Raw genomic sequence first — 108,331 nt, 5'->3', positions numbered from 1 at the left:
CTAACCCACCCTCCCCCCACCCCAAACCTAACCACAAACCTGATCCACCCCTGGGAAATTTCTGAAAAATCTGGGAAATTTTCCAAACCTAACCTAACCCACCCGAAACCTAACCTAACCTAAACTGACCCACCCCGCCCCCACCCCAAACCTAACCTAACCTGTGAGATTTTCCAATAATTTTCCGAAAATTTTCCAAAAATTTTCCTAAATTTTCTCAAATTTTTTAGAAAATTTTAAAAAAATTCCAATTTTTTTTAAAATCTGGGGAAATTTTTGTAAAATCAGGGGAAATTTCTGAAAAATCTAGGGGAATTTTTGTAAAATCTGGGGAAATATTTGTAAAATCTAGGGAAATTTTTTGAATTTTCAAAAATTTTGGAAATTTTCAGAAAAATTTTGGAAAATGGAAATTTTTATCAAAGAAGGGGAATTTTTCACAGAAAATGGGAATTTTTATCAAAGAAAACGGGATATTGATCATAGAAATAGGAAAATTTTAATCAAATAATGTTGGAAATGTGATAAATGGGAATGATTTATTAAAGAAAATGGGAAATTTTATCAAAGAAAATGGGAAACTGTTTACAGAAAATGGGAATTTTAGAAAAATAAATTAAATGGACATTTTTGGGAAAAAAATTTAAATTTTTCGGAAAAGTTTTAAATTTGGGGAAAATGTTTGAAAGTGGGGATTTCTATCAAAGAAAACGGGATATTGATCATAGAAAACAGGAATTTATAATCAAGTAATGTTGGAAATTTGATCTTAAAATGGGAATTTTATGAAAGAAAATGGGAAATTTGATCAAAGAAAACGGGAAATTTTTCAGAGAAAATGGGAATTTTAGAAAAATCAATTAATGGACATTAAAAAAAGAAAAAATTTGATTTTTTGGGAAAAGTTTTGAAATTTGGGGAAAATGTTTGAAAGTGGGGATTTCTATCAAAGAAAACAGGAAATTTGACCATAGAAAATAAAATATTTTATCAAAGAAAATGGGATATATACAGTATTACCCCGCTTAACGCGGTTTCACTTAACGCAATTTCGCATATACGCATATAAGAACATAAGAACATAAGAAAATAAGGAGTCTGCAATAGGCCGGTTGGCCTGCGCATGGCAGCTCCTGTCGAGAGTTACTACCACTCCCTATTATCCATGAATCTATCTAGCCTCCTTTTGAAACTTTCCAGAGTTCCAGCACTTACTACAAAGTTGTTAAGCTTGTTCCACTCGTCCACCACCCTATTTGTGAACCAGTTTCTTCCTATCTCCCTCCTAAACCTAAACTTATCCAACTTGAATCCGTTGCTCCGAGTCCTATCCTGCTCGGATATTATAAGAACTTTATCTATATCCCCTTTATTGTCGGTCTGGCAAGGTGCCTTTTAAATGACCAAACGTGTAAACCAAATCCGCGTAAATCGAGACTATACTGTATTGGAAAGATTGGTGAAGTGGACTGAAGAATAATAATCAGATTAGAAATGATACAAAGTATATCTGGTCCACATTTTATTGGCTCAAACAAACATCATCTTTCTCTTATCTAAACTATATTACAGTCATCATGATAGAAAACAACACACAGAACACTTACACAATTACTCAACCATTCATGAGTCTCAAATGAGTAAAAAGACCCAAATATTAAATACGAACCTCACAGATTTCACAAGGCTCATACTCTTTGTCATAACCGGGATGGTGAAACCCATCCTCATTATTATTATTATTATTATTATTATGATACAGTTTGCACGACCCCAGAATATGAGCACCGACCATGAAGTCAAAAAAGTTTCGTATCTGATACTCATGTCACTAATGTACAAGATTTGGCACAAATGTTTTTAAAAATTGCACAAAGTGGGAGTGTGACTAGAAAATAGAACATTTGTAACATCAGCGAGAGTGATCTAGGTGTTGCTAAAGACTGTTGACTGGTGGGAGTACAAAAATTAAATATATGCCAAGACCCACAATCACTGATTGTTTGACATGTTATACTAAGAGAGCTGCCTATTTAGTATGCCTTTGATATCAAGTAATATATTAATTACCAAAAGTTTGGGTAATAGATAAAGTAAGAAGTTGAACAAGAGGCAAAAGACAAAGTAGATAAAAAAGATAATTTTTTTTCTATTTCACATTTTGGACGAAATATACAATATTTTGTCAGCGGCGTTTTATATCTTTACAGGCCAATGCTCTATTGAAAGTTGCATTCTCCTGAAGTGTATTTTTCTTAATACAAGAATTACCACATTAAGGAACATTGCTTTTAATATACATTATTCACATGGAGTACTCTATATAATTACGCATGACTAGTTTCGTCCAATATGTCGACTTGAACCTTGCATATGTCCATTGTACAGGGTGTATACAGAGTACCTTGGCGTTTGGAGTTACAGAACCCCTCGAGGAAGTTACACATCCACAACATGGGTGTAATCCATCAATTTGTGCACATCTATTCTTCACTATGGTGCAATCTTTACAATATTGCTTGTAGGTACAGCTAACATAATGAAGACTCCAGTTATGTGTCGAAAATTGAGTATTATGTATACTGTCTTGGATGTATAACTCCCTGAAGGGCCTCTACATACACACACATAAGGGACTCCATAAACAAACTGTAGACAAAATGGTAGAACTCTTATGTGCGGTAATGATTATCTATGCTGAATTTAAATGCATTTTATTTATACTTTATAAAATATCAATTAACGCTGTAGTCATTTGTAGATACAGTACCTATGAAGGAGAAAATTCATAATGAAGCTCTAAAATTCAGAAGTGCAAAATTTATATTCCTAGATGAATACTTTATAAATACAAATACTTTGATGTCATAGTGTATGGTACTAAAAAAAATAGAGATATTGGAGTGATGCTGCCAAAAATGTCTCGACAGATAATGAGGATGAAAAATAAGAATCGAGTGTTTATGCATGATCATTCAGTCACTTTTGTTATATATGACCATATGTAACAAAATATTTAGAAACTATCACTCACTTGAAATACAAAATTGTTGTACACTGGATATCTCATTAGAATTATTTGACCAGGAGATAGATGGACTGTGATATGTCTCCACATGTCCATATACTGTACTGCTGTTGCCCTGATAATGCTTAGTGCTTATGGAACTCTTAAAACCAGTGCTTAAAAGTGCTAATTAAAATTTTTTTATGTCAGGTTTTACCACCTACCAGATTGTGTTTTAAATACAGTACTGTAGAGTACCTGCAGTGTGGTTGACCAAGGAGCACCTCATGGGGCACCTCTGAATAATTATTGGTTAACTGATAAAGGCAAAGCAATTTTATGATCAAGAATGCTCAGTAAAGTTTTAACTCAATTTTAAAAAGGAGTGATATTTTCACTTGTGATTGAAAAGTTGAAGCAGAGAATTATGAGGATAAAGCTGCAGTTTACTTCCCCGTTTTTAAACCTAAAAATTATGTTCTAGCTGATTGACTTTTAAACTACAGTATGAAGTGCATAACATGGGGATTTTTTTTGTAAATTAACATTTATGATACTCAGATTCCATGAAACATTGTCTTAATCTTTCCATAACAATGTCAACAAATTAACAAGCTTTCTTTTTATGTCATGTGTTCATTAAGATGTATGGACAGAAATATATCACAAAATCTGATATATCTATGGCCATAAAAATATTTCCTTATGGGTCACTCTATATATGGCCATAAAAATATTTCCTTATGGGTCACTCTACATGTCATGTAAAGTCACGTATCAATTCAAAGAGAAAAAGATGAGCTACTTTTCAATACAGTATCAACATAATTGACTAGAATGATTTCTGTCAAGTGCTCTTGATGAAGTTATTAACATTCATCACCAAACTGACAAAATATACATGCAAAAATGTGTGACGCAGTGCTCCTGGCTCCCACAATATGTTTGTGCGCAGAGTACTCAAGGCATACACATTCATGTGTAGATATAAAATGCACTTTTTCTGTACATTATATAACAGTATATTATCCATAGGTGGACATTAATTGCAAAACTATGCATAGTAACCATGTAAGACCCGAGTCCCGATACAGGATACGGTGCATACATCATGGGGTGTGGGGAAAAACACCTATATCTCAGGGGAAGGAAAAAAGTAACCTCAACAACTGAAAATTTATGAATTTAGTTAATAATTGCAGATAGAATTTTAAAATCAGCGAGTCAAGTGCAGTCTCGAACTCTTCCACGTTGAACACCCAACCAGACGACCAGAGAGCTGACAATCTGGTAACTGTGTGTGTGTGTGTGTGTGTGTGTGTGTGTGTGTGTGTGTGTGTGTGTGTGTGTGTCGCAGGGGTGGAGAGGAGGGGGAGGGGGGATAAGATGGGGGAGTACTTGAGTTCCATATTGCATAATATAGTCTTATATTATTTAGCACACAAAAGAGTGATGGAAGTGGAAAAGGTGATTATGGTATAGGAATATGTATTTACAGCAGCATTACGTTGTTTGATTTATTGGGGTGTAATTGGTTATCTCTTATCTAAGTCTCCAAAGCCAGAGAAACACGTAACCTTTACCTTCCTGCATACTGCTACCATTCCTCGGGTAAAGACAGTATGGGAAAACAGGTGCCAGTCAATGATTGATGTCGACCAATTTCGTAGTTATAATTATTTTCCAAATCCGACATACTGTATAACTTTAAGCTGATACATATTTTTAGGTGATTCAACTGCTCTTATATGTGCAAACAAAGACAAAAAACGTGTTGCGGTTTTGTCCGAAGATTAAATATAACTCGTGAAAAATTATGAGAGCCCCCTACCACAAGGTAGAGCGCACCAAAAGTTTAGCCCTTCGGCATGATTATGTTTTTACCATATGCTGTCGTAAGTCACGTTTCGACCTAGCCTCACACCTGGTAAACCAAAGTGACCTCTTTACATTTATTGCTTTAATATGGTGAGTCTAGTGGTATGGTGCTACAAAAGATACTGACAAGTAGTTGCCAATGACGTGTAAGTGCGTAATGCCTTTATCAATTAAGAACGTGGTAAAGAATTTACCTCAGAGAAAACAAGCCTTTTCCAGTAGTCCAGTGCCAAATGCTGACAAACCAAGACGAGTCTGATGGCACGGTGTTCCTCTGTCAATGATTTCTGATGCCCAATTCCAACCTCATATCACCACTTATTAGGACAGCCTTTGTGAACCAAAAATCTAGCCACCTCTCATGAGCTTCGCTTTCACTAGGTCATCTCTCATACTTCTGAGTGAAAAAATTTAATAATATTTTTTATACCTAATTTTCTCATTAATAATAAGTGACTTTTATTTTCCATTATGATAACAATCACTACTTGTTTCATTTCACGTAATACAACTTCCCATACTTTTTTATTGCAATACTTTTATCCTCTAAAAATAAGTCTTATAAGAATGGGTATTATAACTAAATATTTGGTTAGCATCAACCATTGACTGGCACCTGTTCTCCCACACTATTCTTATTAAGAATTGGTGTGGAAAGGTTAAGATCGCGTGTTTCTCTGGCCATTCAGTGCAAAAAATCAACACTGTAATACTACTGGAAAAATGTATTCCTAAATTTAATAATCCCTTCTAGTACTTCCATTACTTTGTAAAGTATAAAATAAAATATGATCATATTACACAACTCAAGAACTCACCCCTCTCCCTCCCACACTCACAGTTACCAGATCGTCAGCCGATTCTACCGCTCTGGTTGTCTGGCTGGGTGTTCAACGTGGAAGACTCTGCGACTGTACATGTTGAGGGTTCACAGGTGAGTTTTAAAAAAGATCTTGGTCAAGTAAAGGTTAATTAATGATCATCAAAACATAATGTACTAAAATATTGTTTTTTTTACAGTGAGTGACCGTTGACTTCTTTGAAATCAATTAAAAATAATTATAACATTAATCATCAGTTTCAGAGATAACAAATCCATGTACTGTACAGAATACCTCTTTATCCACAGAACAAAATAAATAAGGGTAACTGATTAGGGCGTGAAAGTTCATTTTGAAATTTCAATACAATTTACACAGTTCTCGTCACATCCTGGCCTATTGAATCTTGTTATGAACAACCCTCAGCACTAACCTATGGCAGTATTCTAAACTAAAAAATATCTTACCAAACTTAAACAACAAGTCCATAATATTGTCTTTGTTAAGAAAAATACACCAAGCATATTTTTTGCTATCCTGGTCTATATATATGACTATCTCTTGTATTGCTGATTGATGTGATAACACTGGAAACTTTGAGCCTTAAATATAAGTTTAAAAAGCTATTTCATTTCTTGACTGTTTGATTGAGTGCTGAAAATCCCTTTGCAAAGTATCCGAGTAAGCCATTTCTATGTGAGGGTCTTTGATTGACTCGTTCCTTCTGACAATATCACATTTTTACTATACAAAGCAGATCAACCTCAAGTGATGTCCCTGTTCAATCAATCTTCCAGTAAGTGATGTCCTTCTCAACCCATTAAGTGATGCCCTTGTTCAACCACTCTTACAGTAAGTGATGTCCTTGTTCAACCACTCTTACAATAAGTGATGTCCTTGCTCAACCACTCTTCCAGTTAGCAGCCTCAGTGGCATAAAATTTGAAGTCACTTTCAAGTTATATTGAAGACTCAAAACCTTCTGACTAGACCACATCCCAGTTCTCCCTGCTTCTAGGAAAACACCAATCAGCCCACTTTGATCCATCTGTCAATGGAGTATTCTAAGGCTGCCAACCATCTGCAAAAGGTAATGTAAATTAATTTAAATTACCAAATAGTCAAATACTTTAGGGCTATGTCCCATGTGCGAGCGTCTTGCCGAATCCAGGCGAGTCCTCACATTCTACACCAAAACTAAATAAAGCTACACATCAATTTTCCACTGTTAACAGCATGATCTTGCCAAGAAATAGATCCTTGTGGACTATTAAAGTAGCTGGAAAATGTTTCTCTCACATTGTTTGTAGAAGAATGTGAAGCATTGTTTATTTCAGAGGGTGCTGTGTTATCCTGGCATGTGAAAATCTGGAATCAAATTTCTTTTTTCTTTGTTTCAACAAATATACAGAGTGAGTAGGCCTCGTCCCTAATCAGAATACAGTACATTCTGATGTACTCGTGAAACTTCTTAGGACTTTGTTGAAGTTCCTTATGGAGATGGTGAAATTCGCCTACATCCATCCTCCTCTGATATATGGGATGATTTTTCCCTGGGTACCTCTGCAGGTACCACACGTTGAAAAGCATTATTCTTTAAAAGTACCAGCAAACATTTGAGCTGCGTAGACACAGTTTGCTTTGGAAAGTAGGTCGCGCCTGTACGCCCTTGCCTCTCGATGCTGCAGGATGCTCGCACTTGAGACATAGCCAAATGGAAATATGATTGTATAATTCAGAGGTGAATGATAGAAGAGGGAGAAGTCCAAGATGGAGGTGGAAGTATAGAGTGAAGAACACACTAAAAATGAAGGGGAGGGACAATGGTGAACTACCTAGTGATATACATGTTGAACCTCTTCAATCCAACAACCATGGTATCTAAATACAGCTAGATCTTAGAATTGTACAGTTCATGGAAGCTATTAGGCAAAGATTATTAAGGGAACCAGAATACAGTTCTCATGCATTCTACATACAACCTTCTCTTTAAGTGTAGAAACTGTCCGCATGCCGTCAATAAAGGCAACAGCTCCCTAAACTTCTTCTAGCCACTTCTGACTCTTGCAATGATCATGTCATCCCGGTTGCAGAACTAATCGACAACCCAGGGATATATCCCAAAGTTGGGCTTTTACAGCCTTGCTAAGGACACATGATTACTTGTACAGATAGCATACTAAAAGCCCATTACATCGTGCAGTCTGCCATTTATATCACTGCACATTATGAATTACTGCCAACAACCTTCTTACAGAGAGCATATGGCCATTTTCCACTAACAATAACAGGTTCTCCAACCACAACAGTAATCATTGCTTTTGTTTTTGCCACGTTCACTCTCCTACCCTTTAGTTTCATTCCTTCCTTCCATTTCTTAAATTTTCCCACTATCTCTTCAATACTATCTGCTATTTGCCAGCACACAACAACTCCGATGAACACGTTAAAACCAACGAAATACTGCCTTAGAGGACGAGATGGAACCAAACATATTAAAGACATCACAGAGTAGAGGAATGACCCTGAAACTTGTTGAGTGACCAGATTTACTTCAACAGGTAAGTGTTGAGACTTCTCATCCAGCTTAGCAAATGAAAAGTCAATAATGGCCTAACAGAAAAGAATAACCAGTGTGCATAATATCTATGAAGTGTATTTGCCTTATAGTTCAAGCATACTGTGGTTAAATCTTCATTCAGCAGAATATCTGCTATTCTGGACCATCCTATGCTATAACTACTGTACTTCAATAAAATGATGTATATAAATGTACTGCAGTGATGCATGATGGTCAGATGTCACCTTGGGGTTTTAATGTCTCACACCCCCACACCTTTGCTTACTTGCACAAATCAATATTTTTAAATATCAAGAATTTTGTGCTGATAAGACTATAGGACACTTTTTCCCAGCTGAGAAGAGATGGCCCGCCCCCTCCTCAAGAGTTACAGCTGATTGGCTGTTGCAAATCTGTTCGATTTCGTCCTGAAGTAATAATGTATTTCTAAACGAGTTTATTCATAATCATTGGGATGACAATTTCTGATGAGAAAGATATTTAGCAAAATTATATAAAGATACATACATTCATTACTTCAAACATGAGCACGTAGGAAGTTTATCAGAAATCTTGTTCATGAATTAACTGTTAAACTCTGGTAGCATATTCACACTTTCAGAGGATGCATTTAATGTACTGTATACTAATTTTACCCACAATAAGGCATACTAAGACAAATTACGCCTCAGTAAGATAACACACACACACCCTTGATCACCGAAGGGTCAAGACGTACCTGGCGCTGCTCCGACAGCAGCCAGGTCAACTGTTATGTTGGCCCATACTAACTCCCTCTCCTGAACCCTCCTCCCCACCGGAATATCAACAAGTTCTCGCCAGAAGATACTATTTCATTTAGGAAAGGGATGGAACCAGTGTTGAATAGTGGTGAACAGTACTTAAGTCAGTGAAAAACAACTCAACAGTAACAGCTGAGTCATACCCAAGCTAACCTTCACACAGTAAGGTCCCAGGTACCCAATGATAACTGCCTGTGAGACTCAACAACACCAGCTATGTGTTAATCAGTCCACAATAGGGAGGCCTGGGACCACACCTCACTCACTTGAGTGAGGTCCTGTGACACCTCCCCATGATGCTACGACACCACGTAGTGAATGAGTTGCTACAGCATCATGTTAGGTTCCTCATGCCATCTGTGAGGGAATTACAGTACTACACCATGTGAGGCCCCTCATAACACCATCTGTGAGGGAATTACAGTACTACACCATGTGAGGCCCCTCATAACACCATCTGTGAGGGAATTACTGCACTACATCAGGCCCCTCATAACACCATCTGTGAGGGAATTACTACACCACATCGGGCCCCTCATAACACCATCTGTGAGGGAATTACTACACCACATCAGGCCCCTCATAACACCATCTGTGAGGGAATTACTACACCACATCGGGCCCCTCATATCACCATCTGTGAGGGAATTACTACACCACATCAGGCCCCTCATAACACCATCTGTGAGGGAATTACAGTACTACACCATGTGAGGACCTTCATAACACAATCTGTGAGGGAATTACTACACCACATCAGGCCCCTCATAACACCATCTGTGAGGGAATTACAGTACTGCACCATGTGAGGCCCTTCATAACACAATCTGTGAGGGAATTACTACACCACATCAGGCCCCTCATAACACCATCTGTGAGGGAATTACAGTACTGCACCATGTGAGGCCCTTCATAACACAATCTGTGAGGGAATTACTACACCACATCAGGCCCCTCATAGCACCATCTGTGAGGGAATTACAGTACTACACCATGTGAGGCCCTTCATAACACAATCTGTGAGGGAATTACTACACCACATCAGGCCCCTCATAGCACCATCTGTGAGGGAATTACAGTACTACACCATGTGAGTCCCCTCATAACACCATCTGTGAGGGAGTTACTACACTACGTGTTTCCCGTTCAACACCTCAGCGCACAAGATCTTCTACGTGACCTCCACTGTAAACATTAATCTGTATGTTCCTTTACCTTTCTCTAATGAAGGCTTTTGTTAAACCACCAATGTATGTAATGTGTCATTTATGTCCAATGTATATTTTCAGCCTTCAGAACTTTTCAATAAATAACACACATACAAACACAAACACACACACACACACACACACACACACACACACAAACAAACACACACACACACACCTTTTTTTGTAATTTTACAATATTTAAAAAACAGACAGGTACACAATACAAGCTTCAACTCAAAAACTACCTATAATCAGCTCACCTCTTTTTGTCACTGTCAGATTCTGTGTAAAAGTAGAAGTGTCGAAATTTGGGTTCTGGTGGCAGGAGTTCGAAGGCATGTTTTTTCCCACCTATGCTGGTACTCTGTACTCTGTACCCATGGAGGTGAACCACTCCTGGGGGGGGGGGGTGAAGGTCAGTTATGAGAAAATGGGGAGCACCGAGGTAAATACAGTATGATCATCTCTGGGGTAATACTGTACATGTATAAAGGATTACCGAGATAAAGCGAGGATAACCAAGATGAACATGGAGATGACCCACATGAATATGAGGATAATTAAGAAGATAAATTCATTGAGGGACTGAATCAGGAGTTCAAAAACAAAATAATCCACATCACTGGAAATAACATCAAGTTTAAAACTATGATAAATGAACCAAAATGCAATTATGTCAAGAATGAGCATAAAATCTCTTAATCAAATTGGCTATCAATGTAGTATATTTATAGGCAATTAACATCTTGTTCCATTAAGTTAATGTATTTATCAGGTGATGCAGTGTTGAGAATGATGTCACATTTTCTTATCATTGGATATGTAGTGGTGGATATGTAGTGGCTGTGGTGGATATGTGGCGGCCGTGGTGGATATGTGGCGGCCGTGGTGGATATGTGGCGGCCGTGGTGGATATGTGGCGGCCGTGGTGGATATGTGGCGGCCGTGGTGGATATGTGGCGGCCGTGGTGGATATGTGGCGGCCGTGGTGGATATGTACTGGCTGTGGTGGATATGTGGCGGCCGTGGTGGATATGTGGCGGCCGTGGTGGATATGTGGCGGCCGTGGTGGATATGTGGCGGCCGTGGTGGATATGTGGCGGCCGTGGTGGATATGTGGCGGCCGTGGTGGATATGTGGCGGCCGTGGTGGATATGTACTTTTTACTTTTATCCTCTTCGCCACTGATCGGCTAGTTAGCCACTTGGAGAGTCGGCCACATCTCTTATGCACTGTTGGCAAGAACTGGGTGTGAACTGACTCCTGAATGTATCTGAAGCTGCTCCAGCATTGGTCAAGTCTAGCCTTGAAACAGCTCACACTCGGTGCCGTCAACACACACTGGCAGAATTTTCAAAGAGTATCCAATTCTCACTCTGAAAAAGTTTGCTCTCAAAGTTTTCTGGACTTGTGGCTTCTTCAACCTTGAGATGTGACCCCTTGTGGGGTAGACGTCCGCCAGCTTTAGGTTTGTATATTCGACCGAGTAGTGTCCTCTAAAATGTTTATACACTTTGATTAGTATGCCCCTCACCCGTCTGTAGTATATAAGCTAGGAAGTTGCAAACGCTCCAATCTTTCTGGCTAACTGAGGTTCTGTAGAGCAGGCAACAGAATGGTGACCCTCCTTTAGACATTTTTTAATCACTTGACAGTCTCTAGCATACCTTGGAGACCAGATGGGGTGACAATACTCCAGACGGGAAAGCACCTCACTCTTGAAGATCGTGATGAGTGACAGACCATCCAGATATCTAAGACCTACTAGTTTTGTTGCCTGATTCACCTTCTCACAATGGCCCGAGAACTTAAGTTCATTGTCGACATTGTCTCTTCGTCCCGTTCGGATATATAATACACCTCCTAACTATTGGTGTGACCCAGGTGCATCCTTTTGCACTTTGTGACATTGAATCTTAGCAGCCATTTTCTCAACCATTCTTGAAGCTCAAAGAGAGTCTTTCTGCAACTCTTCACAGTCTGTTTGGTTCTTAATTTCCCTAAATAACTTAGCATCATCCACTAACATTTGTATGGAGGAGTGTATAACTTCTGGCATGTACCCCGCTAATCAAAGGTACGCATGACAATTTCATACCACTTATCACCACACACTGTTTGTGGTCATGCAGAAAGTTTCTGATCCACCCTAGGACACTTCCCCAAATCCCGTACCCTTCCAATTTGATTTTCAGCTTTTCATGGGGTACAGTCAAAAACCTTGGCAAAATCTAGGTATATATTGTCGATATTTCTGCCTTGTTCTAGAATTTTAGTCCAAACATCTAATACCTTTAGTAAGTGTGTTAGGGTAATGCTGGCAGTAAACCCCCCTCCCCCCCCCACCGCGGGGTTAAATCGAGAAAAAAATCTACTTTTCCACAAAAGGGGGGGGGGGGGGAAATAGGCGGAGTCACCCAGGGACCGCTAGTCCACCTGTGGTGGATATGTGTAGCTATGGTGGACAGGTGTAGCTGTGGACATACCTGTATGTAGCTGTGGTACATATGTATACGGTAATTAAAGTGGACATGTGTTGCTGTGGAGAACATGTGTTGCTGTGGAGGACATGTGTGGAGGACTGAATAACTGTGACACATACCTATAGCTTGTGTGGCATCAGTATCATGGTAGAGGTAAAGGCAGGCATCCTTCAAGACGCAGTACCTTCTCTTCCACTGGTGCCACCTTGCTCCTAGCTTGTGCAAGAACCCAAAACAATCGGGAGATGTTATGGATGCAGGGGCTTGTTGGACACGACGGGAAGAGATCTCCATCAGTTCATCCCTCTGGAATATAAAGGAAGGTAATAATTTATGAAAATATACATTAAGAATTGTTATTAACTTTACAGTGTTTGTAAAGTGAACTCAAGGAGGGTAAGTTCCCCCTTAATACAGTATTATCAAGTGAGGTTTAACAGTTACACTACAGTACATATATTTTTCCAAAAGAAAACAGAAATACAGGGTATTCTGTACTCATTTTGAGAAATTAGTGCAGAACATACCATATAATGTCAGATGATTGAGTTTTACTCTCTAATTCTACAGTATATGAGCAGAAAAAAATATTGAGCCAAGAATTTGACAGCCGTTCCAAAACACTAGGTTTGATATTCTACTAAGACACTTCTCATACAGTGGTCCCTCGGTTAACGAGATTTCGGTTAACGAGTTACCTTCCATAAGATTCTTAACTTCGGTTAACGAGCAATCCCTCGATTAACGAGTTTCTTACAAGCCGACCTCAACATGTTTTCGCTTGCATTTGGCGGTCCACCAGCTGTAGTATTAGTCCGCCAATACAGTAATCGGTTCTAGGGCTTATATTCCTTATCATTTTAGTAAATATCAAGAAGTTTATACTATTCAATAATTTTAAGTTTAATATTAAATTTTTGAGTCATTTTAACAATTATTGAACATAATTGAAGGTAAGGAAACTAGTTTTATACGCGCCATCCAGCCTGTCAACACACCAAACAGGTGCCAGTCTCTGTCTTTTCAGTGGAGGTAACACCTTGCTTGAAACTCTCTTCAACTAAATGCTTTTTTTCTGTTTCCAAGCAAATTATTGGTCATTTTGAAATTTATTTTACATATTGACAATATATAATGCAGTGCAGCATTGATTTAAAGAAAATAATCTTGAATTACACCAAGAGAACTAAAATTCTATGGGTGAAATGGCACCATGGGGTGACTTCTCTTCCACCCCAATGCCTTCTCTTCTCCCTTCTCCTCCACCCCCATTCTAATTCCCATCATCATCCATGAGCCTTCTACATACACACCTCAAAGTAAGTGTACTTTTCTACCTCTTTTGTTGAATTTAGGCAATTTTCGGTGAGCTGGAACCAATTACCCAAAAACCCATTGAAACAATGGTTTCGGTTAACGAGCAACCTTCTAGAACGGATTGTGCTCGTTAACCGAGGGACCACTGTACAGTAATTTGTGTTAAAGATATTGCGTGATCTGACTTATGGATTAAAGTCTACTAGTTGTTATATGTACAAATTTTGTAATACAGTATTGTACTGTACTATTAATAAGTATAATTGGTGCACCTTGTTTTTTATTTTGTAACTCATTGTAGGATCTTCATCTAGTCTAGTAATTTTTGTATTCCTAGGAATTCAGAGTATCAACAGTTTTGTCTTAAAAAAGTTCTTTACTTTCAAAACTAAATTACTGCATTAACTGAAATACAAGTACAGTACATGTTTATTACACTGTAACAACATTTTTGGCAACTGCAGTTGGTGTACCAAAATCAGTGTGTGGTGCCTGTAGTGACTGTAAACTGTTGTAGTGACACAGCATTATTTGTATGATGACTTGTATTGAGATGAAGTACTGTACAGTACTGACATATGTTGTGAAGTGACAGAAATGTACTGACCAGTGTAACTGTAATCTATACTGAAATAGTTACCCGACCCACTTGTGTTATGGCATAACTGACCTGAGCAGCCTCGGCTGCTGCCTGTGTGATGACCTGACCCCAGCGGTTACGTGCCTCCTCTGTATGTGCTGCGAGGTGCAGGGTCATCCCTCCAAACTTTGCCACAGTGAAGGAGAAAGGTTTGCCCATGTCAGCCAAGGCATGAACACTATAGTCCAAGAGGTGCACAGCACCCAATGGGTGTTGTTCCTGTGAATATGGAGAGTAGAATTTAACTACACAACGTACGAAAGAAAAATGCTGCTATTTTATAATAATATAATAATGAGCAAAGTGTAACCAAAATAACCATACAGTATTTGCTTTTGTGTGTATATATATATATATATATATATATATATATATATATATATATATATATATATATATATATATATATATATATATATATATATATATATATATATATATATATATATATTACTATACAGGTGCTCCCCAACTTACGACGGGGTTAGGGACCCAAATCCAGGTCGTAAGTCGGAATGGTCGTAAGTCTGACATAGATAAAACAAATTTTCAAAAAAAATTAAATAAATAAAAAATAAATAAATAAAAAAAACTATAATGAAATACAGTACAGTAAAAGTAATAAATAATGAGGAATTAATACAGTACAGCAAAAGTAATAAATAATGAGGAATGGATACAGTGTGACTGAGCGCTTACCTTTAATGTAGGTCAGCTGAATGCACACGGGGTCCCCATAATTTTCTAATGATACATGGAGACTACATTAACTGGAAGAAGCAGAGGAGGAGACAGGGCTGGGTGGGTCATCAATGTCGCTTTCTTCAGACAGGTTTATGTACTGTGGAAACTTGCTGGTTGAAGGTATTGGATCATCTTGAGGGAGTGAAGAGGCAACACTGGTGGTGCGTGAGGAGACAGCACTGGGGGACTTCTTAAAATAGATGTCCAATTTAGACTGAACAGTTTGTTTTTTCTTTTCATTATAAATTTCTCTGTAGCAAGCAAGTGCATCTAGGATCATTCTGTCAACTTTGGCATAACGCTCATAATTTTGATCCATGCCATCAAACATTTGCATTCCTTTATTAATTGTAGCAAATGCCTCTGCCATTTGCTTCACTGAAAACTTTTTGGGGGGTGCAGGTCCTTCTTCTACATTTAGACTGGCTTCTTCCTCTGCATCTTTTTGAGCTTCCAGTTCGATGAGATCTTCATTACTGAGCTCTTCTGCTACACTTTCAACCAACTGTTCAACATCTTCATTATCAATTTCTAACTCCAGCTGTTTACCTAACTCCACTATCTTGTTACTAATATCCGAAATAACTTTATTTTTATTAAATCCTCTAAAACTGTTCACCTATCTTTTCAGGACTTTCTTCCATATTCCATTCATGCAATGTTTTGTAACCTGATCCCATGCTGCACTAAAGTTCTTTATACATGACAAAACGTTGTACTCATTCCAAAACTTGGAGCGTTTTCTCACCTTCAGTAGCAGCAACAGCCTGAGCGAAGGTCGTGCGTAAATAATACGCTTTAAAGGCAGCAATAGCAGCCTGAGCGAAGGGTTGGATGACAGAGGTAGTGTTAGGTGGAATGTACACTACCTTAACATCAGGGTGCATGTCGTCCAGGTGTGGTGGGTGTCCCAGAGCATTATCCAAAATCAGCAATATCTTGAATGGAATTCGTTGTTGCAGACAATACTCCTTGGCTCGTGGAATGAAACAAGTCATGAACCAATCCTCAAACAGTGCTAAGGTCATCCATGCTTTCTTATTACTGCCATAAAACACTGGCAGTGCATGCTTGCTGACATGTTTAAAAGCCCTGGGGTTCTCTGAATGATAGATCATGAAGGGCGTTAGCTTGAAACCAGCAACATTTCCCCCCAACAAAAGTGTAATTCTGTCCTTGAATGCCTTGAATCCTGGCATTGTTTTCGCCTCTTTGTGGACGTATGTCCGCTCAGGCATGCGCTTCCACAATAATCCAGTGTCATCCACAATGAATATTTGCTCAGGCAAATAATTCCCTTCCACAATCACATGACCTAACTACTCCTTAAAAGTTTCGGCAGCACCAACATCAGCACTAGCTGCCTCTCCACCCACCTTAACATTGTGTAGACTGTAGCGTTTTTTAAATCTATTAAACCAACCATGACTTACTGTAAAGGTTTGCTCACATTCATCTCCTGCCTGCTCCTTCAGGCTTTGGAACAGGCTTCTTGCTTTAGCCTGTAAGGGTACACGCTTCCGTATCTGGTCTTCTATCCATATCACCAATAATTCTTCCATATCGTGAATAGGTCCTCGTCTTTTCCTCGAAATCATAGTTCCCTTTATAGATGTTGTTCCTTTCACTACATCACGAATACATTCCTTGTCCTTCAGAATAGTGGATATGGTAGAGTGCGAGAAACCTAGGTCACGTGAGATTGTTGCTACAGTTTTTCCATTCTCATACTGCATTATTATCTTCATTTTCATCTCAAAAGTAATTGCCTGTCTCCTTTTCTTTGGAGCACCACCAGCACTCTCACTTGTAAGCTTTTCAGTCATTATAAAGTCAATTAAATACAATAATAACGTAAGTTCACAGCGCTATCAGTATAGGATACGATAGCCAAACACCAACTCAGCGCTGTACTGAGTGAGTGTAACCACGCGGTGACCCAAGCCACGCCACGCTCTCGACAGAAACGTTTCGGTATAGAAAATGCGCGCGTCATTTGAAAAAAAATTTGGTCAGGACTGCGGTGGTCGTATGTCCCGACGGTCGTAAGGTCAGAGCAGGTCGTAAGTGCGGATTGACGTAAGTTGAGTCAGCCGTAAGTCGGGGACTACCTGTATATATATACAGTAATACCTCGGTTTACCCGGTTCTCGTTTACGTGTTTGGTCATTTACACGGTACCTTGCCAGAACCGGGATGCCCGATTTATGCTGTGAATTAACTCATTTAAGCAGGTGAAGTATAATTTGTTTATTTACTGAAGATATTTGTTTTAGCTCATAAAATTCATAAAAATTACCCAGCCAGAATATAATTTGCATTGCTGGAATTCTTGTAGGATTGTGATTATTTTGGATATAAACATGGAATTTGCATTAGACATACAAATTTTAGATCTAATGTAAGAATTTTGATTACAAAGAGCCAACATTTTATCTTTTGTGCAAAATATATGACGTTTATCAAAATATTCCTGGTCTTGCGGGGAATCCAGCAATGTCTATTATATTATCCTAACTTTAGTCTGAGGTATTATTTATTACAAAAAATGTAAATATGCTGTTTTAACTCAAACATTTCTCTGGTAGGGAGGAAAGGTGGGGGGTGGTGGGTGGAGGGAGGGACCCAGCGAGCGTGGGAAGAAGGGGGGGGGAGCCGGAGGTGGGGTATTTTGATTGACAGATAGTGTCTGGGTGAAGTATAATTTGTTTATTTACTGAAGATATTTGTTTTAGCTCATAAAATTCATAAAATTACCCAGACAGAATATAATTTACATTGCTGGAATTCTTATAAGATAGTGATTATTTTGAATATAAACATCATGGAATTCGCATTGGACATAAAAATTTTCGATCTAATGTAAGAATTTTGATTACAGAGCCAAAATTTTATCTTTTGTGCAAAATATATGACGTTTATATTAAAAATATTCCTGGTCTTGCAAGGAGTCCAGCAATGTCAATTATATTATCCCAACTTTAGTCTGAGGTATTATTTATTACTATATACCTTAAAATCTAGTGTTTTCACCCAAACATTTCTCAGAGAGGGAGGAGCCAGTGAATATTCCTCCTGCGGGCCCACCCCTCGTTTAACGAACGCCTCGGTTAACGAAATTTCGGTTAACGAACTGCCTTCCATAAGGATCTTCAATTCGGTTAACGAATTTCTTACGAACCGACCTCAACATGTTTTCGCTTGCACTGACCGGGCAACCAGCTTTAGTATCAGTCCACCAATACATTAATCGGTTCTAGGGCTTAAATTCCTTACTAATTTAGTAAATATCAAGAAGTTTATACTATTCAATAATTTTAAAAGTTTAACATTCAATTTTTTAGTCATTTTAACAATTATTGAACATAATTGAAGGTAAAGTGACTAGTTTAATGCGCGGCATCCAGCCTCTTAACACAGCAAACAGGAGTTAGTCTCTCTCTGTTTTCACTGGAGGTAACATCTTGCTTGAGACTCTCTTCAACTAAACGCTTTTTTTCTGTGTTTCCAAGAAAATTATTGGTAATTTTGAAATATATTTTACATATTGACAATATATAAGGCACTGCAGTGTTGATTTAAAGAAAATAATCTTGAAATACACCAAGAGAACTAAAATTTTATGGGTGAAATGGTGCCATGGGGTGACTTCTCTTCTTCCTTCTCCTCCACCCCCATTCTAATTCCCATCATCATCATCATCATCCAGGAGCCTTCTACATACACACCTCAAAGTAAGTGAACTTTTCTACCATTTTTGTTGAATTTAGGCAATTTTCGGTGAGCTGGAACCAATTACCCAAAAACCCATTGAAACAATGGTTTCGGTTAACAACTTTTCGGTTAACGAACGACCTTCTGGAAGGGATTGAGTTCATTAACGAGGGGTTACTGCATATATATATATATATATATATATATATATATATATATATATATATATATATATATATATACATATATATATACATATACATATACATATACACATACACATATATGTATACATATATACATACATACATATATACACACACATATATATATATATATATATATATATATATATATATATATATATATATATATATATTTATATATATATATATTTATATATATATACATATATATATGTATATATATATATATATTTTTTTTTTCAGAAACATCACTGAGAATAAATTACTACAAATAAAGATTTCAAACTAACCATTTCCGACTTGTAATAATAGAGGCAGTGATCTTTCTTGAGGGCAAACCACCGTCTGTGCCATTTTCTGATGATGGTGGAGGAGCCAGGGGTGTGGTGAGCACCTCCTAGCTTGTACAGGTAGCCAGCACATAGAGGGGTAGGGTCGTGAGTCACAAGGGGCGTCAACACATCACAGGTTCGTGCCACCTCTAGCCGTAGAGTATCACAACCTGGAAAAAAGAGGGGGAAGACTTAGGTGCATATCACTCTCCATCATTAAGGGGTTTTAATGAAACATAAAGGATTTTAGGATGGCTAAAGGATTTGGTATTTAATTTAAGGTGGATATTGGGATGGATGAAAGTTCTGTATCTTAAATTGGATATTAGGATGGATAGAGGTTTTGTATACAGTTTATCTAAAGACAGAAAAAGGATTTTGTACTGTATTTACCTCAAGGTGGTACTACATTACTGTACAATACTTCATGTGGTTTTATGGCTGGTTAGTAATTACTGTACAGCACTTCTCATATTCTGTAGTCCTCATAAAGTTATTACAGTACAAAACTTCTTACTCTACCAGTAGACCTCCTTTAACATAAGCACTAAATCCCTATTCAGTCCTAAAACTACCTTGATGTCCTTTCGTTAACTCAAACTGAAAGGGGACTTAAGAAGCTTTGTTCACTTTCAGCAAACAAGAGCTTTGGTCACTATCAGAAATAAATAGCTTTGGTTTGTCAATAATCAATAGCTTTGGTCACTCAGTAATCAATAGCTTTGGTCAGTCAGCAATCAATAGCTTTGGTCAATCAGTAACCAATAGCTTTGGTCACTGTCAACAATCAATAGCTTTGGTCGCTGTCAACAATCAATAGCTTTGGTCGCTGTCAACAATCAATAGCTTTGGTCGCTGTCAACAATCAATAGCTTTGGTCGCTGTCAACAATCAATAGCTTTGGTCGCTGTCAACAACCAATAGCTTTGGTCGCTGTCAGCAATCAATAGCTTTGGTCGCTGTCAGCAATCAATAGCTTTGGTCGCTGTCAGCAATCAATAGCTTTGGTCGCTGTCAGCAATCAATAGCTTTGGTCGCTGTCAGCAATCAATAGCTTTGGTCGCTGTCAACAATCAATAGCTTTGGTCGCTGTCAACAATCAATAGCTTTGGTCGCTGTCAACAACCAATAGCTTTGGTAGCTGTCAACAATCAATAGCTTTGGTCACTGCCAGCAATCAATACACAAAGAATTTCATTTTTATCATGGGGAAAAATTATAATAATTATTTGCATCATTTATTCAGCTCTCCGCGTAAAAGAGTACATGCACAGCGTAAAGTGAACATTCCAGGTCTGGCAAGGTACCACGTAAAAATGGAAATGCTAGACCCCAACTTACGACTGCTTGGACTTACGACCGTCGGGACTTACGACCGCCGCAGTTGTGACCATTTTTTTTCAATTTTTTTTTTCAAATGACGCACGCATTTTCTATACCGAAACGTTTCCAGTTAATGTAGTCTCCATGTATAATTAGAAAATTATGGGGGCCCCATGTGCATTCAGCTGACTACATTAAAGGTAAGTGCTCAGTCACACTGTATCCATTCCTCATTATTTATTACTTTCACTGTACTGTATCCATTCCTCATTATTTTTTACTTTTACTGTACAGTACTGTATTTCATTGTAGATTTTTTATTAAAAAAAAAATTCATTTTTTTTTATCTATGTCGGACTTACGACCATTCGGACTTACGACCTGGATTTGGGTCCCTAACCCCGTCGTAAGTCAGGGTCTAGCTGTATATATATATATATATATATATATATATATATATATATATATATATATATATATATATATATATATATATATATATATATATATGCTGTCAATAAATACGATGTATTTCTTTGTGTATGAACCTCTGTCCTGCGTGGCAGAGAGAAGCAGTGGCGGCTCGTGAAAAATAAAATGGAGGGACTGCAAGCCTCACACCGAGTCCCCACCAAACAATAAGCATGGAATTTCAGAACAGTACAAGCAGGAACAAAGAATATACACGCCAGTTTAACATCAGTGTTTATCAGAAATGTGAATGGCTCTGTGGTTGTGACGTGGCAAATACTTTATTCTGCTTTCCATGCTTATTGTTTGGTGGGGACTCGGTGTGAGGCTTGCAGTCCCTCCATTTTATTTTTCACGAGCCGCCACTGGTGAGAAGTGTCAAGACCTGACTGAATTACTCGGAATAGGCAAACTGTACTCCAGGATTTGTCAATAAATTTGTTAAACTAAAAAAAATCTCTCAGCTCACCCATTCCTCTAACTCTACTCCTCTTCCTTCAACTCTCCAGTTCTCTCACCTCCTCCCAAGTAGTCTGCTCCCTTTGCCTCCTCTAACTCCCTAGTCTTCTCACCACCTCCTCTTACTTGCTCCATTGAACTCTATACTCCTCGTTTGTCCCACCACTTCCCTACTCTTCATTCCTCTCACCTCCTCTTCCTCCCTCAAACTCTCTACCCCTCGCCTCTCCCTCCAAACAGGGAGGTACTACCGCCTTGGGAAGATATTGAAAGCATAATGTATTGTCTAATGGTAGACCCTGCTGCCATATGGCATCACGAAAATTGTGACCAAGTCCCAGGTTGCTGATCTGACTTTCTGCCTCATTTACACACAATTGCAGGGACTCAATTGTTTCTCTTAATAGTGACAACACAACATACATCTATTGTTTCTCACTTTTGATTTTTTTTTTCATTTTGTATTTCTTTATTATTATTATTATTACATTTTCGCCCCCTAGGCCCCGATGTGGGATAATTCCCGTACAAAAAAAAAAAATCCTCAGACCACCCTGCCCACTCACCAACATGTGCTAGCCTCACCACCTCAGAGTGAGAGGCATCCAGGACATTAGCACCATTGATGTTGATGATGATGTCGCCCACCTCCAGGCCAGACGTCTCGGCTGGGGTGTCAGGTTCAATGGCCGACACCACCACCGGCCGGGAACCATGAATCCGGAACCCAAATTCACCCGACTCCCGACTTACAGTAACCGTCTTGTCCGACTCTGCGGAAGGAAAAGAAGATTAATTTTGACATTATTTTAAGGTGATGAAACTTCTTGGCTTGTTGAAAAAATTATGATACAGTATTAATAAATCTAACCACGTTATGGTAATTTTACTGACTTATACAAACTTCCTTGTGTTTAAATAATATCGGTTTCAATTTAATGAAGAAAAAAGACATTAAAAGATTACAAAAATAAATAGATCAAACCGAAAAAAATACAAATTAATATAGTAGGAAAACCTATTAAAATCTCGGGGAAATATTATATTATAGACTAGAATTAGACAGATTGAGTAAAGGCAAAACATAATCATTAAACCCATATACAGGTGCTCCTCTACTTACCAACGCGTTACATTCCTCAGGCTTGTTTGTAAGTCCAATTGTTTGTAAGTCCAACTTTACTCTTGTAGATACCAAACAAATTGCAAAAAATTAAAAGATTGTGGATATTTAGTACAGCTATACCCTTTAATACAGCCTAAAAACCTGGTTCACTCTTCTCCTCTTAGGTAATATTTGTTCTATCTGGAATTTTTTTCAAAATAATCCAGTCTCATCCACATTAAACACCTGTTCTGGCTGGTAACTTTCCTCAGTGATGATGTTTGTATCTCTGAAAGTTTTTAAGTTGAACGTTCTTAAGTAGAGGAGCACCTGTACTGTATAAAGCATGCAACAAACAATCACATTAGCACTTATCAAGGAAAGGAATTAAGAGTTAGTGAACGTTGCTTTAAGACCTTAGACATTAGTGACTAAATTCATTATAAAAACAACAATGAGAAAAAATAAAATGATTCCTTGGACAATTATAAACTAGCTAAGCAAGGAGAGAGAGAGAGAGCAAACACAAAAACAAACACAAACAGCCTCTTTCTCCCGGTTGCACTGCGCACATCATTGTCATCCTTGAACAACTCTTTTATTCATATTACGCTACATAACATTCAAACCCACCGCGCTTGTAGAGCCTCAGAAAACGGGAAACGTTGGTAAAGGATAACTCACCCACTGTATGTGTTATACGAATTGCACCAAGGTACGGTCATATAATATTAAGTGTATGTACTCATAGCATTAAGGAGAACTCAAGGTATCTATAGGATGATTGGGAAGGTCCAATTGATATGGACTAGTGTACTATAAGGGATAAGGGTAGATCGTGTTTGAAGGTCATACTATTTACGTCTGTGAACGATTAGTGAACATAGCTACCGCAGGTATCAGATGAAAATATAAGTGAACAATGATCTGGAAAAAGGATATATGTATCAGACCTATATGAAGTGTTGGAAGTGATCCAGAAACTATACTTCAAAGAAAATATCTTGTATGCCTCGGTGTGAGCTTAATACACCTCGTTATCTCATGTGACGAATAACCACAAACAATGCAATGATCAGAAAATCTTATGAAGGTGTTCAACGACTGCAACACGTGAGGGGAGGATCCCTAAATACAGATTGAAGTGAAGTGGATATACCCACGCCATGAAAATACGGTACTAAGCCTTGTTCGAGGCTGGCGCCCATTCCGCCCCGGGCTACAGTTTTGAGTTAATGATATTGGCCAATTAATTTCCCCAGGAACTGGCAAACCAGACTCTTACTTTAGTATGTAATTTAGGATTAAAATATATAATTATAAGGCATAAGGTCACAATAAATAGGAAAGTACATGTGAGAACCTGAATAATATCAAAGTGAAAAATAAAGATTGGAAACTGTAAGAGTAGGTCAGTGAGAGACGCGGGGTGCTGTCATCAGTAACACCAAAACAGGTCAGTGAACTCCATCGTGCTCCATTCAGCCCTAAAAAGACTTATCAAGCAGTTTTTACATCTTAAAACCTTGCCTGATGTTATAAAGGAAGTAATAGTTGTACTAGTGTGTAGTGATAAAAGCCCATCAGGCATTACTCTCGGTAACACCGCGTCTCTCACCAAAACAGGTACCATGCGTTCAGAGCGTCGACCATTACCACACTGTGAGGGACTCGCCATGTGTGGTGTGACTGCTTACGGCCATTATGCCCCTCCACTGTGAATCTGTGGATACCCTACTTATCACCACCCAGGATAGAAAATAATTGTATGTTAGAGAAGATTCGCGGTCGCTACGTGGAGCGATCTGAGAATACCAGACGTGGAACCAGTACTGGTATGATTACCTGGGAAGTATCCCATCTACTCCGCAGGAGTAGAGTGTGAACGAGGTACATGGTACGTGTACCTAAGAGTACCGAGGAGTTCCATACTTGTAGGTGTGGAGTGTACCCGGGATGTGGTGCTATGATATAACATGTGGTGCTGTAATGTAACATGTGCTGCTACACTCTAACAGGTGGTAGAGTCGGATGTGTTTGTTGTAATGGTAAGAAAGAATGACCGAGGTAAGGAGGTCATTGATTGTTATGAAGAATGAAGAGGATAGTAGTAGTAGTTATTTTTATTTAAGACGTACTTTGATGTGAAGTGGAATGAACATAACAGTGGTCCTCCTAATGAAGGCCAACTCTTTATGAATTGTGACTGGATGCAATATATTTTATAAGGAATAAATTAGTTAAGTCATGCTTGATGTTTCACCTTTCTTCCCACCCTCGATTTGGTCAATGAAAAACCCAACCCAATGCCTAGCTCACTCTGCCCACTACCTAAAGAGCTACATACTGTCCAGGGGGGTCTGGTGGCAGCAACCTTAAAATTAAGAATAGTTAAGTTATCCCCTTTACGGTAACTTTAGGAAGGTAAGGTTGAACTTTCTAACAGGGAGATGGGTCCGCATGTGTAGTGTTGTGGTAGCCAGCAAGTCACAGGGTCAAGGACTGGTACACAAACACACATCTGAACTGCTGGTGTAATAGCCCCTAATCCACTGCATTCCATTTCACCAGTCTTAATTACCTCTTGAGTATGATGTGATCACTGAGTACAATGAATTAGCCTACTGTGTAAGATTTTACTTAATCCCTTGAGTGCAATACTAACATTATACTGTAAGTCATCATATTTGTATGTATATTATGTATGCTGTATGTATATTATGTATGCTGTATGTATATTATGTATGCTGTATGTATATTATGTATGTGCTCCATTTACATACACTATTTATTCAGCCTAGCTAGCAGCGTGTGGCAATGTATTTACCATGTCCCACACGCTTAATTAATGTGCCTGGCGACATATGGAAGCTGCTAATGTATCACTTACCACATGTCGCCAGAAAGGCTAGTTGACCCCCCAGACAGAGTAAGGAGCGCCACCTCGCTTGTGTATCTCTGTTTATCCAGGAAATAGAACCTACGAAAACTCTACAGGTGTTTGTATGCACTTTTTCATTAGAAACGTGCCATTTTGATGCAGGGGTGGATCCAGGAAAATAAAAAAGAAGTTGTGGGTGGGGGACCATGGCGAGCACAGCAAGCCCACCCATCTGGGGGTTAGGGGAGTGGCTCTGTAGGAAGGATCCCCCCCATTTTTTTAAAGCTGACCAATATCATGGGCATCTTCAGGCCGTTTTGAAGCCACATGCACTTTATATTAGCGATATTCTGAGGTCAATAGTAACTATTTTTTACTTAATAAAAATGGCTGAGCACGATACTGCATTAAAGAATAGGTATTAGAATTTTCTGGTGAAAAGGGGAGGACTGGACCCCCAACCCCCTGGAGCTGCCCCTGCTGATGGTCTCATGGTAGTTGCTATTCATTACACACGGCACAAACAGAAGACCATAACTCCACCGGGAGCATTTATTATCACGCCATCATCCAGTCGGCAGTCCTCAGTTATGGCCACCCGGTGCACCTCTCACTTCACCGAGGGTATTATCGGGTCTCTATAGTTTGGGTAACTGTTCATTCGCTCGTTTGGGACGAGCTGTGTGCACTTTTCCGAGCCCCCGCGCCTACGTCTCGTGTGTGGGGGATCAGCCCACCACACAAAGATGTGTAAATTCATATTAAAACAAGTGATCCAATCTTTTAGTAAAATAGTGAGTGAAGCAGTTCTATACATTCCCGCCGCCGGTGGTGGACGATAAGATGTCAGTTAGGTTGCATCTTTGACTATTTATTATAATATTTCTTTGTGGTATTTCGTGCATTAGAAGCTTTCATTGCGCCTTTCAATTTGTTACATCATATTTATTTTATGTAATACGGATTCACGTGTTGTCATAATGATGAAGTGCATAATTTTCATCTGTATTAAGAAGGACATTCTTCCCTGAGAACTTCAATAACCTGCCATCTTCACCAGGAGAGAGCGAGACAGAGAGAACATAAGAACATAAGAATGGAGGAAACTGCAGCGGGCCTATTGGCCCATACTGGGCAGTCCCGTTTACACCCGACCCCTATTGCTCATATGAGCATCCAACCTATGTTTGAAGCAATTCAGCGTATTCGAGTTAATGATGATATTTGGTAACTTGTTCCATTCATCCACTACTGTTTCCAAACCAGTGTTTACCTATTTCAATCCTAAATCTAAATCTGGTTGGATAGTTTGAGTACCTTTGTAATGTCCCCTTTGTTTAGCCCTGACTCCCACTTATACACCTCTATCAGGTCGCCCCTCGCTCTACGTCTCTCAAGGGAGTGCAAATTAAGATGCTTTAACCTGTCTCTATACTCAAGGTTCCTAATGCCCGGGATTAGTCTTGTCATTCTCCTCTGAATTCTTTCCAAGGATTCTATATCCATTCTGTAATACGGTGACCAGAACTGAACTGCGTAATCCAGGTGTGGTCTCACAAGAGCAGATACAGTTTTAGGATGACCTCGCTAGTCTTGTAACTAACACGCTAGTCTTGTAATTAACACAAAAGTCAATGAAAGAGGTGAGGAATCATTTGTTTGTTCTTATTTTTTTTTCACTTTTACATTCAGAACGGAATGTGAGAGGAAATGTGCATAACATCCTCAGGTAAGGGACAATATAACCAAGAATACTCACAGGTGTGTGTAGTTCAGGATCCCAACACTGCTGGTGCTGCATTATGTCATTTAGTTTCAATACTGACTCGTTGGGAAGGAGACACTAGTTTTGAGGTGACTGTGAGCGTGGGCCAGATGGTGAGACTTATAATGTAACACACTAAAGGTGAACCTGAGTTTGTGTGTGACACACACAAACAAATGTAACCTAATCTATCTTTTAGGTTATTAATGATTACATCAGTTCAAAGCGTCTGAAAAGCAAAGTACCAATAATTTCTACAATACTCAAAATGACAGCAGACAACCTAACCAAACCTAATTTAACCATCCTGAGATAGATCACGTTAGGTTAAGTTAAATTAGGCTAGCTTAAGTTCAGTTAGGCCAGGTTATGTCATGTTAGGTTATGTTTGGTCATGTGGTGTATGATTAAATTAGGTCAAGTTTGGTTAGGTTAGGTTTAACTGGTTTATGTTATCTGCTTCAGAAACATAACGTCAAGCTTCTCATCCAATTCCAGCCTGGCTGAAGGGCCGCCCTCTAGCAGCACGTCACGATACTATGGGGTTAATATATCATACCAGTCAACTCATTTTTAAGAACAGAAAATGGTGAAATAGACCTTGTCTATTGTTTGTCTGTGTCTGTCTGTCTGCAGCAGTTTTTGAGGGAGTGAAAAGAGATTTATCTGTCGATTTGTCTGTGTGTATCGCTCTCGTGTCAGTCTGTCCGTCCGTCCGTCTGCCGCTCTCCCGTCTAGCTGTGTCACTGTGGCAAGCACTAAGGTAACAAATCACGAGCCACAGCGTCCACCAGGCCCCAGAAAAAATGCTTGGCAGAGTGAAAGCGTTATTTTGGTTCTACCCCCTTTCCCTCCCCCAACGCCACCCCCCACGACACCACCCTCGTAATTATCTCCCCTTCCCCCAAACCTCTTTACTTTAGTATATATCAACAACATATGTTTACTTGCATATATGTTAATACAAGTAAACAAGGAAGAAACAAAGCAAAGGTGACTGAATCGATGAGCAGCTGCTGTGTGTGTGTGTAAAGAGGACCTTATTATGTTACGGCAACTTTGAACCACTCACATGACCCCTGAAGCTGCACTTAAAAATAGCATTCCTCTAACGCGAAGAACATTATCAGTCTGGTGAGGCGAGTTTGGTCACTTTAGGTTCACTCAAGCATTCACCAGCGTCACCGACAACCACAAACTAAAGGCACTGGGACCCCGACCCCCCTCCCGCCACCTTATTCCACACCACCACATATATTCCAAACTGGTCTATATCAGTGAACTAAAATGGTCACTAAGTATATACCTGTTCAGACGGTGGCATCTTGTGGTGAGACGCAGGGAATAAACAAGAGAAAATAATGAAGGCAAATAAAAATAATGAAGAGAAAGGTAGGAATGAATGAAAGAGAGAAAATAACAGGAATTAAAATATGTCGTCCCAGTGTATTGAAGAGAGTGATTTTCTTTGTGTACAGTATTGGTGAAGTAGGTGGTAGGGGCCAGGGAGAGGACTTGGCCAGGAAGAAGACTTGGCCAGTATCGTATACGTCTGCCACAACACAGGTCGTCGCCTTCACTTGTGGCCACATTCACCACTCAACTCCCCATATACACACAACTATCCTCCACACTGCCGACACCCCCCCCCCCACTTATCTCAAGCACATATGCACAGTTTTAAAACGAATCCAATCCTAATTTTTCCCCTAAGTAAAAATGACAGAACGCATCTACTCGCTGTAGTCTCAATATAACTTTAGACGCCATATAAGCCAGACAGCCCTCTTTGTTGTGTTGCTTATAGGAGTAATTTAAATTGACATCTTTACACTTTAGTTTCGGGGAATGTTTTACATGTGACTATGAGGAACAACTTCCGGGGTACTGGTTCTCAGAACACCGTTTTTTTTTTTTTTTTACCACCTGAAGATTCTACTCAGGGAGTTAGGTTAGGTTAGGTTAGGTTAAGCTAAGATGGTTAAGGTGAAATAAGATCGGGCAAATCTTCGGGTGATTTAATTTTCCCTCCTAATTCAAGGTGTGGGGAGGCATCTTAAGACTCTGTTAAGTATAGTAGCGATAATATCACCGAAATTATATTGAGACTATTGCTACAGGCATGTCGTGTTATCTACAGTTATGAACGAGACATTTAAGATACAGTCAGTCTGTAAGTATTGAAATTTTCTCGGGTGTGGACTGACATTTTGATAAGCAAACATCTCGAACAGTTGGTAGCCCTGAGTGAATTTGTGAAATATATTAGTCTGAAACAGTTGGCAGCTTTGTGTTCCAACTTTCTTCGAATTTTACTGCTAATATATCAAGCCTAAATATCTGTGGTACTTTCTTGGCTGGGTGTAGGAATTTGAGGGCATTCTGGGGTGGAGGGTGGCGGGCTGAACGTGTATATATAACCCGGGGTGTTATGAGAGGCGTCACCGTCGTCGGTCGGCTGAGTCGGGGCCCAGCTGGCGCCACACACTCTGAGGGGAGGGAGAGTGAGGAGGAAGGGAGGCCGATACAAACACCTGTCACGTGCTCAGTCAATGTATGATCTCTAGGCCTTAAACACATAATATATAGCGAATTACAAAGATTAGTTTTCGTATAATAATAATAATAAGATAAAAGATATATACTGTACACGAATACAGTAGTTAATACCGTAGGACCAGCTTGGACACCACTATATGGACACCCCATAGAAGACACAAGGTAAAAAGTACTCCTCGACCATTTGGACACCCTACAATTTCGCAATACTGCCGCTCTGTGTTCTGCGGTATCACATAACCTTTCAGACGACACTGAGGCATTAGGACACTCCATAAAAGAACTTCTGCTGCATCAATACCCCACAAAGAATGTCACTACTATAGGACACCTCTATAAAAGGATTTCTAACCCCTAGGACACCCCCACAAACGACCTCAGTAATAAAGAACACTCCAATCAAAGGACTTCTAGCCCCCTAGGACACCCCAGAAGACATCAGTACTATATGACACCTCCCATAAAAAAAGTTCTAGCCCGTAAGGCACCCGACATAGACACAGCAGGAGTTTACCGGAGTCGTAGGGGTGGACGCTGCGGACGGCCCAGTTCTCCTTGCACCACACGATCAACATGGTGCGAAAGATGTGCTCCAGACGCTGCCTCAGGCTCTCTGCAACAGCTACTGGGAGACATACACGCCTATAGAGCCTTGGTGTGTGTGTGTGTGTGTAAAGTCGCAAACAAAAATCTCAGTACACAAATGAGACTCCGATCTGTTAGAATGAGTCAGTAGTTGGTTCTCGCCTTGAGTCCATTTCGTCGACCCAGCTGTGAGTGGCTACTGGACTTTATTGGGGAGAAGTGAAGGTGGTTGAGGTATTGCTCTGGCCACACCACCTCCTTGTGTACCGAGGCTTGGTATCCATATACAGCACTGCCCCAAACGGGTCCTCAGGTCTTTGAGACTCACATTCACAGTTTCGAACAGGAGTGTAAGGAGACCTTTGTTTATGACTGTACACTGTATATACTGCATAAATCCCAAGCAGTTAAAGAACGGTGTTAAGTAACATTAAAACTGTTCTCCAGATTATTCCGTATGTCAATATGTCACACTCAAGGTACCACGATCATAGTGCAGCCATTCTTACCTGGGTCTTTGCCGATCATGTCGAGGTGAATGTTGATGGACGGCGATACAACTGATCTTTCGAGTTAATCGTCAAGTTGCTTATGTTAAAGGAATGCTTGGTGTAGACGCAGAGGCCGGAGTAACGTTCATGTCAACTCAAACTGCGTTCGTTGTATGCAGAATTGTGTGATCAGATTCATTGTTTCTTGAGACAGATTATATCAATGGTTTCTCATATCACAACTCACTTTTATTTCTAGTATTTTTTTCTGTTCTCTCTTTTTTCTAAACACAATATTTTAATAAGTATTTGATTTGCCTAATATCACTTTGTTGTTTCATGACTTTCCCCGTTTCAAAACTTACAATCTAGAATAAAGTAAATTAGTTTCCTTCATTCAGTTCTACGCAAGAGATAACATGCTGACCATTTTATTATTTTCTATCTTCTACTATGTTCGCTGTCGACCTATCACACGCCCAAAATATCAAGACGCGAGAAATATTAAACGCTACAAATATCAGACGCTAAAAATACCAAACGCTAGAGATATCCGACGCTGATAATGTTCGACTCTGCAGCGAGTGACCCTTACAATGCTTGACCTCGGAATTTTCTCCAGAAGCCAGCCAGCACTGTGACCTAGGCAGAGGGAAATGCATCTGACCCTTCAGTATTTAACCAACGTAGTGTCTGAACCTTACGCGTGAGTCAATAATGTGTAGTAAATATGTTCGGATGAGACGCTACAGACGCTGGTTATGGAAGATACTGACAGGGGAGGAAATGTTGAGGTCAATATACTTTCTGAAAACATCCAGGTCATTCACCAACACTCACCACTCCATCACCAACACTCACCACTCCATCACCAACACTCACCACTACATCACCAACACCTCCAAATAACACCCTAAACGATTTAATGTACCGTTTAATACACTACTCGATTATGTGATACTTTATTTATTTGGTCCCACAAGGCTCAAGAGTCCCACCTCACGACACCTGACGACCGGGGCAGGTGGACAGCGCTGGCACGCCCCCACACACTACTGACCTACTGCTCCCTCGCCTCACTTGACCCTGGACCTATTTGGCACTGGTCCTGAAATGCGATAACAAACTAAAGCGCTGTAGAAATATGTATGGAAAAAAGTGAGATACATCCTGTTTGCTTAGTTTGTTTTCGCATTTCAGGAAGGCCGAACTCGCAGTAGGACAGTTGGTGATGGGCGCTGTCACCGCTGGTCTAGCCACAACACAGCTGGCGCCAGATCGAAAAACACCAAAAAACAAGAGTGTAAAAGAACTTTGTCACTGGTTGCATTAAGCCGCACGTGAAAAAAAAAATGTCCTTCAAGTACGATAAACAGCCACCAGCTAGGTCAAGTAAAGCGGACGCCAGACTCAACGAAGCGAGCCACCGTCTCTCTCTCTCTCTCTCTCTCTCTCTCTCTCTCTCTCTCTCTCTCTCTCTCCTGCATCTATTTATTTAGGGAGGAAAACTAACCAAACTCTGGGAATCATTAATCCTCCCTTAACATAACCAAAACACGTGCTATACAGAGCGACTAGAATTATTCTTTAACTAAATCGTCTCGATTATCTAATCAGACTAAGGGTCTTAGGACTGACAACTCCTTAGACAAGACACGACGTGGCGGACTTTATCGGGCACACAATACCCCGAAGAAGTTGGATGAGAAAGACTTTTAACTCAGATCACTTCTTCAAGCTGTCAAGCGCCACAAACACAAGAGGTCTATTTACAAGCTTCCAAAGTTGTCATGCAAATATATGGCATTACTTCTTTAGTCAAATAGGTGGTGGACCTATGGAGTTTCCAGTCTAGCAGCTCAAGCAAGAACAGTATTCGGCTTCAAAATAAACCTTGACTAGCCAACAATAACACTGGAACTGTGGCCACCCATCGTTGTGGCGTGTTGGCCATTGTGACGCACGTATTTCTTACTACTATGTCCTGGATTTAATCCCCGACCCAATACAGATGTGAGAAGGGTGTTATCCAGTGTGGAATAAAAAACATCGCAGATTTTCTCCTGTACTCCTGTACTGACATTGGACAATAAAAGTCATAATAAAGTAGTAACAAAGAACAAATCAACTGACCGAACGGCTAGTAAGCTGATCATTAGTTATTAGTGAAATGATGTATAAATAAATATAAATAATCACAACCTTTTCCGAGCTTTCCCTCTTACGAAAACTAGAATAGTTTTCGCTGACACAAGCCATACTCTAATTTGTTCCCATTTAAGAGAAACTTACTATCAGGGCACACTGCGGTAAATTGGGATCAGCTTATAGTGAGACGTCAACCTCAGCGCGTGGCAACACCGGCACCAGTTTAACCCCAACATGATGTCACTTGTTTACGGCGAACAAACATTTGTTGACCAAAGTTTTACGTTGTAGCCAAGAGGAGAACTTAACAATTTAAGAATAGAAATAGAGTTAAGGACATGGCACACCACCCGAGATAGGACGTAGAGATGATACGAGGGGATAAAGAGGGTAAACGATGTGCCAGCTCAAGAATGGTAAAGGAAATGTGGGGATCATAACAGAGCGCTCGGGACAAAACACGAGAATACCACGAAACAATCTGAAAATACAGTTTGTTGAATTAAACCGTAAAAAACTGACAAACTGACCCATATAACATTTTCTTTACACCAAACAAAAAACAACAACAAAAAACACCGGAAGAAGAGGATTGGTGATCGAGGGCAGTAAGCAGCTTTAAAATAGTTTACTGCGGAACCTCATTGGGAAATTAGGGAGGCAGACACATCGACTCCAATCTCTCTGAAGCCCTGGGGTTGGTGTGGCCTGTGTCAACCTACGGTCACACTAGCCACTGATATCCTTGGGCTGGGCGATTTTTAGGCTGGGCTGAGGCCTAAAGAACCGCCAACCCAGTTCACAATCAGTGAATCCAAATAAACCCATTGCGCTGGAAGAAGGTCTTTTGAGATTGATTCTAATTTGTTCAAAAAGACCAAGTATTACTTCTTGAAACCAAGAAATTAGCTGCACTATGGTGTAATGGTTCTAGCACAACACAAGCTGGCCGCTGGGCGTGTTGTTTACCACCAGAGGTCAAGCGAGTGTTCGGTGATAAAATTCTTGATCAGGATTTAATCGCGAAAAAAAATCATTTGAATATTGATTTTGACACATATTTATTGTTTTCCAATTCTTATTATAATACAATAGTTTTTATTTGATTTTAATAAGGGAAGATTCTACAGACTACCGTCACTTTTAACCTCCCACTGGTAACATGCTCAATGAAGACGGTCCCGCTCAGACCTCCCAAATCCACGAAAACCAGTGGACTGCAGGGCGATAAACCAGTGCTATCGCTGGACCAGGCGGTTTCAATGACTAGTGTGACCGCCACTTAATTTACTAGATGGAAGCAGGTACGATCTAGGTGTCAACCCAAGATGATGAGTGCGTTCTAGTTGAAGTGTCAACCCAAGATGATGAGTGCGTTCTAGTTGAAGTGTCAACCCAAGATGATGAGTGCGTTCTAGTTGAAGTGTCGACCCAAGATGATGAGTGCGTTCTAGTTGAAGTGTCGACCTATGTCAAGATGATGAGTGTGTTCTGGTTGAAGTGTCAGCCCAGGATGATAAGTGCATTCTAGCTGAAGTGTCAAGATGATGAGTGCGTTCTAGTTAAAGTGTCAACCCAAGATAATGAGTGTGTTTTAGTAAGTGTACCAGCGTCAAGGCTACAGGTGCGTTCTAGCATACATACATACTCAAAGGAAGACAACACAGTGGATGCATTCTAGCACATGTAAATACCCTTGTTGCGGTATGTGCGTTCTAACGTGTGGATATATCCTGTACCAGCACATCAACCTCTCTGCCAACTTATTCCCGCGCAACTATAACTAACTTACAACAGCTCAAAAAATGTTAACACACCTGACAAACACATGGTCTCCCAACACACACCTGACAAACACATGGTCTCCCAACACACACCTGACAAACAGATGATCCCCCAACACACACCTGACAAACACATGATCCCCCAACACACACCTGACAAACACATTGCCTCCGCATACCTTCAACAATAAGAAGCTATACAGTACAATACTACTACTCAGAGATACTATATTACATATTTCTCACATCACAACACAATCGCATATTGACCAGCGACCATTTTTTTTCCTTATCAAAAATATTTTCCTTTCTGCCTCAGAGTCAACAGCATCTACACGGTGTCCATCTACACTGTGTATGTAGGTACAGATATTGTATACATAGCGTATACATGGTGTATACACTGGTCCAATAGCATTATTCATGTACGGTTTCACATAATCTGCATGATGTATACATGGTAACACAGTCATATAAACATAGACGTATTATGCTCACGTCTAATGTCCTCGAAACACTGTGTATGGACCCTACACGTTTTCTTATGTTGATGGAGGTTAAACGATTACTATTCGTGTTTGCTGTACCATACTGTACCAGTTACCGTAGGTGTAAGTTGTTTATTTACACTGTAAATCACTGCACCGTGTTTGCTGTCTATCTCACCACACTGCACCAGGTATAACGCCACCAGTCCTCAATACGTGATATATAACAGTGAGCAAAATACTGTTAGATGCAAGGCGTCTCAACTCCCTCACAAGAGCCGATGATCGCCACACTACAACACACAGTGGTTAAGACAAAAGCTCCTCCTGCTGCTGCTCCTCCTTCTTTCTTAAAAAGCAAAACAAAACATTAGAATTCTCGGGTAGTATTGAAATTAATCTTTGCGCTTCATAACTGAGGAAGACGAACACCTCAATAGAGGTTTACGAGGCGTGTGGTCTTCACTAACGCTCTCTTTCTTTGCCCTTTCACCACATAGTGTTCACTGTTCACAACACTTTCCTCACATGTGTGCAGCGCTGCACACACACACACACTCGAACGCAGAACAGCGATACCCAGCTGCACCGAGCCTTGACACAGCACTGGGTAATAGGACAGGGCCGTGAGGTACAGCCTAGTGGCACAGAAACCTAACCAAGTAAGGGACTCAAGCAATCCTTTTCACAGTACGTCACCAGGAGGATGCAACACTATCCCAGGACACAGTAGCGACAGCAACAGCCCAGGACCCGTAGACCGTAGTGGGGGTGGAGGAGGAGGAAGAAGAACACGCACACAGCCGTGACACTACAGGCGTGGGCAGGGCTGTGCTGTCTGGCACTTCTTGGGGCACTACTGGGCACCTCACCCACCACAATCCTGAGGTGCCAGCTCGTGCCACGCCTCACCCTCCTCATCCACCTCCTCCATCACCTACGCCATCACCACCAACAATAACAATAACACCTCACCCTCTTCCTCCACCACCACCACCAACAAATGCCTCGTCCTCCACCATCATCACCACCAACAAGAACAAATACCTCGCCGCCCTCCTCCACCATCACCACCACCAGCAACAACAAATGCCTCATACCTCCTCCTCCACCATCACCACCACCAACAACAACAAATGCCTCGCCGCCCTCCTCCACCATCATCTACCAACAACAACCAAATGCCTCGCCACTCCTCCTCCACCATCATCACCTATAACAACAAATGCCTCCGCCGCCCTCCTCCACCATCACCACACCAACAACAACAAATGCCTCGCCCTCCTCCTCCACCATCACCACCACCAACAACAACAAATGCCCCTCGCCGCCCTCCTCCCCACCATCACCACCACCAACATAACAAATACCTCGCCCTCCTCCTCCCTGCATCACCACCTATAACAACAAATGCCTCGCCCTCCTCCTCCCTACTCACCACCTGCCAACAACAAATGCCTCGCCCTCCTCCTCCCTGCACTCACCACCACCAACAACAACAAATGCCTCGCCCTCCTCCTCCACCAACATCAACAACAAGAATAAATGCCTCGCCCTCCTCCTCCACCATCATCACCACCAACAAGAATAAATGCCTCGCCCTCCTCCTCCACCATCATCACCAACAACAAGAATAAATGCCCCGCCCTCCTCCAACACCAGCAACAAAAACGCTTCATAAAAAACCTGCAGGTGTGTGAGTGTGAGAGGCCTCTTACAGTGACGCAGGCGTGATTAAGAGGGAAAAAAGAGGAGAGGAAAAAAGAGGAGGGAATAAAAGCCAAGAAGAGAAAGAGAGAGAGAGAAAGAGAGATGACTGTATTGCTCAGGAAAATTAATAGATACAATTAAGACAGACGAACAGAGACAGACAGACGAATATATATTTTACTGCCTCGAAGGGAAATGAATACGAACGGTGGAGAATAACCAACACACACATTAACTCCACTAAAGCCAGAAAACGACTAAAATAAGAGGAAAGAGGACAAATAGTGATGATGAGTGAAAATGAAAGAAAGGGGGAAAAATAAAGCCCTCCCATACCGTCCTAACAAAACACAGTATCACACTTATTGATATTTAAGTTACCAGTACACTTGTTAAACTCAAATTCATTTATTGACATTCAAGTTGGCATACCTAAAAGACAACGACACCCACCCCACCTCCTGGAGACTTAAGTGGAACCGAAATACCCAACATGCTAATATGCTATACAGAGATGAAACGGTTGGCGGTCATACAGGAGTAAGCGAGCTTCATGGCGATGTTTACGGTGGCTCAGAGGGGTTGATTTACGCCTGAGGTGGTGAATGTCCCCGTGGTGGTGGTGTAAGGGGAAAGCTGGAAGAAGAGGAGGAGAGACTGGGAGAGAAAGGAGGAGGGAGAGGGGAGGGGAGGAGGAGGAGTAGAGAAGGAAGGGATGGAAGAGGGAGGAGCTAAGGAGAGGGTGGAAGAGGAGATGTAGAGGAGGAGGAGCAAGAAGGGAGGGAGGGAAAGGAGTAGAGGGGAGAAGGAGAGGTAGAGGAGGAGCAAGAAGGGGAGAGGTAGAGCAGGAGGAGTAGGAGGAGGTCCCCATCTCGAGGCTAACAACCCCACCATGAAACAATGTCAACCTCGTCCTCGTTTCACCTCACCTGATTGATGACCGCCGTAGCCTCACGCACGAGCACCATCCAAGCCACGAATACCAATCTGGGACTAGGACACGCTAGAAATAACCAATCTGGGACTAGGACACGCTAGAAATATCAAACTAGGACTAGGACACGCTAGAAATATCAAGCTGGAGTTAGGACGCTAGGACAAGCTATGGTAAGAGATACTAAGCTGCGGCTAGGATAGATGGCTGGAGGCACACAGCTGCGGCTAGGCCAGATGGCTAGAAGTACCCAGTTATGACTAGGACAGATGGCTAGAGGTACCCAGCTGAGGCTAGGACAGATGGCTAGAGGTACCCAGTTGCGGCTAGGACGTAAGGCTAAGTATATCTGTCTATCTACCTAATTACTTCTCTATCTACCTATCTACCTATCCCCATCCCATCCTTGAAAAAATATTATACAGAATAATTTCAATACGACGTAGTGCAAGGTACTTAGAAGAACGTGGCCCCTGAAGCAGCTGAACACAACACAGCAACATACCCCAAGACCTCCTCCTCCCTCGCTGGTGATTCACAAAGGCTCGTATGTTGAATGTTGCTCGTATGTTGAATGTTGCTCGTAAGTGAAGATATAAGAATGTGTACCTAACTATTATAAATACGAGATCTTACCTGCTTGTCCCTCGTGCAAATAAAGACAATTACACCCATACACCCCCACACCCCCCCCACACACACTTCATTACAGGGTCCCTCGATGTTCCTTTGTTACGTCAGCTTCTCTTCTTAAGCTTTATGTGGTGGATATTAATCATACAAAATCAGTAAAAAAAATGAATAAATAATAGATATCAAATAAATTGGATATAAAAAAAATTGAATTTATATTAAAAATAATGTAATTAATAATCCAAATTTGCCGTTTGTTTACACAGTTCTAAAATGCCGTTGAAATTTTACCTGTAACTATTATGTATATTGGTGCTATTTAAACATAATTTTTCATCTAGTTTACGTTAGGGAAGAATTATATTTTTTATATACTTTGATATTAAGTTAGTGGTGTATCTAAGCTTCTAAAGGTACGGGAGTTAGTTTCTATGTTATTGGTTATTATCGCGTGGCCTCTATCGGTCTGCAGCATCTGGGAGGAGGCAGAGTTCCCTTGTGTTTTGCTTGTTGGTGAAGATGTAAATAGACGCCGCTTCAGCTGCGTTGTCAGGGTGTGTGTGTGTGTGTGTGTGTGTTTACTTAGCACAGACATTACTTCCGTTGATACATTTATTTCGTAACAAAGTTGAATATATCAACTTTCTGTATTTCACAACGGATCTGTTAACAGGCACAGTTTACAGGATTCAAAGCAACAGTGGATTGTATCGTATGTGGCAATTTTGTATACTCGTACTGCCTACGTACATTATTACTTGCACCGTCTACAGTATGTACTCTGTAAACCTGTAATGTCTATATAGTACAGTACATGCTGAATTGTGTACTTGCATTGCCTGTATGCGTGCTTACTGTATTGTTTGCTTAACGAATCACGGTGTAATTTTGTCTCCCAACTGGTGCTAAGTGAACGTATCTAGTTAAGGGTTGAGTCTCAGCATAACTTTGATATAATTTCTCTATGTTAATTAAAATGCTCCTCAGGTCAACCAGTCAGGTGTATTCTCGTATTTTCTGCAATGAGAAATATTCACAGTCAAGAACCTCTGACAATTCGACTCCTGCTCATCACGAGTCTCTATTTAGGGAGTTCCGGTCACACGCGCCTTCACACTGACTCACACCTGTTGGCTGCCATCACCCCAGCCTGGTCACTATCCCGCTGGGGGACAATATCCCAATGGACAGTTGCTCACCGACAAAATACCACCACCAGTTTAACAGGGTCTCACTTTAGCCAGGTTCCAGTAGGTGATGAAGCTCTCTGAAACACCCTAATGCACGTATCGCTAAACTACTAGACAGGGCCGTAAATACCTGAAATAATTCGAGAAAATCAATGATCGTGAAATTTGTCCGAGATCGTGTTGGTTTACGTCCATATATATATATATATATATATATATATATATATATATATATATATATATATATATATATATATATATATATATATATATATATATATATATATATATATATGTTATTGAGTTTAGTCGACGTCAATGGCTGTATGGACGGACAGCATTTACAGGTCCCTTCTAGCAACCCGACTAGTTCATTTTTGTTGTTGTCACTGTAGATCTAATTTTAATTATTTCATGAACTTCGACAACTGCAAGGAGGAATTATCACATCATCGAAAATACGTTAACATAGACCAGCTGATACAGTTGCCGAGACGATAATTTAGTCCATTTTGCCATTTTTGAAAGCTCGTTATGGAATGTAAATACTACCGGTATATATAGTATGCATACAAAAAAAAAAAAAAGACACACAAGTCTGTAATCGTCGTGTGTATTCTTAGAACTTGGCTGGACATTAGGTCCTCGACCCTGAACTGTGGGGCCACTGGCAACACTGTCAGGTTTCCAACACTTTAAATGTTATGGCGCACTTTTTCCCGCCTCGAACTTTTGTTCCTACACACGAAATTCATTATTCTATTTTCCTCTGTATCTTTGATGGTATAAAATACTGTTGCTATACCCTGTGTGAGTATGTAAGCTCTTCATTCGCAAGAGGATATTAGATATACTTCTTACAGAGCTTTTTGAGGAATACAATACAATTATAATGTAGGATTCCCGCTTTCTTGATATTCTTGAAAAATCAAACTTCTGTTAATGTAATAAATCGGACTACATATTTAGTGTTCAAAGCAACCTTTCAAGAACATAAGGAGTCTGCAATAGGCCGGTTGGCCTGTGCATGGCAACTCCGGTCGAGAGTTACTACCACTCTCATCCATGAATCTATCCAGTCTCCTTTTGAAACTTTGCAGCGTTCCAGCACTTACTACAAAGTTGCTAAGCTTGTTCCACTCGTCCACCACCCTATTTGTGAACCAGTTTCTTCCTATCTCCCTCCTAAACCTAAACTTATCCAACTTAAATCCGTTGCTTCGAGTCCTATCCTGCTCGGATATTATAAGAACTTTATCTATATCCCCTTTATTGATTCCTTTCACCCACTTAAATACTTCTATCATATCTCCCCGCACTCTTCGTCTTTCTAGGGAATGCAAGTTTAGTTTATTTAACCTATCCTGATATGGAAGATTTCTAAGTCCCGGAATCATTTTCGTCATTCTTCGCTGCACCGACTCTAGTGAATTGATATCCATTCTATAATAAGGGCACCAGAACTGAACCGCATAATCGAGGTGCAGCCTGACTAGCACAAGATATAGTTGCAATAAGACCTCTGCACTCTTATTACTTACACTTCTAGATATAAAACCCAATACTTTGTTTGCCTTATTTCGAACATTAACACACTGTTTTCTAGGCCGTAGGTCCGGGCTTACAAGTACCCCTAGGTCTCTTTCACAAGTCGACTTCTCTCTGTTGATACATTGGACAGTATTTGTTCTTCCAATATTAAGTACGCTGCACTCGCTGGTGTTGAATTTATTTCGTTCATTTACTTATTCACATGTAATTATATATATATATATATATATATATATATATATATATATATATATATATATATATATATATATATATATATATATATATATATATATATATATAATTTTTTTAATTACGACTGGAGGGAGTGAAATAAATTATTTTTGCTTTAATGTTGCCACTGTCAACTGGACCTCCCCCCCTCCCATCTTCCACCCCATCTCTTAAAAAAATATATATTTTAGTACTCAATGGAGAATCCAGCGAATCCGTAGGTTATGGAAATCTAAAAACAACAACTGACATCACCAACTGACAGCTGTGCCACACATGGTATACACCTGATGAACCCGGTCATGACTGAACCCCAATACCGAAACACCGAATCCTTACAGATATAACTGAACCGAAATATTTAATTGATGAATCCTCGTTTTTTTCTTATGATTGATGATACATTAGTGTTAGTTAAAACTATTGTTGTGAGAGTTTAAGAATTTGTACAGAAATTAACTTGTGTGTGGAAGATATTTACTGGGTTTAATTCCTGGATTAGTTCTAACACTACACAACTCTACCACACCATCACAACACTACCACACTACCACCACCACAACATTACCACACTACCACCACACCACCACCACAACACTACCACACTACCACCACACCACCACCACAACACTACCACACTACCACCACACCACCACCACAACACTACCACACTACCACCACACCACCACCACAACACTACCACACCACCACAACACACAAAAACCACTACCACACCACCACAACACCAACACAACCACTACCACACCACATAACCACAACCACTACCACACCACCACCACAAACACCACTACCACACCACCACCACAAGCACCACTATCACCCATCACTGTCATACAACTACCACCACCTGCAGCTGCTGACGGTGGTATGAGAGAGAGGATATACCTTCTGTGGCAGATGGTGTGTGTGTGTGTGTGTGTGTGTGTGTCGGAGTGTGTGTGTGTGAATTCCTGTTTCCTTCCCACGCTTCTCACACATACAGAGGCATTTGTGTTCAAATGTAACAGGCTGCCAATACGAACATGAAGTTACACACACACACACACACACACACACACACACACACACACAACACACACACACACACACACACACACACACACACACACACAAACATACTGACCTCATTCCGTCATAGTAGCACAAACTAACACTCACACATTAACCCAATTTAACACGAGACTTAACAAATTTAACCCCTGGACCTTCTCCTTGCTCTACATCACCTGTTTTGGAGAGAGAGAGAGAGTGAGAGAGAGTGAGAGAGAGAGAGAGAGAGAGAGAGAGAGAGAGAGAGAGAGAGAGAGAGAGAGAGAACAAGATACGTTCCCACATCTTCATAAAAGTGAGAAAAAATCAACTTACGACTTGAGCATCCCAGCTGTAGTTACGGTCTTATCTAGCTTAAGTGGACCAGGGTGGATCATGTAGAGAGTGTGTGTGTGTGTGTGTGTGTCTTGGCCAGGTTGTTCCAAAGTCATTACCGTCGCCACCACCACTTCCTCCGCCGTCCGTCTAGTGTGGAGGGTGTTGTGAGTGATGAGTGGTGGCCTTGACACACACACACACACACTTTATCTCAAGTTCTACCCCGTTTTAAGAACATCTTTCTCTAAATGCTGTACGACAGTTTGAAGCGGGAGGACTGACAGTTCTCAGGGGCCCCTTTCTCCCGGTGATTGTGTACAGTCAAACCATAATTACGCTAACAATATGACAAACCGGAGAAAATTATTTGTACAAAGCTCTGGCATCTGGCTACACATTGGTCCAGCTTTACATGATTATGTGGAGCTACCAGTGACACTACAGCTATTTCTCTCATATGTTATAATGGAATTTGCTATTCTATGCAATCCTAAATTGGAGAAATTTATTGTAAATCGAAGAATAAAAAAATATAATGAAAGCAAGTATTAGCATATCCCTTTTTTATAATTTTTAAAAGAATTCGCCCGATTGTGTTACTGTATTAACTATACGTGATATACAGACACTCACTATATCGTATTAGTTACACAATACGTCACACAATCAGAAGTATCTGCCAGGATGGGTCGATGACTTCCAAAATGCTACATGCAACTCATGATGTTCCAGGTGGGTTGGTATACATGGCTCTGTGGTATACTGATCCTGCTACATTTGGTAACAGAACATTATATTAATTCCACCAAAATAATTGCACATTGTATTACCTATGTAAATCTATGTCCCAATATTTATCATCTGTGGTCTCATATTGTTACACACATAGTGTGGACAGATACTTCTTTGAGATACTGTACGTAACTGGTTGGCATAAAATAAAGCACAAATTTAACACCAATTACAAGACAAACTTGCACTGAGAATACCTTAACTTGATACACTCCCTTAGTTACACTTTGGAGACAAAATTCATGCTCAGAATCTCGGGAAAGATCGCGTACTGTTGTGAAGTGAACGTATTTAGTTAAAGTAAAGTCTCAGTGCAATTTTGATGCCATTTTTTGGACACTGGTGTCATTGTGTTTTAACTTACCCAGACTCACACGTCAAGGCTCTACCAACCACACAAGAGCTCCACTCTGGTTCATCTTCGCCACTTATACAGAGAACAAGGACTGTCAGCCGGGTGGTGTCAGCACTAAGATCACTGTAGCCAGGTGGCGTCAGCATTGGGTTGCGTCAGGAGTGTGGAGTCAGTACTAAGACTGCATCAGCCGGGTGGTGTCATATTAGGACTGCGTCAGCGAAGTGGAGTCAGCACTAGGACTAAATCAGCACGGTGGTGGCACTATTAGAACTATCAGTAGGATGGTGTCAGCACTATATTGCGTCAATACTAGGATTGCGTCAGCAGTGTAAAATCACCACTACAATAAGATGGTGTCAGCTGAGTGGTGTTAGCACTCGGATTGCGTCAGATGGGTGGCGTCAGCATTAGGACTCAGCAGGATGGTGTAAGCACGAGGATTGCATTAGCTAGTTGGTGTCAGCACTAGTCAGCTGGGTGGCGTCAACAGCAGGTGACTGGCTGACATGGCTTTTAGTTCTGTTTACACTTTTTTTCAGGGTCACTTGTCATGCCTGTAGCCAAACTCTCTCTCTCTCTGCCTTTGTTTTTATCTTTTATTCCGCTTCCGCCACTTATCAATCTTCCTCTCTCCATTTAACTCTCTATCTCAATTTAAAGGAAGTGTGTGTGTGTGTGTGTGTGTGTGTGTGTGTGTGTGTGTGTGTGTGTGTGTGTGTGTGTGTGTGTGTGTGTGTGTGTGTGAGAGAGAGAGAGAGAGAGAGAGAGAGAGAGAGAGAGAGAGAGAGAGTGTGGGTATTCCTGGGTGTGGCGTCGACGTCAGAGGGCCACTTGGCGCCCCCAGGTAGCGTCCCACATAATATTTCATCGCCGTATTGACTCCCGGGGCACTACACACGGGCACGACATACCTGGCACTATACTCCTGGGGCACGACATACCCTGGGCACGACACACCCTGGCCACTATACACCCAGGGCACGACATACCCTGGCACGACACACCCGGGCACGACACACCTGGGCCACTATACCCCAGGGCACGACACACCCGGGGCACGACACACTCTCGGGCACGACACACCTGGGGCACGACATACCCTTGGCACGACACACCCGGCCACTATACTCCCAGGGCACGACATACCCTTGGCACGACACACCCGGGTGACACACCTGGGGCACGACACACTCGGGGCACCTTGGCACACACACATACCCTGGGGCACTACACACACCTGGGTACACACCCGGGTACTACACACCCCGCACACACCCGGGGCACGACACCTGGGCACGACACACCGGGGGCATACATACCTGGGCACGACACGACATACCTGGCACGACATACCCAGGGCACGACACACCCGGGGCACGACACACCCGGGGCACGACATACCCTGGGCACGACACACCCGGGGCACGACACACCCGGGGTACTACACACCTGTGGGCCGTTCAACCAAGGAAACACAAGAACAAATACATGTAATGATGAACAATAACATGAGGACATCAACAGAATAACAGTGGAACATTAACAGGATAACAGGAGAACAACAGGATGATAAGAACAACAGGATAACCGTGGAATATCAACAGGGTAACGGGAAAGCAACAGGAGACCAACAACAGAACAACGGTAGAACAACAGGATAACAACAGTAGGGAGGGAGAGAAACAGACGGATTGGTGTTGGTCATTGGCCAGGGTCTATTTGTGACGTGTTGGTTGCTATCTCTCTCCTGTTGTCTCTCCTGTTGTACCGTTATATCTCCCATTGTACCGTTGTATATCCTATTGCACCGTTATATCTCCTGTTGTCCCGTTATATCTCCAGTTGTACCGTTATATCTCCCATTGTACCGTCGTATATATCCTGTTGTACCGTTATTTTTCCTGTTTTATTGTTATTTTTCTTGAACAGTATTGTTTTACTGTTGTATTCCCTCCTGTTGCACCGTTGTCTCATGTTCTACTGTTTCTTTCCCTCCTGTACTGTTATCTGCTGTTGTACTGTTCTCTCTCCCTACTGTTGTCTCTGTCTCTTCCGTTGTCTCCTGTTGTAACGTACTCTCTCCCGTTCTACTGTGCGATAATTTAACCTACACTACTACGATAATTTAACCTACACTACTACGATAATTTAACCTACACTACTACGATAATTTAACCTACACTACTACGATAATATAACCTACACTACTACGATAATTTAACCTACACTACTACGATAATTTAACCTACACTACTCCGATAATTTAACCTACACTACTACGATAATTTAACCTACACTACTACGATAATTTAACCTACACTACTACGATAATTTAACCTACACTACTACGATAATTTAACCTACACTATAATTTAACCTACACTACTACGATAATTTAACCTACACTACTACGATAATTTAACCTACACTACTACGATAATTTAACCTACACTACTACGATAATTTAACCTACGATAATTTAACCTACACTACTACGATAATTTAACCTACACTACTACGATAATTTAACCTACACTACTACGATAATTTAACCTACACTACTACGATAATTTAACCTACACTACTACGATAATTTAACCTACACTACTACGATAATTTAACCTACACTACTACGATAATTTAACCTACACTACTACGATAATTTAACCTACACTACTACGATAATTTAACCTACACTACTACGATAATTTAACCTACACTACTCCGATAATTTAACCTACACTACTACGATAATTTAACCTACACTACTACGATAATTTAACCTACACTACTACGATAATTTAACCTACACCAGCACGATAATTTAACCTACACTACTACGATAATTTAACCTACACTACTACGATAATTTAACCTACACTACTACGATAATTTAACCTACACTACTACGATAATTTAACCTACACTACTACGATAATTTAACCTACACTACTACGATAATTTAACCTACACCAGCACGATAATTTAACAAACATTGAATAAATAAAATTGGAGACATTAAATAAACCCATAAAGACGTAGTTTACCAATGAACTTAATAATATTGTACTGGCCAATAGAAATCATCGCAATGAGGGAACTGACCAATGAAAACTGGAAATAAACACGAACAATCCTTTACGGGAGTCATTTACAAACACAACACTACGCCGTTTACAGTTTGTCTTTTACAAACGAGTCATTTATACGCTGTTATTTACAATGTTTGCTTTTTTTACAGCCATTGGTCAACAGTCATTTACAACAAACATTTTCACTGTTTATTTACAAATGTATACACTGGACACTTCCCTTTGTTGTCTAATTTTACACATTTAACAATTGCCAACATATATAATTGGCTGGTGGTTATATGTTGTGGCAATAGATAGATAGATAGACTTTTTAATGCACAAAAACACTGACAGAAAGAAAGAGAGACGCGCACAAACACACACACACACACACACACACACATCTGCCTGGAGAGTAATGTATGGAACCCAAAACAGTATGTTACATATAAAAGCTCTCCTCATGCACCAAACACCTGTGGGGTACCGAGTCTCCCCACCAGAGTAACACGTAAAGACGTTCAGGGTATGAAGGCAACACCCGGCACTGAGGTCATGTAATCGTTCCCATACTCATAATTTTTACGTCAATATGATAGATGATGTTTTGAGGTCCTGTTGTCATCTCCAGCAGGTAGGTCTGTGAGGCAGGGTGGTGCTGTGAGGTCAGGACACCAATAGAATGGTGTTGTGACCTTAGGAGGAACGAGGAGAGGCGCTCTGAACTGTGAGGAAGATCGCCCTCGAGTACTCACGGAATGTGGCCTGGACCAGCCTGCGGTACATCTCGACGGAGGCCTTACGATGAACCATCCTGTGGGTGATAGCCTGATACCTCCTCCGGAAGTCCTTTTCGCTGCACGTCGACTCTACCGACGCACGTCTAACTGTGGAGTAGGAAGGACGGGAGGAGGTCAGGCGAGTAAGAGGCCTTCAAAATTCAACGATTAGATAGTGTTTACATATGCTTATATACTTATCTAACTTAATACACCACCTTTAAGTCTATGAATATATATTAGATATTCTTCCTAAGGCACCAGATTTACGAAACTATCACCACATGATATTTACTACACCTAAATGTTATACCTAAACCTGTATTTCTCTTACTTCTGTTCTTCTGGCTTAGTTTTGCCTCCTTATCAACAAACTCCTTCGTGTCTTGTTGATCCTGCACGGTTTCCTGTATGAGGTCCTTCAAGGTGTCCTGCAGGCTGTCTTCCATGACATCCCTTAAAGTGTCCTGCCGGGAGTCGGGCCTCGAGTCAGGTTCAGGTGTGTCGCAGGGCTCAAAGCCGTCATCAAATCCGGGTATTCTGAGGTGGTGAGGCATGGGGCTGGGTGACCCCTCGTCCCTCCGCCATACCTGCAACACAACGTCACACACCGAGGTTACACACACCCCAAGTGTTAAAGCATCGTCATCAATAGGTTAAACCACTGTCCCTGTGTTAAGCCATTGTCCTTAAAGTGTTAAACTATCGTCCTTAAAGGGCTATATCATCGTCGTTCATGAAAATGTTAACATATGATAAGAAAATACCTTAAGGGCACCATACTTAACAGCTTAATATAATTATATCCTAAGACTAAGAAACCCCCAGGATGTCCCCCTCACCTTGGCCTCATCGCTGGGGTCCACGTAGAGCCAGGGGGCATTGCGGTAGGGTTCGAGGTAGATGCCCTTCTCGTCGTCGTCGCTGTCATGGCGGGGAGTGTCACCCTGCTCTAGACTGATAGGCGTCATCCTGTGGTGAGGGAGGGAGTTAGTGGGTTCTTGCACCTAACTTAACCTAAAATAACCTCGCCTAACTTTAACCAAATTTATCTTATTCTAATCTACCCTAATCTAGCTTCAACAAACATAACCTCTCCTAACCTATAATGTAATCCAGCTTAACCTAATTCAAATTATTCTAGATTAACCTAACAAAACCAAACTCAGTACAGCTTGATACGACCTACCTTAACCTGATCTGCCTTAACTCAATCAAATGCAATTTAATCTAACCCAACTCAGCATAAAGTGACCCAACCTAACCCAAAGTAAAGCTACCCAACCCACTTGACCTGACCTAACCCAACATAAAAACACCCAACTATAATTATTCTAACCAAATCCAACCCAAGCTAACTTGTCCTGGCCTAACCCAATGTAAGGAGTTGCTATGTGCACACAAAGAATTATTATATACCCACAAAGAGTTATTACAGGTACACATTATTATTAAGTGTACAGAGTTGCTAGGTATATACAGAGTTGTTACATGTAAATAAAGAATTGTTACATGCTCTTATTAATAAACATGATACAGTACTTAGAAATAACAGGAGGTGAAGAACACTCTAAGAACTCAGAGAAAACCTTGGAAATCAATAAAGCATGAAGCCTACAGCTGTACCTTCCCACACAAGTACTTACCCCCAGTCCTTAGTGAATGTGTTTCTCTCCTCAGATTTGGCTCGATACCCCACAGTGCGAGGCCTGGAGGGTTCCCTGTCAGAGAAGCGACGCTCAACTGTCACTCCGGACCCAGCTGGTGGTGTGGGCCGAAGCAACCCCTCCCTGGATGCTGGTCGCTCTCCACACTGTACACAGAGAGCTGGCCGGCTGTCGTCGTCAAGCTGTTCCCGACTTCCACCCAAGAACACATTGTCAGACCCGGGACTCATAGATCTTAGAGACTCGGCACTTCTCCTGGAGTCTTTCATTGGTGCGATAGCGAGGAGTTTACTCTCCGGCAGCTGCAGTGGTCTCTCCCTGGACGTAGGACTCTGGCTGCCTGTCCTCAGGTACCCAGTCACAACGCCTGACGGCTTGAGGAGATCCTGAGTCTCTTTTCCTGTGATGGTTATGTCTGCCGAGTGTCTTTTCACCACCTCGGGAGTCTCACGGGCTGAGCCAACAGGTATTTCACTCATTCTTTTCATTGGTTCACCTCCAGGTTTCTGGATTCTGATTGGACTCTGACGTTGGTGGATCTCCACAGGATGAGTGACTGTCTTCTCTATTTTTGATGCTACAGAATCCCTTATAGGACTGATTTGCTGAATTCCTGTTCGTCTCGGACTCTGTCTTGGACTTTCCCTCAGTGGACTTTCTCTTGCCTTACTTATGATCTTTCCAGGACTTTGTCTTTCACTCATTTGTTTCACTGGACTTTCCCCTGGAAAACTGGGAGTCTCACCTTTTTTTCCTGGACTATCCTTTGATCGTCTACCAGGACTACGTCCTTTAGGGGGGTGTCTGGGACCCTCAGAGTAAGACTCATCGGAAGTATCAACGTCCATAGTTCTCTCGGGAGGAGTCATGGGGGTTCGAATTGGCGTCCAGTCCTCAAGTCTGAATCCTTCATGCATGGCTGGGCTCCTCACCATCCCTGGCGTCGTGATCTCCTCTGATTTACGTTTAGCTTTGTCGTGTTTGGTCTTGGTGGGTTTGGCTTCACTTGATGGAACTTCTGTTTCTTTGTCGCTTGGACTCTCATCCTTCGACCGCATGGCCTGGAGGTCCTCAACACTGGCAAGATCAATTTTAACAGATTTCTTGGGTTTATCAAACACTTTCAGTTTTTTCTCCATTTCTCCAGTCTTTAGGTCATCCGGTTGTGGCCAGCTGGGAGCCTCCCCAAACATGGTGACCCCCGGAGGGAAGTCTAACTTCAGTGCCTGTTTGGTCCTTTCTCTCTCTTCTTCTGACCACGACTGTTGACTCTGACCTCGAATTTCAGACAACTCACCTTTGTCGTTGTCCTCGAAATACTTTGAATACCTTCTGTTGTCATCCTTGGTGACTTTCCCTCCAGCAGAGTAACGTTTCTTGATGGCTCCAGTCTTGCTCTCCTCCGGACACTTTTCTTGTCTTCTCACTGTTGTGTCAACTTCAATGTCATCAATTTCCCGATACTCCAGCGACAGGGGTGAAGTCTCCCTTGAGGGTGACAATCTATCTGGCTTGGGTGGCACTTCTGGCTTAGGTAAAAAGGTGGGTTTGGGAGGGATCTCAGGCTTGACTTTCGTTTCTATGATCTTATCAGATTCTTCACCAAGCGAGTAGTCGATGTAATAGCTGGCGGACGTGGTGGTGTCGCCGTCTGGGGAAGTGAGGTCTTGAGCTGTCTCGAAGTCGCTGACAACACTGAGACCCTCTGTGATGTCACTTAGCTCGTGGTGCTCCAGGCTGGCCAGGACCTCGCTCATCTCGGGGCTCATGAACTTGGGCGTCAAGGCTTCGTCCTCATATATATCAGCCATCCCAGGGGGGGAAGATACGTGTCTCTCTTCTAAAGAATAACTTCGACGAGCGTCTTGGTCATTGATGCTGTTCTCTGTAGCCGTGATGTAATCTTCCGAGGTCTCTGATTGGTCAGTTGGGTGGGAGTCGGTGCGAGAGAGGTCAGATTTGGACGTCATCGTGTTGGTGGTTCCCGATACCGGACTCCTGGACGTTTCCTGCTCTGTGAAGAGACTACTGGACGAGTCCGACTCCGGGGAGGCCAATCTTCTGGCGTCGTCCCGGAAGTCGGAAGTTTTGATTGGTGTTTGTGATACTGACTCTCCGTCCTTCATTTCCTGGACCAATTTAGCCATGATATTTTCCTCTATTATAATATCACCTTCAAACTCTTCTTCTTCAACAACTTCAGACTTTATGGTCATAGATTCTCCACTTCGTATAGAGCTGTAGTCATTGTCTGTTGAGCCAGCGATGGCTTTATCTCTCTCACTGGAGGTCGTGCTGATGGTCACTCCTTGAGAACTATCAGATATCACATTCTCACTCATGCTCGTCGGCTCGTCCTCGATGGATGAGAGTGTGGTGGCGCTGTGAACGAGACTTGATACCCGTAGACGTGGCAGCAATTCGTCGTCAAGGTCCTCCTCGAAGCTGCCGGCAGTAGGGAGGCTCTTGTGACGTGTCGATGGCGTAGTGGCCGCCGAGGAGTGGTCCGTCAAGTGGAAGCTCCCGTTTTCTGAGTCTGAAGCAATGACCTGAGAAGACGCTGCTAAGGCTCGCTGTACTACCGTCACTTGACTCTCACTCATCGATTCTTCCAGGTGGTCCCCGAACTCTCCAACTCCCATTGCTTCGCTGGGCGTCCCGGCATAAAACATGGGCGACCCAGCCCTAGCACAAAGCCCTTCTACGTATGACCCGGTTTCGAGTAATGATGGCCCACTTTCGGCCAGGGAATCTAGTGATAAGGCTGCAAGTTGGCTTTGCAAGTGTTCCTCAGTCCGGAATTCATTTGGATCAAAAGTTTTTAGATCTGAATCAGTCGATACTTGCGATAACTTTCTCTCAAAGGGTAATATGGAAGGGAGAATTTCCTTATGGAGCATATTTTCATGGAACTCTTCCTCCTCTTCTATAAAGGAATCTGGGGTGAATATCCTACTGCGGGAGAGGTCACGGGAGACCTCATTCACACACTGGGGCTCAATGACCTCCTCCTCGTTGTCACTGTAGCCATTAATGTCGACCTCGAGGTAACCCGAGGCCAAACTCAAGGCTTTCCGACGCTCTGACAGTATCTCACCCTCGGAAAGTGTCTTCTGCAGGAGGCCTCGACGTGGCTTATGTGGGGAAGAGTCGATGAAGATCTCTTGGTAATTTTGTCGGAATTTGAGAGGAGGGGGCGGAGGTCCTTCGTCTAAGGTTATGTCAAAGGTGGAGAATCTTGGAGGACATGGCGGAGGGCCCTCAGACATGGCTCTGGTGGGCAGTGGAGGTTCGGTGAGGTCATCCAGGTCATAGATCTCATACTGGACACCCTCGTAGCGTGCGACCTCAGAGAGGCTCTTCACCAGCTTGCGTCGCCCACCTTCGCCATTAGTCTGAGCTCCCTGAGAGATCATTTCAGCCTACGGATCAAAGACAGTCTTAGAAAATAACCAACAGAGACATTACTTAACTTACTAATTTCTTACTGAGATATGACGTTATCAACTGATAACTATACTGAACAGCACTGAATATCTTGCTGATGTAAATTATGCTCCAAATAGTACTAAGAAAAAATAAAGTTTCAAAGAATATATGATATTGTTGAATGATATGGAACAAAAGAACTTACAGTTTACTGAAAAGGTTAAGAAACCAATTATTTCACTGAATAAATTAAGAAACTACATCACTGAACCAAACTGTAGAGTAAATAGTAAATTTGAACAAAACTTCACTAATTTTAATATTCAAACTGAGCATATTATAAAATTAAACAAATGGAGAAGACAGTGATGAGACCTCTACATTATTAAATACTGTACTTTATATACCAGGTATTATAAGTTAATGTAAATATGTTAAAGGAACATATCAGGGCCTCAGGAGGTTACAAAATTGGCAAGGTACTCATGTATGTATATATATATATATGTGTGTGTGTGTGTGTGGCAGGTCTACTTTAAACGCCTGAAATAACACTTAAACACCTGCAAGAAATCAGGTGTGTCGGGTATCACATATATCTCCCCAACACACCTGATGTTCTTGTACATGTTTCAGTTCAGAAGTTCAGAGCTGACGTGACACATACACACACACACATAAAAATTTCATGCCAACTTTAAACCCGACATAACCCTCACAAGTTATAAAACATCAAACACATGTTAAAACAGATTACAATGTTAATAATAATCATTCCCAAGTAACTGATTATAATGTTAATATAAATCATCCATGGAAATAAATTATAGTTGTTAAAATAAATCATCCAAATGTCCCCCACCTTCTCACTGGCGGGACTAAGCGAGAGGTGAGGCAGGGATTTCCTCACCACCCCGGCGTCCGTCTGGGTCGCCTGAGTCCTCATGCATGACCGCTTCAGTTTCTCTGTTGGGTTGCAAGAGGTCGTCTCACTCAGGGAGGTGGGCCGGAGGAGGTGGGAGGAGGAGGAGGGTGTTGTTAAGTTACACAGACACACGAAAGATAAGGGAAAGTGGGCAGGAAGGTGATTATCTGGAGAAAGACGATCAAAACAAAAGAAAGAGAGAGAGAGAGAGAGAGAGAGAGAGAGAGAGTTTTCTTTGACATTTATGGAAGGCAGAGTAGGGAAGGGTACTAAGAGATTGTGAGGAGAGAGAGGAGAGAAATATCGTTTTATTTGACATATACAAGAGATAAGTAGACAAGTATAAATGGTCACATACTCTCCATCAAGAAAGATATTATCAAAGGAAAAGCAACCACAATACAAGTTGGAAAAAGATATAGATTATTTAGGTTTAGTCAGGAACTTACAGAAAAAGGGAAAATGGTCTGTTTTCAAGGAGGAATTATCGGAGTGTAAGCGACCCAAAACATAAGACTCGGAGGATGTGGATCTTTTTGCTTTGCTTGGGGGGGAGGGGCTGGATAGGACTGAAAATACTGTGTTATGGTTCTAAGGAAATATTGCAATACTACATCTTCCTTTGACGAGGTACAGTAGAAGGAAGTAGATGACGTTATGATAAAAATAAGAAGAGGGAAAGAGATAAACAAGGAGAAGGGGGAGAGGGAGGAAGTTGTGTATTATCACGATAAGAGACAAAAATGGGAAAAAATCAATAAAAGGGAATTGACGAGGAGGAAGAGGAAGTGGAGTATGTTATGATAAAGAAGTAATGAAGAAAGAGATGAAGACAAACAAGAATTTGTAACTGGGGATGAACAAGGTGGAAACAGGCAAAGATTGATAAGAAACAGAATAAAGAAATTTAGAAAAACAAGAGATATAACAAGGAATAAGCAAAGAGGAGTCAATGGATGTTATGACAGAAGAAGAAGGAAGAAAGAAGGAAGAAGAAAGAAGGAAGAAGAAAGAAGAAGATGAAGAAGAAGAAGAATTCAATATTCCTACACAACAGACTACAACAGGACCAACAGGTGTCAACAGATGGAAAAACACCTGTTAACAGAGCAACAGGGGGAGGAGGGGGGGGCAGTGTTAAGGTGTAACTGAAGAAAATAACATCTGTTGAGGTAATGTTAGAGTTTTGTAAGTTAATGTCCAGGTAATATTAGTGTTGAAGTTAATATATAAAGATAATGTTATTGTGTTAATGTTAATATGTGAAGTTAATGCTCCAAATGTTTATTAACGTCTACTGCATTCACCTCCAACCTAAATATTACTCGAAGGTTCCTACGTTAAATTTTCCTCCTAACTGTAGATGTGAAAACGATCCTAATTAATTCACTTTAACTACGACACCAAGATATATTCAAAATGGTGTCGAAACTACATTGAGACTGTACCTAGTATAAATGGAATCAACGGTCGTGAGTTAAGGGGAAAAATTCACTTACGATTTTGGGAGGGAGGGATTTGGGAAGGTGTATTATGTCACATGGAACTTGTCGTAAGTGTGTAGTGAACTTTTGTAATTAGCGGAGGACACGAGAGAGAGAGAGAGAGAGAGAGAGAGAGAGAGAGAGAGAGAGCACATAAGGAACTGCTCTGCTACGCTACAAAGGACGCCAACTCAGCTTCCGTCAATCAGTGCCACATTGATCAAGGCATCGCTCATTGTAAACGTCTATGGTCGTTTATGGTGCTAACTGAGCAGAGCAAAGCAAAGCAGAGCAAAGCAGAGCAGAGCCTCGTTTAACAAAATAAGCTTTCTTTTAAATAATGTGTGTGTGTGTGTGTGTGTGTGTGTGTGTGTGTGTGTGTTATAATATTCGGTAACTGCATTTTAATTTTAATTTCTTTACTCTGCATCACGTTTCGTCACGGTTGCATAGCTAAAACCCAAGTGCACAGCCGCAGCAGGAGTGCATAGCTCTAACACAGCCCCATAGTTCTAAACGCATGGCTATAACTAGAACGGCTGGCTATAAATCAAGGTGCATAGCTATAACAAGTACATAATTAAACTCAAGCTCATAATATACGAGTGCCTAGTTACAGTAAAAGTGCATTTTATTATAGAAACTCAAAGTTATGGCAAGAGCGTATAGCTACCACACGAGTACATAGCCATGACAGAAGTGTATAGCTGCCACACGAGTACATAGCTATGACAGAAGTGTATAGCTACCACACGAATACATAGCTATGGCAGAAGTGTATAGCTGCCACACGAGTACATAGCCATGGCAGAAGTGTATAGCTACCACACGAGTACATAGCTTTGGCAAAAGTGTATAGCTACCACACGAGTAAATAGCCATGACAGAAGTGTATAGCTACCACACGAGTACATAGCTATGACAGAAGTGTATAGCTACCACACGAGTACATAGCTATGACAGAAGTGTATAGCTACCACACGAGTACATAGCTTTTGGCAAAAGTGTATAGCTACCACACGAGTACATAGCCATGACAGAAGTGTATAGTTACCACGAGTACATAGCCATGGCAGAAATGTATAGCTACCACACGAGTACATAGCTTTGGCAGAAGTGCATAGCTACCACACGAGTACATAGCTTTGGCAAAAGTGTATAGCTACCACACGAGTACATAGCCATGGCAGAAATGTATAGCTACCACACGATTACATAGCTTTGGCAAAAGTGTATAGCTACCACACGAGTACATAGCTATGACAGAAGCGTACAACTACCACACGAGTACATAGCCATGGCAGAAATGTATAGCTACCACACGAGTACATAGCTTTGGCAAAAGTGTATAGCTACCACACGAGTACATAGCCATGGCAGAAGTGTAAGCTACTACACGAGTACATAGCTATGGCAGAAGTGTATAGCTACCACACGAGTACATAGCCTTGGCAGAAGTGCATAGCTACCACACGAGTACATAGCTATGACAGAAGTGTATAGCTACCACACGAGTACATAGCCATGACAGAAGTGTATAGCTACCACACGAGTACATAATACATAGCCATGGCTGAAGCGTATAGCTACACGAGTACATAGCTGTGACAGAAGTGTATAGCTACCGCACGAGTACATAGCTATGACAGAAGTGTATAGCTACCACACGAGTACATAGCTTTGGCAGAAGTGGAGAGTACATAGCCATGGCAGAAGTGTATAGCTACCACACGAGTACATAGCCGCTGGCACAAGTGTATAGCTACCACACGGTACATAGCCGTGGCACAAGTGTATACCCACAGTACCGTGGCACAAGTGTATAGCTACCACACGAGTACATAGCTTTGGCAAAAGTGTATAGCTACCACACGAGTACATAGCCATGGCAGAAGTGTATACCTACCACAGGAGTACATAGCTTTGGCAAAAGTGTATAGCTACCACACGAATACATAGCTAAGACACGACCCTACCCTACATGACACACAGGTGACACGACCCTGCCATACATGACACACAGGTGACACGACCCTGCCATACATGACACACAGATGACGACCCAAGCACCACATGTAACATGACCCTACCTTACATGACACATAAGTGACACTTCATCTCTATCCTACATGACACAGGTGACAATTTAGGACCCTGTCCTACATGACACACACAGATGATACGACCCCTGCCATACAAGACACACACAGGTGACACAACCCTACCATACACATGACACACAGTAGTGACACGACCTGTCCTGCACATACATAGATGACGCGACCACATAACACACAGGTGAGCACAAATGACCCTACCCTACATAAACACACACAGGTGACACGACCCTACCCTACAAGACATAGCCAGTGACACGATCCTACCCTACAAGACACACACAGGTGCATTAATGTGATCCTACCTTTACATGATACACAGTGACACGACCCTTACCCATACATGACACACAGGTGCATACCATCTCACCCTACATGACACACAGGTGACACGATCCTACCTTACATGACACAGGTGACACGACCCTATCTATACATGACACACAGGTGACACGACCCTACCCTACATGAGTCATACAGGTGACGACCCTACCTTACATGACACGAAGGTTCGGTGCACGCCCCTACCCTACATGACACACAAGTAACACGACCCTACCCTACATGACACACAGTATTATCGACTTACCTACACATACACAGGTGACACGACCCTACCTACATGACACTGCCAGGTGACACGACCTCATTCCTACATGACATACAGGTGACACGAACCTACCCTACATGACACACAGGTGACACGACCCTACCATACATGACACACAGGTGACATGACCCTACCCTACATGACACACAGGTGACACGACCCTACCATACATGACACACAGGTGACACGACCCTACCCTACATGACACACAGGTGACACGACCCTACCTACATGACACACAGGTGACATGATCCTACCCTACAAGACACACAGGTGACACGACCCTACACGACACACTACAGTAGGTATTAGAGTCGTTAGTCGTACCTTGCAGTATTAGGCACACACTCCTGGGTTATATTATTGGGCAGCCAGTGTAAGGTCAGGTCGGGTCAACTCGAGGCAGGGCGTCACAGGTACTGACCTTCCATCTCGCCAGTGTGTCGGGGGCCGTCCTGTTCACAGGTTCCCTCCTCTTTGGAAAGCTTATATCCTGAGGGCTTCTGGGTACCCGCTTGAGGGATACCAACACGTCCCCTCCCCCGTGTGGGTGTCTCTGGCCGAGTACCCGCTTGAGGGAGACCACCACGTCTCCTCCCTCGCGTGGGTGTCTCTGGCCGAGTACCCGCTTGAGGATGAGCGCGACGTCCCCTCCCTCGTGTGGGTGTCCCTGCCTGAAAACCCACTTGGGGGAGAACACGATATCCCCTCCCCCGTGTGGGTGTCCAGGGCCGAGTACCCGCTTGAGGGAAACCGCCACGTCCCCTTTCCCTAGTGGGTATCTCAACCTGAGTACCCGCATGAGGATGACCGCGACGTCCTCTCCCTCGTGTGGGTGTCCAGCTCCGAGGACCCACTTGAGGAAGATCACGACTTCCCCTTCCCCGTGCGGGTGTCCCAGCCTCAGAACCCGCCTGGGGAAACTCATGCCCCCTCCTCTGACAGGCTGGGTCGCGATGATTTGCTGAGTGAGCGCCCCGAGACGTGTCCTGCAGGAGTGGGTGGATCTGGGGCTGGGGTTTCTCCTCCCCCGGCTGCTCCCTCTCCGCGCCTCTCACTGACTGCAAGTGCTCGTCATACTCGCTCTCAGAGACGTCATTATCCGTCAGGAACTCTCCGTCGTTGTAATCCTTGAACACGTCCCTGAAGATGAGGTCTACAGCCTTCATCTCATCCAGGCAGTCGTCCTCCTCCCTGATCATCATGTACTCCTCGTAGGCGTTCTGTTCCCCTCCGCCTTCTCCTGCCTCCCCACTCTCCTCCTCATAACGACTCGAGTTCTCCTCTTCCTCCTCCTCACAGCGGCTTGAGTCTTCGTCCTCATAATTCGAAGTGTCTTCCTCCGTCAGTGTCTCAAATTCGGCCAATAAGTCTGTATGAATCTTTTCCGTTTCTCCTTCTCCCAAGGTCTTATTATCATTCATTTTGCTGCTTCCTCCTCGTATGTTTTCTCTCCTCGCGTCAGTTCTCAGAGGACTCCACTCCTTAGAACCTTCTTCATCTACTTCTTCTGCCCACTGTTTATATATTCTCTGCTTAATACTCTCCCTTCTTTCATTTCCCATTGCATATTCATTCTCATTTGTTTCTTTTGTTCTCTCTTCATTCTTATCGTTATCCCCTTCTGCTTCTCCTCCGTCTCTCCGTTCTTCCCTCTCACTTATTTTCCTGGTCGTCCCATCATGACTGTCCACCGTCTGGCTCCTCCCGGGGGTTATTTCCGCCTCTCCTCCTGACACAGCATCCGCCCTCTCCCGCTCCCCCGTCCTCTCTCCCACCATCTCCTCCTCCTCCTCCTCCTCCTCCTCCCTTGCTCTCTGATCCATCCTCTCCTTCTTGCTTTTATTTTTTCTCTGTCTTGGTCTCTTTTTCTTTTTCTTCTCCTCTTTCGGTATCGCCCCTACATCATCACGTATTTGTTCCTGTGTCTGCTCTTCTACCTCTCTCTTCGCTCTATCATCCGCTGTTTCTTGTGGTTGTCTTTCTCCCTCTATTTCCTCACTATCCTCGGCTGTGTTTTGTTGTGTCTCTTCTCCTTTCCTCTCGACATTCTTCGACTCGGTGTCTTTCTTTTTTCTTGGCTTTTTCCGTCTGTCCTTCTCGCCTTCTTTACTCTCTGGTGCTGCTTCCTGGGCCTCTTTATCTTCTTCTCTCTCTCTGCTTTGTTCCGTGTTAGGGGGAAGCTTGTCTGTGAAGTCCTCTTCCTCCTCCCCCTCCCCCTCCCCCTCCTCCTCCTCCTCTACTTCCCCGAGCTGTTTCCGTTCTGAATCTCTTTCCACCTCTCTCTCACCTTCCACTTCATCCTCCCATTCATTCTTATAGCTGATGTTTCCGTTCCCATTACTGAGGTCCACTTTCCCACAATCGATGTCACCTTTTCCGTCTTCAAAATCCTCTTTCCCATGTCCGGGTTTTCTATAACTGATCACTATGACGTCTTCGTCCTCCTCACTAAAGGTATGGCCCCACTCGAGGGATCGTAAGTCGGCTTTCTCCTCGTCGCTGAGTGTTTGTTCCGACACACTCTCGCCAGGATGACACTCAGGTGGTTCAGTCTTGTCTTGCTCCCCGTCACGCGCCTCACCCATACCACCTCCCATCCAGTCCTGTACGTCAGTGGGGACAATAGTCACGATTTCCCTGAAATCTAATGGTGCCTTTTCTTCACTCCTTCCTGGAAGTTTTTCTTGTGAGTTTTGTCTTCTATCGATTCTGTCTTCTTCCCCTTTTCTTAGTTCGTTTTTGTTTACTTTATTTTCTTTTCCACTTACTGCAGTAGTTAGTGAGTCATCACAGACTGCGGTAGTCAATGGGTCATCACAGACTGCGGTAGTCAATGGGTCATCACAGACTGCGGTAGTCAATGGGTCATCACAGACTATGGTAGTCAATGGGTCATCACAGACTGCGGTAGTCAATGGGTCATCACAGACTGCGGTATCACATCACAGACTGCGGTAGTCAATGGGTCATCACAGACTGCGGTAGTCAATGGGTCATCACAGACTGCGGTAGTCAATGGGTCATCACAGACTATGGTAGTCAATGGGTCATCACAGACTGCGGTAGTCAATGGGTCATCACAGACTATGGTAGTCAGTGGGTCATCACGGTCCGGCTCAAGAGTTTGTTCCTCTGAGACCATCTCCTGTACACTAACAAGGGATTCTTTAACGTTGTGTAAAGAACCTGTAGTGAGATCCTTATCAGCCCCCACCCTCGGGTCTTCATCATATACCTCCACTTCTTCTCGACTGTCAACAAAGGACCTTGTCTCATGGTGTGTAGCTGTCTTCTGAAATTTCATCTTTCCGAGGATTGTTCTCTTTTCTCCATTATTCTCCCCCGTTATTACTGTTGTCGTCTTCTCTTTTTCTTCACCACAAGAGTCTGGAGACGCGTTACGCATTGCTTGTGCCTTAAACACACCCTCAGGAATCTTTGTAGTTGTGTCGCTTGCTTGTTCTTGTTGTTGTCTCTCTCTCTCATCTGCTGTATTCTCTTCGTCTGCACCTCTTCCTAGATTATCATAATCGACAATATTCTCTGATATTAGTCTCTCATTACCTTTCTCTTCTTCGCCAGTATGAGCGATACCTGGCACAGATAGGTTAATGAGTGCTCCTTCACTAGTGCCTTCGGTGATTTGCTGTGATGGTAGGCTGTGTGTGCCGGATGCTGCCTCTTCCCCCTCCTCTAGGATTTCTGTTTCCTCTATTGAGTCCCTGATTGCACGTTCCTCAGTCTTGCCGTCTCCTTTTCTTTCAGTACACGCAGTTTTTTCATCTTCCTCGTCTACGCATTTATCTTCGTCTCTCCCTCGTTCCTTCATTTCCTCGACATTGTCCAAATTCATCTTTTTATCTAGTTCTTCGTAGTCTACTGATTGACCATCCGCTCTCCTGATGTCTTCGCTTTCTAACTCGACGTCCATGGAACCTACACGACGGACCTTTAATTTTATCTCACGATCTTCTTCACCTGCTGAGTCTTCCTGCTGTTTATCTTCGCCCTCCTTCCTCTCCCCTCTTTCGTATTCTTGGCTCTCTTTTTCATAGTATGTTTCTCGTACTTTCTCTTCCTCTTCCCCATTTCCGATGTCCTTTTGCTCTCTTTCAAAGGGGACTCTTGTGTCCAGGTGTGGCTCATCTTCGTCTTCAAGTATGTCATAATCGTACCCATTTTCTATCTCTTCTCGTTGGTGATAAGTAACCACGTAGATATCGCCAATGTCTTCGTCACTGTCACCTTCATCACTTTCTGCCACTGGTTCTACGTTAATAACAGGTGGAATAAAACTACGGGTTAAGAATTGGCTACTTTCCGTTTCATCTTCTTGGTGTGCTTCACTGTCGTCATATTCGCCATCTGGGTTATCCGTTTCAGTGTCACCCAGAACATCTTGTTCATTTTCATCATCCTGGGTAGTCGTCTGGTCACCTTCATGATCACTTTCACCATCCGGGGCACCTATGTCACCCTCCTGATCACTCTCACCGTCCGGGACACCTGTATCATTATCGTGGTCACTTTCACCATCAGGAGCGCCTGTGGAGTGATAGTGATCACTCTCCACACCAGGAGCAACTGAGTCAATCTCTTGATCACTCTCACCATCTGGAGCCCCGCCGGCATCACCATCGTGGTCACTCTCACCATCAGGAGCACCGGTGTCATCATCATCACTCTCACCATCTTCTCTCTCAATCTCGATCTCACGTTCTATGCCGTACGTAATGTTGAGGCGAGAGACGGTCACCTCGTTCCCACCAATGAGGTTGTCACGCCTGCTCTCCATGTCGAGTATGAGGTCCTCCTCGTCCTCCTCCGTCACCCTGCTGTAGATCCTCATGGCGGCGCCCCTGGCGTATGTCTCTCCATCCTCACTCTCAGCCTCACTCACGTCGGCGTCGTTACCAGACTCGCTCACCTCCAACAACGCCGCCGGGATGTTGACGTAGATGAGCGAGTCTGAGTGTTGAGGTACACCAAGTAGTGCCCCACGGTCCTCCGCGTATCCCGTCAACTCCGCCAACGTCAGGTCCAGGTTTTGGAAATTGACAGGAATCACTTCATCTGTCTGTATCTCGACCGTCCGCTTCTCCGCCTTCCTCATGCGTCGGAGTGAATTGGTGCGGACGGAGACGGAATCAGGTTGAGCGTCCTGAGGGAAGGTGTCCGGGAGGAAGGGGGTGAGGTAGTCGTCAGTCTGGGTCGTTACTGTTGTTTTTCTCACCTTCCTCATGCGTCTCAAAGAGCTGGTGTTGGTGTTTATAGAGGTGTTGTCCTGGTTGATGTTTGGTTCTGCCATTCTGTTGTCTAATTGTGTTAATCTCTCTCTGGAAGTTTGCAGTGTGTTAGGAGTCTTTCGACCTGCTTCTCCATCCCCTAAAGGAGGAATGAATATTACAGCTTCTTTTACTACGGGTTTTTTAGCAGTTATAAGATCCTGGACACTTGGAGAGGGAATATTTTCCGGATCTTCCAGAGAAACACCTGTTTGAATACTTTTTGTTTTTCTTTTTACACTTCTCTTACGTCGTAGCGATGTTACCGCTGAGGTGGAAGATTCGTTTTCTTTGGCCGATTCATTTTCTTTTACTACTTCACTGTCTTTTAAAGGCAACACTTTCAATCGTGTTGGCTCCTCCACGATCTTCTCCCTTCCTGTACCAGCTGCTTCTTCCGTTTCCTCCTTTTGTTCAGAAATCACTGTCCCACTTTCTTCAGTCTGTATAGCGAGAGTTTTCTTCTTAACTCTCTTCACTCGCCTGCCAACGGAGTCAGTATTCGTGAGGGTGGAGCTCGTGTCAGTAGTGTAACACAAAAGATTCCTCTCTCTCCTTGCTGGCTCTGATAGCTGGTCCTTTTGTTTGCCTCTCTTCTGTTCCATCGTTCCTTCCTTTGTTTTACTACTGTCCTGAGTCTTGCTGGCTTTTTGGGCAACAGGTGACTCACTTAAATCCTTCTGACTACTTTTCTTTTTTCTCAGTATGTTCTTCGTGACGTCAGCTCTGGAGGAATACTTCTTGCCGGACGGACTTCCCGAGGGCGGCATCCTGAAGTCAGTGTCGCTCCTCGGGTATTCGTCGGAGATCTCGGCTGGTTGAGATTTTTTAGGTTTTCTGTCGAGGCTCATCGTTATTGCTTCACTCTTATTTTTTCTCGTCTTGGAATTATCTTCATTCTTTTCTTTACTATCGAATTTTGGACTTTCAACAGTACGTATCAACTTCTGGTCACTTTTACTCTCCTTGACAACATTAACTTTCTCGGTCGGCTTAAAATTTATCACTGTTTCACTGTTGCTAATTTTCACACATTTTCGTTGATTCTTTTGTTCCTCTTTATACACAAGGTTTATTTCTATATGGCTGGTCTTGTGTGGAAGCTGTTGGTGACCTGCCTTTCTGCGGTCACAAACACGAGGGTCACAGATCATTTTAAAACCTCTTAAATCTATGTCGTCAGATCTTTCACTGTCGACAGAGCGTTTGGGCCACGTCCTGCACGTCTCCAAAGGGACTTTACCTTCCCAGTCCTCGAAATATTCCTGAGGTATACCTAAAAGTTTCTGGGATTTAATTTCTCTCTCTGCTTTCCTCGGGAAGGTTGAGGTAGTGAGAGGTGGAGCCGCACCCTCGAGGCCCCGGGCGCTAGTGGAGAGACCTTTAGTCTCTGCTGCCCTATGTTGCAGGAATTCCTCCGCCATCTGTCGCCGGAAACGAAGTCGTCGAAGCATGGCGTCCGCACCTTGATCATCAGAGTGTTGTCTACTGTCTTGACTGTTTATGTTTTTTCTCTCTCGACTCTCACTTATTCCCTCTTCATCAACATCCTTGCCTTTCTCCGTGTTTTGTTCGTCTCCTTTTTTAATCGCTTTACTCGGATTTACAGTGTAATATTTCATCACGTCAGGTGTTGGGTCAACCTCACACTCTGTTATCCTGTCCAGGGGTCGACCTCCCTCACTTCCTCCACCGTCCCAGGCAACATTCTCTGTTACCGGAACACCAGGAGACTGCTTTTGTCTGCGTCTTCTAATCATATTAATGTTCATATTCAGCATGTCTTCCTCGTCTGTCTCCTCCTGGGAATCAGGAGCGAAGGAACTGATGTCGTCCTTGCAAGAGAGGGAGCTGGCGTCCAGGTGCCTGGTGTAAGAGCTGGTGTCCGTCTGCCAATTGAAGGAACTCCTGTCAGTGTGCCACGCTAAGGAACTGGCACTCGTCTGCCAGTCAATAGAGCTTTCTTCTCCTTGCCAGTCTGTACTCGTGTCCAAATCCTCTGTCATGAATATCGGGTTGTTAAACACAAAGGGCGCCACCGACTCCGTCTGCATTCCCATGGAGATTTTGCTGACCTGAGACGCTGACTTTTTTACCCCCACTGAGGCAGGATGGCCACTTACTTTGTTATCGTCTCCGCCAAGCTGCCGACGTTCACTGGCGACCCCTTGTCCTGCCGCAGCTGTACTGGACAGGGACTTGCCAAACGTCGACTTTGGAATGCCATCTTGAGGAACAACAGGTTTCTTCCTACTTCTTCTCGGAGGTTGGTCTTGACCGCCAGAACAATCAACGTGTATGGTCTCGTGTTGGTCGCTGAAGTGAACCGTCTCTTTTCTGGTTGGCTTTTCGAATTTTACTGCAGCTGCCTCTTTATTCTTACTTTTCTTACGTTTTGCGGCTTTTTTATCAGCGACTTCTGCCTCTTCTCCAGGACCTGCCTGTTGGCCACCCTTCCCGCCCCATGATCCCAGCTCCTGCCCCTCCCACTGGTCGCTGCAGCCAAGAACCTCATCAGTCTGAATGCTTATTGTTCTCTTTTCTGTCTTCTTCCTCCTGAGGGAAGGTGTTCTTGACCTCGACCTTGACCCTGCCTCAGAGTCGACCTCTTGACCCCCTGACCTCTTCGAGACCTCACGAGGGTGTTTCCCATGTTTCTTGTTACCTGGCTCTGAGTGAACGAACGGAACACTGTTACTAAGACCTGGTCATCACACCTCAAGCTAACACTTAAACCTACGCACATGTGTGATAATGGGTGTCGGGTGAGGCGGAGGTGATGTGCTATACGTCACAAGGTCTGAGATATTCGCTGATTGGTGGAAGATAATGAGCTCACTAACCAGTGAGTTTCTCAGACACAAGTGACGTGTTGGTGATGTAGGTGAGGATGTGCGTCTAGGAGATAGCCAGTGACAAGCTCAGCCGCACACACGCATGCGCAGCTCTGGCAGGTTAGCAGTGTTAACATTGTGTGTAAGTCCTGGAGCTGGAACAGTGTTATAAGTGACTTCATCGCTGCAAATACCTCTCTGTAAGTAACCAGTTATAGGACACCTAATATGACGTCATGTGAGGCGTAAATAAAAGGAGACAATATATGACGTAATGTAAAAGGTGACCAAAAAAGAATGATGTCATAAAAGAAGTGAACAATACCAGGGTGTAAGAATGTGATGTCATGGAAGAAGTGGCCAATAAAAGGGGATTAAAAAACAATGAGGTCATGTACAAAGTGACCAATAGTAGGCTGCAAAGAATGTGACGTCATGGAGGATAGGACCAATAGGAAAGTATCAGAGATAGAGTTTGAGAGTGATGACCAATAAGAAGTAACATTGGGCATTTATATCACAGATGATGAACATCCTCTGTACACATGAGACACAACAAAGCCATGAGACATAAATGGCTGAGACACTAGAGGGTAACAGTTACAAAATTATGGCTAAAAACATTTAAAGAGACATGAGTAAAGGATAAATTAATAAATAATATAAACAAGTGATGTGACACAACAAAACTACTTAACCGAACTCGCACTCTTTAAACACAAACACCAAGGGACTCTGTAAACACAAGCACCAAGGGACTCTGTAAACACAAACACCAAGGGACTCTTTAAACACAAACACCAAGGGACTCTGTAAACACAAACACCAAGGGACTCTGTAAACACAAACACCAAGGGACTCTGTAAACACAAACACCAAGGGACTCTGTAAACACAAACACCAAGGGACTCTGTAAACAAACACCAAGGACTCTGTAAACACAAACACCAAGGGACTCCACAAACACCAAGGGACTCTGTAAACACAAACACCAAGGGACAAACACAAACACCAAGGGACTCTGTAAACACAAACACCAAGGGACTCTGTAAACACAAACACCAAGGGACCCTGTAAACACAAACACCAAGGGACTCTGTAAACACAAACACCAAGGGACTCTGTAAACACAAACACCAAGGGACTCTGTAAACACAAACACCACCAAGGGACTCTGTAAACACAAACACCAAACACAAACACCAAGGGACTCTGTAAACACAAACACCAAGGGACTAAACACAAACACCAAGGGACTCTGTAAACACAAACACCAAGGGACTCTGTAAACACAAACACCAAGGGACTCTGTAAACACAAACACCAAGGAACTCTGTAACCACAAACACAAGGGACTCTGTAAACACAAACACCAAGGGGACTCTGTAAACACAAACACCAAGGGACCCTCTGCAAACACCAAGGGACTCTGTAAACACAAACATCAAGGGACTCTGTAAACACAAACACCAAGGGACTCTGTAAACACAAACACCAAGGGACTCTGTAAACACAAACACCAAGGGACTCTGTAAACACAAGCACCAAGGGACCTGTAAACACAAACACCAAGGGACTCTGTAAACACAAACAACAAGGGACTCTGTAAACACAAACACCAAGGGACTCTGTAAACACAAACACCAAGGGACTCTGTAAACACAAACACCAAGGGACTCTGTAAACACAAACACCAAGGGACTCTGTAAACACAAACACCAAGGGACCCTGTAAACACCCTGTACAAACCAATTATTTAAGAGATCAAATTTATTTTAGTTCCTCCTAAGACAGACAGACGGACGGACACAGGTAGACAGAGAAACAAAAAGATGGATAAAGAGATTGGTTGACAGACAGAATGGTAGAATAACTAGCAGACAGACAGACAGACAGACAGACTTACAGAAAGATGGATTGTTTGTGAGACAGACATACAGTGTCATAGTTGACAGACATAGACAGTGAGATAGACTATCTGATAGGCATAAATAAGAATTTTGACAGAGATAGAGACAGACTGATATACTGATAAATAGGCAGAGAAATAGATTAGATAATAATACTGTATTGATAGATCACATGAAAGAAAGATAATTGGCTGAAAAACTTTGACAGAAACACAGGAAAGTTATCAGAGAAAAACAGTTGAATATATATACAGTTTATGTAACTCCTGAAATCAACATATAATATAATAAATAAATAGGAGTAAAAAGAAAGATGACACTTAATATCAAAGACCAAAATAATAATAATAATAATAATAATAATAATAATAATAATAATAATAATAAATATGCCTACAATCATTGAAAACTTCCCATGACATCATAAAGTAAATTAACATGAAAAGTGACATAGAAACTTATTCAATTTCTAAACTTTAATTATATTGAAGTTTATTTGAAGTTATATTGTATGGTTTATAACACAGAGGAGATAATGTGTCAAAAAATATTAACAAGAAAAATAGTTACCTGAATGACGTCATCTGTGGTTTGGGGTGAATTGAGTGACAGGTGGGTGTGTGTTTTTTTTTGTTCACGTGTGGCCATTGACTGTTCATTAAAAGTTAAGGTTACAAGGTTATTAATGTCGATAATATCACTTATGGCTGTGACAGGTGTGTGGGGAACAAGTGTGTATGTCTGTGTTCACGACAGGTGTGTGAGAGAGAGAGAGAGACACGTGTTTATACTTGTGTTCATGACAGGTGTGGGGAACAAGTGTGTGTATCTGTGTTCACGACAGGTGTGAGAGAGAGAGAGAATATGTGTTTAAACCTGTGTTCATGACAGGTGTGTGTGGGGGAACACGTGTGCATACCTGTGTTCACGACAGGTATGTGGGGAACACGTGTGTATACCTGTGTTCATGACAGGTGTGTGTGTGTGTGAGAAGGAGAAAGTACGTGTGTATACCTGTGTTTGACAGGTGTGTGTGTGTGTGTGTGTGTGTGTGTGAGAAGGAGAAAGTACATGTGTATACCTGTGTTTGACAGGTGTGTGTGTGTGTGTGTATGTGTGTGTGAGAAGGAGAAAGTACATGTGTATACCTGTGTTTGACAGGTGTGTGTGTGTGTGTGTGAAAGGGAGAAAACAAGTGTATATACCTGTGTTCATGACAGGTATGCGTGAAAGAGAGAACAGGTGTGTATGCCTGAAAAGAGGATAACATTTATATCATCAAACTATCTATAGCCAATATAACTACAAAACCAAGTCTTATATATGTTAGTGAAGGAGATCAGGGAGGTGAGGGAGGGAGGTGAGGTGAGATAAGGTGAGGGAGATCAGGGAGGTGAGGGAGGGAGGTGAGGTGAGATAAGGTGAGGGAGATCAGGGAGGTGAGGGAGGGAGGTGAGGTGAGTTAAGGTGAGGGAGATCATGTAGGTGAGGGGGGGAGGTGAGGTGAGGTGAGATAAGGTGAGGGAGATGAAGTCAGGTAGGTGAGGTAGATGAGGGGGATCGGTGTGGTGAGATGACAGGTGAGACAGGTGAGGGTAGATGAGATGAGACAGACACGTGAGGCGAGAGAAAGTGAGACAGTTGACCCACCCTGCAAGAGAGCCTTGGTGAGCACAGGGGCCAGCAGGTGGTCGAGGGCCCGCTGCTCCACGTAGTCAGGCGAGCGTCGACCGTCCAGCAACCGCTCCTCACTCCTCGACCCCCCAGACTTGCCGGCCCCCCTCCCGTTGTCCTCAAAGGTCAGCCCCATGTGTTCCTCCAGTCCCCCCACCGTCGCTGACCGGCTGGAAAAAAAAAGGTCAAAGGTTAACTCAGTAGTGAAGTGGAGATGTGGTGGTGGTGGTGGAAGGCAAGCGTGAACTCCGCATTCTTCCCTGTTGGGCGCTGTAAACGCTTTTGCGCTTCGCCTAGCACAGGATGCAAAGGGGGTGCCCAATAAACTAGCCCCCTCGCGGGTCAAATTGTAAAAAAAAATTGTGGGGATAATGGTGGTAATTTCTTAACTACAGTGGAGGGTTGGGACAGAGGTCAACCAGTGTGGGGAGGAGGAAGGGGAGAGGTGGTGAGAATAAAGGAGGGGAGGAGCTCGGGAAGGACAGATATAATGAAGGAGGGAGGGAAGAGTCTGTGTGTGTGTGTGAGACTAAAACAAAGAGAGAAGCTGAGAGAGATAATGGGAGAATAGAGAGAAAAGAGGGAGTAGGTGAGGAGGGTAAGGGAGAGAGGTGAGAGAAGAGGTAAGAGGAAGAGAAGAGAGGTAAGAGGAGGGGAGAGAGATGAGAGTAAGAGAGAGAGAGAGAGATAACCATCTTTTGTATACGCCATGGCCAGCTGTGTGTCTGTCAAGTGGCTGAAACACAAGGCAGCCAGATACCAGCTTCCTCACCACCTGTTCCTGCCCATCTGTTATTAGGCAATTTATTAAGGTATGTTTTGTGTATATTCTGGGTATATCCCGAGGTAATAGGTGCGTTAGCTAGCTCTATACGCGACTCACTCACTCACTCTCTCAATCACTATCACTTATTAATTCACTTACAGTCATTCAACTCGCTCTCTCATTCACTTTCACCCATTCATTCAATCATATTCTTAACTCACAATCGTTAACTCTCATTCACTCTCTCATTCGATCACACACTAACTATCTCACTCATTTTAACTCATTCACTCACTCAAATTCACTCATTCATTCATTAACTAACATATCATTCGTAATTGTAGGTAAGAATCAATCATTAAATATCCTTAACAATGACCTAGAATGACCTTATTCTATCCTAACAGTGACCCAAGATGACCTCACCTCAAGGTAATAGTGACCTAGAATAACCTCACATCATTCTAACGGTGACCTAAAATGACCTTCACCTCATGCCAACAGTAACCTAAGATTTCCTCACTTTAAGCCAACAGTGACCCAAGCTAACCTTACCTCATGGCCTTCTGGAAACTGACGTGTTTCTGTGGCCGGTCGTCCAGGAACGCTTCTGGGGTAGTGGCCTGCCGGAACCTGGCCGAGTGACCCAGGTCAGGGGTGTTAGGTTGAGTGTAGGCCGTCCGCCGCAACGTGTAGCCTGTAAAGAGGTCAGAATGGTAGGTCAGTTGAGTAGGTTACAAGAATAGGTCAAGTTAATATGTTAGAAATGGTAGGTTATTTTATGGGTCATAATGGTGGGTCACATTAGGTTACAGTGGTTATATTGATAATAAAACAGTTTATTTAGCCAGAAAAATACAAATACAGAGTGGACAATAATAACAATATTAACATGGCTGAACCAAGTGAGGGTCTGAGCTCTCTTGTAGGCACCTGATATATAATACTATACATTTATCTCAAGGAAGTATTACCTAACATTTAGTATCATCTGGATTACTACATATAACATGGTGTTGGTAAATACATATTAGATGTTGCCACGTTTATCACTGTTTTAAATTTATATTACAAAATATATACACATTTTGACAGAAGAGTATTGTTGATGTATAGAGTAATCTGTTAAGTGGGTGGCAGCGATACAGTATAGGTTGTGTTGGGGTGAAACAAAGGGGCACACACAGTCAACATCATGTGAAAGCAAATATATATAGTTATTGCAATGGTAATTCTCTATGGCAATAACAATATGCGATATAATGGTTTCAAATGTGTATATTATCTTCCTCATGTGACCACCAGTACATCATGTTACAGCTAATAAAGAACAATTATATTATTACCGAGACACTTGTAAGACTCCCAGATATAAATGATAAATATAGCATATATCAGCGTTAAACATATATATATATATATATATATATATATATATATATATATATATATATATATATATATATATATATATATATATATATATATATATGTGTGTGTGTGTGTGTGTGTGTGTGTTTTATTCTCGTCTGACCTGACATTGTTAAGTGACCTGATATTGACCTGTTGTTTACCATGAACAACTACGTTGGACTGGCCATGTTACCCTCATGGAATTGGGGGAGCACCACACGAAAAGGTGTCAATACTTTCGAGTTAGCCCGACTGCATATCGAGGCAGACAAGCGCAAGCTCCGGAAAGACGCTGCAGCCGCCTCTACCGCACTAGATGTAGCCCTCCACACATGCAACATCTGTGAACGGCCCTACCGGTCCCGTATCGGCCTCTCGAGTCACCTCAGAACTCACCAACCAAGGTGACACCTTTAATAACTCAATATTATTGTATCACAGCTGGATGATCGACATACTCGATTCTGAGTGACAACAAAGTAGTGTGTGTGTGTGTGTGTGTGTTTACATTCACAGTCAATAAAAATGTAGAACAAACGGTTTAATAAAAGTGAGTCACAACGTAAAACGAATAAAAACGACAGAAAAAACGGAATTATTGATGTATTACATTTACGAGCAATATTTGCACTCTCCGCTTATTGTGTGTGTGTGTGTGTGTGTGTGTGTGTGTGTGTGTGTGTGTGTGTGTGCGTGTGTGTGTGTGTGCGTGCGTGCGTGTTTGTGTGTGAAATAATCATATATTCATTTTTAATCTGGGAATAAAACCTTAGGATATTTTCTTTCCGCTTTCTTTTAATTTCTCTTTCTATATTTCTTTGGCTCTTCTTTTTCTTTCTTTGGCTCATTTTCCTGTTATTTTTATGCAAGAATAAATGTCGATGCTTACGAGAGAGAGAGAGAGAGAGAGAGAGAGCAGTTATGTATGCGAGTGTTGACATCCACAGGCGTTCGTGGGTGTCTCATCCGGATTACCACCTACAAAGTACGGCAGTTGACCTACTGCCTAAACTCCCCCTCCCTTCTGGCGTCCTTAGCAACAGTCAGGAATCCTATCAGATGATTGGTTGTTGGTTGCTAGGTGAACTTCTCAGCAACTATGAGCCAATGAAATGCTGATTAAAGTGATGGTGGGCAGGAGAGGGGCTTAGTTGTTAGGTCACTTACAAAAACAATATATTTTTTCGAAGAAATCTCAGTTTAAGTGCAGGCGCGCGGACAACACACACACACACACACACACACACACACACACACACACACACACAAACAGGTTCGAAGTATAACGGAGTAATTGCATTTGAATAAAAATGTTATGAATTCCAAAAATTTGTGTAATAGTAATTTGATATATTTGAGATTATGAAATTATAATTTAAGAACATTTAACTATAGTTAAATGTTCTTAAATTATAATTTTAATAATAATTGAGAAATTAAATTGATTAACCATATCCCAAATCCTAGACCATGGGGTTTGCTTAGGTTATGAGATCACTGCACTGTACATGGTATGGGATCAGGTAGGAGTACATGGTCCTAACCTCGATATCTTGACTCAGATGAATATGCAAGAAGTGCTTTTCTTTCCTCCCCCTGTGTGGGTTACTGGTGCCTACCCAGCAGCTCCGTGTGAAGGACGGACTCACCTAACCCGAAATAAAAAACCTCACCCTAAGCATCCACGCTGCAGACAGCTGCTTCCATGATCAACTCAATTTGAATGTCGACAATGGCTGCACCTCGCCCTTGATCTAAAGCTATTCTTCAGACTCAAAATAAGACAGGATGGAATTCGCGATGGAAATGTTGAAGCCACCGGTAAAGAATCTACAAAGTGAATATTGCATAGTGAAAAGAAGGACAAAGGGAAAGAAAGGACAAGAAATCGACACCGATGGAGATTTCTGCCTTGAAGGAGCTTGTTCGTGTCCTTGACCCGTTGTGTGAGTCGTGGAGAGGAAAAAGATGATCACGGTTTCAGCCATTGAACCATTGGCTCTGGAACTTAAGTATTTACTGCAGCAACTAATTGGTTCTGGCCCTGACAATGGGAGATTGTGGTATTGTGAATCATTGACTGAGGTCCTGCTGGAATCTGTGCAGCAGAGGCTGGACCAATCCTTACATTTGCGGGATATTCAAGCAACTGTTTTCTGGGTCCCGGGTTTAAACTGTAGTAGCTGCAGTCACTGGGGAAGAAAGACCAAGTGCTTGGCGATGTCACGCAGATGATCGAAAACGCGAAGGATGCCCAGGAGTGGTCAACAGAGGAGGATGAATATGAAAAAATGTTTCTTTCTTCAACCAGAAGATCGCCAGAGTTAAAGAGGCCCAGGTTTTTCTCCTTCGTACCATCGACATGGAGTCAGGAGGAACGACAGCCAGGAGCATTAGGGGGAAACACAGCGTTGTTAAAACACTATGTTGAAGAAGGAGCTGTGCCATTCTAGAGTGATCCACCGCTCTACCGGAAGGAAGCGATCCCAATTCTCTACTCGTTGAAGACTCACAAGAGAGCTGATGAGGTGTGCTACCACATCAGCTCCTTCAATATTGTTGGGATTTTTTTCACTCCATAAGGGCCCAACTTGGGTCACTTACTTCCGGTCAAAGGTAACGGTGAAATAAAGTATTGATATCTATGAGGGGTTACCATTGGCTTATTTTCACAATTCGACGTTCCAGATGACGTAATTATAAAAAATGATGATCAATTTTGGATATATAGTTTAGGTCGACTGTAATTATGTGTACTTTCAATTGGAACTTTAGGAGAGTTATTATAATGTAACAGAACTTTTGAAGGTAACTGTAATTGTTGCTAAAAGTTGGGAAAATTAATTATATCTGTAATTGTAATTGATTCCAAAAATAATTGATTCAACCCTACACACACACACACACACATCCCTCAGTGACCTCCACCACCACGCACTAGCAAGGTTTGGCAGTTGACTACTGCACCATCCTCGGCATCGCCACCTACTGCCACTGGCAGTCCCCGGCCCCACCTCGCGCAGTCCGCCACTACAACAAAATTCAGCCCATAAGAGCCCGCACTGATAGATATAAGAATAGCACCATCCCATTTATTGTTAAAATAATAAACAGCTCCTGATTTATGTACTGTACAGTCCTGCAAACGTATTGAACGTATATTATTATGTCTAAATCACATGTAAGTTTGTATATTTTCAACCACCGGCTGCAACTCTATTAATAAACCGTTTATTATTATTATTATTATTATTATTATTATTATTATTATTATTATTATTATTATTATTATTTTACACACACACACACACACACACACACACACACAAAACAAACATATTTTTCACCGTCAAATCAAAACAAAACAATGTTTGTCTCAATTAACCATTATTTCATCGTTTTGTGTCAGTTAGGACCAATTCACTCTTTGTTTGTCGCTTGTTAACAACAGGTACAGTACTGGTTCAACTGTTGGCTCTATAGTTCAGTGTACTATAGTCACTCACGACACACTCCCAGTATATTCACTCTGACAACGACCGTGGAATGTACTCTACGCGGTGCAGTGTTTATATTGCTCTGGTTAACCCTATAACTGGAGATGAGTGTCGTGGAGGAGAGGTTCCTTCCATCTCACGCCGGCGATGAAACTACAATATATGAGGAAAGACTGTCGCACTGTTGACCCTGACTGTCTGTCTGTCTGGTTCAGGGTACGTTTGTCAGTTTGTCTAAGCAAGTGTAGATCTGTCTGTTTGTCTGTCTGTCTAGTAAGTGTAAATTTGTCTGTATAGTAAAGTGTGTCTGTCTGTCTGTCTGTGTATATGAGTATGTCTGTTTATGTCTAGATGAGTCTGTCTGTCTAGATGTGTGTGTAATATGTCTGACAATATAAACTGTATGCATTCTGTCTGCCTGTCTAGTTGAGTGTGTCTGTGTGTGTCGAGTTGAACGTCTGTTTGCTCTAAAGGAGACACACACACACACACACACACACACACACACACACACACACACACACGTTCCTCCCTTCCATAGTGCTCTTGTCTTTACGACCAAAGTTTCCGCTATGTTCAGCTACCCAGAAGTAACTTAAGTGGCTAAACTTAGCAACGTAAGTGACTCGGAGTGAACAAGGCAGAATGATCTCAACCAACCTCGAGTCAACAATAAGAACACGACTAATACCAGTAATAATAATAATAATAATAATAATAATAATAATAATAATAATAATAATAATAATAATAATAATGATGATGATGATGATGATGATGATGAGGATGATGATCATTACTACTACTACAACCCTCTACTCTCACTATTATTAATATAACTACTGCAACTAATGGTAGACCCTGCTGCCATATGGCATCACAAAAATTGTGACCAAGTCCCGGGTTGCTTAGCTGACTTTCTGCCTCATTTACACACAATTGCTGGGTCTCAATTGTTTCTCTTACTTTGACAACACAACATACTGTACACACATTGTTTCTGACTATTGATCTTTCTTTCTTAATTTTTTGTACAGTATTTATTTTCTTTCGCCCCCAGGCCCTGATGTGGGTCATTCACCTGTGCCTGAGTGGGCTAATCCTGTATATTAATAATAAAAAACCTACAACTATCACTACTATTACTACAACAGCTACCACCACTACTACAACAGCTACCACTACTACTACAACAGCTACCACTACTACAACAGCTACCACCACTACTACTACTAGTTTACCCCTGTCGTCACACAACCCAGCATCACCTAACATCCTCACCATCACCAGCATCACTATCAACACCCACCACCATCACCTCCTTCACCTGCATCACCCATCACTATCAACACCCACCACCATCAACACCCACCACCATCACCCAACCACCATCACCAGCATCACTATCAACACCCACCACCATCATCACCCACCACCATCATCACCCACCACCATCACCAGCATCACTATCAACACCCACCACCATCATCACCCACCACCATCATCACCCACCACCATCATCACCCACCACCATCACCAGCATCACTATCAGCACCCACCACCATCAACACCCACCACCATCATCACCCACCACCATCACCAGCCATCACTATCAACACCCACCACCATCACCTCCTTCACCTGCATCACCCATCACTATCAACACCCACCACCATCACCACTGCATCACCATCACTGGCACCACCACCACCATCACCAGCATCACTATCAACACCCACCACCATCACCTCCTTCACCTGCATCACCCATCACTGGCAACACCCACCACCATCACCAGCATCACTATCAACACCCACCACCATCACCTCCTTCACCAGCAGCACCCACTGGCAACACCCACCACCATCACCAGCATCACTATCACCCACCACCATCACCTCCTTCACCTGATCACCCATCACTGGCAACACCCACCACCATCACCAGCACCACTATCAACACCCACCACCATCACCTCCTTCACCAGCAACACCCATCACTGGCAACACCCACCACCATCACCAGCATCACTATCAACACCCACCACCATCACCTTCACCTGCATCACCCATCACTGGCAACACCCACCACCATCACCAGCATCACTATCAACACCCACCACCATCACCTCCTTCACCTGCATCACCCATCGCAACACCCACCACCATCACCAGCATCACTTCAACACCCACCACCATCACCTCCTTCACCTGCATCACCCATCACTGGCAACACCCACCACCATCACCAGCATCACTATCAACACCCACCACCATCACCTCCTTCACCAGCAACACCCACTGGCAACACCCACCACCATCACCAGCATCACTATCAACACCCACCACCATCACCTCCTTCACCTGCATCACCCATCACTGGCAACACCCACCACCATCACCAGCATCACTATCAACACCCACCACCATCACCTCCTCACCTGATCACCCATCACTGGCAACACCCACCACCATCACCAGCATCACTATCAACACCCACCACCATCACCTCCTTCACCTGCATCACCCATCACTGGCACACCCACCACCATCACCAGCATCACTATCAACACCCACCACCATCACCTCCTTCACCAGCAACACCCATCACTGGCAACACCCACCACCATCACCAGCATCACTATCAACACCCACCACCATCACCTCCTTCACCAGCAACACCCATCACTGGCAACACCCACCACCATCACCAGCATCACTATCAACACCCACCACCATCACCTCCTTCACCAGCAACACCCATCACTGGCAACACCCACCACCATCACCAGCATCACTATCAGCACCCACCACCATCACCCTTCACCCATCACCCACCACCATCAACACCCACCACCATCACCAGCATCACTATCAACACCCACCACCATCACCTCCTTCACCTGCATCACCCATCACTGGCAACACCCACCACCATCACCAGCATCACTATCAACACCCACCACCATCACCTCCTTCACCAACAACACCCATCACTGGCAACACCCACCACCATCACCAGCATCACCAGCATCACTATCAACACCCACCACCATCACCTCCTTCACCAGCAACACCCATCACTGGCAACACCCACCACCATCACCACCCACCACCATCAACACCCACCATCACCAGTATCACTATCAACACCCACCACCATCACCAGTATCACTATCAACACCCACCACCATCACCAGTATCACTATCAGCACCCACCACCATCACCCTTCACCAGCAACACCCATCACTATCAACACCCACCACCATCAACACCCACCACCATCACCAGCATCACTATCAACACCCACCACCATCACCCTTCACCAGCATCACCCATCACTATCAACACCCACCACCATCACCACCCATCACTATCAGCACCCACCACCATCACCAGTATCACTATCAACACCCACCACCATCACCAGTATCACTATCAACACCCACCACCACCTCACCAGCAACACCCATCACTATCAACACCCACCACCATCACCAGCATCACTATCAACACCCACCACCATCACCTCCTTCACCAGCATCACCCATCACTATCAACACCCACCACCCATCACTATCAACACCCACCACCATCACCAGCATCACTATCAACACCCACCACCATCACCACCCACCACCATCAACACCCACCACCATCACCAGCATCACTATCAACACCCACCACCATCACCACCCACCACCATCAACACCCACCACCATCACCAGCATCACTATCAACACCCACCACCATCACCTCCTTCACCAGCAACACCCATCACTATCAACACCCACCACCATCAACACCCACCACCATCACCAGCATCACTATCACCCACCACCATCACCTCCTTCACCAGCATCACCCATCACTATCAACACCCACCACCATCACCACCATCACATCAACACCCACCACCATCACCAGTATCACTATCAACACCCACCACCATCACCAGTATCACTATCAACACCCACCACCATCACCTTCACCAGCAACACCCATCACTATCAGCACCCACCACCATCAACACCCACCACCATCACCACCCACCACCATCACCACCCACCACCATCAACACCCACCACCATCACCAGCACCACCACCCACCACCATCAACACCCACCACCATCAACACCCACCACCATCACCACCCACCACCATCAACACCCACCACCATCACCAGCATCACCATCAACACCCACCACCATCACCTCCTTCACCATACACTATACGATGTTATGCTAGCCACTCATTAACGCACATGGCTCTGTCTTGGGAGTACTGTACATACCTCCCCCTTCCTTCCTCTCATCCATCTATACCACCTAAACACACACTAATTTTGCTCTCTGGTTAATGTCTTTCTCTTCCCCACTTCCTCTTACTTCTGTTATTTCTTCGAATTCTTATTGTATTTTACTTTCAATTATATCATTTATCTCTTTTCTAATTTACTTCTTTCTCTTAGTGTACAAAATACAGATAATAATAATAATAATAATAATAATAATAATAATAATAATAATAATAATAATAATAATAATAATAATAATAATAATAATAATAATAATAATAATAATAATAATAATAATAATAATAATAGATCCTTGAACAACAAATTATTTTAAAATTTAAACAGAATTTACCTTCGAGGAAATCAACTGAGTTACCTGAGGACAAAAGATTTTATTTGCCTTATCTAGGACAAATCACCTTCCCTAGGGTAACATACCTTCTCTAGTAGAATCTTCGGGAAATATCTCGGTGGAATGGTATTCACTGGAGGTAATGGCGAGCTGCGTCGGGCGTCTGGCAGCGGCGTCGTCCGGGTGGGCATCGTCGGAGAGGTAACTGTCGTACTGCGAGGCGGTGTTGGGGGCGACCTCAGACCTCGGCCGGGGGACACGACCACTCTGTTGAGGGGACGAGGAAGGATAAGTAGGAGGAAGAGGGGGTAATGGAAGTTGAGGAGAAGAGAAGGGAGGGGGTGATGGGTAGAAAGAGACGGAGAAGAGAAGAAAAATAAGGGGGATAAGGACAAGACAGAAAGAAAAAGGAAAACAAAAAGAGAAGAGAAAAATATTAATATAGAAACCTCACACACACACACACACACACACACACACACACGCGAGACATGATGAGAATCCTCAGAAAATCCTAAGTTAATTCGGATCATATGAAGATCCTCCCCCCCCCAAACCTACTTGGGGGGGGGGGAGGATCTTCATATGATCAAGCCCAGTCGCGCTCATCTGAAGATCCACCCCCCCCTAACCTAACCTAACCTAACCAAACCAAACCTAACCTAACCAAACCTAACCAAACCTAACCTAACCAAACCTAACCTAACCAAGCCTAACCTAACCAAACCTAACCTAACCAAACCAAACCTAACCTAACCTAACCAAACCTAACCTAACCAAACCTAACCTAACCAAACCTAACCTCCCCCCAAACCTACTTGGGGGGTAGGATCTTCATATGATCTGTACAGAGGAGATCTTCCGATTTGGATACTTTGGGGGAAGATCTTCATATGATGCGTTAATTCCCCATTAAGCATGGAAGAGTTAAGGTTGAGTTGAAGACAAATTAGAGACAAATGAGAATGGAAATTAACTATACTTTGGTTTTGCTTTGGTCAGGTCAGGTTTAATTTGGCTTTGTTTGGTTAGGTGCGGTTAAGATAGGTACGGTTAGGTCTAGTTTGCTTTGGTTTGGCTAGGTTAGATGTGTATGTAACCCAACCTAACCTAACCCCCAGGTAGCATTAGGGTGTTTAATCATCAGGTTTAATAAGCTGGGGACTAAGCTTCAGGTTATCCCTAATCATCCCTTCCCTTCACCTCACATTCACTGAACATTCATCTACCTCACAGATAAATTTCCCTCGTAGGTACTGTAAGAAAAACAAAATCTCACACAGGAATATCATAAAGGCGAGTGTAGAAGGAATAATATTATCCCTGATTTTCCAAAGCCAACCACTATTCCACACTTTTTGTTGTTTCTCAAGTTAGGACAAATTCTCACAAACAAGTAACTTTATCTCAATCAAATTAGAAAAATTGCTCACTAAATCTTGATCAGAGTTGCATTAATGTGAGGTTGGTTGAAAAATGGATAAAAAAATAAAACTCCTCTTTTGGGAAATAAAATCCAGTCGAGTCAGTCAGGAGAGATACAATGTGGTATGACTATAAAGAAAATCCTGCTATAAATATGAATTCATCTCTAATACAACATGGGGTTCATTAAGACCACACCATTCTGTACATCTCCTCTCTCCCTACCTATTATTTTGACTGTGTTCTCCCGCTATAAACACAGTGTTCTTGGACAGGGTGCGGCATCGGGCTCTTCTTGGCAAACGCCTTAAGCCCTGTCAGTTACCTCAATCCTATCTGACTGACTCACATACAAAACTTTCATATGACTAGTTGTTACATATCCATCCCACTACATCTTCCCTCCCCTCTGTCCTCTCTCCTCCCTTCCCTTCCTCCTCCACTCCCTCCTTCACTCACCCTGGAGAGGGAGTCATCCAGGGAGGCTAGCCTGCGGGGGTCAGTGTAGCAGATGGTCTTCGGTCGCCTCTTAAAATAGGTCTCGTCTTCATAGTCGATCTCCTCGGCCTGGGTCTTGCGGTGGGCGGGGGAGGTGTGGGCGGACTGGGTCTTGCTGTACACGTTCTCGTCGGAGGGAACACGCCCACGCAAGCAGGCGGGCAGGAGACTCTTCTTTTTGCATGGGGAAGGCTGGAGGGAGAGGGAAAGTGTGAGTGAGTGAAGAAAGGCAACATTGAGAGAGATTATTGTGTATATAGTTCATCTGGTGACGTAATATTTTAAGCCATGTAATGCCGTATTCACTTAAAGGTTTTCTATTTAAAACTAATATGGCCTAAAATTATATCAAACATTTATAATAATTAAAATTTTACTTACAATATTTACTATCTCATATTTCCTGGAGGCCAGTCTCCTCGATAAACTTAATGACCCATCCTCTGAAAGTGAGCCATCTGCTCCAGGAACCAAGGACAAGCGGGAGCAACCATCACCTCTTTAATTCCTGGAGAGATGCCACCTCCTTACGTCCCCAGACTAGGACACTCTATATTCATATTATATATATATATATACATATATATATATATATATATATATATATATATATATATATATATATATATATATATATATATATATATATATATATATATATATATATATATATATATATACTGTATAACGCGTACACTAACACAGTTGCAGCAACACACCCATATACTGTACACAGACATGGGCAATTACATGAATATACAGTCACGTCAACACACACACATACACACACACTAATACACTTGTTTACATGTCATGTGTTTGTCCCGTTTATTCAGTATACATTTATACATGGAAATAAAAACATACTGCTGTATGTTGTATATTTATTAATTTATAGTTGCCAGGTACAGTACACTCATGCCTGTATGTATGAATGCATGTATCAGGTTGTGCAGATTATGTGGAACATTCATTTGTCCCAGGCAAGTGACTTTTGAAATTTATTTACCAGGATTTTTTTTTTTTACTTTCCCTGACAAATATTTCGAGGAAATTTGCTTGCTTGGATTCTTTTTTGGGTGAAAATTCAAATTAATATCTTAAAACATTCATATTTATTGTGTGTCAGTGCGGTAGCCCCATAACTCTGTCACCTCACGTCTACAGCCTCTCAGCTTGGTGGTTCCTCACCTTTATCTCGGACCGACTAGAGGAGGGCAATGAAGAGATAAATCACCACCACTAGATATCCAGTAGTTCGCCCTGGTTAACATGTTTTGGAAGGTGAGGTCACGCAGCACCTGATAAATTCTCTTCTCCATATTTTCCTCTCAAAATACTACAGTAGCTCTTCCGCCAGACAAGTGCCGGGGACATGGACATGAAAAATGACTTCTCTGGCCCCTAGTCCTGGCACGTCGAGGCTGCCGGTCACTTTTAATTTGCACAGCCTGGTATGTATGTATGTATGTATGTATGTATGTATGTATGTATGTATGTATGTATCCTCTCCACAAAAAGTATCGGCTCCCCTAGGCCTGATGTATTTGGAAAAAATGAACACAGTAACAAGGCCACAGCAGTCTTGGTTCGGTTGGTATATCTGATTGTGAGTTCTTTCTTCTTGCACCTGATAATCACCATGATATCTGCAGTATACAACCTATTCTCTACATAATGTAATGAAATAGGATGAATTGTGATACCATTTGCAAAACCAATAACGTCATGAGTAACCCCGCTGATTTATGCACCTTAGGTACTATTTCAGCCCCAGGAGATGGGTTACCAAATAGGAATATAACGTCACTATGTTTTCATGAACCGAGGTTACAATGGAATCACTTCAAACGAAATATGAAACGCTGTGACCCGATATTACATTCATTTGCCATATCCAATTATACTGACATTATGATTGACTGCATTTCGATATTATTTCTGCCTAAATTGATGAGGTAACAACTATGAATACAGTATAATGTATCATCTCATGATTCTTGCTGGCAACAGAACATTATCTGATACACACTATGAGACGATGTCTGTCAGTACAAGCTGTGTTTTCCAATGAGTCTCAGGTACTAGTGTTGGTCATGGATTTCCATCAGTAAACACCCACTATTTGACTGCAGGTGATATATTTTCGCTACATTAACATCATTATATTATTCTACTAAAGATGGAGCACGGTGATTCACCATAATTACAACAAATACCAGAAATAAAATCTGGCAATCTCACAGATACTAGGAAGGCAGGACTACCAACATAATGCAGGAATCACAATTAGTGATCGGAAATATTCGTCCATTGTGACTCATTGTATCGATGAGGAAAGGAGCCGATACATTGTGGGGAGAGTATACAACTGCACATACAGTAGACTCTCAATTACCAGCGTAAGAAATAACCGCAAAGAGCAACTATCCACAGCTGGTAAACATCCTCAAGCTATCAACAATTATATCAACTACTGACAGCCCAGGACACATAAGTCTTCACACCTTGGGTTAAAGTGACTATCTTAAATGTCACTTCTACATTTAGTGTGTTTGTGTGTGTGTCCAGAAGACGTGACACCTTGAAGGGCAAAAGTAAACGTGTGATCGTAGCTGAATTCGGTGTTAGAAGAATCCCGTATAAGACTTGGAAGGAAAATAGAGTATCATCCCAGCCAATAGGTAATTAAGTCAAAGAAAACGAGGTAATTTCCCCATAAGCAATCATTACATACAACCAATAAAAAATAAGGACATCAGCAAGAAGCATTACTATTGGTTCTCCCCACTCATGTCCTCACCTTCAGTATAGTACAATACATGTCCTGTTTTTACACTGCTGGTATGAATAATTGATAGAAACGGTATCGACCTGCTGAGAGAGAAAGAGAGAGAGTGTGTGTGTGTGTTGTGGTCATTTTATAACGACGGTACCTGACACTTACATTCCAGCAATACCCCATAAAAGAAGAAGAACGAACACACACACACACACACACACACTACAGTAAGTCTAATAGCACACACAAAACTATTTAGTATGTAATACCTACAGTATATATTAATAAACTCACAAATAGTTTCTGTATTACTTAATAGATAAGACAATTCTCTAATTTACCATAAACACAAATACATGTTAGAGGGAAAAGATTCTCACAGGTTCGTAAGTTAATATTCCTCGCAGCTATAGATGTATGAGTGTATTTAATTCGTTTCTTTAACCTACAGAGCTGAAACTGAGATCAAAATGGCGTTCAAATTGCACTGAAACTATACATATCGTTCTCGTAACTCAATAAAAAGACGAGGAAAATGAACATAACGGTCCTTAGAGAATCCATCATTATGTCGTAACTTCAAGTGAGACAGTTAACATGTTACTCCAGTTAAGAAGAATATTAACATTATTAGACTCAAATAATCCACAGTTGTACATTTCTTATCCCGTGGAGCTAATTAGTCTTAATCTCCTCCTGAGGTATTATTTTTTGTCTCCTAATCCTCCGAGTGATTAATGGACGGAGGAGGATCAACGTCCGAGACTCCAACAAAAAGACTCCAGTGCTTTGTTAATTTTCAGCTTCCATAGAAAACGGGTCAGGGGAAACTATGATAATTTTAATTGGATCTATTAGGCAGCCTCGAAGTCCTGATATAAACAGTATTACTATCATAGAAAATGGGTTCTATAGAATTTAGTTTGAATAAAGGAACATCTTAACTGATTAGGAACGAACAGGGCTAAGCCAAGCCCTATTCCACGCACCTCCCAACCATCCAACGCACTTCTCAACCATCCCACGCACCCCCTAACCATTCCACGTTCCCCTCCCACCAATTTCACGCCCCTCTCGCTAATTCTACGCCCCTCCACGTACATCCCACGGCGGCTACTACTATGTGAACTGTAAATTCAACATTAAACTATAATTCAGGGTCATGGTCCCTAGTTTTACTGTTACGTGTACAAGGGGAGAGGAGGGGGGAGGGAAGAGGAGAGGTGAGGAGGAGAAAGCGAAGAGGAGAGGAGGAGAAGAGGATGATGAAAAGGAGAGGAGGAAAAAGAGGTGGGGAGGTGGAAGACGGGGTGAGAGGAACGAGAAGAGAAGCATAACAAGATTATAAATAACGCGAGCAGGACTGATATAAACTTTGAGGTAAGAATTATGAAAAACAAACAAAAATGCTCAGATTAAAAGAAGAAAAATACGAAAACAAAGACGAATAACAAATGAGAATTTGAGGAAATGGAATAATAATAATAATTAATAATAATAATAATAATAATAATAATAATAATAATAATAATAATAATAATAATAATAATAATAATAACAATAATAATATCATCATCTAAGTAAAAATAAATGGATTTAGGTAGAGTCTCAGGATAATTTCAATGCCATTATGGGTCAGAAAAATAATCATAGTCCTGGATTATATTACAAAAGTTATGAAATATCTTAAGTAACAGAGGGTGTCAGGTGTTGGTCACAGATATCATTAACCTGCAGCTGTAACTGGAGGCTGTACCTGACCTACACAGATAATTAAACTGAGTGCCTGTACCCACTGCCCCTGTATATATGACGCCCTGTATTCCAAGGACTTGACCAAGTATTATACCATCCAAGGCTCCAGGGTACAGAAGTTCTGCCTAATTCAGGATGTTGCGGTTTCCTGTACCAACAAGAACATTAATTCAGGGTCGATTAGATGGTGTTTACTGTTGTGGGGTGTAGTGCAGTGTGGGGTGGGTGGTGTGATGTGTGTGTGTGGGGGAGAGAGAGTGTGTGTTGGGGTGTGTGTTGGGGTGTGTGTGTGGGTGTGTGTGTGTGTGTGTGTGGGGAGAGAGGCACAGGTGTGTGTGTGTGAGAGATGAGGAGAGAGAGAGAGAGAGAGAGAGAGAGAGAGAGAGAGAGAGAGAGAGAGAGAGAGAGAGAGAGAGAGGAGAGAGAGAGAGAGAGAGAGTGTGTGTGTGTGTGTGTGTGTGTGTGTGTGTGTTTGGGGTGGTGTGGTGTATGATGGAGTGTTTGGAGAAGCATGTGTGTGTGTTTGACTGGTGTGGTAGGTAGTAGTGTGTGTGTGGTAGTGTGAAGGGGATGTGGAGAAATTCGTTTATGAATTTTGCCACGTACAGCGTCTAGTTTCTTGTGCATACTGTTCTCATCCTGTGAGCGGTAGCACAAAAGGATTACAGAGAAGAGGTCACAAAGGGTGTGTATAAAAGACCCCCGTGGTCAGGATATTATGGCATTGAATATTACAGAGTAGGGTATGTCAGCTATCTGACCATTAGAAATAAATTGCTGTGACATTTCACACGTACTGCTTGGGCCTGTCCCTACAACGTTCTATCTCTTCACAGTCTAGGACTCTAGGAAGTAGTGTTTGACTGCACACTTTATATTTAGTTTTGTCCACATCTGCCCGAGGAACATGCTGCCAGAGGTACTTTTATCCTAACCTTAGTCGAGCGGTTACAACATCTAGTGATTTTGTTACTTGCTCCATACACATGTTTCATTTGATACATCTCATCATGGTAAACAATGGGTTGACCATTGCCTGTTTGCACTTCTCTGCTTGCGTCAAATTCATCAGCAAGTTCTTTCTTGATTACAGTTTTAAGGGTTCTTTTTGACAGACCCAGACTGTATTCAACAGTGTCTTTGTTAGACGCGAGTTTGTAGAGGGCATCAACTCTGTCATGTTCTTTGAGGCCTATGAGAGAGGATCCACAACAGTTTGATCTTGACACCCCGGTCAGCAAGGTACACATATTTGTGTCTGGCTTCAGAGTTGAGTGTGTCAAGGGCAAGTAGTGAGGATAGAATCAGTAACGACGGGACTGTCAGTGACTGGTTTAAAAAATCTAATGGCTGTGAGTATGGCAACTAATTCAGTTTGTACAGTGGATGGCCAGTTGTTAATTCCAGTAATTCCAGCCCTCCCACAGGTGGTGTTAAGAGAGAGAGAGAGTTCAGTTTAAAATATATTAAATATAAAACACGCATTTTCGGTTTCGTGATTTTAGTCAAACATAACAAAATATTCTGATAAACTCTATCACCACTACCACAACCACAACCGCCACCACTACCACAACCACCACAACAACCACTACCACCACTACCACAACCACCACAACAACCACCACCACCACTACCACAACCACCACAACAACCACTACCACACCCACCACAACAACCACCACCATTACCACAACCACCGCAACAACCACTACCACACCCACCACAACAACCATCACCATTACCACAACCACCACTACAACCACCACTACAACCACCACCAGTACCACAACCACCACTACCATAGCCACCTCTACTACAACCATTAATGTCACAACTCCGACAATTACTAGCACTACCACCACTACTAACATCACTAATACCACAACCATTGCCACCACGACCACCACCACCACCATTAGTACCACCACAACTGCAATCACCACTATAACTACCACCACCACCATAACTACCACTAATACTACCACCATCATCACCATTACCACCAAAACTACAACCACCACCACCACCACTACCACCACCACAACTACCACAACCACAAAGGCAGTTGTTACTTTTTTATCTCAAGTGCCTTGGGGGGTCTGGAGTGTGGCCAGCTGCGTCTGCTCGGGGTCAAAATCCCATTCCAATACAATGAGAAACTCGACCTAGGGACACATGGAGGAGGAGCACTGTGTTGACAACCCCGTATCAACACTCTGCGCTGATTATGCGGGTAGGTTGCCTTTGTCGTTTAAGGTGATCCTGTTTTGTGAATCCGTCGAAACCACTGTGCTTTTATTTACGTTTTGTGGATCGTTGTTGTGGCTGTTCTGCGATTTTTTTTTTTACCCTGTGGCTTTGGTGGTTGAGGTTTTGTTTGTATGTCTGTTAGTTTGTTTATTTTGCTTATTCTCGTCTTTAAAGGTTTACCTCTCTTTTGCTCTCCCCCTCCTCTCTTACTCCTCTTCTCCTTTCTCTCTCTCCCTCTATCAACCCTCTCATTGTCTTCTCTCCCTTTCTCCTTTCACTCTCTACCTACTTTCTATTTCTCTCTCTTTCTTTAACTCTCTGTTGTCCTCTCCCTCATCTGTCCTTTCTTCTCCGATCTCTACTCTCCCTTCTTCACCTACTCTCCTCCCCTCACCTCTTCTCTCCCTCCCTCTCCCCCGAATTTTTCTCCCTCAACCATTTACCTCCTCACCCCCCCTCTCCTCCTCCCTACCATCTCCCTCTCCCTCCCTCTCTCAACCATCTCCCCCCCTCTCCTTCCCTCTCCCTACCATCTCCCTCTCCCTCCTCTCCCTCACACACTCTGCCAGCCTCCTCACCAACACTACCTCCTGACGCAACCCAACGCTCTTAACACGTAGAAAGGAACGCTGCTCAAGGCCATCGGGTAGTTGGGTCGTTAACAATATACTGTAATGGGTGTAAGTTGTTAAAAGGGGCGTGGAGTTGTTATGTATCACTAGTGGATGGTGGTGGTGGTGGTGGTAGTAGTAGTAGTAGTAGTAGTGGTTGTTGGGGGTGGTAGGGGTGATGGTAATTGGAGGTGGTAGATGATGGCGTTGAATGTGGTGGTGGTGCTTGCGGGTGGCAGTGGTTGGTGGTTGGTGGTGATAGTGGTTGGTGGTGATAGTGGTTGGTGATGATAGTGGTTGGTGGTGATAGTGGTTGGTGGTGATAGTGGTAATGAGAATGGTTGGGAGTAGTAGTTGATAGTGGTGGAAAAGGAGAAGTGGTAATGATGATGGTTGGTGGTGGTGGTGGTAATACTAGTTATGGTGTTTGATAGTGAGATAGTGATGGTAGTAGTAGTGGTGGTGGTGGTGGTGATGGTGATGTGGTTTTGTGTGTATACGATTATATATGAAAGAGAGAGAGAGAGAGAGAGAGAGAGAGAGAGAGAGAGAGAGAGAGAGAGAGAGAGAGAGAGAGAGAGAGCAACAGGTGTGTAGCTCAGTCTTAATTAAACTGGTGCTACAGGTATGACAGTAAATCTAACCCCATAAATGCCGACACGATCTTGAGGTCTTGGTTTACAAATTCACTCTGTCTGTCTCTCTCTCTCTCTCTCTCTCTCTCTCTCTCTGTCTCTCTCTCCTTTCTCCATAAATAAAATAAGGATGACAACTTGAGAGAAAGAAAGAAAGAAAAGGAAAATGAGACAGACAGACAGACAGACAGACAGACAGACAGACAGACAGACAGACAGAAAGGTGATAGAATGAGTGAAAAATGAAAGATAAAAATAAATAAAAATAAATAAAAATAAAATAAATTAAAAAACGAAAGAGATCCAAACACACACACACACACACACACACACACACACACACACACACACACACACACACACACACACACACACACAATACACCACAAACGTTCCTCCTCTTGCTACTGGTATAATTTACGTGGTCATTTAAGAGAGTAAACTGCCAGACGGGAGAGTTTGGTGTGTACAGGAGTCACCTACAACGCCTTACACGTCGTCTCTTGAGCTATGAGAGAAGCCGATTTACCTTCTGATGATCTATAAGTTAAATACAGGAATGCATTTAACTTCTATACCTCGTAGTTGGTGATATAGGAATGCATTTAATTAATTTATCTCGTAATTGATGGTATATGAAAGTGTTTAATTATTTGACTTCAGCTAAACACCACCAAATACTCGAATGGCCTCAAAATTACACCGAGACTCTACCTTAACTAGATACGTTTAATTAGCCCCAGTTAGGAGACCAAATTACAGAGGTATTTATGAGTCACTAGTCAGATATGAGTCACTCGTTAGGTATGTAGTCACTAGTCAGGTATGAGTCACTTGTCAAGTATGAGTCACTAGCCAGGTATGAGTCACTAGCCAGGTATGAGTCACTTGTCAGGTATGAATGACTAGCCAGTTAAGAGTCACTAGTCAGGTATGAGTCACTAGCCAGTTAAGAGTCACTAGTCAGGTATGAGTCACTAGTCAGGTATGAGCCACTAGTCAGGTATGAGTCACTAGACAGTTAAGAGTCACTAGTCAGGTATGAGTCATTTGTCAGGTATGAGTCACTAGTCAGGTATGAGTCACTAGACAGTTAAGAGTCACTTATCAGGTATGAATCACTAACGAAGTATGTATGAGTCACTAACTAGGTAGTCAGACCAAGAAGTCATTACCGTGTTTACTTCATCTGAGGTAGACCACTTGGGGTACAGCCTTACGACCTTCCACAACATATGCACCCGGACAGTCTTCAAGTGCATGTTTACAGGCAAATGGTGAGTGTGTGTGTGTGTGAGAGAGAGAGAGAGAGAGAGAGAGAGAGAGAGAGAGAGAGAGAGAACAGTAGATACAACAGTAGATACAACAGTAAAAACAGTGTACTAGATGCAGCAACAGACCCAGACGTTGCACAAACGGTAGTGCAGCTGAGTATAGTGGATCCTGACCTAATGCAGTGGTCTCTCTCTCTCTCTCTTCCTCTCTCACTGCTAATGTTTCCCATAACATTTCAGTCAGCTGTTAACAGATGGCAAAGCGCTCAAGTTGACATCAAGTGCAGCCACCCGACACCACCTGCGGCCACCTGAGATTACTTACAGCCTCCTGACACCAGCTGACACCAGCAGCAGCCTCCAGACACCACCTGCAGCCACCTGACACCAGCAACAGCCTCTAGGCACTATCTGCAGCCACCTGACACCACATGCAGCCACCTGACACCTCATACAGCCACCTGACACCACCTGTAGCCACCTGACACCATCTTTATGGTATTTATATTTTATAAGTGTTGCTTAAATCTACTTCTACCACGTGTTGCTGTGAATCACCTGTCAACACTAAACACTTTAACATTACTGTATACATGTGTAAATATAATAAGTTGACTTTACTAATACTTACATCGGCAAGCGTGTACACATGTGCGCCAGTCAACACTTTGGTGTGTGTGTGTGTGTAAGTGGCATCCACCTACACTTACGGCACCTACACCCTGGCAGCAGTAAGTGGCACTGACCTGCGTGTTCCCGGAGGTCAGACAACCGAAGATAGGTTTGCGCCTGGATGCCTCGAGGGCGTGCAGCTCCTTGTCATTGATACAGTACTGTTCTCGGATGTCCTCGCGGGAGTACATGGGCGTGCCGCGTTTGTTCCTCGCCACGCCCGCGCCGCCCGCCTCGCTGCCCGCGCCTCGTCGACGCCCGGACATCCTGGTCGGTGTGTCGCCCTCGTCGTCGGAGTCATACGTGATCACGTCCGCGGCCAGGTCGACCTAAGTGAAGGGAGAGACGTGGGTTATGAGAGGTCATTTGAGGTCAAGTACAAGGTCACAATATATAATACAAGGTCATGGGGACTACAATGAGGAGTCGGAGTGAGCTAAGTGTAATGAAATATATGAGGATCATAGGTTATTCACGGTTACGCTGGGTCAACTGGTGCTATTCTGGGTCCAGAGAATTCAACTTGACCTATGGGGACGAGAATCTTAGATTACGATACGTCATACCAGGTGAAACGATATCATATTTGGTTATTTGGGGTCAGATGGGTTCATGCAAAGTCACTTGGAATCAGGGTGAAGATGGGGGTGAAAGTCGTGGTTTACGAGGTCAGGTAGGGTCAAGTCAACCCAGGAGGGTGAAAGACGTAGTTACGAGGGATCTATTTGAGGTTTTATGGGGCGGGGTCACGTCAGATCAGATTAGGTGGGGCCAAGTTAGGTTAGGTAAAGTTAGATTACGTGTGGTTAGGTTAAGCTAGATCAGGTGGGGTTAGGTTAAGTAAGATCAGATAGAGTTAGGTTAAATTAGATCAGGCAGAGTTAGGTTCAGTTAGGTCAGGTAGAGTTAGGTTCAGTTAGGTCAGGTAGAGTTAGGTTTAGTTAGGTCAGGTAGAGTTAGGTTAAGTTAGATGAGGTGGGGTTAGGTTAAGTTAGATCAGGTAGAGTTAGATTCAGTTAAGTCAGGTAGAGTTAGGTTAAGTTTGATCAGGATTAAGTTAGGTCTGGTGTTGGTCAGGTTAAATGTTAAAATATGTCTTCAACGCAATTTCGACCTATCTGAATCCATTTATGTTATCGTGTGAGGTCAGAGTTGTTAAATGGGGTCAGCTGGTCTTAAATGAGGTCAGAAGTGTTAAATGAGATTAGGTGGTGTTAAATTAGGTCACATGGTGTTAAATGAGATCAGATAGTGTTAAATGAGGTCAGGCAGTCATTAATTGGGTTTATTTAGTGTTAGTTAGGTTTGGGTGATGGCCAGGTAAGGGTTAGATATAGTCATGTGAGGTCATTAAAGGTCACACACGGTCCCAGAGGATAAAGTGAAGTTTTATGAGGGGTGATGTGGTGTCATGTAGGGGTGATGTGGTGTCATGTAGGGGTGATGTGGTGTCATGTAGGGGTGATGTGGTGTCATGTAGTGATGGTGTCATGTAGGGGTAATGGGGTGTCATGTAGGGTGATGTATGTAGGCATGGGTGTGTAGGGGTGATGTGGTGTGAAGATGTGGTGCCTAGGGTGATGTGCCTTGAGGGGCATGCGTAGGGGTGATGTGGTGTCATGTAGGGGTGATGTGGTGTCATAGGGGTGATGGTGTCATGAAAGATGTAAAATATGTAGGGGTAATGTGGTGTCATGTAGGGGTGATGTGGGTGTCATGGGGTGATGTGGTGTCATGTAGGGCATGTGGTGTCATGTAGGGCATGGGGTGTCATGAAAATGGGTGTCATGTAGGGCATGGTGTCATGTAGGGCATGTGGTGTCATGTAGTAAGGGGTGACATAGGCAATGGGTGTCATGTAGGGGTAATGTGGGTGCCGTGTAGGGGTAATGGGGTGTCATGTAGGGGTGATGTGGTGTCATGTAGGGGTAATGTGGTGTCATGTAGGGGTAATGTGGTGTCATGTAGGGGTGATGTGGTGTCATGTAGGGGTGATGTGGTGTCATGTAGGGGTAATGGGGTGTCATGTGCGGGTAATGGAGCGTCATGGTCATGTAGGGGTAATGTGGTGTCATGTAGGGGTGATGTGGTGTCATGTAGGGGTGATGTGGTGTCATGTAGGGGTAATGGGGTGTCATGTGCGGGTAATGGAGCGTCATGAGAAGTTAAGCTGCCTGAGGTAAATCATGTGAAATTATGTTATGTGTGGTCATAAAGATTCCTGGTAAAATATTATAACATGTAAGATTATGTGCTCTCTCTCTCTCTCTCTCTCTCTCTCTCTCTCTCTCTCTCTCTCTCTCTCCTGTCCACTCTAACTCCCTCCCCAACACATCTCACAGTATACGACCTTCCTTCCTTCCTTCCTTCCTTCCTTCCTTCCGCCCATCTTCCCTCCACCCAGCCTGCCTTCTTCCCTCCCTCGTCTTCGATTCCTCCCTCCTTCTCTCCCTCTCACCTTCCATCCAACAAACCTCCCTTCCTTCTTGAATTGTGTCACTCCCTCCCCTTCCCTCCCTCCATTCTCCTTCCCTTTCACCTACCATACACCAAGCCTCCCTCCCTCCCTCTTTTTCACCTTCCCTCCACCCAGGCTCCTTCCCTCCCCTCCTTTCCTTTTCTGTGATACTCCCTTCCCTTCGTCCCATCTTTTCCCTCCTTCCTTCTCCATTGCTTCTCCTTCTTTCCTTCTCCATCCTTTCCTTTCTCATTCATTTATCCTCCCCCCATCTTCCTTTCCACCTCCTCCTCCCCTTCCTTTCCTCCTCCTCCCTTTCCTTATCCCCCTTCCTCCCTCCCTCCTCCCCGTTCCTTCCTCTCTCCTCTCTCGTATAAGACTTCATTGCATCATATCCTTGGCCATAATACTCACTCTCCCTCCTTCCTTCCTCCTTCCTCCCTCCCTCCTTCCCTCCCTCCCTCCTTCCCTCCCTCCTTCCTCCCAATAACCTTATTTTCCGCTCTATGTTACCCATTCGCTTCTAATATTACCTGCATCAAACGGGGTGAAGGAAGGAAGGAAGGAAGGAAGGAAGGAGTGAGGGAGAGAAGAGAGAGCGAAAAGGAGAAGAGGGCAAGGAGGGAGGGAGGGAGGGAGGAAAGAAAGGAGGGAGGAAGAGAAGGGGCGAGGGAGGGAGGAAGGGAGGGAGGGAGGAAAGAAAGGAGGGAGGAAGAGAAGGGGCGAGGGAGGGAGGAAGGGAGGGAGGGAGGGAGGAAGGAAGAGAGAGAGGGAGAGAGGAAGGGAAGAAGGGAGGCAGGAGGTAGGAGGGAAGGCAATGATAATAAAGGCAAGAGTGAGGGAATTTTTCTCATTTCCCATCTTTATGCGTCTCTCCTCCATTTCCTGTAGGTCATCCATTCTTCTCCTTTATTCTTTACCACTTCCTCTTTCGTCTCTTCCCAGTTTATTTCGTCTATCTTCTTATTCTTCTTCTCTTTCTCTCGAGTTATCATCATTTATTCTTACAGTTTTCTCTTTCTTTACTCTTTTTCATTATTACCATTTCTCTTATTACCCTTTTCTTTTTTCTCCTCTAATTCCCTTCTTCCTGATTTTGTGTTCTTTTAATCTCTTCTTTCTTCGTTCTCTTTATCCCTCTTATTTGTCTTCTTCTTTTTCTCTCTACGAACCTCTGTCCTGCATGGCAGTGAACAGTGGCATTACCCACATGAATCTGACCTATATATAGTGTCAATGAATATGATGTATTTCTTTGTGTATGAACCTCTGTCCTACGTGGCAGTGAGAAGTGATACCACCCTCAAAGTCAAGACCTGACTGAATTACTCACAATAGGCAAACTGTACTATAAACTTTGTCAATAAATTTGTTAAACTAAACTAAAAATCTTTCTTCTACTTCTCTTCTCCATTTCTTCTCTCTGTCACATTTTCTCTCTCTCTCCTTTTCGTTTGTTCTTCTCAACTTTCTCTCCTCATTCTTCTCTTTCCCTTCCCTCTCCTCACCTCTCTTTCACTGTTTTCTTCATCTCTCTCTCTCTCTCTCTCTCTCTCTCTCTCTCTCTCTCCTACATTTCGTCTTTTTGTTCTTATTATTTTCCTTTCTTTCTTTCTTTCTTTCACACACACACACACACACAAGAGGATGATGAAGGTTAACTAAACAAGAGAGTGTGTGTGTGTGTGTGTGTGTGTGTGTGTGTGTGTGTGTGTGTGTGTGAGAGAGAGAGAGAGAGAGAGAGAGAGAGAGAGAGCCATCTTCCGCTATACAACACAATCTCAAATGGATTAAAAAGAGATTTTTTTTCCCACAGCTACTACTTGGGTTCCCAGATTGGCACTGAGGTTATAGTGGCACTAATTGGCACTCTGACCCAACTCTTTCACCTCCTGAGAGACTCCTACTGAATCCTTAAGTCCTGTAGGGATTAATCTGTAAATTAGGATTGTTTTGTGTTTACGTTTGGGCGGAGGACTCTCTCTCTTTCTTTCTTTCTCTTCTATTTATATCATCATCATCATCATCATCATCATCAACATCATCAGCACCACCATCGACCACCACCCACCACCACCACTACCACAATTACCACGACCACCACCACCACCACAATTACCACCACCACCACCACCACCACCATTACCACCACCTACCACCACCACCACCACCACCACCACCACCGTACCACCACCACCACCACCACCACCACCACCACCACCACCACCACCACACCACCACCACCACCACCATCTGTTCATCAGCACAGTAAGTAATTGGGTCAAAACTATTTACCCGATACTTATTTTTGGGGTAATTTTGGTAATTGATAATGATCATCTCCTCCCCCTCCTCACCCTTGCTTGTCTCCCTTACTCACCCCTCGCCTCTCACCTCCCTCACCTTCACTTGCACCCTCACCCCTCACCTCTCACCTCCCCTCACCTTTCTGCTCCCCTCACCCCTCCCTACCTCCCTCACTCCACCCTTGCTCCCCTCACCCTCCCTCACCTCCCCTCACCTTTACTTGTCTCCCCTCACCCACCTCCTCTCACCTCCCCCTCACCTTTACTTGTCTCCCCTCACCCTCACCTCTCACCTCCCCCCTCACCATTACTTGTCTCCCCTCACCCCTCGCCCCTCGCCTCCCCCTCCACCTTACTTGTCTCCCCTCACCCCTCACCTCCTCCCCTCACCTTTACTTTGTCTCCCCTCACCCCTGCCTCTCACCTCCTCCTCACTTACTTTGTCTCCCCTGCCCCTCACCCCTCACCCCTCACCTCTCACCTCACCTCACCCCTCACCTCCCCCGAAACTCCCTCTCTTCACTCTACTTCCCATCGCTCTCTTCCTCCCATTCCTCCATCACTTCTCCCTCCTTCCTTCCTCCTCACCCCCTCCCTCCTTCCTCCCTCCTCCCTCCTTCCTCCTCCACCCCCCTCCCTACCTTCCTCCTCCCCCCCTTCCTCCTTCCTCTTCCTCACACCCCTTCCCTACCTTCCTTCCTCACCCCCCTCACTCCCTCCTCCTCCTCTTTCCTCCCTCCTCCTCACCCCCCTCCTCCCCTCCCCCTCCTCCCCTCACCTCCTCCTTCCTCCTCACCCTCCTCCTCACCCCTCCTCACCCCCTCCTCCTCCTCCTCCTCACCCCCCTCACCCCTCCTCCCTCCTCCCTCCTCACCCCCTCCTCCTCACCCCCTCACACCCCTCCCACATACACACCTAGCCGTGTTTACTGGTATTACGGAGCTACGGACGAGAGGGACATAAAGACCTAAGAGCCATTAAGGGAAGTAATACTTACACTTAATTGTATTTTCGACCTCGTTGATGTGTGGTGTGTGCCTTTCTTGCCCCCGAAACTTGAAGCTTAATTCTAACAAGGTAATGGAGGTGAGTCTTATGTCTTCATCTACTGTGTGTGGGGGGGCAGGTGTGTGGGGGTCAGTGTGTGTGTGGGGAAGTGTGTGCGTGTGGGGAGTATGTGTGTGTGTGTGTGTGTGTGTGGGGGGGGGAGGGATGTGTGTGTGTGTGTGTGTGGGGGGGGTATGTGTGTGTGTGTGGGGGGGGGGTGTGTGTGTGTGGGGGGGTGTGTGTGGGGGGGTGTGTGTGTGTGTGTGTGTGGGGGGCGGTGTGTGTGTGTGTGGGGGGAGGCAGCTGTGTGGGGGCAGGAGTGTGTGTGGGGGGGTGTGTGTGTGGTGTGTGGTGGGGGTGTGTGTGGGGGTGTGTGTGTGTGTGTGTGGGGGGGTGTGTGTGTGGGGGCTGTGTGTGTGTGTGTGGGGGCTGTGTGTGTGTGTGTGTGGGGGGTGTGTGTGTGTGGGGGGCGGTGTGTGTGTGGGGGGGCAGTGTGGGGGCGGTGTGTGGGGGGGGGTGTGTGTGTGTGTGGGGGCAGTGTGTGTGTGTGTGTGTGTGGGGGCAGGGGGTGTGTGTGTGTGTGTGTGTGTGTGTGTGTGGGGGGCAGTGTGTGTGTGTGGGGGGGCAGTGTGTGTGGGGGGGGCAGTGTGTGTGGGGGCAGTGTGGGTGTGTGTGGGGGCAGTGTGTGTGGGGGGCAGTGTGTGTGGGGGCGGTGTGTGTGTGGGGGGTGTGTGTGTGGGGGCAGTGTGTGTGTGTGTGGGGGCAGTGTGTGTGTGTGTGTGGGGCAGTGTGTGTGTGTGGGGGGTGTGTGGGGGTGTGGGGGCATGTGTGTGGGGCGTGTGGTGTGTGTGTGTGGTGTGTGTGTGGGGGCAGTGTGTGGGGGGAGTGTGTGTGGTGGGGCTGTGTGGGGGGCAGTGTGTGTGGTGGGGCAGTGTGTGTGGGGGGGTGTGTGTGGGGCGTGTGTGTGGGGGCAGTGTGTGTGGGGGGCAGTGTGTGTGGGGGGGCAGTGTGTGTGGGGCAGTGTGTGTGGGGGACATTGTGTGTGGGGGACGGTGTGTGTGGGGTGTGTGTGTGGGGGGGAGTGTGTGTGTGTGGGGGCAGGTGTGTGTGGTGGGGCAGTGTGTGTGTGTGGGGCAGTGTGTGTGGTGGGCAGTGTGTGTGGGGGGCCAGGTGTGTGGGGGGTGTGTGGGGGGCGGTATGAGGGGCAGTGTGTGTGGGGGGGCAATGTGTGTGAGGGCAGTGTGGGGGCAGTGTGTGTGGGGGCGGTGTGGGGGTAACGATGGAAAAGGCAATGTCTGTGTGTGTGTGGAGAGAGAGAGAGAGAGAGAGAGAGAGAGAGAGAGAGAGAGAGAGAGAGCCATCCGCCTCTTTTCCACTATACCTCCATCTACTCGCACGAAAATTCCCACCATCAATCTCAATAGTAGGGAGAGGAGTGACACTTGCCCCCATACACAACACAGCACAGCACAGCACAACACAGCACAGCACACTAAGCTCAGCTCCACTATCCCTTGCTCACTTTGCTTACCCGTAAATACTTTTGTAAGTGAACCTCCAGAGAAATTATTTTGAAAGTAAAGACAGAAAATATAGTTTTGTAAGTGAAGCTAGACAGAAGTTCGTGTTTGTAAGTATCTCAAGTGTAAGTTGAGGATATGAACAAGTATGTGTAGGTATTTCTACAAGTTGTCTTTGCACTTGATTGACTTATTGGATACTTAACTTAGTAGCAACATTATAAATTATTATTATTATTTTACCGTTTCATTGTTCTCTCTCTCTCTCTCTCTCTCTCTCTCTCTCTCTCTCTCTCTCTCTCTCTCTCCATACTTAGTACTAATTTTATCTTTCTCTTTGTGTGTTAATCTCTCTGTCTGTCTCTCAAGTCAAGACTGAAATTTATATCACTACTACTACTGCTACTACTACTACTTTGCTGTCACTCGGAATTAAGTATGACTACCCTCCAGTGATGACAGAAAGATATTATTATTAGATATGAACAAACACACCAATACAAATAACGACAAACACACAAACACAGATACAAACAAATACAAACATAAACAGACAGACATAGACACAGACTGGGGCTTAATAGACACACGTGGGCACAATAACACGATCATTGAAGACTCTGGGAGTATAATGCTGCGGTGGCAAATCCAGGTGGGCCGCTCATTATGGGGGGAGGGGTAGGGAGGGGTGGGGGGGTGTGTCATAGAATACAGGAGAGGTGAGAGGGAAATGGGTGTGATATTGGGGAAGTGAGGGCGGCCAGGTATAGTGCCACCCACCCACCAACCCGCCCACCCACTCGCCCATCCACCTCCTAACCCTGATGAAACTATACACCAAATATAACCACATTAGTTTTTCCTGTTTTGAAGTGTACTGCCCACATACAAACACATACTGTAAACCCTCGCTCCAAAAGGGGGGACTGTACATACACACATACTGTACACACACACACTACATACACACATACTGTACACACAAACACACACTACATACACACATACATACACATAAACTGGCTGACTAACCGACCAAGAAAAACACTCACATTCTTATCAACAATTCTAAGTTCCACCTCTCACTTCAAAGGCCGCCACAGTCCTTCACTCTGATAATTAATTAATACAAGTATCCTCGGATCTTGTCACCCACTTATAGTTCTTAATCCAGACTACGGGTTCCTGGTTTCCACTTTTTGGGAGAATTCTAAACTTAGCCTCTAGCTGAGCATTACCTCGCATTACGTCATTACTTCCTCGCATTACGTCATTACTTCCTCGCATTATGTGACCATTACCTCGCATTACGCTATTATCTCGCATTACGTCATTACTCTCTCGTATTACGTCATTTCTTCCTCGCAATCCGCCATTACTGCCTCGCATTACGTCATTATTTCCTCGTATTATGTGACCATTACCTCGCAATACGTCATTACTACCTAGTATTACGTCATTACTTCCTCGCGTTACGTCACCACTACCTCACACTACACCCTCACTACCTCACACTACACCCTCACTATCTCACACTACACCCTCACTACCTCACACTACACCCTCATAATAACAGGTGTCTACAGGTATCTCGATATCAGCTTCCTCCTCCTTGTCAGCTTGAGGACATAACCCCCCCTTCTCCCCCCCCCCCTCCCGCCCACACCTTCTCCGACACCAGGTATAATTTCCTCACCTGTGGCTCTCGGTCAAAAGATCCCTCGGGTGGTGTTAATCAATGACTCTTTACCTTTAACTTCACCTTTCCATCCAGGGGAACATTCGTCGCCTGGGGGGTCCTCCTGTAAGACGCCCTGGGCACGACGCCTACCCCCTCCCTTCCCCTCCTCCTCCTCCTGAAGGTACAAGGGTTCTCAGAAGTTGGAACTCTCAGAAGGTCGGTGTGATGATTGAATAGGCTTTGTACCTGAAGATGTAAGGGTTCACGGGTTCATGGGTTCACGGGTTCACTTTAATATAGAACCTCAAAAATTGACCATCTAAGGTAACTTGGTCTCTGACGATACATAATTAAGATGGTGAAGGTTTTTTTGGGGGGAAGAGATTCTTTATCGTAATTATACTGAGACTGTTTTAACTAAGATACTCTCGTACGTTCACTTAACAATATGTAATTAAGGTATAAAATCTTTCCCCAGAATTACTCTCATAATGATGTTAGTGAATAGATGACTTATTGGTTCTGTTAAGTATATGTGGGTACGGTGGTGGAGTGGGTATTACATCAAGTGGTCACTGGTTCGAATCTCCTGTAGGAAGTGAGTTGAGGTATCCAGTGTGAGGTAACTATAGGTATGACAGTGTTATACTCAGCTGGTCCGAGTAAACACAACTAACTGACTAACATCTAAACCTGATACATGAAGCCAGACCCAAGTGACTGGCGCTCGTGGTTAAGTTATCAATGTGACAGGGGTTGAATAGGGTGGTTGACAGTAGTCTTATTCTCAGACTACCTGGAGTATACCACTTTAGTCACCAGCCAAGCCACTGTGTTGTGATGTGAAGTCCAGGATCAGGGTCGAAATACATCATCAAATAAACATTAAGATTTAACTAAATACTGTAAGTACGTTCACCAGTTAGGAGACGTAATTACTATGAACCTTTTAAAAAACTTGTTATTTCCACCAACCTTTTAAAAAACTTGTTATTTCCACCAACCTTTTAATGAGTTCTATCATTTTTTTTTATGAAACTCTTATGATGAACATTTTAATTTGATGGGTCTTTTAAAAACTTTCTGTATATACTTTACCAAATTAATAGTTTCCTGAGAGTGGTTAAAATGGTTTGTGTTATACAGTAGAGTTTGTTTACAGAGGTGACATAGTTAAACCAGTACAGTTTCTTTCTCTCTCATGAATATACAACTCTCTCTCTCTCTCTCTCTCTTTCTCTCTCTGGTACATATATCCAACTCTCTCTCTCTCTCTCTCTCTCTTTCTCTCTCTGGTATATCCAACTCTCTCTCTCTCTCTCTCTCTCACCAATTTTTATATCCTCTCTCTCTCTCTCTCTCTCTCTCTCTCTCTCTCTCTGGTTCCTTATCCATCCAGCTCTCTCTCTCTCTCTCTCTCGCTCTGGTACATATATCCAACTCTCTCTCTCTCTCTCTCTCTCTCTCTCTCTCTCTCTCTCTGGTACATATCCAACTCTCTCTCTCTCTCTCTCTCTCTCTCTCTCTCTCTCATGCATATATCCAACTCTCTCTCTCTCTCTCTCTCTCTCTCTCTCTCTCTCTGGTTCATATCCAACTCTCTCTCTCTCTCTCCTCGCTCTAGTACATATATCAACTCTCTCTCTCTCTCTCTCTCTCTCTCTCTCTCTCTCTCTCTCTCTCTCTCTCTCCTCCTCTGGTACATATATCCTTTCTCTCTCTCTCTCTCTCTCTCTCTCTCTCTCTCTCTCTCTCTCTCTCTCTCTCTCTGGTACATATATCCAACTCTCTCTCTCTCTCTCTCTCTCTCTCTCTCTCTCTCTGGTACCTTATATCCAGCTCTCTCTCTCTCTCTCTCTCTCTGGTACGCTATGTCAACTCTCTCTCTCTCTCTCTCTCTCTCTCTTTCCAGTACATATAATCAACTCTCTCTCTCTCTCTCTCTCTCTCTCTGGTACATATCCCTGTCCAACTCTCTCTCTCTCTCTCTCTCTCTCTCCCTCTCTCTCTCTCTCTGGTACATATATCCAACTCTCTCTCTCTCAGGTGAGTGTCGCTCATCCGCTTACCTCCGCCATAAGCCCTTTAGTCAGTGAGGGTCGGCAGCTCTTGCTTTTGTACTGGTGTTACCTGTGAGTGACTAACACCTGTAGCTATATATGCATAGAAGCTATAGCTGTAGCTCTCTCTATAGCTGCTGATATATAGAGTACGTCGTATATACAGTACAGCTGTATATATATTAAAAAAAATATATATACCTGTAGATTTGTATATATACATTGCATCTACGGATATACAGTATACACACAATCTATGTATATACAATCACACACACACACACACACACACACACACACAGGAGGGGGGGGGGGCCGCCTCACCTGTATAGAAACATCCAAGGTATCTGCAACACGTTCCCGAGAGCCGAGGGAAAAGCGGGAGCTGTGTAGCGAATCTGTAAACAAAGAAACACAAGGGTTAGTACACCTGTTGTCTACCTGTTGATATGACTGTTAGTACACCTGTTGTCTACCTGTTGATATGACTGTTAGTACACCTGTTGTCTACCTGTTGATATGACTGTTAGTACACTTGTTGTATACCTGTTGATATGACTGTTAGTACACCTGTTGTATACCTGTTGATATGACTGTTAGTTCACCTGTTGTATACCTGTTGATATGACTGTAAGTACACCTGTTGATATGACTGTTAGTACACCTGTTTACCTGTTGATGTGACTGTTAGTACATCTGTTGTATACCTGTTGATATGACTTTGTACACCTGTTGTATACCTGATGATGTATTTTAGTTCACCTGTTAATAGTACTCTCAGTTCACCTGTTTGTTTAAATTAAAAATAACAGTACTATTAACAGGTAAACTTAAACAAATCAACAGGTACACAACAGATGTACAAACAGTCATAATAACAGGTGATCTACAGGTGTACAGTCATATCAACAGGTAGATAACAGATGAGTAAAGTAATAACATGATAACAAAAAGACACAACCATAATATAAACACCACAAACATTAGTGGAAAAAACCCCCACAAAAAACAGACTTAATTTTTTTCCACTTTTCCACAATACATTAATAAGAGAAAGCAATAAAATAAAAGCCCGGCCGTAACACACTTTACTTCTTAATAAACTTACTGCATACTAACTCCTAACTTTCATTAAGGGCTTCGCATATAAAGTAATTTTCCAGGGAAAGTGGAAACACGTTCTAAAATATTACTTATTTCCTCCGCCTCATTTGCATAGTGGGCACATTATTGCAATCTTTGTCACGCAGGTCACGAGTTATGCCTTCAATATTCTTTCTTTTCTTTCTATTTTTAGTTATTTTTCTTTTTTTCTCTCTCGTTATGTTCATTGAAAGAAGTGAATGAAAGTCGATTATTCACGATAGTTGGTTTTCATTGTATATTGATGGTACATTAAGAGGTGGTTCACCTAAAGATTTGACACCCTAACCTAACCTAAACCTAAAGTAACCTAGCGTAACCTAACCTAAACCTAAAGTAACCTAGCGTAACCTAACCTAAACCTAAAGTAACCTAGCGTAACCTAACCTAAACCTAAAGTAACCTAGCGTAACCTAACCTAAACTAGTGTCACCTTCAGGGTACAGTATATAAATTAGGGTGCCTGATCTTCAGATGATCCAAAATTAAATTGTCCCAGATAAATACAAAATAAAAAAGGTTAGATTTCAAATGATTTTCTCTCGGCTGATGAAAATAAAATACAATAAAAAAAAATCGAAGGCATTCACAGTCATTTCCTGGTAGAAAATTCACAGCGTTTAATTATAAAGGAAGAAAAGTATAAATGAGTTACCCGTATCGTTGATTGATAGAAAACTGAAAATTTTAATCAACTTCAGAGGGGTAACTACTCTACTAATAGTTAATTAACTGATAACATAGAAAATGGGATATACTTAATAACACGACAAGATATACAACTAATTAGATCCTTAACAAGAAGTATGACACAAAAATGAGCTTAGATAATTAGTGAAGAGATAATAAAGCTAATAAAAGCAAACAGAATAAAACTCAAATGAACAAAAATGTAAACTAATTCAATCACACCAGAGAAAAATTATGACAGATTTAGACCATTACCGAGAGAGAGAGAGAGAGAGAGAGAGCCATCTTACTGGCAGGAAACCACAACAGGTGAGACAGAATAATGTTGTGTGAGGAGGAGTTATCAAATAATTAAACTTCATTATGCTCTTTGTCATGCCTTCCCAGAGAGGTTAAAAACACACACACACACACACACACACACACACACACACACACACACACACACACACTGGACTGAAGGCCCATGTAAACAACACAATCAAGGCAGCCTGTACCGACTCTACATGCTACGACGACTTAGGTCACTTGGGGACACCCACGCCAGAGCTGAGGACCATCTACAACGCCTTTATTCTCCCCAAACTAACGTATGCGTCACCAGCCTGGTCGTCTTCTCTCAACTCCACCCAACAACGTCAGCTAGAGGAGGTACAGAAGAGGCCTGCAGAATCATGCTCGCGCAGACTACTCCGGCTACACCAACGCTCTCTCCTCCCTGGAAATGTCATCCCTCAGTGACCTCCACCACCAAGCACTAGCAAGGTTTGGCAGTGGACTACTGCACCATCCTCGTCATCGCCACCTACTGCCACCGGCGTCTCTCCCACCCACCTCGCGCAGTCCGCCACTACAACAAAATACAGCCCATAAGAGCCCGCACCGATAGATATAAGAACAGCACCATCCCATCTATTGTTAACTTAATAAACAACTCCTGATTTATACTGTACTGCCCTGTAAATGTATTCAACGCATATTATTATGTCTAAATCAAATGTAAGTTTGCATATTTTCAGCCACCGGCTGCAACTCCATTAATAAACCGTTTATTATTATTATTATTATTATTATTATCATTATCACTATTATTATCATTATCACTATTATTATCACATATTATTATTATTATTATTACAACACACACACACACACACACACACACACACACACACACACACACACACACACACACACACACACCTATACTCAAACTTAACTAATTAATTTGCTGACCCCTGACCTTCTGACCTGAGAGATATACCGTAGCTAATTTTGAGGTATGGTGATGACAGATAGACAGACAGACAGATAAACAGGGCCAGTCAGACACATATATATATATATATATAGGGCCAGACAGGCAGACAGACAGACAGACAGACAGATAAACTATGACAGACACAAATAGACAGACAGATAAACTATGAGACACAAACAGACAGACAGACACAGACAGAAGGTAAAACGGGACGAACAAAGATAAAAGTGACAGACAGACAGAAAAGTAAATAGGGACAGACAGACAGACAGACAGAAAGGTAAACAGGGACAGACAGACACACAGACAAATGACTCACATACTTTCTGTACGTTTGTTTATCAATTATCTCTCTAATACTAAAGGGAAATTAATTAAATTCAAATAATAATATAAGGAACCATAGCTCGAGCTTCTCCTCGTGGTCTTATTTGTTCGAGAAATTACCGTCTGGGAGGATGTTTACATGAGCCACTGAAGTCTAATATAGCCTGACCTTGTGGGGTGATGTTTAACGTGATGTTTAGTGACGATGTTTAGGGTGAAGATGATGTTTAGTGTGAAGATGATGTTTAGGGTGAAGTATGATGTTTAGTGACGATGTTTAGGGTGAAGATGATGTTTAGGGTGAAGATGATGTTTAGTGTGAAGTATGATGTTTAGGGTGAAGATGATGTTTAGTGTGAAGATGATGTTTAGTGTGAAGTATGATGTTTAGGTAGTATGATGTTTAGTGTGAAGATGATGTTTAGGTGAAGTATGATGTTTAGTGTGAAGATGATGTTTAGTGTGAAGTATGATGTTTAGTGAAGTATGATGTTTAGGGGCGATGTTTAGTGAAGTATGATGTTTAGGGTGAAGTATGATGTTTAGTGTGAAGATGATGTTTAGTGTGAAGTATGATGTTTAGTGTGAAGTATGATGTTTAGGGCGATGTTTAGTGTGAAGTATGATGTTTAGGGTGAAGTATGATGTTTAGTGTGAAGATGATGTTTAGTGTGAAGTATGATGTTTAGGGTGAAGATGATGTTTAGTGTGAAGTATGATGTTTAGTGTGAAGTTATGATGTTTAGGGTGAAGTATGATGTTTAGGGCGATGTTTAGTGTGAAGTATGATGTTTAGGGTGAAGTATGGTATTTAGGGCGATGTTTAGTGTGAAGTATGATGTTTAGGTGAAGTATGATGTTTAGGTGAAGATGATGTTTAGTGACGATGTTTAGGTGAAGATGATGTTAGTGACGATGTTTAGTGTGAAGATGATGTTATGTACTTAGGGTGGGGTTAGGATGAGTTGGGTTGGGTATGATGGGTTGGGTATGGTGGGTTGGGTATGGTGGGTTGGTATGGTGGGTTGGGTATGGTGGGGTTGGGTATGGTGGGGTTGGTATGGTGGGGTTGGGTATGGGGTTGGGTATGGTGGGTTGGGTATGGTGGGTTAGATGTGGTTGGGTATGGTGGTTACATGTGGGTTGGGGCATGGTGGGGTTATGGTGGGGTTGATGGTGGGTTATGGTGTATGGTGGGTGTTGGGTATGGTGTGGGTATGGTGGGGTTAGGTATGGTGGGTATGGTGGGTTA

At 42.9% G+C, this 108,331-nt stretch overlaps 1 protein-coding gene across 2 annotated transcripts; it reads right to left on the bottom strand.

The window, feature by feature from the left end:
• Nucleotides 1–4,315: 4,315 nt before the first annotated feature.
• LOC121862321 lies at nucleotides 4,316–104,053 on the bottom strand. 2 transcript variants are annotated; one of them, XM_042360492.1, is made up of 17 exons: nucleotides 103,983–104,053; nucleotides 92,661–92,915; nucleotides 82,566–82,796; nucleotides 80,768–80,948; nucleotides 71,678–71,819; nucleotides 70,333–70,526; nucleotides 54,377–54,480; nucleotides 50,065–53,507; nucleotides 49,261–49,390; nucleotides 48,753–49,008; nucleotides 48,395–48,526; nucleotides 22,535–22,741; nucleotides 19,674–19,885; nucleotides 14,750–14,938; nucleotides 12,882–13,068; nucleotides 10,540–10,675; nucleotides 4,316–6,786 (listed from the first exon to the last, which is right to left on the bottom strand). In XM_042360492.1, exons 2-17 carry the CDS (start codon nucleotides 92,850–92,852, stop codon nucleotides 6,735–6,737), a joined length of 5,988 nt encoding a protein of 1,995 aa, XP_042216426.1. In that variant the 5' UTR covers nucleotides 92,853–92,915; nucleotides 103,983–104,053; the 3' UTR covers nucleotides 4,316–6,734. The 2 variants fall into 2 exon arrangements, with proteins under 2 accessions (XP_042216426.1, XP_042216427.1); XM_042360493.1 differs by lacking the exons at nucleotides 54,377–54,480; nucleotides 70,333–70,526; nucleotides 71,678–71,819; ... (2 more) ...; nucleotides 92,661–92,915; nucleotides 103,983–104,053 and adding an exon at nucleotides 59,075–60,434.
• Between the last annotated feature and the right edge of the window lie 4,278 nt (nucleotides 104,054–108,331).

The sequence above is a fragment of the Homarus americanus genome, unplaced genomic scaffold, assembly GCF_018991925.1.
Source record: "Homarus americanus isolate GMGI-L3 unplaced genomic scaffold, GMGI_Hamer_2.0 scaffold31037, whole genome shotgun sequence".
Taxonomy (NCBI): Eukaryota; Metazoa; Arthropoda; class Malacostraca; order Decapoda; family Nephropidae; genus Homarus; species Homarus americanus.
This window is presented reverse-complemented; position numbering and strand designations above follow the sequence as displayed.

Excerpts from the sequence above, each read along its gene's own strand:
- LOC121862321 (XM_042360492.1), bottom strand. The coding sequence starts at position 92,852 with ATGTCCGGGCGTCGACGAGGCGCGGGCAGCGAGGCGGGCGGCGCGGGC. Across the intron at positions 70,527-71,677 it reads AGTTTCCAGAAGGCCATGAG|CCGGTCAGCGACGGTGGGGG; the intron begins GTAAGGTTAGCT and ends TTTTTTTTCCAG. Across the intron at positions 13,069-14,749 it reads CAGCAGCCGAGGCTGCTCAG|AGGGATGAACTGATGGAGAT; the intron begins GTCAGTTATGCC and ends TTTATATTCCAG.